Raw genomic sequence first — 144,179 nt, 5'->3', positions numbered from 1 at the left:
CATTGTCTAAGTCCTTCTTCTTCGCCTTCTTCTTCCTTCTTTTTCATGGGTTTGGGTGGTTTTCTGTCACTGGGTGGAAAAGGTCTGTATTGCAGGCCTTGAGTGGTCATTATTGGATCAGAAACATAAATACTAGAGGTATCACCTCGTTATTGGGTGAATATCACTTAACCTTGGAAAGAGAAGAACTCCATTCACCTCTGTTCTCTAACTTGCTAGTTGGAGCTCATGGCCAGTGAATCTGTAAATAGATAAGAAATAATAAACACCCAAGTCTGAACTCGAAACCTACATCTCCTGTGTAATAATCCTGACCTTAGCAAGGAAAAAAAGAAGCCAGGACCGTCACACCTGTCATTTGGAGAGGTGATTCCTCTGAGGGAATGCTCCCTTCCCCAAAGACAGGCTCTGGAAATGCTGATCCAGGGCTGCTCCCTCCCTTGGCCAGTTAATTGCAGAGGATGTGAGCCCAGTGTCTGTCCAGCTGGGAATCCTCTGCCCTATGCACTTGAGCATTCATTCTTCCTGCTGCTCTTTGAATTATTCCATGGTACTTCTGGTTTTAGCAACACCTGACCAGAGCAAATGGAGCACATCCTTTTAGAGGGATTGTTTCTGCCCTTAATCTGTTGGTTTATTTATTTGTGAATGCTCAGGCTGAAGGAGCTTATTAAATAATAATAATAATAATGCTGGGATACATTCCTGAAAAACCTAACAGCATCACCACACTGCTGGGTATTCAACTTCAATGTTGTAATGGATTTAAACAAAACAAAACAACAAACAGTAACAGCAACAAAACAAAAAATCTCCCCCCAAAAACCAAACAAAAAACCCTCGAAAAACCAACCAACCAACAAACCAAACAAAACACAAAAAACTCCACCAAAAAAACCCCGGAAAAACCCCCAAAAATCAAAACAAAGAGAACCAAACACACACAAAAAAAACCCCCAAAACAAAACAAAACACCCCCACAAACATTTAAAAAAATCCCCATGTGTTCTTTTAGATGGGATTTATTCCCAGTTAGGTGGGTTTCACTTTCTTAATATCATAATTTTTGCTTCTGATCTTGCTCAGCCTGGCAGACCTTAGTCACTTGGTTGCTGCACAAAGGAATTAATCCTGGATTTCTGTGCCCTCCTCAAACAGCCAGAGAGAAGGTGAAGGGGGCTCTGAGGGGTCTTGTGTGATGAGAAGAAGAGTTGCAGCATGAGAATCAAATCCATGAGCACAGAGATCTGTCCCTCCCCTGGCTGAGGGACTTGTGCAGCTTCACCCTGCACGAACTCACTGCTGCTGGTGCTTCCAGAGTTATCCAGGGGGTTGGCATTGCCTTGGAAACTCTGCAAGAGTCTTCTCTTTGCAAAAATTACCATGTTTTATTTTATTTTCAAACTCTGGGAGCAATTTGGGTGCCCAAACTAAGAACTTGTGCTGTTTCAGTCCTTCCAAGCTGTCTCTGCTGCCACCTGAGCTGTCCCCTGACCCCTCCACAGCCCCAAAGCAGGTCTCAGTCACCCTCAGGGGTGACAATGGCACTAGCTGCCTGCATTTGGGTCATTAAATATCATCTGGCAGCCCTCTTTGTACATAGAACCTGATAGAATTGAGTGAAAGCATGAGAGAAAAATAAGCTAAGCAACACCGAGCCTTTTTTAGGGTGGGCATGGAAATCAGCAATCTGGGGTAAGGAACAATTTACTGCAGTGTCCCCTGCAATTAGGAGGCTTTTTCCTTGCTCTGGAGCTCTGGATGAAAGATGAGAGATCCTCTGGTCTGAGGGATTTCCTGGTGATTATGGCTTTTCCCCTGACAGCTCAGGCCTCCAAGAATTTCCCTTAACAATCTCAGTGGTAACAACAATTTCCCCCAAATGAAACAGAGGTGGGGGAGAATCAAGGCAAGGAGACACTGCCCTGACCATTAAAGCCCTTTGCTCTCCCTGAAACTCTTGCTGCCTCTTTCAGGGACTGGGTCATGACACCAGATATTTTCTCAGATAATTTGCTCAGATAATTTCTGAGGAACTCAAATAACTTCTGGGAAGCTGCCCCTTCCCATCCCAAAGTGAGCTCTGCTGGGAGGGAAACTCTTGGTCCCCTCTGGCGTTTTCCCAGCAGCTTCTCCAGATCCCTGCAGGAATCAGAGCTGTCACAGCCCCCACTGCAGCAGCACCAACCCCAAATCCCACACCTTGCCAGAGTAAAAGATCCATCGCTGCTCTCTCTGCTGAGGCTGGGATTTTTATTGGAGCTGCAGCAGAATCAGACATCCTAAATCTGCTGCATTTCAATGGGATTTGTGTGTCTGATTCCCCTCTGACAGGCTTCCCCTCTGCTCCTGCTGCAGCCAGCTCGAAGCCTTTCATCTATTTTGGCAATTACCAGAGTATTAGCACCATTTCCCATTAAATCTCATCCTGCATCGAGCTCCTGACACATAACAGGGTTATAATACTTCATAACTTCACACTTACCTTATAACATTTCCAAACAAGATAAAATGATTCACTCTTTTGGCAATCTCTCCCTTTTGTGGCACATAAATTATTATAGAAATCTTTAAAAATGGAGTGTGTCTGCTTAAAATATGTTTCTGAGTGAGGAGGATGTATGAGCAAAATAAGCTTTGTGCAGAAATGTTTAACCTGGTAGATTTAAAGCAATATTGATTAGAGCTTACCAATACACCTCTCAAAATCTCTCCCACATCACCTCAGCTGGCTGACTGCAAGGTGATTTTGCCAGAGTGCTCACAGAGAATGGCCAGATTTTGGAGTTCATGCCTCATTACATCCTTCCCTTTGGCTCTGGGCTGATTTACTGCCTCTGCACTCGGCTTGGGTTTGGCTTTGGGTTAGGGTTAGGGTTTGGGTTTGGGTTTGGGTTAGGGTTTGGGTTTGGGTTAGAGTTAGGGTTAGGCTTAGGGTTAGGGTTAGGGTTTGGGTTAGGGTTTGGGTTAGGGTTTGGGTTTGGTTTGGGTTAGGGTTTGGGTTTGGGTTAGGGTTAGGGTTAGGGTTTGGGTTAGGGTTAGGGTTTGGGTTTGGTTTGGGTTAGGATTTGGGCTAGGGTTTGGGTTTGGGTTTGGGTTTGGTTTGGGTTTGGGTTAGGGTTTGGGTTAGGGTTTGGGTTTGGGTTTGGGTTTGGATTTGGGTTTGGGTTAGGGTTTGGGTTAGGGTTTGGGTTAGGGTTTGGGTTTGGTTTGGGTTAGGGTTAGGGTTTGGGTTTGGTTTGGGTTAGGGTTTGGGTTTGGTTTGGGTTTGGGTTAGGGTTAGGGTTAGGGTTAGGCTTAGGGTTTGGGTTTGGTTTGGGTTAGGGTTTGGGTTTGGGTTAGGGTTAGGGTTAGGGTTTGGGTTTGGGTTAGGGTTAGGGTTAGGGTTAGGGTTAGGGTTAGGGTTAGGGTTAGGGTTAGGGTTAGGGTTTGGGTTTGGGTTAGGGTTAGGGTTAGGGTTAGGCTTAGGGTTTGGGTTTGGTTTGGGTTAGGGTTTGGGTTTGGGTTAGGGTTAGGGTTAGGGTTTGGGTTTGGGTTAGGGTTAGGGTTAGGGTTGGGGTTAGGGTTTGGGTTTGGTTTGGGTTAGGGTTTGGGTTTGGGTTAGGGTTTGGGTTAGGGTTTGGGTTTGGGTTAGGGTTTGGGTTAGGGTTTGGGTTTGGGTTTGGGTTAGGCTTAGGGTTAGGCTTAGGGTTTGGGTTAGGGTCTGGGTTTGGGTTAGGGTTAGAGTTAGGGTTTGGGTTGGGGTTAAGGTTTGGGTTTGGGTTTGGTTTTGGGTTAGGGTTAGGGGTTAGGGTTTGGGTTAGAGTTAGGATTTGGATTTGGGTTTGGAGAGCAGATCTCTCCCTGCTGTTGTGTCCCCTGAGCACAGGGGTTGTACTCTCACATAGTCCTCATGGAGCAAACAAATCACAGCACAGTTAGAGTTGTGTTCATGGCTCTTGCTGGGATGTTATCTGGATTTCACAATCAACAAGCCTGACAGGGTTGATTGTGCACACTGAGGTCTGTGGCTCTCCACAAATACGAGCAGCAAATAAATCATGGCACTATTTCTCCTTTTTTCCTCCTGTACATATTCTCAAGGACCAAGAACTAGTGAGGGCTTTGTGAGGCACCTCAGTGTTCTGAGGCCAAAAAGGGCTTTTCCATCCTTTGTGTGAGTAGATGAGCCTGGCACAGAGTTCCACAGGATCAGATCCTACCATGGAACCAACAGAGTGGTTTGTGTTGGAAGGGACCTTAAGGATCATCCAGTTCCAATTTCCTCCTCACTGGATTTCTCCATTTTTGTGCTCTCTTTCCATAACCAAGAGCATGGAGCTAATAAACATCAACTGGGATGAGTCTGGGAGGGGAAAACTGCCTGGCTAAAGCCAACAGCACCCACTCAGTATCTCTGTAGGTGTCTCATTTCAGCTGGTGGGGCTGGCTGCAGGGCTGGAGGCCAGGTTTGCCCCAGGGAGGGTCCTGGGGACTGGGCTTGACCTCGCCCAGGGTCAGACAGGGAGACTTCCAGCACTTCTCACCCATCCTGACCAGAGGCTCCGTGCTTGCAGAGCTGAAAGAAGAGCCTTTAGCAAATCTTCAAAGGATGGTGCAAGCAAAATGGACTGTGAGGTTAGCTCAGAGCCCTGCTCTCGTTAGCAATTAACACTTCTCCCTCCTGGAGAAGAATTAACGATTCCTTTTCAAGGGTTGACATTTTCCCGTCTCCAGAAGCTGCTCCCTGTAGGCAAAGTGCCACAAACTGTTAGAATTCCTCCCTAAAGTGACTTTTCACTGAGGGAGCAACCAGGGAAACAGGCAGCCAAGAGGTTCACCACTTACAATTACCACATCTCCCCTCCTATTTCTATATCCAAATCCATCTGGATCAATCCTGATCTCTCTGTCCCCAGTTGTCCCACAACAGCCACCTCTACTGCACTGCAACAGTCTTCAGCCAAAAGTAGCAACCCATAAATAAGAAAAGGGATTTCTACCCACTACATCCTACATTCATACTGCATACACAGGATTTGTTTAGCTTGTAGGGAGTGATTTGATTTGATGGCACAAAAATACCTGTCCTGTGCTAGAGGAGCTGAGCAGAGCACAGTGTTTCCCTAACACCTTCCCACTCCTTGGAAATACCCTGCAGGCAGCTCCAGTGTTGCTGACCTCCAGACTACTTCACACACATTCTTTAAAAGTGACATGTTCTGGGTTTTCCATGTTTTACACTGTGGTAAGAGGTCAAAATTGGCTTTTGCTCTTCTGAGAGTGCAGTGATGCAGGAGGAGCCAGGGGAATCAGAGAGTTATGGGATATCCAGGGTTGGAAAGGACACACAGGGATCAAGTCCAGCATCTGGCCCTGCACAGGACACCCCAAAAATCCAACTGTGCTCCCTGCCATGGGAGAGAAGACAAGGAGCTGCTGTGCAGCAGCAATGTCCCCCATGGGCAGCAAGCCCAGTGCCTGCAGGGAGCAGCCTGCTGCTTGCTGCTCAAACTTTTACCCCCTGGAAAACCCAGCACATCCCCAGGAGAGGGAGGGGGAAGAGCCCAACAGCAGTGATTTCTGGGGTTTGGGCAGTCTGGTGCTTTCCTTTGGATCCATCCCCTCCTGGGTGTCACTTTTGCTCAGGGTGGCAGCAATTCCCCCGCTGAGTCTGTGATGGATCAGTGAATTCCATGCCTAATGGTTAGTGCACAGCCTGAGCACATCTCTTCATCTTTTCAAGGGAATCCTGGAATTTTGAGTTCCTCTGAATTCATATTCTGAGTAAATTCTTGTTTTACTGGGAAACGCTGCATTCCTGGGGACTTTGAGAAATGTCACATTTGTGGCTCATTTAATCTGCACGTTTGCATTTGGAGTAATTATTACATTAGGTCAACTGTTATTGTCATTCCAGATATTCACTGATTTCCATATCTGTCCCCAGCTGCTGTGTCCCATTTGATGTTACAGCAGGAGCTTTTCCTTCTTTCTTTTTAGTCTTTCTTCCTTAGAATACTTTAAGGGACTGTAAATCCCCCACAATATGGAAGGTAAGGTAGTTTCAAGTACAGCAGACCACAGGAAGAAAACTCAATCTTTCAATTATTTTTATTTAAGTTCATTTTACAACCAGGGAGGGAGAACTTATTGCTCTTTAGAACATGATGCTGAATTTGTCCGGATTTCTTGGTGCAGACATTCATCCAGTTACATTTATTTAATGTGCTAAATGACCTTTTGAAAGTGCTTTTCCATGTCATGCAGGATATCAGCAACACATTTTAGAACAGCAACAATGCAAGTTCTTTTCCTTTATTACTTTTGCTCTAAATAAAAAAAAAAAAAAAAAAAAAAAAATAAAATAAAAAAAAAAAAACCAAAAAAACCCCAAAAAAACCCCACCAAAACCAAAAAAACCAAACCAAACCAAATCAAATCAAACAAACAACCAACCAAACAACCAAAAAAACCCCCAAAATCACCCCCCCCCCAAAAAAAAAAAGCCACCAAAAAAACCCAAAAACATACTTGCAGTATTTTTTTATAACTGTTCTTTGGATCAACTGCAATATCTTTAAAAAAAGAAGATATAACAACGTTCAGTCCTTCCAGCCCATCTCAGGTGTTAGAAGAAATAAAACACTGAGAATTAATCTTTAATTTCACATATTTGCCTAAAATTTTCATGTTGATAGCTGAAGGGACCTATTAGTTCTATTCTTCCACAATTTGCTTCTAGAGCTGAAAAATACTTGGAGAGTATGGACAGAATACCAAACCCCAGGGGAGCTTCACATGAGTTATACTGGATGGAAAAGCTTTAACAGAATAATCTTTCAGAATGCTAATTGGTTGGTAACACTGACAATTAGTTGCTTCAACTCTGTTTTATTTCCTTCAATTTAGACAGTTAAATATAGATGCAAAGTTTGATAATTACACTCCAATTGGGAGATGTGCTATAAACAAATAAGATACAGTGTCTAAATTGATTAGCAAATCTGCATAAAGCTTTCTTTAAATGCAAGATGTATTTTTCATTACTGTATAATTATTCATTAAACACCAGCTGTTAAAAGTCAAGTTAATGAAAAATGAAAAAGTGTAAGATAACAAACAAAGTCAACTCGTTTCAAAAGAATTTTCTTGAAAGGGTTCTCTGGAAATAAACACATTTGATTTGAGCCAGTGAAACTTGTCACACAAATCCAAGGAGGAGAGGATAATGTTTGCTGAGGATTTCACTGTGAAAACAAAACCACTCCCATTTCCAAATACCAATTTCATGTTGGTTTTCGAGACTCAAACATAACATTTTACCCGAAGTCCCCAAGAGCACAGTGATATTTAAGCTCTCAGGAAGTTTATGGGAAAGCAAAACTCTTTTTCTGTCTGCAACATTTCCCAAATTTTCGCTGTCAATTACTCCTCATTCTAATTTAAACACGAACCTAATTGCATTCAACACATTCGACTGCTTCCATATGGAATGAGACCACGGTGAGGTTTGACAGACCACAGAGGTGCTGCCGTTGGAATCCTCCCATGGAATGCAGAGGCAGGAGAACGCAGTGGCACAGAGGAATCCTTCTGTGTACAGCTGAGCACTCCTGAAGTAGCAGAAGCCTTTACATAAGGACATGTGTGCTCCTCAGCTGTGGTGGGGGAGCTGCAGCTGGCCCAGGGAAAGCTCCTGGTTCTGGTTATTCAGCAGAATTGTGGGAGCACTGGGAAAGGTTTGGCTCCTCAGTCGCCTCCCTGCTGCTGATCCAGCATCTGTGTCAGCCAGTGCCACTTTATTCAGGAAAGCCAGGAGTTTGGGACACAGAGAAAAGAAGAATTATAGAAGGGTTTGGGTGGAAAAGGACCTTAAAACTCCCAGCCATGGGCAGGGACACCTCCCACTGTCCCAGGCTTTTCCAAGCCCCAATGTCCAGCCTGGCCTTGGGCACTGCCAGGGATCCAGGGGCAGCCACAGCTGCTCTGGGCACCCTGTGCCAGCCCTGCCCACCCTCATTGTTAAAAACCATCTTCCTTAAATCTGATCTAAACTGATCTCAGTTCCAAACCATCACCCCTTGTCCCCCTGCAGCAGGACCTGCTGAAATGCTTGTCCCCAGGTTGTCAAACTGAAAACTCTGACACAGCTCAGCCAGCTGCATTTTTCAGCCTCTCAGCCAGTTAAGCAGCAAGGGCTGTCATACATAAACATTTTTTTCGGAAATCTGATATTATTCCCTGCTGCCAATTAGGTTTAGCACAAGCAATTTTTTTCCCCAGCTCTTTTTCCACTCAATGGAAAAGCCTGGTGTTCTTCTGCCTAAGTCCAGCTGAGAAGTCAGCAAGATGAGTGACTTGCAGAATGGAAAGTTGAAGGCAGCGTGGATACAGCAAAACATTTCATTTTCACTTTTTAAATGGAAGCAGAAGGTTCGGATGCGCCCAAGTCAAAGTGTGCAATTTGGATCTGTTAAATGAAACCAAAAGCCTGGATTGCAGTCTGGTCTGACACGGGATACCCACAACATCTGAGTGCTGTTTCCCTGGATTCATGGACACCAAGCTGATTCCACTGTGATTCTTCAAGTCTAGGAGATAAATCACACTGAAAATCAGTTTTCTAATGTTATGGCAGCTGCAAGGAAAGGACGGAGCAGCAGGAGGGAGGTGAATGTCTTTGGGATGTTGATAAGAGAAGAGAGAGTGGTTTCTAAACCAGTCTGCTGGCTAAGCCTGTATTACACTGGAGATGATGTCTGGGACTTCTACCCTATTTAGGACAATTTGTCATGGCTTCCTAATCCTCTTTTATTCCTCAGAGCTGGAAAATTCTCCTTTCATGTCTGTATTGCACAAACCACTTGGGTGTGTATCAGCCCTTATGCAAAATGCTCCTGGAAATTCCACTGCCATTGAATTCTAATGGCAGGAGATGCCCACAGACTTATTAAATATTGAGGGATCACCTTGGCTGCAGAGTATTTATTTCCAGGCTGATAATTTTCTGATAAGAAGCTGAATATCTATAATTAACTATCTAAATGGTCTCTAAAGATTGTAACATATCTTACCTACTACTGTCTTTTTTATTTCACTTAAAGTCACGATTAGAACAAGGGCCACACAAATGTAAAAATCTATCCGCTAAAGAAATTATGGCTGCTTAGGAAGTTTGTTCATGTTTGTGAGCAGAAACTAATTTTGTAAGAATTAGAGTGCCAAGAAATCTGACTGCACATAATTCTGCCTGTTGGGGCAATAAATAGAACCAAAGTAGGAGAACACAACTGACCCCATTTTGAAATGTGTCATAGTCCACAAAAAAGGATTAATGTGCTTTTCTTGGGACATTTCTTAGGAATAAGAGGTCTATTAAACTATTAAAAGGGGTCTCAGACTGGCCTTCAAGTTTAGATTGGTCTTAGTTTCCTACCCCTGAATGTATTTACTCAGCTAAAGACTTCCTGAATTTCATTTTCCACATTAAATTCCGTGGTGATCAGGGTGTTTATCACACCTTGGACAGGGTTGACCGTGGTCCCAGGACATTGCTTGGAGCAGATCTGACACTCACAAGGACCCAGCCTGAGAAAAGAACTCCTCATTTTCCCCTGAAGAATGGAAAGATGGAAAGATTGCCACCGACAAACGCTGAAGATTTTCAATTATCAAGAACTAATGTAAAAATTGATTGGAGAAAACCCTTTAGGCTGGCAGACACTTTGCAGACAGAGGTGTGTTGGGAGAGGGTGAAGCCTTTAAATCAGGCACTTAACAGGGCTGAATTGTCACTCATCTTTCAATCCCACCAAGAGAAAATTGTGTTACTCCATGTTTGTCTACTTCAGGGTGACTGAGATCATACAAACCTCAATGTCCTGAGTCATGGACTGCAAACTGACTGTTGGGTTTACTTTTTTTATTTTACTTGGTATAAATATATTAAATATTTGAGTTTCATAACTTGATTCGTGGCCTGCCACTTTGGGAAACACTCACTCTTTCCCAATTAATGCAGGAAGGCAACTAAAGCCAATTATTTTTGCCTGTTTGGGAAGTTTCCCCCTGTTTGCTGAAAAGCTTAACAAGGGTTAATAAAAAGCTCTCAAATTCTTCCCACTGACCTTTACATAAGGCTTTACACCAGCCAGCTCAGGGTCAGGCCTTAAATACTGCATGCTGTAGGAATGGATGTCTAAATCAAATAATGAGCAGGGGATAGAAGTGACACGAATGAGAAATCATCCTGATTCCAGCGTAAAGAATGACCTAAAATATTGAAATGCAGTAGACTCGTGTCCTGACAACTCCTGCCCATGCTGCAAATAAGAGCAAGACACATAAGTAATAGCCTTTTCTATCAATCCTTGCCAGAATTGCTCAAGAAATATCTTTTGGGGGATTAACTGTTCCTGAATACTTTCTTCAGTGTTTCAGCTCAGAAAGGCTTTTTCTTTGTCGTGTCTTTCTTACCTATGAGATTTTTTTCTTTAGACAGAAAGCAACCTTAACCCAGAAAGTGTAGCTTTTCAGATCCTATTAGAAAAGACCACACTTTGCTTGTGCCTTTTATGCTGCTGCATTGAGGAAAGAAGCAAATGCTGCCACACTCATCTGGGAATGAAATGCTCAGGGCTAACAGAGGCAGCCAACTCAGGAGGAGCAGTTTTAGAGAAAACAGAACAAAGATATTGTTATTTAAAAAAAAAAAAAAATCCCAATAAAATTCTTTCCATATAAATTCAGTAAATCACCAAAGGAGAATTTAGTGCTGTTTTAAAGCAGTTTCCTCTGGTAGAGACAGCAGCAGATCAACAGGGTGGTTGCAATCAAGAGAGAGCCCAAGTCATCCAAGGATAGAGTTAAGTTATATTTTATATCTAATATAAGTTATATCTTTATAACTTCTATAATATCTAAGTTATATATTTCTATCCCCAGCTGGGATGGCTGGAAGTGTGAGCAGGACATGGTTTTTATAAGGAGTGTCACTATTCCCAGTTCCCACTTTCCCAAGTCCACACCCACCTCTGCCTACAGATGTTCACCCAACCCCAGTTCTTTTCAGGATCCATGCTCCTTTAATACCCACACAGGCAAAACCCTTCCCTTAATTTGTCTTGGAGTTAATATGATGCTCCTGACCCAGGAGCTGGGCAATGAAAAAATATATTCCATGCTATTCTCCAAATCAAATTATCAGAAAATCCCTCCTTGGCTCTCTGCGTGTCAAGTGTAGCATCCTACAGTGGGACAATTAAAAAATTAAGGAAATGAGACTAAGCACTTTGTTACCAGAATCCCTTAAAATAGATAAAGTTCAGTTTGGATAACATATTGCCTCTTGGAATTTTTATTGTAGGCCCTGCGCTATTTTTCTTCTCTGTTATAATACAGCTTTCTATGGTGAAAATTATCCGACACAGTGTTTAATAAACTTGCACAGCAGCTAATCCTGTCCTTTGGTGGATAAAGGTAATATCCTGGAATATTCATGGATTTGTCTGTGTTTCTGTCCATATTTCTGTTTCTCTGCAGTAATTTTCCAAGAGCAATTACAGCAGCCAGGGTTATTCTCATGCTCAGGAAGGAGAGAGGTGGAAGAAGAAGGAATAAGATTAGAAGTCCAGTTTTCCTGTTATCAGCTCAGGGATGGAGAAGAGAGGGGTTTTTTTACCTCCTTCCTCATTCAGGGATCTCTGTGGACAACTGAGAGCAAGGTAGGGCTGTAAAGAGCCTCCAGTCCTTTCTAGGAAGGAAAAAGGATTTCACCAGTTACAGTCCCTACACCTCATAGGGTCTGAGCTAAGAAAAGCAGTAAATACTCACTGCCCCATCCAGGATCACCATCCACACCAGGGATTTCACACCCTGTGCCACCACAGCTCAGACAGTTCCATTAAATGCTGGAAAAAAATCACAGCTTGGCTCAAATTTGCTGTTGTGGGCTAAACCCTCGTGGGGTGTCACCGAGGCAAAGTGGCTTTTGAGGAACACACATGCTGGAACACAGAGCTTTTCCCTGAGCCTCTGTCAGTGCAGGTTTGTGTCCACAGTGCCACAAACCTGAGCCATCACTTCCATTACAGGCAAATATTCTCAGTGATGCATGTCTTGTCAGAAAAAATCATCTTAAAGCTGGGCTTTGCCACTGCAGGCCTCGTCCTGCGAGGCTCATCAAGAAAAAAAGAAAAATCCCAAAGCATACTTTGAAATAAAAATATTGATTTTAGCTGATTCCTGGCTCAATGGATAAATAGGAGCTTTTATCTTGCTTTGGGAAACCTGGGAATACAGAGTTTGGGTGTCCCTGCTGCAAAAGGAGATTGGCTGTCTCTGGAATCACACTTTATTAGACCAAGGAAGCTGTTTGTTGATAAAGCTCCCATATTTGTTTCAATATTGCTTTTTTATCTCCTCCAGTTGCAACAACCCAACAAACCTTTTTAAGACAGGTTTTTCTTGTCCCTAAAATGGGCAAAGTCTTACAAGACTTCTTTCTGGAAATCATTCCAAAGACTCCATGAAAATCATGGGCAGAAATGGCCCAGCTTTTTGAAACCAAAGGATTTGGGTTTTCTGCCCTTTCAATCCTGCTGCCACCTCCATGTAACACACAGGGAAGGAGATGACCTTTAAAGGTCCCTCCCAACCCAACCCATCCTGTGATCCCATGATCTGAAAGGGTGTGTTGGAGGATTTCCTGAGGGGCAGACAGGCAGTTTCTACTAATTGGGTTGAACTTTTTATTCTCTGTGTTCCAATATCTCTCATTGGAATGCTCTTCCCTGAAGTCATCACCAAAGCCAGACTCTGTCAGATGTTAAAGAGCCCTGATGAGGGAAAAAAAGTGAAGAAAAGTAGCAGAGGTTTTAAGTTTTGGGTGCTTCCCTTCATTAACAGGGAATAAATGTCAGAAGGTTTGCAGGAAAGATCAGAAGAAAATAAATTCAAAATCCAGTGTGACCTTACACAGCTGGAATCAAAAAGGGGGAGAAGCCAAAGTCCAGAGGGGAGGAATGATGGCAGCTGGAAATCCAAGGCAACAGCACCGTTTGCAAATGAGGAAATATTGCAGAGACTTGCAATAAGATTTCTCAATTTCCCTTAAAGCCACTTTTGAAGCCATTGTTTCCATTTCTAACAGTGTACCTGGAAGGAAAAAGAAACTCCAGCATCATCTGGCTTTGGGGCTGAAGGACATCTCCTGTGCCTCCAGATGTAGGGATGCTCCTCCTGCACTGCTTCCTCACCTCCCAGGCCCAGAGGATGAGGAGAAGTATCTCCTTTGAGCTAATTAAATTACACTGATTTCAAATGGAAATTAAAAATCCCCTTTTGCTAGTGATAATTAACATTTTTTCTTTCACAAGAGAGAAAAAGATCAGCTTTTCATAAGGAATGCAAATCCCCATTTGTAGCTTTCTGCCCAAATCTTTAGGGGGTTTGTCTTTCACACAAATAACAAAAGTGGGGGCTTTGGGTTAATTTAATAAAGCTAAAACTTGTGATGAAGAGCAGGAGATCCTCAACACCGGGAAAAGAAATCAGTCAGCAGCTCCTTTAATTTTTCCCTCTTTACAGCTCCCAGATGAACGAGGCACTCAGGACTGCAGAGGAAATTCTTAACATGAACACTGTTAAAGCATTTTCATCTCCAGAGCTTGCCAAGAAAATGCAGGTGTTCCTGGAGCCCCAAGTAATAAAAACCCAGGGCTCCTGGGTCTGGCTGACAGATATTCCTGACAAAAGGAAGTCATCTTTCTGCGTGGGAGATAATTGCAGGTGATGTTTATTATGCCTTGGCTTGATAAAAATCAAAGAGTGATTAAGGACACAGACAAAATTTCACCCTTTTCTTTTTTTCTGCTTTGTAATTAGGTTTTGTGGCTAGAATCTCAGCTACCAGGTGAAATTTAATATAAGAAAAGTTAAAAAAAAAATCTGGAATATTATGATATAAAGGATATAACAGCTCACCTCAAAGTCTCTGTCCTCACTTGCTCCTTCCACAAATCTTATATCTTCCTGTGTGCTTGCTCTTTTTCTTTTCTCATGACTTCTCTGAACCTTTATCAGGAGAATATTTTAAAAAGACAAATGGATTAACCAGTGCACATGGAAAACACTCTACATGAATGTGGATTCGATCAACTTTTTCCATGGGAAGAACTCACTTGAGACAGGTCAGGAGTCCTTGGTAAAAATAAACTGGAGGTATCCCTGTTCATTTACAGCTCATAAACGCACAGCACTGATGTGGACTGGGTATTTTTCCAGATTTTTCCATCAGGAGTTTGCTGAGCTTGGACACCAGGCTGGTTCTGTCTCTGAGTTTTCTTTCATTCCAGGTAACCTACGTGGAGAAATGACCGAGAGAAACCTTAGAAAGTGGCCAATATTTCCTATTTCATTGTTTGGGTTATTTTAAGCATTTACTGCATTGGGGAAAAAAAATTAAAGGAGATGACAAGGCAGAGTTAGAGCTGACTGAAAGGCCGTGACTATTTTAGAGGGGTTTTATGACTGTGTTCTACACTAGTAGAGAGAGGAGGGATGTTGCTGAGCTCTTGAACGCAAACACTGTGGCAGCTGCATCTTGGCAAAGGATGAAACTCCTGAAACCAGACCTCAGAACTCTTTGGGTTGAGATACTAAATGAAAAAAAAAAAACCAAAAAAACCACCAACAAAAACCCCCCCAATAAACCCTTGTGGAATTTAACACAACTCAGCAATTTTGCATTTGTATTTTGTTGTGGAATGTGCTCTGCTCCAGGCCCAAGGAGAGCCATCACACATGAACCTGTCATAAAATGAATGTCATGTTTGCTGCAGAAAGCAACTGGTGGAGCTACAGATGGGATATCTCAGAGCTAAAATCCGGTTTGGTGTCAATAAAGGATTTCAGGATTTGCTCTTCCAGTTTATTGGGGTCCAAATGATTTGATACAAGAAGACAAGATGTTCTCAAAGAGCAGCCACTGATCCATCTTCCTGGGTTATGAGGAAATTCCAGTACAGCTGCATTTCTGATGATTTCCAGTGCTACTCTCAGAACCTGCTGGTTATGTTGATGGACACAGAAAACAAGTGTGGTGAGTATTCGTTTCCTTTTCTCTCCATGTACTCGCAGAAGCTGTGGATGCCCCTGGATCCCTGGAAGTGCCCAAGACCAATTGGGACCTTGGAACAACCTGAGATAATGGGAGGTGTCCCTGCCCATGATCTTTAATGTCCCTTCCAGCCCAAATCATCCTATGATTCTATTTCGCTTGTAAAATATTGACTGAGATTTACAGGTTCTAACCAAACCCCTTTACTGCTAATAACATTTTAAAATGAAAAAGCCAAATTGATGGTGAGGGCAGGCCACACCTCATTAATAGTGCTTCCCATTCTATGGCCTGGAAATAACTTATGTATTTTTAAAGGGCTGCTGAGTTTATTGAAGGGATTGCATAATTCCTTCATTACCATAGTAAGCCAGTTAAATCAATAATTAAAATTAGAATTTCCGAGACCTTAAACCTACTGGACTTGTAGAAAAGCTGCCAGTGAAAAAAGCCTTATAAAACCTTGTCAATATATCACAGATCCAAGGGAATCACAACCCCAAAAGAGCTGTTACAGAGGCATAATTTAAGCCTTTAATAGACTGCTTTGCAATGAGTCTTTTAGTCTCCAAGAGAATGAATTGGATGTCTCCCTTCCTGAGCTAGAATAACATTAATAAGCTTCCCAATACATTTAAATTAGTTCAGCAGAATTTGCAGGTGACACACAAGGAGCTGAGCCCTGAAGTCCAAAATCCCAGCAGAGTAAGGGAGGCAAAGCAAAACCAAGCTCTGCAAAAAATGAGTATGCTCATGGAAATTAAATGTATTTTTGAACTCAAACTCTTCTGCCCAGCCTGCGGCAAGGATCCAAATATCCTTCGTTAATAAAACAGACATATTTGGTTAGATCATCCCCATATGTACCATAACCTCCTCCCCTGCAGAACTTATTAGAAAGAGCAGAAATGCTATTCTGTTCAGTCAAAAAAAAAAACCAAAAGTGATCAAACCAAACCCCAAACCAACCAAGATGCAAAAATCAAATATTGCAATCATAAGATAACAAGATCAATAATGGGCATGTCACACAAAGAAGTGGATAGGTAAGAATATCCACATAAGTTGCTATAGTAGAGGAAATTATGAAAAATAAAATACTTAGCTAATTGCTAAATGGAAGTTTACAAGGGTGCATGCTCATGTATGACTTTTTATATAGAAGCAGGCACTGACATCTACGTATCATTTTGAAAGCCTTCTGTTCAAGCCTCTATTTTCATCTTTGCTGAGTGAGAAGGAGCCAGCCCAGTTTAAAACAAGAGGAAATTGAAATACCACACGTCTAAAAAGAGCAAGTGTGACAAAAGTGATTTCTGCTCTGACATTTTGAAGGAGTACAGGGTAAAGTGAACAAGTTCTATCTAGAGCAGTGTGGATGTGACAGGTGTCAATTATATCACTTATATCACATATAAGGCCAATATAAAATGTAACATCCAGCAAATTCAGTCCTGCCTTTCCTCCTAAAAAATTGGGAATTAATTTGCTTTACCTGTCTTCAGACAGCCAAAAATATTTGGAGTCTTTAGATTCATAACTGGCTTCCTTCTTCCTCCCCATTTCAAATATCCAGGGCTTTGCCCAGGACAGTTTAAATCCCAGAATAACAGCACATCATCGGTGACATTATGAGAGGCCACCCCGAGCCTAATTCCTTTCCCTGAATAAAAACCTCCCAGTTCCATCACCTTCCCATTTGGATAAAAGTCCCTAAATCTCTTCATGCCTTTTCCAGATTCCCCTGAACAAGAAAAACTTCCCAAGGAAAAGCAAAGCTCAGGCTGCTACATCAATTCACAAGGCAGCTCTGACTGCAAAGACAATTCTCTTTCAGCTGCTGCAAAAAGCATCCCAGAGAGAAAAGGAAATGGGAAACTGGCAGGGGACGCCCAGAGCAGCTGTGGCAGCCCCTGGATCCCTGGAAGTGTCCAAGGCCAGGTTGGACATTGGGGCTTGGGGCATTTGGGACAGTGGAAGGTGTCCCTGCCATGGCAGGGGCTGGGACTGGATGATCTTTAAGATGTCTTCCAACCCAAACCACTCTAAGATTCTATAATAATATTTCAACAGTTCCTGGAGGCTGGAAATCATTCTTTCTAGAAAAGTTTGAACCAGGAAGGGTGTTGGTGTGTGCTGAATAACTCTACAGGCTGCAATATTATGAATATACTAATTTAATTCCATTTAAATAAGATGGAATTTTGTTTGTTTAATTGGAGTTTTTCAGCATCTCTCAAAGATGTTAATTTTCCCATTAGTTACTCTTTTATTCATTAGCATTAAGCAAGAGGCGAGGAGTAAAAATAGGTTGAGAACAAAAAAAAAATCAGAAAACCAAACCAGAGATCTCTTATATCTTTAAAAGCATTAAAATGTAGCTAATTATTTTTTGTTAATAAATATTTCCTGGGGTGAGAAATGGCAATGCAATTAAAATCTAATGCCCAAGCTCTATTTTGAGCCCCTCCTTTTGTCTTTGAAGTAAACCAAATAAAGCAGGTACATCCATGCACTGTCTCCTTAAAAAGAATGCTGTTCTCACAGAGCTCCATATGAAGATGAAGTGTGACTCAATATCTGCATCACTGATGGTGCTGATAGGGAGTGATTCTAAAATGTGAATTATGAACCAGAGCCCGTGCAGGAATATGTTATTTGACATCCTGCATTTGTCAGAATAACACAGAGGGACCAAGTCACTGAGCTTGAGTTTAGGGGATGAGTTACTGCTCGTCCCCTAATTGGTCCCCGGGAAGGAAACTCTCACCTGGCTCCAAAGGAGCTCAGGGAAGGAGAGAGTCCTGCCATCCACCTACACACACATCCACCCACAAACCTCCCTGACTCAAAAGCTTCCCACGGCTTTCTGCTCTTCCTGGCTCCGTTTGGTTTCCTCAGCTGCCCTAAGAGTCCTTAAAAGCCCATCCAGCAGGCAGAAGTGCCAGGAGCCCCAGCCACGTGCCTGATGTTTCTTTAATTCCGTGAAGCAAAGGAGCGGCGACAGCCCGAGTGTGAATAATTCACAGGAGGGCTCTGGGGAGCAGCTGTGGAGCTGTCCTGGCACTCTCAGCTCCAGGGCTGTGAGAGGAAGCAGTGGAGGGTTTCTCTCCCCACTTCCCCACAGTGGTGGCCCACGAGAAGCCATCTGACTGGCCAGGAACTCCCAGTTAGTCCCAGTGTGCCACACACGGGACCTGTTGGAGAGGAAGGAGCCAGAATCCACTGGTTGATGCTCCTTATCTGGGGCTAGGGAGAGTAGGGGATGAAGTAAATTAATTTTTGGTCAGGGAAGGTGACAGGGGAGGCGTAGAGATCACCCCTGACACCCCATAGAGGGACAGACCTGTGGCTTGTCTCCATCAAGCAACTCTGCCAAGGGTTTGCACAGTACTGGCTGAAAAGAGACCAAAGTTGACCCACACGAGTGCCTGAAGGGTTTCCTTGTCTTCCTTGGACTCGATGGTCTCGGAGTGTGCTCTAACCCAAACAGCTCTGTGATCCTGTCCCACAGTTCTATCCCAGGATTCCATCCCCTGGGGAAGGGGCAGTGGCTGAGCAGTGCTCAGCTGCCAGCTGGGGTTAGCCCTTGACCGATGCCCAGCAGATTCTTTCCTCCTGGTTTGTATAAAACGAAGCCATTTCATGGGTCCATCGTGCTCCCTCGGGTACACACAATAAATAAACCCAGAAGTGTTCAGCAAACCCCCTCTGCTGCAGGGATTAGCAACGGGGGAATTAGTTATGTAAATCACTTGGGCCTTCAGAATACAAAATATACAGGGAGAGTCAAATTACTCACTGAGGGAAAACTTCAGCTTCCTCCGGATATCTACAAAGGTTTTCCCCTTGGTTGTGGATTTTCTTTCCATATTCCATCACAGCTTCTCTCATTCTGCCTCCCATTATTTCACATCTATCGCTTAGGGAGAATCCTCTTTTCCCCACTGTCATCTCTAATCCTTTTACTCTGGGCATGAATTTCCTCCCCCACTGTTCACCCAGGCTTGACACTGATGCCAGACCCCCATCACAGCAGGGAATTACTCAGGAGCAGAGCTTTTCAATCCTGGAGGCACCACAGCTCACTGAAGGGAGAACAGCATGCTGTGTCAGGAAACCTCCCTGATAAACCCACGGCCTCGTGCTCTGAAGGCAGGAAAAGCCTGAATTCCCCAGTCCTTGTGCAGCTGGGAAATTGTAGGGTTCATTTGAGCCCAGGAGGAGGGTGGGTGTGGGAAAAAGAGTCAGGAATCACCTTGATGCCAAATGGGGGTGAGTTTCCCCTTCACCCCCGTCACAGAGTTCCTGCTTCACATACATGTTACCACCAGGATTTCCCATTCTTTCCCCCCTGTTCTTCCCAGCAAGTTTACCCACATTTTTCTTCACAGTGGCTCCCAGCTCACACAGCACCTTCCTGTGGTCCTGCAGCTGCCTTTGCCTGCTGAGCTTGGAGGCTTTAAGCTGTTCCTGGCTGTCCCTTGGACACTGCTCAGGCTGATGATGCCAGGAGAACCCTCTCTGCTGTTGCCTCCTACCCAAGGAGGAAACTTGCTGAGGTTCTGGTGCTGTGAAGCAGCAGCAAAACCTTCAACTTCTCCCTTATTTCCTTAATCCACCTCCCCTAAGAGAGAAACATCCCCTCGTATTTAAAGAAGGGGTCACCTTTAGGCTTTTCTCATAGGATCACTAAGATTGGAAAATCCCTGTAAGATCATCAAGCCCAGCCATCAACCCAACACCACCACGTTCACCACTAAGAAACATCCTCAAATGCCACATCCACACATTTTTGGAACACTTCCAGAGATAGTCACCCCAGCACTTCACTGACTTTGGGAAAGAGACAGGCACTGCTCTCTCCTCATCCCCTCAGCATGAGGAGTCATGTTCTGGGAACAGAGAGCTCCCAGGGCTGGGGGACACATCTGGGCTCTGCACCCTGAGCTGCTCCTTTGATGGCTCTCTCAGCCCTTTAAAGCCTGGCTTTTGAAAACAAAACAAGCCAAAAGCTGACGTGAAAGAGGCATTTTCTCCATCACGCCAAGCTCTGGCAGCGTGCAGGGTGCCAGCTCTGCTCCTGAGCTGCAGGGAACAGCTGCTGCTCCTGGAGATGCTCAGCTCCAGAGGGCTCCGAGGGAAAACTGCCCGAGCATCGAGCTCCCCTACACGTGCAGAGGCACTTACTGAGCCCCAAGAACGGTGTGCTGCAGGGTATCTTTTTGCCTTCTTATTGTGCAGGGATTAAAGCTTGGCTGCCTTCATCAGAAAGCTGTCCTGATTGCTCACAAACTCGCAGCCTCCCCAGTTAAAAACTGACTTAAAGAGACAGGGAAAGCGATGAGAAAACAGCTCCGTCCTTTAAAACAAACTTAATTTTGAAACCTAGAGATGTGCGAGTCAGAATTATTCCCGTTTCCTTTGGCAAGCTGCTTTTGAATTTTGATCTCCAGGGGTGCTCACCCTCACGGAGAGAGAGGCTTTGATTAGGAGGAAGGAGAAACTCTTGGAGACGAGAAAGGCTGAGCGGATAAAGGTACCAGCAGCACGATGCTGCCTCTGCCCCTCACCTGCTCGGTGACCTTGTGCATGTGGCTCTGGCATCTGGGCTTTGATTCCCCTGCTTTTAAAGCAGGAGGGGAAGCAATCTCTTTCCTCCTCCTCGTGGTGTTTGGAGGCGGCGAACTGCAAAGCGCTGAGCAGTAAAACCCTTCCCGTAGCCTAATGACAGCTCCAGAGAAGTAGCAGGATATATTTTCCCCCCTCATCTCTTTAAGCACAGCTAATGAAGAGAAAAGAAAGCCCCTGCCCTGGCTGAGAGCGAGCAGCGGCGCTGCAAGGGATGCACCGAGATGCAGGGACCACGCTGGAGTGCAGGAATCCTGCTACAAGGCTCGTTTGCAAATTAATGGCAAAATCAATTAAATGAAAGCATGGGATTTCTCTTGAGGAAAGTCTAGTCACGGTCGCAGGGAGAAGGGGAGGGGTTGTGGAGCAGGGATGACATAATCACGTTCGCGAATCACCAGCAGTGTGCACGCTTTAATCCATTAATGGGGTTTTTATCTGTGATCATAAAAAGCAGGTTACATTCAGCCTGGAAGGGAGTGAGGGTTGGAGGAGAGGGGAGGGGAGAGAAAGACGGAGAGAGGGAGAGAGAGAGGCAGAAAAGCAAGGGGAGAAAGAGAGCACAGTTCACTCGGTGGATTGCCTGCAAGCTTGGGGCTGACAATTAGGGCTCTCAGGAGAGCAGCTCCTCAGAACGACAGAACCGACCGACGGCACACAGTGGTTCAGTCCTGCCGGTAATTTTTTTTTTTTTTTTTAAGCCCTCCTTGCAGTTTGATGGGCATTCCCAGCGCTTTTCGTGCACGTCTCGGGAAGGAGCGTTGACGTGGAAAGGAGAAGAGAGGAGGGGGAGGTTGGAGGAGAAATCTGCGGCTCCTCCAAGAGCAGGGAGGGCATGCAGGGCAGCGGGCGGGCCGGGGACGAGGGCCAGGCCGGGCCACCTCGCACCCTGGTCCCCCGGTGCCGGCCAGGAGCAGTTTCCGAGATGTCCCTGCTGTGACCTGACCATGCACCATGAGCATCTGGGAGCTGCTGCTGGCTTTCGTGGTGGTGGTGCTGATGCTCGTGGCCCTGCTGGCCAACGTGCTGGTGCTGATGTGCTTCCTCTACAGCGCCGACATCCGCAAGCAGGTCCCGGGATTGTTCATCCTCAACCTCACCTTCTGCAACCTGTTGATGGCCGTCTCCAGCATGCCCCTGACCTTGGCCGGGATCATTTACAAAAGCCAGCCGGCTGGAGATCAGGTCTGCCACGCTGTGGGCTTCCTGGAGACTTTCCTCACCACCAACTCCATGCTGAGCATGGCAGCTCTGAGCATTGACAGGTGGATTGCCGTGGTCTTCCCTCTGAGTTACCACTCCAAAATGAGGTTCCGAGACGCCACTCTCATCCTGAGCTACACGTGGTTGCACTCGGCGTCGTTCCCCATCGTGGCAGCTTCTCTCTCCTGGGTGGGTTTCCACCACCTCTACGCCTCCTGCACGCTCTACAGCAAGAGACCGGAGGATAGGACACAGTTTGTGATTTTCACTGGGGTCTTTCACGCCCTCAGCTTCCTCCTGTCCCTCGTGGTCCTGTGCTTCACGTATCTCAAAGTGCTGAAGGTGGCACGGTTCCACTGCAAGCGGATCGACGTGATCACCATGCAGACCCTGGTGCTGCTTGTGGACATCCATCCCAGGTAAGCCTCAGCGATTGTTCCCGGCAGAAGAAGTGAGGAGGGGGCTCAGGGTTGTGGTCAATAGAGTCTCATCTGTCTCACAGCAAGGGAAGGGGAGGGGGAGAAAACAAACATCCTCTCAGCTTCCATTCTTCTGCGTGTTTCTTTCTTTTCTCTCGTGTTTAATTCTCTGATTGCGGAACTCATTTTTTTGTTAGGTTCAAGGACTTGTTTTGGGGAGGAGAACAAATGAGCAGGTAGTTTTGGCTAAGCTTGCACTTCCCTTTGAGACAGGGATCAGATCACTGCCCTTTGTCTCTGAAGGTGCATTTAGTGGTCCACAGCTTTGCATACTTTGGGCGCTGTCAGCCCAAAACTCCTTGCTGGATCCCTGGGAGGGAGGAGGCTGCACATGTCACTTGGAGTTTGGAAGGGGAGCTGAGCGCTGCCTGCTGCTCCTTTTCCCAGCACTTTCCCCACTGTGCTGTGCTCTCTGGAACTTTATCATTCCTGAAGGCAGAATCCCTAAGGGAATTACATCTGCAAAATTCATGCGCTCGAATGCCTGTACTTAAACCTTAAGTGAGAGAGAATTCGGTAGCAAAGTTAATGTGGCAAACAAGGGATGTATAAAGCTCATTTTAAATGAGAGATTTTAGGCAAGTCCCTTGTGCCTTGAGAGGAGAGGAGAGAAGTCCCCAGAGGCTAGCAGGATTGTGGGCTGGAGGGCAAGAACCAAACAGGGAGAGGAATGTGTGCAAAAGTCACGGCAGGGATTATGCACAAGCCTCAAATCTTGCATGAATAATCGATGTATAGATCTGGAAGGGATGCAGGCTTGGTGTGTGATACAGGGAAGAAATCTGCCTGGAAGAGAGGAGAGCAGAGAGCAGACAGAGAGGGCAGTCCCACGCCACACATCCCATCTGACCATCCCTGCTCCCTTTTGCTCCATCAGCCTCTCCACTGCAGCCAGCCAGGAGCAGAGCAGGGCTCAGAGCACATGTGGCTGTCCTCAAACACAGGTCACGCTTTGGGGATGCCTGAGGCTAAGACAAATAAGTCATTTCAGAGGGACAGAAACATTTGCTCAGAACTCTCCTGTTAAGCTGTTCGAGCTGTCTCTCGACCAAGAATGCAGAGCAGAACTTTGGGCAAGCCTTGTTGCTGCTCTTGAGAAATACAGGTATAAATCTTCCCTTATTCACCAAGTCACACTGAGGAAAAAACACCCTCCTGCCCGACGTGCTGTCTGGTTGATGAACTGTGCCTCCACTGCCGTGGTTACTCCCAGGAAAATGCCATAAACCCACCAGCTCTGCTTGAAACCCCATTCGTTTTGCCTAATGCTAAAAGTATGCCTGGACTGCACAGCAAAGTTTAGTGAAAGGGCAAAAAAATCTCCGTGTTGCTTCTCCTCCTCTGCACTTTTCCTGGTCGAGGTTGATTTGAGGGTGTTGGATCCAGTGGGGCTGTGGGAATGATGCTTCCTTTCTCCGGGGGAGACAGAGTTGTGCAGGCACTTTGCTGTGAGCACCCTGCACCATCACCTTTACCTCTGGCATCAGGTTATTCTCATGCCTCTCTTTAAGAAAGGAGAGTTTTAGTTTCTTTTCTACCCTGCAGAGCTGGTGGCTGATTTGACTCCTGGAGGGGCTGCTTTGGCCGGTTCCTGCTGCTGAAAGGGGCAGATCTCAGGGCATCTTCCCTCCTGGGAGAGCTGCACAGGGGCTGCGGCTCTCTGCTGGGGGAGTCAGCGATGCTCAGGAACGTCTGACATAGCAAAGGCATCCTTTGAATTATGTAACAGGCAATTGCAGGGTGCACTGTAGCGCCTGGCAGCACAGCCGCGGCTGCTGCGAGAGTCCAAACGAGAGAACAAAGTTTGCAATCCCACTTTGGACCAGTCTGACTCCTCCGGCTCTTTGCAGGGTCCGGTTTCAACGCTGGGAAATGCGTACAGACAATTTTTCTGCTTCCTATGAGTCAGAATCCACCCGCAGGAGGGGGGTCTAGTGACAGGCGTTGTGACAGATGGCTTTATTACCTGTGACTTACAAAGACACGAGTGATCTCCTGAAGATCATTCAGGATGAGCACAAGGGAAACCTCCAAATACCCCACAAATTTGTGTGAGTGCTTAGGGCACGTGGGATTTCAAGTTAGCTGAGGCTTTTCTAGTGGATCCTGCTTTTTCTTCGTTCTTAAGACCAAAATATCTCGGGTATTGTGAGAGATTTGGGCAAAATTCACCTCAGTGCTTAACCCATGTATTCCGTAATTCAAATTATCTATACTATCTTTTTTGGTGTATCCAGCTCTGCACATCTTAAGGTCCAATATCCCATAAACTTTGTTTAAAATACCAAACCTTCAAAGGGATATAGCTCCGATTTCCCAGGTATTAAAATCTTTAAATGAAAGCTTAGTCAATAATCCTGTCCTGTTACTGATGTCACTGCTAGAACTCACACGTGTCTTATCTTAGTGCATGAAAGTGTGTGAAAAAACAAAATGCTCATCTGTGTACACTGTCTACGTGCAGGAGTGAGATAAAATGCCTTCTTCTCTGATGTGGTTTTTATTGGGTACATCTGGAAAATCTGAACAAAAGACATGGGTTTGAGTCTACCAGGACAGTCGTGGGTGAGCTCCAGGAGTGAGAGACAGCTTTGCATGTGCCAGAAAGGAAAAGATGTAACTGGGGGAACAGAGACAAAAAAATCCAGCACCTTCTGCTTCCTAACAGCACCTGAACTGAACCTGTTTTGGAGATTCACTTTCCTGTATTGCCATGGGCTTGGGATATTATGAATTTGAGAACACAGGTCTGAACAAGGCTTAGGAAACCCTCAGATCATTTTCCTGCACATAAAGAAATACTCCAAATTCCCCAGCTCTTGCAGAATTGAAAGCACATAGGTTTCCTTGAAAAGGTGAAATGTTTTTTCCCCTTCTCAGCTGTCATCTTTCAGCTGCAAATAACTCACATATAGAACATGTAACACCTTTAAATGTGTCATATTCTTTAAGAGAAAGACAATTTGTTAGAAGAACAAACTTTTCCTCCAGTATTTATTTCATCACATCGTGAGAGCTGTTCCAGGGCCTGGCTAGGACCAAATTTAGAAAAGAAACACTTTTTCTTTAACACAGCCAAAGGAACTCATGGCCACAGAGATCACTGAAGCACCCTGAGATCCTCAGGACACAACAAGTGCTTGGATGTTGATAAAACATTTACAGATGAAGTAAATAATGTAAGGCTATGGCCATGAGCCTCAGAGCTGTGAGAGTGTGGAGCCTGAGACTGAGTCATCAATTAAAAATTTACAACAAAAATGGGAAGACCAATGCCAAACAGCTCGGTTAAAAAAAAAATAAAAAAAATTATACATATATATATATATATATATATAAGTACAGGACATGGGCCAGCCTGTTCAGTTTGCCTGAGAAGTGACTGAGCTCTGTGCAAGGAGTCAGAGACTCAGAGAGAGAGAGGGGTCCAGGATGGCAATCTGGCTTTGCAGTGCCCTTTCCAAAGGGATTTATTGAGGCCCAGGCAGTCCTGGCACTGTGGGAGACACCAGTGCTGCCCCATCCACCAGCCTGGAGTGGACAGGAACTCATCCACTTCCCTCAGAAATCACAGGGAGCACAGGAGTCACCCAAACAGGCAGAGGAAGAGGATGAGCTTTCACATTAATCACTGTTTTCACAAACAAATGGGCTGATTTCAGGGATTTTTTGCTCAGCCCTGTGCTCCTTGCTGGCACACTGAGGGGATTCAGAACTCTCTGAGACCACCACAGTAAACTCAAAGGAAAAGCTCCTAAAATACCATAGGTAGGAAAAACCTCCAAGGTGTGACTAATTCGCACCTGTTTAGCTAGAAACACGGCTGGTTTGAGGTGAGGAATGAGGATATCCCAGGATTTCTGGAACAATTCCAGCTTTGTGGAGCATTCAGCACGGCAGCCCTGCAGATCTGATGAGATGTTTATGGCCACACAGCTCACAGCTATGGGATACAGTGAGAGCTCCCATGTTGGCCTGAAGGTTCACTTTTCCTCTTATGATTCTGTTGTTTCTTTGGTTTTCTTGCTGGGAAGTTTCTCTTCTCCAAGGCAGTGGTGTTGGAATTGCTGTTTCTAGGGAAGAACCGTGCTGCCCTATCCCACTCTTGGATGTTTTCCAAATCTCTGAGCATCATCTTGCCTGCAAACACAGCTTACAGTAGTTCAAAAAGGAGCTGCAAACTGAATTCAAGGATGAATCCCACCAATTTTTCTATAGATCAGTTGCTATAACAGGGGGGTGTGCACATAAATACACAACCACGGAATACATGTAACTTTGTGGAGGGCACGATGAGCATTAATATTTGGTATCGTCCCATTTAATGCATTTGTTACTGGTTCATGCAATTAAAAGAGATTGTTCTCCACCACTGCACGGTGAAGCCACTGCAGATTGCTGCCTGGTGTTCTGACTGATGCTCTTCTTTGTGTTGGATTGTCACACAGTGTGCGGGAGCGTTGTCTCGAGGAGCAGAGGAGGCGGAGGCAGCGGGCAACGAAGAAAATAAGCACCTTCATTGGTACTTTCATACTTTGCTTTGCACCTTACGTAATCACAAGGTGAGTGTGAGCCTGCATCCTGGGAAAGGCTGCTGAGGCGCACTCCTGACTCCTGGGGGAGAAGGGTGCCCCGAGCCACGACAGGATTCCAGTCTCCTGTGAAAGTTTGATGCGCCGTTTCCCCTCCTGTGACAGGAGTTGCCTTTACTGAGCTAACAAATGTGGAAAATGTCACAGTGCTCCTCCACTCAGCCCTGCTGCAGTCTGAGGGTCAGACTCTGCTCACTCAGCCCAGTCAGAGTGCTGCTTGCATGGGAGGGATTTAGGAAGTCAGCTCATAAGGTTTTGAAGATTTGTTTTTTGTTGTCAACTACTGCTCTGATTGACTTCCCAGTCTAGGGGTTGATCTCCAGGGAAACACTCCCCTGAATGGCTCAGACTGTAAAAATTTGGTCAACAAGATTCAGCTGAGTTGAGAACACGGTCCACAGGCTTGAACAACAGTTTTGTCTGATTGGGTAGGGTTTATTAGTCATAAATATCAAATATCAAAGCTGTGCTGGCTCATAACTGAGAAATCTTCTCGTGATTTATGGTAGATGTCTATCCATCAGCTTCTCTTTGCAAATGGCTCCTGTGGGAAACACTAAACTACTCCTATGAAATAAAAAGTGTTAGAAAGTGAGTTCATCCAAAAAAAGAGAAGTTATCTAGCTGTTGAAGGAAATGTACAGCTTGCATTCCTTATTATAAGATTTTGGAAAAATTGAGATGCTGCTATGCACAACAGAGAAAGTAAAAAAAAAAAATCAAGGATCTCTTATTCCAACACAGTTAAGTAGAAATTAGTGGGGCTGATCTCAGTCAAACTCAGATCCACCTGGAAAAAAGTCATTGAAAAAATCTGGATTAAGAGTCAATATAATTGAACATTTGGCCAACCTTGAGCTTTCTCAATTCAGTGTAATACCTTGAATCTCCAGAATTAGAAAATCAAAGTAATTTACTAGAATTACCTTCACTTTCACTTAGTGGCCACAAGACACCACTGCAAGCCATGCACTTAAATGGCATGAAAGGACTTGTAATTAAGGACATTTAGCCTTAATTCTGAAGCTGTAAGACATGGGAAGTATTCATCTTTTTGCAAATGGTTGATTTTCATTTCATGTTGGGTCTCTGAGCTCAATGAAAACCCTCCCAGTCACAGAATCGCTGGCAGCTCATCCTGAGTGACACCGAGTGCTCTAACCAGAGCTGTCAGGACTATTTTTGTGCTCCTCCAAAGGCATCTCAGCGCTCAAGCACCACCTCCCCACCTCCTCCTCACTCCGTGGCATCCCAGTTTGTGTGCCAGTAGCCTTAAGATACAGAAGAGGGGGTAGAAAACCCCCTGAGCCTCCTCCCTTTAGTCTGCACAAGGATCACTTTAATGTTCCCCTGCTAAGGAGCAGCTTCTCCGGGGAGGGTGACGGTGAGGAGAGGAAAAATGCAGGGCCCTGGATGCATGAGGATGTTTTGGGGTAGGGTGAGAGCTGGTCAGGATGTGTCAGGAGGGGTGAAGTCTCCCACATTCCTGACCTTTTAAATTCTGACATGTAAAAGGATCACTGCAGAGCAGGCTAAGGGGAATTCCCTCTTGAGCTCCCTGAGAGACCTTGCTGGACACTTGCAGGGCTGAGTGTGCTCCAGGACACTCATCCCTTCCTTCCCTGGGCCTCACACACAGGGCTGAGCCTGTGGACACCCAGGGCATTGGGAGAATTTGATTTTAATTGTGTGAGCAAGGAGTAATTTCTGGACTCTGTCCAGTGCTTTGCGTTCTCAAGAGAGACACAATCAATCAGAGTTCAAGCTGTGGACAGAAGTCAGGAGAGGGAGTGCCTTGCTCAGCCTCTCCTAATCAGCAATATATTTCAATTAAACAGGCTTTTAAGTACTCCCTGAACTGGGGGCTGACAGCAGCAGATCACAAGGTTTTACTATAACATCTTCCTCTTTCCGCTCTAAAAATATTACGAGTGAAGGAGTTGTGCTCATGACCCCAGACAGATAAAAGCTTCTCTGGGTAAACCAGAGTTTTTCAGATCACATTGAAGTAAAAAATCAGATTAGACACTTCATTTATCAAGAAAATACCCTTCTAATTAGTTCAGTGGATGACCTTAAGTAGTGTATCAGAATCTGATTGTCTTTGATCCAGTATTTCCACTTTACCAGCATGACAGGTGAAATGCCCCATATTATATATTTCCAGGCACAGCTTATGTCTTGTATTATAAAATAATCTACACATCTCTTCCTTTGCTATATTTATCATTGTGCAATTAAATATACTTGTTCCAAACCTCTTTTCTCCAAGCAACTTTTTCATAAGAAAGATGAAGGTAAGTCATACAAGTTTCTAACACTCATTTCCAACTCCAGGCATTTCATAATGAAATACAGAACTTTGCTCATGTAAGTTAATAAGTGCTGTCAATGTGTGAGGAAATTGGCCTTAAATTAAAAATCCTGGAGTAATAGCAGGCAGAAGTTCATAGTCCCAAGCCCTCAGGTTACAGAGGAGGATGGTGGAACAGGCAGAAGGTGATTAAAATTCTGTTGTATCATCTCTGGAGGATAGGGCATAAGCAAACCCTGGGTTTAAACTGTTATTTACCCTCTGCATATGCAGATCCTGCTTGGGCACACAAGAAGCTCAGAATTCTTCTCCAATTTGTGTTCTTCAGCATCTCAGATGGGTGGGCACACATTCAATAAAATATTTTAGTGTAGTGATTAACTGCACAGGTAAATAAAGGATTTCCAGTGTGCATTATGTGTGTAGGGATCAAGGCCACACTCCTCAACGTGGCATTCTCCTTTGTTTACTGGAGGGGAAATAAAATAATTGCATAGCCATGTGAAATGACACACTCTACAGAGTTGTAAGATTCTAAAATATGAACAAAATTTCACAGAAAAAGAGCTTACAGCTTTGAAATAAAAAAGGGTTTGAAGACCAGACAGCAGAAGAGAGGCTTATGAAAGCAAGCCAGGGAATTATGTAGTTGATACTGTAAAATTTAATTTACAGGTAGCACTGAAATATTAATGTTCCTTCACTGAAAATGTCTTCTTTTAGGCTGAAACGCTTCATGAAAATGGAAGCTGTGCATATAATTTCCCTCACAAATGAGAAACAAAACCTTTCAAAGGCAATAAAGTCTGTGATATGTCTTGAAAAGCTGGCATTTAATTGTTTGTACATGAAATGGAAATGCATAGCTCAGGGTTTGGCTACGTCTGTGTTTGCTGCTTGATAACAGCAAATGTAATTTACTGTAAAAAAATAATACATGAGGATTGAAAAATGTGTAAATGCCAAGGAAGCTAACAGAACACAAGGAAAATATTTAAGATTTTGTTAATAAAAGTGTAGGCTTTCCATTTGATCAGTCAATGAAGGTAAAATTAGCAAGTCTAGGCTTGCAACCCTGAAGTGTCTGTTTGATGTGCTTTAAATGGAGATTGTTAACGTCTCACAGAACTGACTGACAGAGCCTCAGACATAAATTTGTCATATTTTGGTTATTCAAGGCATCCGCTGAATTTAATTAAACATAATCAAATTCACATCTGTAAAGCACTCAGCAAAAATAAATCATCCAAAGGAAACTCAACATGATGAAATTCAAAATGTGAAGTAGGCATCAAATAAATGAAGTGGAGAGCAACAAGGACGGCTCATGGTAGATTACAAAGCAAATATGACTCAGTAGATGATTAATTTCCAAATTGTCAATTCTCATTTTAGAACACGTTAACGTGGATGCCATAAGTTGCATTTTATTATAGAAGAGAGAACACACCAGATGAGACCACCTGGAACTCCAGCAGATGAAAAGGATGTCTCAGTTCTGATCTTTGTAGGAAAGATAACAACCATGAATTACAAGAAAGGGTTGAAAGAACATTTGTTTAGTTGAGATGAGAGAGAAATGGGACGGATGAGGTTTCTTTGGGACCTCCAAGCAGCATCAGTGGACTGGCACAAACAATTCCCAAGTATTTTCATGTGATATTCCCTGGTCACCTGAAATGTCCCTCACATTAAGTGGACTGTGACACCTGCCACCATTATTTTAAATAATATATCGTAGTGAAAAGCTATGGAATGGGAATAAAATTACCGAGGGGGAAAAAAAAAAAAAACTCCTCATCTCTAAACAGCTTCAAGTACCAACATTATTGTCATTGCTGCTGCAGGAGTCACCCTTCAGAATGCTCCTAGGAAGTGCTGCTTTGTCTGGAGAAATGTGAGCAACTGAAGCATTTCCCAGGCAGATTTAAGAACATTTGCTGCTGCAGACAGGTCCAGCAAAGATCTGATCTGCCATGTGGGGCTCTGTAACAGCACACGTGGCTGTTTGACCTCTAAAAAAATCAATGGTTTCTAACAGCTATAGAGGCATATTGAACAGAGCTGCCCTTTGATGTTGCTCAAAGACATGGGGAGTTATCAATATTTCCCTGTCAAAAAACGCTCTCTCAGTATATAGTGGCTGGGCTAGTGTAGGTATATGAAGGAGTATATGAAGCTCTTCCCTCTCCCCTAAAGATTTACAAGTTTTGTCTTGCTGGATTTGTTGCAAATGTGAATCCTTGCCCTTTGAACTGGCCAGGTATTTAATTCCAGGTATGATAGGCCATCTCTGAGTGATGAATTTTCCTTGTGTGCTTCCATGACTCAGCCAAACTGTTTAAAGGCATGGAACTCTCTCTAGGAGCGAGCTGGACTGGCCAAGAGAGCTGGGTAGCCCTGGTGAGGTGACCCAGATGCTCTAGAGGGGGCCTAGAACCACAAGTTCAGACTGATGCTGGACTTTCAGGTTGCTCATAGTAGAGGAATTTGACTCCCGCGGGACCAAGCAATGGCACTTTGGCAAACAGGCCTCAAGTTTACATTTGCAGTCTTTAAAATTTATGAGAGGAGGACAACATATACATTTTCACAAGCAGGGCTGTTTTTTCTTTAGTTTGGTTGCAGCTGCCCTGCAGTAATTTGAGGGGTTTGGGACGGGTCAATGTAATTTTTAATGTTCACCCTTTCCCCCTCCCTCTCTCCCCAGACTTGTTGAATTATCCTCTGTGGTCCACATCAACGCCCACTGGGGGATCATTTCCAAGTGCTTAGCTTACAGCAAAGCTGTCTCAGACCCTTTCGTGTACTCTTTGCTGCGGCACCAGTACAAGAAGACGTGGAAGGACATCATAAACAAGGTCCTCAAGAGGAGCTCCATCAACTCCTCGGCGCTGGCGGGCGAGGCGCACAGCCGGAACCTTCCCCAGCTCAGCGAGTGAGGAGCCTGGTATGGGACCTACAAAGTGCTTTTTGTTTGTGAAACAGCAGCAGCTTGGCCCATCCCCAGCAGCTCTGCTCAGCTGTGCAGGTTTTGGGAGGCAGCTGTGGGGCAGGGTGAAGCCCAGTGTCCCTCCAGCAGCCCGCGTAACACGCAGGCTGCTCTGGACCTCCTCCCTCTGGCTGGAAGAGCATTATTGATCCGTGGTCCTGCAGGCTCCACAAAGTACAAATCTCCCATTGATTTCCATCAGCAGCTGCGTCTAGAGGTAAAAAACTAAGTCCTCAGCAGAGGGATTCATGGAAGTAACGGGAGCAAACCGCTGCTGGCGTGAGATTATTCTAAAAAGCTGCACAGGGATATTTGTGCTGTGTTTGTCACTGGCTGCAGGTGAAGCTCCCTCTGATGTAGCTGCCAATGTGGCTTTGACAAAAACCACCCCACCCTAGTGGCTTGAGAAGTGTGTAGAAAGCATCTTAATGGGAAAAACTCAAAAAAAAAAAAAATCTAAATATTGATCCAGCACCCAACGCAGTCCAGCCTTTCCTGATAAGTATTTTAGGAAGAATCCTGTAGAATTGAAAGAAGAGAAAAACCACTTTTGGAGTGTACTGGATTCAGCCATGTCTTCTCTAAATCTTTGAAGTTATTCACAAAGAATCCCACTAATATTCTCCCCATTAAATTTCAGGAAAACACAAATGGTAGACAGGGTGGAAAGGTCAGGATGCCTCCTGCCTACCTCCCATATATCTGAGCTCTTAATAGCTGGATTTTGCCCAAAGCTGCAGATCTGGGCCCTGTGCCCAGAAGGAAAAATAACAAATCTCTTTTTCTGAGGAGTTATTAATCATGGGGTTTTTTTTTCCCCTACTTATAGGAAAGATGAGCCTAAATCTAAGTTTCAAGTATAATTTCCAAAGCAAGTGGAGCACAAATAATAGGCCTCCCTCTCCACCATGAAAGTGGAGCCAATAATCTGGATCCACATCTGAATGTGCAAATCTCTGGAGGTGTCAGTGCAAATCTTTACAGCTCTGGACTGCAGTTCTGCATAGGAACATTATTTTCTCTGCAGAATTACCATGCACTCACCTGCCTGCCCAGATTTTAAAATAGGCTTGGTTAATTAGGCTTCATGAAATGACTGCAATGGCAGGTTCAATAACAGCTGACACAACTGGCTGTCCTGCCATTTATCCCTGCTCATATTCCAGCTGCCAATGCCATTCTGAGGAAACAAGGCCTCAAGCTGTAAAAAATGGGGGATTACTTTTTAGTTGCCACCTTCTGTCGTGCAAGAAAAGGGCTTGGTATGTTGCAAAAAAAATGTCCACTGTTGAGTTTTCTGGCTTCTGATTCAAAGTCCAGACTGGGGACTCAGTGAGGGGCTTCACCCCAAAGTCAGTGAATGTGAGGTAACACCGCAATTATCAACTGAAGATTATCAAATACCGTGTAAACAAAAATTTTCAGCTTAATTCTTAATTTCAGTTATTAAAAATACCATGATTACAATAAAATCTACACATAATTACAGCCACAGAATTTAAGAAAACTTTTAAAACCCTGTATTCAAACGAGCCCTTAGCCAGATTAAATAGTCTACCTCATTTTAATCATTTTGCTTCTTAGGCTTAACATAATTTTCTCAGGTGCAATAGATAAAAACACCCAGTTCAATACTTGTTTCTTAAGAAATTCAAGACTTATTGATGATTGGATTATATTAGAATACTGGATGTGAGAAAGTTGATTATTGCTGAGTTTAAAAAGATTAAGAGCTCTATATTGAGCATATTTGACTAAGACCACTTTTACTAAATTGCACCAGGAAAGTCCACAGCTGTTGCAAACTTCCACACAGAGCTGATGCCAAAGCCAATGGGAGGTTTGTATGTCAATAAGGGCAGCTCCAGAAACATTTAAACCTTCAAATTCAAAGAGAGTAAGCTAATTTCCCAGGAGGAAAAAAAAAACCCAAACCTAATCCATTTAGGATGTCTAGTAAAAGATGGAGAACACAGCACTGGACTTGTCTCATTATGCTTGTGTATCACACTCAGTCACTGGTTGATTTATATCCCACCATGAGCAATAAATCTCTCCCCTTGTATGTGTTTAAAAATTTGTCTCTCCTTCATGGTGCCTTTCTTCTATAATTAATCTTGTAACAGAGAATAGATATGATTTCCCCTTCCTTGCATCAGCTCTCTGTCATATTTTGACCATCTGAAGCAAGCAGGAGTTGTAAATGCTGGTGCTTGACAAACTGCCTCAGTACACGAAATAAAAACACCACCCCAACATTTCCTGATGACATTTTATAGGATACTCGAAATATGATACTGTGGCTTGTTAAGTGCTAGATTTTCAGCTGAATTCTTATAGGCAACTGGCAAAATTTTCCAAAATGTGTGTCTCAGTGATGAATGTAGATATGAATAACTATCTGTCTGCTGAGTATTATATGTACTATACAACACTCTGGCTCGAGTGAGTGAAAATAATGCTGGTAAATGTATTGCACAGTGTTTATTTATTTATTATCTCTGCTCATGAAGCAGAGCTGTTCTTCTGTCTAACACACGTGTGTGCAAGACGGGGTGGGGGGAATTTCCACTCGTTACCTAAATATTTTTGGAGAAGTTTTGTGACGTTTGGCTGCAACCTGTGCCCAAAAATCTGGAGCTGCATGTGCAAAATCTGGGCAGCTGCTTAGGCAATATGCAGTTTTCTGTTTGTTGTATCTGTGACCCATATGCAATATCTGCTCCTCACACGCATGTTCAGTTAACATTTCCTTCATATCTTGTAAATTTGGCAGGCAGAGCACTGGCAGATGATGAAGAGAATGTAGTCCACGACGTTGCTTTGTGGATTCTGAGCTTTTTCCTTTGTTCATTTTAACGGGTTTTGCATCATTTCAGAGCCCTGACTGGGAGCTGTGATCCTGGTTTCTGCTGTGCTCTTGAGCCAGTTTGAATGTGAAGATCTGGGTAATTGCAGTTGGCAAAAACTGTGGGAGACTGAAAAGGGTTTGTTGAACAATTCTTAAGTAGCAGGCCCTCTCTTGGCATAAATCAAAATGATGGTGGTTTCACCTAAATGTTAGGTCCATTAGATGACTTTATCCAGGGGTTATAGACTTCTTCTCTATGTGTAGGGCCCTGGTTTTTTATGGTATTTACAAGTGGAAGGAAGTAAACAGGATTTAGAGATCTCCTCCAATGTGCAAATGCTCACTTCCAATATCAGGCAAACACAAAACTAATTAAGTTCTATCCCTGTTCTTACACTTTGAGCAGACGACTTTAAAAACCTCTTTTCAGTAGCCCTAAAACAGACTTTTTAGAACTTTCCTTATGTCTGAAAAAAACCCAAAACAACTCTAGAGATTAAAAACACTCCAGACAAATCCTTATGGAGCCTGATGACTGCTGCAGCTGTAGCCACGCATATCAGAGCATCCCAAACCAACTGAGGCTGGGAAAAAAACTCCAAAAGCCCCTAAAAGCCCCCAAAAGCCACATCCCTGCCTCTGGCAGTGATTTACCCTCTTGGTTTTGTCAAAGCATCTATGAAATGATCTTGTTCTGCTTCAGGTCAACAGTAAAATCTTCTGGCAAGGATATATTTTTAAAAAATATAACTTTGAGAAGACATTTGAGACTAAACTCCAAAAACCAGCTGTATCAGAACATCCTGAAGAGGTTCCAGAAGCGAGGCAGGAATGGATGTGGCTGGGAGGCTGAGGGCCAGGGAGGCTGGGAAGCACAAACTGGCTTTGCTGTGATGATTTGGGATTCCAAATCATCAAAAAGGTAAAAATCCTGTCAAAGATTGGGCTGAAGCTGCAAGAGCTGCCATAAAAGGATTACTTTGGGTTTGGGAAGATTCTTTGGATTTTCAGATGGTTTATACGGAAACTACTAAACTTGGTTAAATGGTCAGAGAGTTTAATTCTTAAAGTCCAAGAGGTTTAGGTCACTAGCAGAATGTGAATTTTTCTGGACCTATATTCTTAAGGTTTCACAGCTCCCTCACCTCTTTTAATCCTAAATGAAGTAGGCTCTGAATATTGTGTCCTAGACATTTTTATGTGTACAGCGAATACCTCTGGAACAACCCTTTGGAAATTGCTTTTCACTGCTGTTAGATCTGTCTTCTCCCCACACTCAGTGTTCTTCTGATTAAGCAAAGCTTAAAAGCAAAGGCAGAGACTTCACACATCTGTCAGCTCGCTGTTCCTTGACTCCAAAAATCACTGATCAGCACGGAAAGCTCAGTTGGATTCTGATCTCAGAGTCACTGTGTGTTTGCTTTGCTGGATTGTGAGGGCTGAGCACAGGCTTTTGTGTCTGCACAATCAGGGATTATGTCTTTGCAACCTCCCCAGACCTGAATAAGCGAGAACAATGATATCGTAGCCTTAAATCTATTTATTTTTAATTTGCTTTTTATGTTTGCAGCATTCAATAGAGTGAAAACTTTTGATGGGTGAAGTTTGTTTTTTTTTTTTTTAGGAAAAACTAAAAAAATCCTCCTGCTCCAAAAGGCAGCTGTCCCTGTTGGGAAGGTATAAAAGTTTACATGGAGAAAAGAGCTGCTGCAAGTCTTTGTAAAATGTCAGCTTCTTACCTGTAGTCCTGGTGTGTTTGGTGTAAATATGTGTTTAGGATTGTCACTCGTTAAGCAAATGTTGCTGATCTAATGAACTGGAGGAGTTGCTGTAGTTTATCATGTATATTTAGATTTCTAGGGAGGAGGATTAGCCCTGCAGGCTGTAAGTGCCCTTCAGAAATGTGTGTGCCAAGAAGCAAAAGCACCAGGGGTGTGACAGCAGGGATGGCAATTGTGGAGTAAAATAACTTTTTTGTTGTTGTTGAAGAAATGCTCTTTCACATGATTTCAATACACCCAAAGGCACGAGTCCATATGGCTGATTATTTACACACAAAGTCATGTCAGGAAAAGGATTTCCATTTGGGATTATTACTGAGTCATGGAATCATAGAGGGGGTTTAGGTTGGAAGGGAGCTTAAAGCTCATCCAGTGTCACCCCATCCATGGCAGGGACACCTTCCACTGTCCCAGGCTGCTCCAGCCTGGCCTTGGGCACTGCCAGGGATCCAGGGGCAGCCACAGCTGCTCTGGGAATTCCAGGCCAGCTCCTCCCCACCCTTCCAGGGAACAATTCCTGCCCAAAATCCCATCTAAATCTCTGTCACTTTGAATCCATTCCCCCTTGTCCTGTCAACCCCTGCTCTCGTCCAGAGTTCCTTTCCATCCTTTTGGCATTAGGAAACTGTTTTCTAGTCACTGTAGTCCGACAACTAGAGCTTTAAAACAAACCTTTTTTTAAAAGTCATGCAAAAAGCAAAAAAACAGAAGTCCCCATTCCCCTGAGATTTGGATCCAGCACTTTTTAATGAAATGCCAGAGCATCCCAGTGAGATATTGGTGGGAACGCAGCAGGTCCCTGGTGCAGAACTGGCTGCAGCTTTTCCCTTTCTGCCCATCCCACTGCGCTGCTTTGTATTTCACTCCTGTCACTCTGAGCTCTTCAACAAAAACCTTAAAAAGCCCCGTCAGACACCAAAGTGTTTTAATTTACCTCCTGACCACCACACCTTTGTGCACAGACAGGTAAATCCTCCTCTTGTTTTGCAAATGGCATCAATGGCCAACAGAGGGAATAAAACACAAAGGAAGAAATCTCATTGATTTAGTAGGGTTTGTGAGAAAAAAGTCAGTAAAATGCTCGGTGCCCTCAGGGTCACACAGCAAACACGTGACAAGGTTGGGGGCAAGTTCTCTCATTCAAATAAAATAAAGCTACCTGCATCAGCCAGACTAAAGAATGGGTCTTTTTATAGCAGAAACCATAGGGCTTCCCAGATCAGACATTTGAAAACTATTATCACAGATTGCCTTGGAAAATAGAAATAGGTAACTAAGAGGTGCCTTGATTAACTTTATGTATACACAGGGCATTTTTCTAATCCTTAGACTTTTTTTTTCACAGCATTTTTATTTTTGAGGATTATTTCAGGATGAAAATTTCCCTGTATTTGGCAATCACTAATTGTTCCCTTCTGAATTCTTGAAGGAATGTAACCTATTACCAACCCCTCCAGATACAGCTGGATATAAACATTTGTCCCTAGATTAGACTATTAGAAGATTATTTGATTTTTTAAAAAGTTGTTAGGTTTTACATCTCCTTGCTGCAAGGACAGTAGGGTTGCTTGGGTAAGGACCGTTCATATCATGAGTGGTATAAAAAGTTCAGTCTGTATATTTGAAGTATTTATTTTGTTCTGCAAATATTGAAACTAGATGGTTTCCTATTTCTAAAAGCACCTAGAGCCAGTCTGAAGGAAGACAGTTATGAAATAACATGAATAGCTGCTGTAGATAGGGCATGTTTGATTATATTATTATAAATATTCCACTATAATTTATTGCATTTGACTTTTTTTATATAACAATGGGGTGTAATTGCAGGGGCTATTTATTTTTGGGGGAAATGGGAATATAAATTCTAAACTGCATGGATAAAGGGATGCACAGACCTCTTTGTAATGACAACATACTTAAGAGTGCCATGAGTTAACATGGATTTCAGGGTCCCGGGTAAGCTCAACTCTGAGAGTCTCCTAAGAGATATTCCAGGGAAATAAATTCATTAATGCAAAGGCAGACACGTAAAATCCTCTGTGTCTACAGTTTAAAGGAAGAACAACAAAATAAATATTAGTCCTGATTTCAGATTTTGAATAAGGGGGCCTGTGCTGTCTGTTCTGTTTACAATGGCTTGTGCTCTGTGGATACATATCAAATGTTGTAATATATTTTTATTACATAGAGTTAATGGTAAATACAAAGTGACATATATAAATAAATACATACTAAATCTGTATATTGTGATTTTGTTAACTTTACTGTTAATGAGATGTGGTTATGATAAATGACTTGGCATGAGCTATTTTTTCATATAAAATGAATGTTTTAAAAAGGTCTCTTTCACTTCATTGTTGCAAAAGTCGAGCCTTTGATGTCATTGCAATGACATGACCTGGTCACTCCCTCCTATTTTTTGGAAAACAGCTACAAAATCCATTGCAATGGAATATTACTTCATCCCAATATGAGCAGCACAAGTGGAATAACTGGAGAATCTGAATACACAATGTTTATTTCTAGTCTTGAATATATGTTTAGCCTATGATTCTACTTTAGTTCAGTTATTCCCTGTGTCAGGGTCCACAAACGTATGCGGGGAACCTGATGGTTCTTTTTAGGATCTCAGAGCGCAAAAGACACAGTGGGGGACAACTCAATACAACAAAAATGCACCTTTATTTAGTGCCACCAAAATGCGATAGCGGGAGAGAAAATAGAGAATAGTAAGAAAGATAGAAAAGAGGGTAAGGGGATTATAGCTACCAACGTGGAGGGACGAGTCCTCGAGGCCGAGATGCCCATAGACACGATCTTCTCCAGTGGGGTGATCACGAAGGTGAGCAGGGGTCTCCAGGGTTTTATAGGTTGGTCAAGGCCGGGACCAAAGTGAGTGGCACAAAGCCAAAGCAGGAGCCACTTGTGCTAAGGCAAAGCGAGGGGCCCAGAGCCAAAGCCGGAGTTGCCTGCGTCGAGGTTGGGTGCTCAGGGACAAGCTGCACACCGTACGTGCCGTACTCTGGTATGGACAGACCAGTTTGGACAAGTAGCCTTGGCTCAGTCCACTGTGACCAGTTCCATTGTTCTTGCACTCCGTTCTCATGGAGATGCATATCAGTCCTCCGACATTTGGAAAACGTTCTGCCTCAGCCAGGCCAGGGCTCCTTTCAGAGTCTGGGGTCTCAGTCCTCAATCATTGGAGACGGTCGTGAGGCATATCACATCCTTGGACAGACTCTGACACCCTGACATCTTGGGCAGGTTTCAGGGTTGGTGTGAAATCAAGGTGGAGGAGCTTCCATTTCCTGCCCCCTGAACATCCTCCCGCATTCAGAGCTCCCACAGAAAGATCTGGGGTTGAAAACTCCTCCTCAAGTGGCAAACCCTGCACAGGGCAAACCTTCAGGTCCTCACAGACCTTTCCCATTGTCCATGTGAGATCCAAATTCTTGGTCCCCAAATGGGTTTTTTCCTGATTTACAGGGATTAATACTTGAATAATCAGTAATGAATTTTATTAACATAAAATCACGAAATTATTTGGATTGGAATGGACCTTAAGGGTTATCTCATTCCACATCCCCTGCCATGGGCAGACACCTTCCACTCACTGGAATCGGCAACATTTCCAGTCTCCTCCCTGGGATGTCCAGACAGAGATTTGAGCTGAAGCTAAATTCCACTCCAGTGCACAGATTAGGCCTCTTAAGGGCTCTTTTGCTTCCCATGCAGGTGTTAAATCTCCACTGTAGAAAAGCAGAAGAGATCTCAGAAGAGCTGAAAACCCTCAGACGCCAAATAATTTCTGATTTAACCAACACGATTACTTTGTGCTGCATCTTTTATTCCCACTTCCTCCCTTTATTTTAAATATCTTTTTTCTCCACCTTTCTCTGTGCATGCCCCATCTCCCTGCCAGGCACACGTTAACAGAGTCTCCACACATTAACACCCTGATCTCACAAAACTGGCAGGGCTGGGGGAGATAAATCATTTATTCACATTCAGCCTCTAGCCACCTTTAATTTATACCGAGAGCAAGGCACAAAATCGGGCTCCAAATGCAAAGATTTCACTGTTATCTTTGAAAGGAGAAGCTGGCTGTGCAAACCTCAGCACAACAATCGTGTTCTCACACGGGGGGGAAAGGCATTTCCCAGAGTCACAGCTCCATCCTGGGCTCCAGGCTCAAACAAACAGGCAAAGGGAAGCTGCTAACACCATGTGAGTGATTCTGGGACACTGTTCCCTCTCTGAATCTGTGGGAGGTTTTATTTTGCTCTGGTCTCCATTACAACTTTTTTTCCTCCTCCCTTAGGAAGGACCTAAATATTGTCTTTCACAGCACAAAGGCGCAGGAATATTAATTCCTGGAAATTTTCGCCTGGAAATTCAGCTGAGACAGAATAATTTTAATAATTATTAAAATAATTATAATTACAGAATAACTATAGACAGAAAATGCAAGGAAGTGTAGTTTCAAAGGACTTGGCACCCATAGCATTATTTCACTTTTTTTCTTTTGCCACCATCATGCTAGAACCAAGTTAAAAGCCTCGTGGCAACTTCAGCTGGCCTGGCTTTGGGAGGACAGCAGCAGGACAGCAGGCACACTGCCCGTGTGGCAAGGCACCTCAAACAATGCAAATATTTATCTGAATCCTTGGTATAGTAGCATCTCAGTGTAGAAGAGAATCTGAATCAGAATCAGGATCAGGATCAGAATCACCAGGTTGGAAGAGACCTCCAGGATCATCGAGTCCAGCCCAACCCTAACCCCAACTAAACCCTGGCACCAAGAGCCACATCCAGTCTTTTCTTAAACACATCCAGGGATGGTGATTCCATCACCTCCACACATAGACTATTCCAATACTTTATCACCCTTTCTGTAAAAAACTTTTCCTAGTATCCAACCTGTATTTCCCTTGGTGCAGCCTGAGGCTGTGTCCTCTCATTCTGTCAGTGCCAGGAGAAAGACCAACCCCAGCTGAGCACAGCCACCTTTCAGGGGGTTGTACAGAGTGATAAGGTCACCCCTGAGTCTCCTTTTCTCCAGACCATCCCAGCCCTCTCAGTCGTTCCCATAGGAGCAAGAGGAGCCCCAAGAGGCAGAGCTGGAGGAGCCTCAGGATGAAATGAAGAGCTCAGGTGTGTCCCTGAGTCACTCTGGTCCCTGACACTGGAGCAACACAGCAAACCTCAGCACAGGACCAGGGGCCCAAGAGGCGTCTGGAAGGAAAGGGTTGGGAGCCATTTGGTGGCTTCTGGGACATTTGATGACAAGCAGCTGACCTAAACTGAAATTCCATCCCCTTGTGTGCTTGCACAGATTCTTTTGCAGCCAGTGTGCTGGAATTTGCTGTGCAAACATCAAGGGAATATCCATTTTGATCAGAGGGCTGGAGCCCCTCTGCTCTGAGCCAGGCTGAGAGAGCTGCGGGTGCTCACCTGGAGAGGAGAAGCTCCAGGGACACCTCAGAGCCCCTGGCAGAGCCTAAAGGGGCTCCAGGAGAGCTGGAGAGGGTCTGGGGACAAGGGCTGGAGGGACAGGACACAGGGAATGGCTTCCACTGCCAGAGGCCAGGATTAGATGGGATATTGGGGGGGTGGTGTCAGTAAAAAAACCATTGTCCCCTGTCCTGTCACCAGCTGCCTGCATGGATTGTCCCTCTCCCTCACTTTTGTAACCCCCTCTTCAACTACAGAATAACCCAGAAACAAACAGGGAACCTGGCAGGACTCTGAGGGTCACAGCTGACCCATGTGGAGTTTTTTCTCAACTTGGACAAAAGAGTAAAGCCAGGGTTGCACTTTCCTCCATCAATTTTTACAAAGGCCCACACTTTCTCAGGGTTTCTTGTTTTATCTCTAGGAGGAAAACCCCTGAGATTTAGAGGTTTTAATACATACAAAGTCATCATTTGTTAGTTTTTACAAGGCTACTTTTTTCCTTCCATTTTTTCTGATCTAAAGATTGCTTTCAGTGCTTTGTCATCTGTCCTCATTTAATCCATTTCAAAATTTATCCTTGCAGCATGAAACATTGCTGTTGATCCCATTAACTGTCTTCTAATAATTGCAGGCTTTAAGAAAGCTAAGGAAAAAAACTGACTGAAATTAAGCTTGAAATGAATAAGAACATGAAAAAAAATGAGTAGGAGTATGGTAATTACATGCTTATGACTGTGACATTAGGCAAAAGCAAACAGAGCAGCAGATGGTATCTGAATCTAAAGAAAAATGTAAATGATGATGAACTCACACCATTCCCTAAATAATGGTGTGTTTAGCTGCAGGTAGATGTTCCATGTAAAGAAGTGCTGCCTGATAATTCAAGGACATACACCCAATCCAGGAGGGACATCCCAGCAGCCTTTATTAGCTGAGAAATCACTTTATCCGTTTCTGTGTGCTGCAGGGCCTGTACCTTGTCCTCCTGGCCATCTCTGCCATTGTGCTTGTCAATAAACTCGCATTAGTGCTGATATCTGTCACATAAAACATCATCCCTTGTGACCTTGGTAGCCTTAACACAGCTATTGCAGCCTTTGTTACAGATATTTATTTTTTTCTCATATGTTGTCCCTTCTTTGCAATACGAAAGAAAGAAGAGGAAGGGACTATGTATCTATGCATTTTTTTCATATTTATATACTTCTATATTTGTGGCACCTATAAATACGTAAGGGCTTTACAAACAAATTCTTCCTAAGGAATACTACAAAGGCAATAAAATCTATCACCTGTTAAAATTTGGTCATTTCATTTCATAGAAGATATTGGTATTTTGTAATTATAATTCCCACTTCTTCCACGTCAGGAGGACTGAAAGAATATTTCTGCCTAGCAGCAAACAATGAATATACATGGGCAGTGAGATCATCTCAGAAGAACTTGTCGTTACTTTGGATTGTTTTCTTCTCTATTTTTTGGGCAGCATTCACAGGCTTCTTCCCAGGGACTGAGGCATATTCTTGTTCTGCTGAAAAGGAGCAGAGCAGATCGAGTTGATTAGGTGACACAGATACTACCTGTGCCTTTCTAATTTTACTTTTTCCTCCCTGCATGACCCAGATTCCACGAGTGTTCCGAAGCCTCCATGGATTTTAGGAGGGAGGCAAACATCCAGTGTGGCCCCGTGTGAGCTTCATTCCCCCATCCCAGGCTGTCTTACACTGTATTTTCTCTCTTCCCTGCCCACTCCAGTTCCCACCAGCTCTTCCCATGCCCCACAGATGGGGCTGGGCAAGTGACAGCTTCTTATTCCTTATATTTGGCTCCTTTTAATGGATGCAGGTGCACACACTGCTGCACTGCTTCCCCCAGGAGCCCACAGCTCTTAATGATCCCATTAAAGTGATTCCGTTCTTGCCATCATTTTCACATTAAGATGATCTGCTTTAACTGCACACACAGAGACGTTCAAATCATTTGTTGTGAGCAGCTGATTGGATTTAGGTCTGTTTGCTTACAAATTACCCCCTGCCTGTTTGAAGGCTTTACAGAGCTGCTGAATCATTGAAGATATTTCTGGGATTTGGGGCCAGAGGGGCACCAGCACTGTAGGTTAGAGAGAGCTGATGTGACAAATGGTGGCTGAAATGCCAAGGGGCACTTTGTAGGGAGCACCTCGGGCTGGTGGCAATGATCTTCAGGAGTTTATCAGAGTTGTTATCAGCAATAATTCATGTGTGCACAGAGCCCTCCTCAGCAGCAGTGCCACAGGAACAGTGTTAACCAGTGGCTCTCTGGACAGAGCAATGAGGTATTAAACCATTAAAAAAAATGTATTTATTGTCCCTGCTGTGGCCACAGGAGCAGGGCAGTGCTTGTCCCCTGTGCTGGCACTGCTGAGGGACCTCAAATCCTGTGTCCAGTTCTGGGTCCTTCATGACAAGAAGGACATGGAAGGGCTGGAGCATGTCCAGGGAAGGGAATGGAGCTGGGAAGGGGCTGGAGAATTCCTGATGGAGCTGGGAAGGGGCTGAGCCTGGGGCAAAGGAGCTCAGGGGGGACCTGGTGGCTCTGCACAAGTCCCTGCCAGGAGGGGACAGGTCGGGCTGTGCTCCAGGGCACAGGGACAGGAGCAGAGGGAACGGCCTCAGGCTGGGCCAGGGGAGCCTCAGGGTGGATATTTGGGGAAATTCCTTCATGGAAAGGTTTGTCCAGGCCTGGCACAGCTGGAGCCACCGACACAAGGTGGAGTTCCCATCCCTGGAGGAATTTAAAAACTCTGTAGGTGTGGCACTTGGGGACATGACCTTGGCAGGAGGAATGGTTGGATTCAGAGATCTCAGAGGGCTTTTCCAGCCTGAACAATTCTGTTACATGAAAGGCTCTATAAATTTAAGAAGACGGATTAATTACATTTTTATTAGTAGTTTGTTTCCAGCAGCACCCACAACGTGCTTTTATAAACATCCAGGTGTGGATGGCTCATGAACTTTGATGCAAAAAAATCCTCCTGCTTTCCCAGTCAGAATCAGACAAAAAGAACTCTTGGAAGATCTGGGATACTGATAAGGAATTCTCTCAAATGCAGTAACAAAAGGCTGGGCAGATTTATCCTGGCTTCAAGCAGATGAGAATCTGTTGTTTCCTCTCTAAAGTCTCTTTATAACCTGCCATGAACTGTGGTGGCCAAACTCCCAAAGGAATATGGTAGCAAGGTATATTTCAAGGTAGCATTTTCAGATGCACAAGTCACAGGAGACTCTGGGGTTTCATCAGCAGGGTGGGGCTTTTGTTTAGCTTGTTTTCTTTTTCCTTTTCTTCTTTTTTTTTTTTTTTTTGGATGGTGGAAGGGATGTCATAACCACTATTTCACATCCTGAGTTCTTAGGCTCACTGAAATTCGAGGAGATGCAATCAGGGAAGCTGCTAAACACTGGGGACTCCCACACTCTGCTCTGATTGTTGCTATATTAAGGCTGAATTTGTCCAATTCGGGGGTTTGTAACGTGGAACAATTGGCAGCTCTGCAGTGCTGGTGCCCCCCGAGGGCTGCCTGCCCTCCTCATTTCTTGTGTGCCCACACCAACACACACCCCACTGCTGCTGTGGGTCACAGAGATTCATTTCTACTTCATTTTTAACAGCCTGATTTGCTCCTCCCTCCCCCTCCACAGTTTATGTTTTTTCTTTCTACCAACAGGCATTTTATTTTATTTTAAATCGGAAATGGGGGATTTCAACATCCTCAACATTTCAATCCACACTTGATTGTCAAATCACAAACTCATTGAAGGAATGCTGCTCTGACCATCCCATTTCCTGGGCTTTTATTACCTTTGAGGTCTTTTGGTGTGAAAAATACCCCCTCAGCTTTCTGCCAGATCCCAAATTTCAGAGTAATTTTCTCGTTATCAGCGTTTGCTGAAATATAATTTGTCACCATCTGCTTCTGAACTCTGTGGCTTGGACTGGCAATCTTGAACTGCCACCACTCATGATGTCCTTTGTTGTTCACCTCAGTGGCTGCTTCAGCAACAAGGATTATTTGAAAATTCAGGGAAAAGCAAATTTATTCAGGAAAAATAGGGGAGTAAAAGATTTCAACTGGAATCTTCTTTTCCATCCTTCAGTTTTCCCTCTGTAACAGAGGTTCTGTTTCTCCCACCCCAATCTCCTACTTTTTCTGGTCTCATTTCCCAAAAATCTACCAAGTTCCCCTGCAGAAGACAGGGATGAGTTCTAGGGCAGCTCTATTTATTTCTATTTTTATTAAATCAATCATGTAGCAGTCAAGGTCTTAATAATACATCTAAAGACTGTGATAATCTGAAAAGCACCCTCTGGAGACTCATACTGCTTTAAGAATGATACATTACTTCTGAAGCTGAGATGGAAATCAGCAATTAATTTCTATGGACACTTTTATTAGTGAGAAACTGATTTTAAAATGCTGGATTTTCTCCAAATCAGGCGTGTTCTGCACACAATGGTGAGGCTGCATTGACTGAGGGTGCTGTTGGTTTAAGGACCATCAGTACTCAGATTTATAGAGACTCAGAGTCATCAAACTGGTCCTCGATGAACTTTTTGGGCAAAAGTCACCGAAAGTGTGCAAGTAAAAGCAGATAAATATCTCTGAAGAACAACTCTAAAAGTTCTAACACTCAAGCAAATTTGTTTCAGTATTTAAAAATGGCCATAAAGCAACCAACAGTAGCAAAACCATTTAGAAATTAACTGGAAAAGATTTAACAGCTTCTGTCTCTCTGGTGGAGCTGTTGATGGATGGTCTTGGTCCTTCAGTGCAATCATTGGGGTTTGAATGTTCCCAGAAATCATTATGTTCATTACAGTGGCTCCAGCTGCCCTTCATTAGCCAAATATAGAAAAATAAGGCTGATACAGGGTAGATCATAGAAACAGAATCTGTTTTTCCCTCCACTTCCCACTCCTCTCCCAGTTATTCTGTAAATTCACCCGTTCTGCTTGTGAGGACAACCTTGGAGTCAGGAGATGATCCCTGAGCTGAGCCAGAGCTTGGCCAACCCAAATTAATGTTCCCATTCACGGCTCAGTTCCAGGGCTCACAAAACTGTGATAAACAGAAATGTGATTTTAACATTTACACTCTGAGGCCATGGAACCAGACCCAGGCCCTTGTGGTAAAATCTGAGATTTAAACCCCCCCCGATCTGGTTAAGTGAGATTGTGCTGCCATTGCTCCTTATTAACCCAGGTATTGAATTCCTGTCCCATCAAGACCACAAAAAGCAATTCCATTTTTCATATTTTTACTTGCTGACAATAAGGCTGGATGAATATTTAATCTTTAAATGACAGTTTACTCTGAATGCTCTTTTTTGTTGCTTTTGGGACAGCAGAGTTAATAAGAATGATTGTGCAGTTGACACAAGTGATGTATTGAATTTTAGAAAGCAGCTGCTGCAAATTAAGGGAGAGAGTTAATGACTAGAATAATTAAACTATCAGGTGGTTGGGATTACTTAGCCTCATAATAGGTGGGAATTGTTACTGTTTTCTCTAAACACCACCAGTATTTCAGAATACACGGGGCAGTGCTTTTTTTGTAGTGTTTTGGTGGAAAAAACCCCATTTTTTTGTGAAAGTCCAAGTGTTCTCTCCAGGTGGTATGCTGACACTCCAGCCATGCTGCAGGGGCCTTCCCTGATGAAAGCTGCATCTTCCCCTGGGAGAGGCAAGTGCTTGAAAGGGGTCTGGTCTGAAGATCAGTCGAGTAAAGAGCAGAAAACTGTGGGATATTGGTTAATCCATCCTCTGGAAATCACCAAACACCAGCGAGGGGAAGGTGGATTGAACATCTCAGAGTGTGACACCCCAGCAGGTGAACAAAGGCACTCAAACACCTGAAAAGGCAGATTAAGGATCAAAACCATGCACCTCTAAAGTACCTTTGTGTTCACTGCCTGGAGTTTTTTTACAAGCTGTCAAAAATCCAATTATTGTTATTTTTTACTGATGAAAACACTCATTTGCATATTGAAAGTTCATATTTGCATATTGAAAATTCAGCACTAAGAATTGCTGAATCAATATGGCCCCTTTGAAATTTGTGAGATGCATAAAAATATCCCTTGTCTGCCCAAAGAGAAGATCATGAGCATGTGAGCAATGTTCAAAATTTTAATGGAAAAAAACTGTAATCTCCATCAAAATCAAATTGAGTTTCTTGTCAGGTTAAGAGGACAGAAAAGCCACAAAAGTGATCAACAACTTGTCCTGCAAATCCCAGCAGGGACTTGGAGGATTTGTAAATCTCACCTAGCTACAAAGTGACTATGGATGCTGCAAAATGTTGATTTGATCAATGGAAGATGGCAGGGAATGGTTATTTAATGACAAGATTGCATTCAATCTGATGGCTTCATTGAATGTAAATTTTTCTGCTGAAAAAAAATCTTAACAACGTTACAGTGAAATACAAAAAATACCACCTGAAGTTTAATGACCTTCGAAAAGATATTAAAGATCACAGTAAACAGATTAAGTGTACAGATATGATTTAAACTTGGAATATTAAGGAGATATCAGAAAAAAAACAACTAACACTTCTAGAAGTTAATCACCTGAAGCCAAAAGGATTCATAGCTGTTTATTAAGGACTGGAAAGAGCCAAAAAAAAAACCCCTGTTTGTCTCTATGATAACACAAAGCAGCACAGGCAAAAGTGGTCCTTAAAGTACCCATGAAATCAACTGTAAAAATCACTGATTCTTTCTCCATTTGTGCAACTGCTGCAGCAGGAGAGGCTTTGAAAAGTTGTGTCCTCAGTGAGTGAGAAGCAGCAGAGGTTCTCTGGGCTCTGGCTGGAGGCTTGGAAGGTGTGCCCAGAGCTGTTTGTCCTGCAGCAGGAGGTGATGTCACCACAATCCATACAATTTTTCCCTGCTTTCACACTTTCCCCTCAGGCTTAGGGCTGCTGCCTAAATTCACTCAGAGCCTGGTTACAAAATAAAAGGTAAAAAAAAAGCTCCAAAGCTGGGCTTTTTCAGACCCACAGCAAAAGTATCTGATGCCGGTTTTGAAAGGTTAACTAGTGTGAATCCACTTGTGTTCTGTTTCAAGTTCATCTCTGTTTTGGTTTCTCATAAAGGTCAGCCTCCTGCCACAGTGTGACAAAAGAGATGAGGAAACCTGGCTGGATCACTGTCACTCACTGCTGAAATCCACACTTTGGGGAGATGTCCTAAATGCCGTGAAAATAATGAGCTGAAGTTAGGGAAAAAAAAATCCACAACTACACATGGACAAAGGAAGGGAAAGTAGATGGTGACAGGAGCTGAAAATATGTGACAGGCTTAAAATATCCAATGGAAAAAAATTCATTTCCTAACTGGCATAGACAATGATATTGTTCACATTCATTTTCATCAGTGTTTTGCCCACACAGAGCTCAGCCTCCTGGTAAAAGCCATGCTCAGATATTCCTAAAACTCCTCTGCTGCCAGCAAATTCAACTTGGATTAGAGCTTACCGAATGACACTGCTTTTATACCAGTGTGGGTAAGCAGATATGGTTTCTGTAGATTCCTCACCTGATTCACCCATCCCTGGGAGTGCCCAAGGCCAGGCTGGACAGGGCTTGGAGAAACCTGGCACAGTGGAATGAGATGGATTTTAAGATCCTTCCAACCCAAACCAGACAGGGATTTGAAGGTACTGAGAGCTGTCTTTGACAGGATACTGCACTTGCAGTTCCCATCAGGCTGGATGAGAAAAACCCAGATGATAATTAAACCAATAAAAATGAACAGCTGGATAACCTGACAGGGATAGTTAAGGAGAAGCCAGGCAGCTCCCACTGTGTTTTATGATTGTCAGGGCTCTGCATGGGAGCAGATGACTGATGGTTGGTATTATCAAGCAGAGTGGAGTATCTCCTGTTTTAACCTTTCATTTGTTTAACCTTTCCTGTGTGGGTGAGGTTGTGAGCTGAATTTCTTATTACTTGGAAGAGATTGTATTTTTCTCTTTTATACCAAGGATGATTAAGTTTTAGCAAAGTTCTCACATAAGAGAGCTGCTATAAGCTGTTCAAATGGGTCTGTAATTACAAAAGGGCTGAATCCACCCTCAAGTTTTATTTCTTGGCATCTCTGCAGGGTTGTCTGTTCTCCTATAACACTAAAAGAAAAAGAGATTTAAAGCACAGACTTTAGAAAAAAATTACCTGTTCTAAAGAGGGGGAAAAGACAGATAAATAGAGAACATTGGTATCCAGATTTACTGGTTCGTGGTTTGGATGTGTCTGAAGGTTAAATAACGGTGCTGTGTATTTCAAAGGAAAGGAACATTTTAACTCCCAAGTGCATAACTACAGCAGTAAATAGGGCACACATCAGTTTGGTATCATTACATCCAGGGCAGGCATAAACAGCTCAGCACCAGATCTTCACACATCTGCTATTCCTGGTAAAATTCCTTGGAGCCTGGAGGGTTTTCCAGTGCTGGACAATCAGAAAATAATTGCACAGACAAGTCCACTTGACAGCTATTAGGCCATTTATTTAGGAATGCCTGGACTAAAATGGACTAAGGTCACCTGCATTAGTCCCAGTTCTGCTGTGCCCAAACTCGTGTAAGCACTAGTGACAGCCAGGAGAGAACACCAAAGCCACTGTCCCCAGCACCTGAGGCCTTCAGCAATCACAGTCCATCCAGTCTTAGCTCACAGATGTCCAAGAATTCCCCATCAAATCCATTTCTGGTTATCAAATGAAAAATAGTTTCTCACAGGAAGAACCTCAGTTCTGAGAACAAAGCACAGGAGCCTCAAGGTTTGTGAAGTTAAACTCTCACACCATTATCTCAAGGTAGAAAGACCCTCACCTGCCAGGACCAAAACAGTGGTTTCCACCTTCAATCCCAGTTAAATTTGGCTATTTTGTTCCACTTTTGCCAGTGCAAAACCACCAATTTCCAGTGCAATTCCAACCACCCTGCAAGATGCCTTTGTAGGGACTACAGAGAGAATCCACCCAAAAAACTCCATTTATAACCCAAAAAATCTCATTTGCTCTTGATCTATCACGATGGTCATCAAATCTATACATGCCAGTGAACAAACCAAATTCAACTGCAAACAAATTGCCTGCTGTCATTACTCCATATTCCAAAACAATTTCACTTTGTTACCTGCACAAAGACATCATTAATCCCTTCTCACCTCTCAAGGGAAAAAAAAAATAATATCCCTTCTTGACAAACTGCAGTTACATTTGCTATACAAAAATATATATGGCACATAGGATACTGTAAGGGTGGTAAAGAGGGTGAAATTAGTAAAACATAATTCCACATGATGGAATGACTGGATGAGTTGTTTACTTCTGTGACTTAATTGAAGTGATACTGACTTGGAGGTGTTCCATAATTTCAGTCACAGAGAATTAAAAGTGCACTCTTCTGTTTTATTGGAGCTTTTGCTGCTATTTAATGGTATCTGCAGAACAAGCATGGGCTGAAATTGCCTAAGGAAATTTAGGAATATGATTATTTACTATGCAAGGGCTCATGATTATGTTTTTCACTCAACAGTCTTTCACCTTTTGTGTGTTTCTTACATTCCTTGACAATAAAAAAATAATTAATACAGATGGCACATGGTATTTTTACAATAACTTTTCTGCTCATGCTTTATTTTCTCCTCAGTTTCAATGGTATTTTGCTGAAAGTCTTTTCCAAGAATCCTATCAAACTGGCAAAAACTGTAAATAGCAATCAAAATGTTTCAAACAGAATTGGATTTGGAAGAGTATGCTGCAGTCTGCCACCAAGAGTGTTGAGAGATGTTTATTTAGCCACAGACTGGCTAAAATCATGCAGCTGACCCTGGTTTTTTAGGCATAATTTAGGTCATAACATTACAGCTAATGGAGCAGAGTTGTATTTTCATCAGCTGGCACTTTGCCCACTGCTGATTCTTTCCTAGACATGCTCTGCATTTTTGCTGAACCTCAATCCTGTCCTGCAGTACAATTTTATTACTCAAAAGCCAACAATAAAGCACAAATCCTGCTCCCAAAGAGGCATAAGGCCAGAAAAGCAGCAGCAAGATGAGGAGGCCTGCAGAGGAACCCAGAGCTCCCTGCATGTCACAGAAGACAGTGGCACAAGAGGTGCAGGAGCATAAAAGGCACTTTAAGTCAGGCCAAAAATGAAGAAAAAAGGTGGCATCAGTGGATTTGTCAATTAAGCACCTCTCAGTGACTAAGCCTCTCCTCTCATCCATGACACAACTGGCTGTATCCTCAGGAAACGCTTTGTTCAGGTCCTTCTCCCACATCAGGGAAGAGCTGCCACACCACAGTGCTGCAGTGGTCCTGATCCCAAAACCTTTTTGTCAGCTTTAGTTCACGGAGTAAAATTGCAGCCTTAAAAAGCCAGGGGAGAAAACGCTCCTGGCATTAAACTCTTTTAGCACAAAGCATCCTTAAATCTAAACAACCCAAGCAGGAAAGCAAAGGTGGGTTATTCACTGCAGGCTTTTTTTCCTGAAATAGAGTGCTTCTCAAAAGGGGAACTTTCAGAGAGAGAGAGAAATTTTGACACAAGTTTTAATCACATTAACCAGAAGTTGTCGCCTCTCAGCTTTTCCTCCCATATGAGAATAAAACATAAAGAGTGTCAAAACTTTTCTGAGTTGCAAAAATATACCAATTTTATACTTTAGATACATTTTCCAGCTTTTCATTCAGAACGCTCCTCCTTTACAAGTATCCCTTTTTTGTTGCTGTTGCTTTTTATCCTTTCTCTTCAACTTTTAAAGAAAGCAGATTGACAAAGGATTAAACAACCCAACGAGGAAAACATTTCATTCCAGCTCAACTCAAACCACCTTCCTGTCTCTCCTCTCCACCGGGGGCTGCTTTTGGTTCAACTCGAACTTCATCTCTGATTTTTTTTTTTTTTTTTCCCACCAAAAATGAGAAAAAAGCGCCCCCCACCCACCCCATCATCCATCCAGCTCCACTAACAGAAAGGCCTCGTGCAGAGAAAAAGGCATGAAGAGATGGGCTATTGTGATTCTCACTACGACTACAGCCAGGCTGAGAGGAGCAGGGTCGAAGCTCTACCGCCGCTGCCACCGCCGCGCCCGCTGCCGCAGCCGGCGCGCCGACAGGCTGAGGGGCTGCTTCCCGAACTTCCTCATGATCTCCTTGATCCTCGCCAGGTTGGTCTTGGAGATGGTGAAGTCGCAGCGGGTGGCCCCCATGTCGTAGCCCACCTCGCAGGTCTTGGTGGCGGCCGTGTAGCCCTCGGCCTTGACGCCCACCACGTACTCGCCTGGGTTGAGGAGGCGCCAGTAATCCCCGTCGGCTCCTGGTGGGGGGAAAAAAAAATTGTGGGAAGTGGGAAGATAGAAATGTCCAGAGATAGTTAAGAAGAGATAGATAGAAATGTCCACAGGTAGTGAAGGCTTTGGTTTGCAGCCTTGGAAGAAGCTTGGGCTGATGTAAAACTAAGAGCGCGCAGACGTCAAGCAGAGAAATTATAAACTTGTGTTTTTATAGCTGTAAGAAAGAATATGCCTTAAGTAAGTAAGAAACTGTATTAGGCAAGATGGTAAAGGGCTTTATAATGCAGTAATTTTATGGAGTAAGCTAAGAGTTTAGATGTTATAGCAGAAGCACGTGTGTGTATGTGTAGTGGCAGCCCATTGGATAAAAGTATACGCAGCGCAGCAAAATAAAGCAAAGGTGATAGGCCAGAAAAACAAAATAAACTCTGTGGCAACTTCCCATTGGATTAGAATATTATATATTGCCTTGTAACGAAGAAACTTTGTATCTATTGTACATATTGTATATACTGTATATACTGGATTATATGTATATATTGCCTTGTAAGGAAGTGACTTATCAAGGCTCTCACGGCCTTTGAGGATGATGTTTCTCTGAGCAAAAAATCATTTTTATCCTGACAGTGGTCCCATCACTTCATTAATGTGTCGATAATGGAAAGAGATGGTTTCCAGGACTTTGGTCCTTTCTCCTTGAGGAGAGTGGTGTTTATAAAGTCACAGAACTGCTGAGGTTGGGAAACATTGCTGTGATCCTCAAATCCAGCCATCAGCCACCACCATTGTGTCCATCACTAAACCATGTCCCCACATGCCATATCCACAGATTTTTTGAACACTTCCAAAGTGGGGATTCCACCACATCCCTGGGCAGCCTGCTCCAGTTCTTGAAAACCCTTTCCATGAAGAAATTTATCCCAACATCACATCTAAACCTTTCCTGGGCCAGCTTGTGTCCATTAAATGAGGACACGGGATCAGATGGGATAACCTGATTTGGAAGGGACCCACAAGGAACATCAAGTCCAACTCCCAGCCCTGCATCACCCCCAGGAGAAGTCCTTGGCCATGGGTACGATGACACCACAGGTAGAACCCTCCATCCTCACACCAAGAGGGTGTCCCAGGGGCTACCCCCACCACAAGTGCCCCTCATCCTGCCAACCCTAGAGAAAAACACACCTCAATCATATTTTCCAAATGATGAAAAAAAGGCTCCAATGCAGCTGGAGAGTTTTGGCAGTTGGAAAGGCTTGAGGCAAAATCTGGTGATTCCCGTGGGGTAGAAAAGACCTTTCCCAAATTAATCCTAACTGAGGGATCCAGAAAAGCCCCAGTGAAATATTCACATCACACAATCCTGACCAGACTACCAGGGCACAGGTTTTGGTGCTACCTATTAGGAAAAGTGTGTGAATATATAATATTGACTCACTTTGAGGTATAAGTAAATATTCCCTTCTACAAACCCTTACATTGGAGTTTATTACACTGATTTTCCTACAAAGTAAATTCATCAGGAGGTTTAAACCACATGGTTAAATGTAAATGCACAAACCAAGCTCCTGTAATCAACTAAACTATTCATAAAAATGTATTTTAACACCTCATTCGATCAGGAGTTTTTGGTTTCTTCTTTTCCCCTACAAATGATCTCGGATATACCCATTTTATGTACCCATATGTGCATCAGGATCATTTTAGGTTTCTTTTAAATATGATTTTAACCACTGAGTATTCTTAGCTGTGAATTGAAAAAAGGGGAAAAAACTATTACCTAAGATTAGCTTTGCACTTTGTCCTGGAGAAACTCCCTGTGAATGAAAGTACATATTCAAATATGCAATTCCATGTAAAAATAGAAATGGAACATCTCCTGCATGAGGAGGGGTTGGGGATTTTTAGCACTGATGAGACCTGACAGCCTTACTAACACCAGCCTCGGCTCACTGGCAGTGCAGAGCGTAGCAAAAGATGATTTGCACAAAAATATTGTATTTGGGGAAAGATCAGGCTGGTCAGCCTCTGTTTAAAGAAGGAGCATTTCAATTTCAGGCTTGGTAAAATAAAAAAACGTGTTTGCAATCAGCAAGTGTTAATACATGGCAATATTGACTATACCCTGATAGTGCAGCCTCTGAGGGTGCCAGAACTGTACCTGATCAGGTCCACTCTTACATCCCAGTACGATCAGGTGTTTGTTAAGGCAATTTGATCACATTTAGGGTGATCAAATAAGGTGATAAGATCCAAATTTTCTCTTTCTCGTGACTTGGGCGTTTTTAGAAAAGGCTCTAAGAGAGGCCTTTTATTCAGTTTTCCCTCACCACTGGGTCTGCTGGAAGCTGAACAAAAGGCCAAATCATAAATCTGCCCAAACTCCTCATATTTACCCCCAAGGGCTCATTTTCAGCTGTAAATGCTCTGGCAACACCACAGGACCCTGGATCCCCCCATGTGTGGCTGAGATCACATCCCTGCTCCCAGCCTGGCTTTAGCCCCAGGACTGCAAACCTGACCCACATTCTTCTGACACATTTAACAGTCAGTTCATCACAACCCCACACAGGGCCAGGAATAAACCTACACATTCACACCCCACTGGGAATTTATGCCAAAGCTGGGTATTAAGCCTTCAGCAGGATGCACTTTCCCTCCTTTCCATTTAGAAGCAAGCAGACAGGAGTATTTCTGTCAGCTGTCAGTACCCAGAATTTAATATCAGGCTAAAAGGTTGGGGTTTTTTTTGAAAATCAGATTAAATCCAGTAGGTAAAAAAAAAAAAAAATCAGACCAGATGGCAAAAAGAAACACAATTAAAAACACAGATAAATTTAGTAAATAATAGGTTTGCTGAAATAATAGGTTCCAGTGGGAGCAGGCTGGAGGCAGCCTGCATCCATATCCACCTACTGGGGCTGGAAAAGGATTGCCATAGATAAAATAACAATGCATTAAAGGACAAAGATAGCTTTGCTATGAATTTAATATGTCAGATTACTCCATAAATTCTACAATTAAGGGAAATGTCCTTTGGGCCTGATAGGACAGACCTTAGTTACAATTAAATAATTGTAAAAGTGCAAAAGCAATTTTCACATTTAAATGTACCAAACTGCAATGATTTAAATTCATTATAAAAATCTTTCTAATTTGTTTTTTACCAACAAAAGACTCTCCAGGAAACCTAGTCATAGTGCTGCACAGCCAAAGCATGTAACAGCTTAAACTCAACTTTTCTGTATGTACCAGGCAGCCAGGAGTGAGGCAGGAGTGCTGTAATACCAGAATTATGCTTAGTTTAGACTAATTAAATAAATATTTGATATATAAATATACTTAATACAATAAATATTACTAAATGCTACTTCAAAATCTTTGGGGTTTGGTACATAAAATACACTGAAATAATATCAAACTTAAGAAAATATTAATAAAAATGTCTCTGGACACTTTGTAAAATTCATTACACTTTGGTTCAAAAACCGCACAGAAACATCTGCCTTTGAAATCTGGTTGTAACACAGAAGGGTTTCACTAGGAAGAAACTGCACATTTTTCCATCAGTATTTACTTTGTCATTTCCCAGATTAGAGGAAGCAAACCCCAAATCTGCCTTGGCACCAGGGGAGGGGGAAAAAGGTGCATTTGTTCATTGAACTGAACCCTTTTTCCGGAGGTTTCCTCACAGACTCCAGCCCATATCTGACTGTAACAACATGGACTCACTCAGACTTCATAGTTACATCTGCATCCAGGGAAAATGGAATAATTCCCCACAAAGTTCTTGCTCTTGGAATCAATGCCTCCAATTAGCTCATTAATGGTGTTAGCTGAATGTCAGCATCCCTCTCCTTCCATCAGGGATACTGTATCCAGGAGAAAGCCAAACCAATGTGCTTTTATTTCAGTCCACAGGAAGAAGCAAAGGAATTTTCTCAAACCTTTAAATGTTATTAGAGGGCTTTTACAGGCAACTTTTGTCTGGCTCCACGGGGCAGCTGACCACGTTAATGTATCAGTGAAAGAGCAGAGCTCAGCTCACTGGAAACAAAACTTAAGTGAATAGAGATAGTGGCCATAATTCTTCCCCTGCTCGGCCTATTTTTACATCAAGGCAACTCAGAGGTTTAAATGGACACATTTTTCATTTTAAAAGGTATAAATGAAAGGAGACTGCTGACAATTTGCCTTCCTTCTCTGGAGTTATACATATCATTTTAGCTTTTTGGCTCCAGCATAAATCCTCTGGTTTCAGGGACTAATGAGACGTGCATTGTTACCCGGATAACGTGAAACAAGATAGAACTTTTATGTTCCCATCTCCACAGTGATTCCAGAGTGTGAGCTTAAACGTCTCATTAAAAAGAAAAATTAAAGGGAATGAAATAAGTACTTTTATTTTTACTAACAAGTGCAGATGGCCTTGAGCCATAGAGGCTCAGCAATAAGTCAAGATGTAAACAGCTGCAAGGTTCCCCAAGTGTTACAAGGTGGATTTGGGGATCTTGCACATTTATTTTTTTTCCACTTTATTTTTTTTTTCCACTCGACAATCCAGAGTACAGAGAGCTGGAGATTAATCACATATTGCATTAACTCAGAGCAATACATTAGTTTTGTTAACAGAGTAATACAACCCACACTTTATGGCAGACTTTCAGCACTGCCAAGGCATCCAAGACAAGAAAAAACAGCTGATTACTTTAGTTCCCACTGTCATTTCCCAGTGGCCCCATTTTGAAATATTTAAGGCAGAATCATTATGGCCTAATTAAGCATCTGTCATTCAATGCTTTCTTTTACAATGGAGACCCAGTAGCACTGAAATTAATCATAAACTAAGTTAGATATTCCAAGATTCATTACTGGCTCAGATCACCTCTGGTGGAAAATACCAAAGATTTGGAAGTCACAAAACTCTGTGATATTGCACAGCCTGAAATCAGTTTGTGTGTCCAAACCTGTCACTTTGTACCTCAGTGGCAAAGGGCATGGAAGTGGCAGCAAATGAAGAACACAGAACACCAGTAAAGAGGTAAAAACACATTAAATTAGCATTCCAAAAAACATGTGGATGTGGTAGCTAGCAACACAGTTTAGTGGGTTTGTTTTTAAAACACAAATCTGTTCTTTTGCACTGATGTTTTGTATTTTATTGGGTTTTTTTTGTTTATTTTATTTTTTTTTTTACCTGTGCGAATGTCATGGTTAACTCCTTCCACTGAAATAACAGCATTTGGGATTCCCTTTCCATGCACATCTTTCACAATACCTTTGATGCCACGATGGACCTGTGAGGAGAATAAAAAAATCAAGTAGCATTCCTAGGAACTTACAATGAATCATTAATTCCATAAGTGAATTATATTTTTATATTCCTACTTCATGGCTCACAACACTGTGGAATATCATTATTAACCCCGTAGCAGCCCTTCAGGCATGAACTTCTGAATCAGCTTGTGAATTTTGTTAGGCTTCCTGTGGCATCAAATTCAAGATATAGATAAAAAGAACAGATGAATCAACAGACACAACACTGGGATCTTTTTCTAGCTGCCCTTTGCAGCTCAAACCCAGCACCCACCATCGAATTTTCAGATGCTTCATTATTTTATTCCCTGAAGTCAAACCAGCCTGGCTGAGGTGATATGTCTATCCAAAACACCAATGACCACACGCTTAGTCATGCAAGAAAAACAATAGGAGCCCAAATCTGAGTCTGAAAGGAGAGATTCACCAGGCTCCTGGTGGTACCTGTTCCATGAACACAATCAGGGACTCGCGGTTGTTCTCCCACTCCTCGGGCAGCTCGCTCTCGTGGGGATACTTGTCACAGCCAACATAGATGGAGAGCTCAAAGCAGTTCGTGTGCAGGTAGCTGAAGTCATTGATGCCTGTCAGCATTGGGGAGAAAGGGAACAACTTCATATCCTTTTTAATCTATTGATCAAATCTGAGGTTTTATGCAAATTTATGTAACTTCAACGAAGGCAAGTTGGGTAATCGTCCAGCTGGCGTAGCCTGCAGAATTCAAAGGGTAAAAGGTTTTTAGAAATGCCAAATGTTCTGTAACAAAGCACCAGAGTGCTCAAGGCCAGGTTGGACAGGGCTTGGAGCAATCTGGGATAGTGGAAAGTTGCTCCAAGCAAGGAAGGAATTCAATGGGCTTTAAGGTCCCTTCTAACCCCAACCATTCTGGGATTCTGCTGATGGAGAAGATGGGGACATAACCAGGAGAAAGGCCTCTCTCTAAGACAAAAATCTGTGCTTTGGTTTTAAGAAAGCACTAAGCATCCCTAATCCTGGCCATTGCCCACAGAGCAGCTCTCCCATGTCAGTGCCCTGGGTAGAAATGGAATTGTCTGTGTTGGGTGGCACAAAGGCAAATTGGGGAGGTGCAGCTCTTTACCCAACTGAGAGAACCCTGAATGCCAGGGCACAGAGCAATGTGCTCACAGGGGTTGTTGTATAAAAGTGATTTATCAGAGCAGTTGGTGAAACAGTTCCTCAGTCTGCTCTCCTCCCTGAGTACTCTAACTGATAGGAAAGCCAGAAAAATCGAGGCAGCAATAATTATTTTATATGTTACATATGTTGTCTGTAGTTTGTAAGGAATAAAAGGGTCTCCTTTCCTCCTATCACGGTGTTGCAGAAGACTGGGAGCTGCAGTGTTGCTCTGCAGTAGGGATTTCCATCAAAAATCTGTTCTAATCAAGCTCAGTGCCTCCAATCTCTTAGGAGCTGCATTTTAATTCTGCATTTCAGAGACCACTGCAACCTCTGTGAAGGTCTGGGGCACTAAGGAGGACTGTCTTTACATACAGAGCTCCAACATTTCCATTCTCCAGGTTTCTCTCCTGTTTCTCACCATTATTTTCCCCGCTTATTAGTTCTCCGCTCTCACGCAGATAATGAGATACAGAACATGAACACTAGAGGAGGAAATTCTGTGAGCTTCATTTCTTGTTCCACCTGCATGTCTAATAAGAAAAGATTTTAAAATACGTTTGTTAACGATCATTAATTGTTATGTTTTAAATGGCAAAGATTAGCAGGAGTTGCAATCACTGAGTGCTTCTGACCAAGAAGAGTTAAACCAAAATCCTTGTTCCTGCCCAATTACCACAGAGCAGTAGTCAAGTATTTAATGAGCCCTCAGTGCCTTCTGGAAGCAGAAGGAGGATTATATAATACAGATGTTAAACTTTTCACTTTTGTTGATGGGGAAAACCTAAACATCAGCCAGTGGCATATGCTACTCTGCATAAATGTGCTTCCCCTCCACTTGAGAAACAGTCACAATTATTTTCCCCTCACATACTGTATAACATCCTGATTAATCTGCTGTGAAATGTTTTGCCATACACAGTAATTGCTCAGTTTTAATACATGTATTTAAGAAAATGGCTTTGCGTTGCCAAGAGCAACTCTTTCCTAGTGCCTGAACATGCAAATCCAGCCTCAAAAACACACAAAAAAAATTAAATCAATCTTTTTTTTTTTCCTCAGTGCAGTCCACCCAGTGCAGAAACTTTGTATGTAAAATTGTAAAATTGCTGAAGAACTTGCATTCACTGCAGTCAAAATAATGAGCAGGAAATATCATGGCTGGGTTTTAAAGGCATGAGGAGGTGTTGAGTATCTGTGGCACACATGCTTCTCTGGGGACTGAAATGAAATTAGAAAAATCCCATCTAAATTTTCCCATGGCAGGAGCAGTGAGAAGTTTATGTGCAGGACCACTGCAAGGAAGCAGATGGATGAGGAAAGAGGAGATGGGCAGTTTCAAGGTGTGGTAGGTGCCACCTACCTTTCAATGAGGAGGTGCCACCCACACAAAAAGATGGGTGGGAGAACTTCTGCAAGCACTTTGTTGGAGGTTTTACCATAATGTACCAGAGCAGGACATAAATCATAATTAAAACATCACCAAGAAACAAAACAAATCCAATGAAACAAATCCTAAATGTAATGGGTCCTAAGGAATCAGGGTAATATTCAGCATCTATATTGTCCATCTTTAATTAACAGTGTGACAGCTGTTAGTGACAAGACCAATGTCATCTTTTCTGGATCGATTCATAACGATGCTTCTTGTTGCACTTAGGAAAATTAAATTCATAAATTAGAAAATTAAGTGGTCAAGTCAGTTCTCAGACAATGCTTTAGAATTTGGAGAAATGCACAGGAATGTACTGTCAGACCTAAGAGTTCAAGGTTTCCCCCCAAATTCGCCCAACACTTTTTAACCTCCTGAAAAATTATTTGAAAAGCAAATTCTAGACTGTAGCCTTTAAAGGCTGGCCAGCACTAACTCCACGTGGGCCAACATAAAAGCCCTAAAAGCCATGTCCAAAATCCCAAAATGTTTATGCAGTGGGAGTACCTGCAAGTTCCAAACACCAGCCAGATTCAGCCAAACCTGGGTTTCAGAGACACTGGCCTGCATCTGTTTGCTGTTAGTGCTGTTCCTGTTGTCAGCCCACTGCTGGCAGATGCCTGTCTCATTTCCTAATTTCAGGGAAAATGTTGTTTGACTGATGCACTTCAAAAAACACAAGGATTTTGAGCAGAACTGTGATGAATCAGCAGAGTGTGTAATTCCCATCCCGCTCCAAGTGCACATCCAGAGAGGCAAACATGCCTAATGCTGTTAAAAATGGGCTTCTAATTGGGCTTTCCTGGAAATCCAGGTTTTGGCCACACCACAGGCCATGGCCCCTCCTCTGTGCTCCTTAACAGGGTGACAGGCTTGGGTGTGTGGAGATTGATCCAGGCTGTGATTTATCCTGGCAGCAGGAATGCCTGTGGAGCCCAAGCAAAATTCAAGTGTAAGGACATCCAGGTGTTTTAGAAACAGGATGGTAGCAGGCAAACAGTAGCTTTTTATAGCATTTCATTACAACTGTGAGTGAGTGTGAGTGGGGGCTGATCTGAGGCTGAGTTCAGCCAGCAGGAGGCTGAAATCAGGATTTCCTTCTCTGAGAGCCACTGGAATCTCTCCCTGAAGGCACTGCTTCAGCTGTTACACTGGCTATGGCACTTGGCAGCAGTTTTCTTCTTGTCACCTTGTGTGTGGGTTTGGACTGGGCTGGTTTCTTCCTGGCAAACTGTCTTGAGTGCCCAGAGTTCCTAAAGCTGATGTCCTGCATGTGCATTTTTGGAAAACTTGGTTGTAAAACACGCAGTGACCATGTATTAATGACAGTAATGACATCTGGAAATATTCTTCTTAGAACACACATTCTACCACCACTGCTGCTGCAACATACACCAGGCAGTGATGGCTTGACCCTAATTAGGAAGGTAACACTAATTGGAGTTTCTGATGCCTTGAGAGGCTACTTAGAACAGAGGCTGGACAGCGTTAAAGGAATAAAGTAAGTATTTATTAAGAGGATACACCTTGGGCAGTACAAGAGCCTGGCTGTGGCTTCACCCAAGATGCACAGTGGGTCATGAGTTTTCATACTTTTTAAAGTTTTGGTCCATTTACATATTTGGGTTAATTGTCCAATTCCAGCTTCAGGTGATGAAGTCCCATCCTCCCAGTTTGCTCCCCTCAATTTGTTGTTGTTTGCACTTTTTGGGCCTGAAGCTGCACCGGTCTCCTTGGTTCTGGGGCTGGAAAGGGATTGTTTTGTCTGACTAAACTGTGAAGAGAACTCACTAACACTTTATATGAAGTTCACAGTTGTTGTTGCAGTGAGGGTGGCTGCAACAAGTCTTCAAGTCTCCTGACTTCAGGGTGAATGCAGCACAAAGTAAGATAAAAGGAGCAGGAACGATGGAGTGCCCCTCCAAAAAAATTAGTTTAATGAGAAACAAAAATAGGGATGATGCCCAAAAACCGAACGCAGTATAGGGACAAACTCCAAAGCTCAGAAACAAGGGAGAAGTAACAACATATAGTCTCGGGGGTGGATCGTTCTAGAAACATTACCATGTATGGAACACAAGTAACCAATAGAGGAGAAGAATTTGGACTAGTTAACGTCATAACTCCAAAGGATCTTGGGAGGAGATCTCAGGCTCGGCCTGTGTTAGATGAAGGTTTCTCAGGGCTTGAAGCCAAGGCCTGGCTTACCAGGGGTGAAGTCCTGCTGTTCAGTCAGGCTCCCACACCTCCCTGGCAGGCACCTGGGCATCCTCAGGTTACACACTAACACAGTACAGAACATGGAAAATACAAAAAGCTAAAACTTAAGGCATCACTTCTACCACTTACTTCCAGCCACGGTGTGCCAGGAGGCTCCGTTCACAGTGCCATCCTCCTTCTGGAAGTCCTCGGTGTGGCAGGCTCTCCTCCTGGCATCCGTCATCAGCCGGTGCGTGGAGGCGTAGGAGTAAGCCAGCCAGCGGAACACGTGGTCGTCCGGGGTGGGCGTGTAGTCCTGGGTTTTCCACATGGACCTCACCATGTCGTAGGGATAGGCCACCACCAGCTCTCCCCCCTGCAAGTTGCCTCCCAGCACGAAAGGGATTTTTTCCATCCAGGCGATGATGGCCCGTGTCTCCACCGCCACCTGGGGAAAGGGCAACGGCGGCTCTGGTTCAGCCGGTGTCGGATTATGGCCTTTGCTGACCCTCAGATGGGCCAACTGAGAGGTGTCGTGGGCATGGGATTTTCTAAGAATTGCCAGCTCTTCTTTAAGGGAAACTTTTCAACAGTTTTCTTTTCCCCAAAACGGCTTAGTGTAAACAATATTTCCTTCCTATAACAAGCAGTGTTGTCTGCTATTTCTGCTACTTAGCCAGTGGGAGAGGTGTCAGTCCTATGGACCAATAACGTGCCTTTTAGCACAGCATGTTATAAAAGAGCTGAATAAATTGTGAATAAAGCCTTCTGATTTCTACTGCCTTCTGACTGGAGTCAAGCATCTTTATTTCATGTCCTATCACAATGAGGTGTTTTAAGAACTTTTATTCCATCTTCAGTCTCATGTGAAGGGTGAGACAATGCGGATGTCATAATTTACGCCCTCTCAATTAGAAGCCAAACTATTTCCTAATTACAATACATTGTTAAGCGTTTCTTGGCCTATCAGCTTTTGCTATACAATGCTGTAAATGCCTTAAAGCCAATCACCTAAAATTACCCCTCATGGGTCCTACTACAATATATCTTTTGTAGCTCTATTTCTCTGTTTCAAAGCTCTGTTTCAAAGGGAGACAAAGCTCAGGAGATCCTGAGCTTGAGGAGCCAGCAGAAAGGATGTGGGCAAGGAGAAGGCCTTCTTTAAGTTATGGTGCTTGTCAGGCATCCTTGGGAGGTCACAGAGAACCCTCAAGAATGAACAAAACCTTCACATCAGTAATTCATGGAATAGGAACATCTATGTCAAGTGAGGCCAAGAGCAGGAACTGACAGAGATGTCAGATGGTGACACTGCTCCTCCTCTTCTTGTTTCCAAAAAAAAAAGGGATTTTAAACATAGAAATAATGGCCATAAATTAAAACACACGAAATTCCACCTCAACCTGAGGATGAACTTTTCCATGAGGATGGCAGAGCACTGGAACAGCTCCACAAGGAGGTCATGGAGTCTCCCTCTCTGGAAACATTCCAGACCTACCTGGATATGTTCCTGTGTCACCTGCTCCAGGTGACCCTGCCTTGGCAGGGGGTTGGGCTGATCTCCAGAGGCCCCTTTAAACTGTAACCATTCCGTGATTGTGTGATTCTGAAGTACTAAAAATTGCCACAGTGAAGCTGCTATTAATAGCTGCCATTATATTTAAAAGGTCAGGCCAAAATAAGTTAAATTTCTGGCACTACGATCCAATAAACGACTTTAACATAAGTCACAGCACTGGGTTTGCATATGCCTGATCTGCTGCGGTGTTATCGAGATAAGAATATATTTCAAGTAAGAGCAAGCAAGAAAAACCCAGGACAAATCTGTGAGTGAGTTTTGAAAGAGCTCATCTATGGCACAGGACATGGACGCCTGATCCACATGACTGTTGTGCTTCTCCTCGTCTACCTTGCTGCCTAAATGTTGGGTATTCAGCCCTCCAGGTTCTTGTAATAGCTGAGGGAAAAGAAAATCCTTTAGGAAACAGTTTCCTCCTCAAGACCTGCCTCTAAATCCTGGGGGGAAATGGTGCATTTTTGTTTCCACTGACACAAGGGGAATTTCTGACTTAGATCAGGTGTGGAACTTCACTCCCAGCTTATCAATTTCTTGAGAAATGTAAATCTCGCTCTCTCAGCACATCCCAGCCTTTGTGTCCCCTCTCCTGGCCTTACTCACAGTGGCATTTTCAGACAGGTACCAGTCAGGGATCGGGATGTGATGGTTCGGAACTTTTCTTTTACTCCTCTTCTGATCTTCCGACTCCCAGAGCAGAGAGTTCAAGTCAGGGAAGTTATTGTTGATGTCAATGCCGTCCTGAGTCCATCGTCCTAAAGACCAGCCCCCCAGCTCTGAACCCTTAGATTTAAAAAAAAAACCAAAAAACAAAACAAAACAAAACAAAACAAACCCGAAAGAAAATTAATATTAATATTCATTCAGAATACGACAGCCTGTAAGCCCCTGCAGAATGTTTGGGAATGTGCCAGAGGTAATTCTATGCAGAGAAATGGAAGATTACTTATTTAATTAACTAAATTAAATAATTGGCCTTTTTAAAAAAAAAAAAAAAGTATGAAATCTTGAATGAAGTGAAGGAAAACCCATGAAAATTTACTTGAGGCTAGCCAAAATATATTACTCAATGGAGACAGCACACATTTCCTCCCATGACTATGATTTTGACTTTCTTGTTCCAGTCTTCTGCAGACTGCTCTGGAAGATTTTCCAGTGCGTTTGACCAGCCCCTACAATTTTTCCTGGTTGTCTGTCTTCATCCAGACTGAATTATTACGATGCCCAACACATTGTGCTCTCCTTAAAGGCACGCTATTACATTTCACCTGTGGAGGAATGCAAATTTTCACGTGCTTTGCTTGGTTTCTCGTGAGAAACAGACTGCATGAATTTTCCATTTTCCATAATGGTGTTCCCGTGGCTCTGTACACCTCAGGACGGTTTATTCTGGCAGTCTTTGTGACTCTCTTTTCCATGTACATTTTCCTGCTAGCCAACATCACATCAAATACTGCTCCAGCTTTTTTCCCAAGATGGTTTGCACTTACTTTGATGCGTCCATCTTTTCATTTTTAAACTTTGATCGCTTGTGATCTTTGAAGAAAATAATGACAAGAGGAGCATTTTTGACTCATCTACTGGAAAGAAAAGAATTCTTTGACGTGTTCATAATCCTAATTTACCGCTTTGTAGGCCTTGTCATATCCATCAGGGTTCACTGAGGGCAGCAGGTGGATCCTCGTGTCCTGGATGAGGTGCACAATGCGTGGGTTCCCAGCCAGGTATTCCTGGCACATGAACTGCATCAGCAGAAGGATTAGCTCTCGTCCAAGCACCTCATTGCCATGAGCTCCTGCAATGTAGTGGAATTCTGGCTCCCCTGTGGAAACAAAACATGGAGCAGAGTTGTAGTTCAGAGCAGCAAATCAGATCTCTATCAAATGGCATCGATGTCAATCAGCAGCATTTCACTTCAGGAGAGCTGGAGAAATGTCTCAGCTGCACAGATGAGAGGTGGAAAGGTCGCTTTGGAGAAATAAAGTGCTTTCTGTTGCTATTTTAGAAGAGGCTTATATATTAGTGGTATCTAAAGCCACTGTGTAAAACCTCTAAACCCCAATTTTGATTAAACATATCTATTCTCATACTCACAACTCCAGCATGCTAGAGATAGATTTTAACAGTTTTGAAGGTCTAAAAGTCACAAGAAAAATGCTTTGTCAGAAGAGAATTTTCCTAACAGCTAATCATCTAAAGACGTTATCAGGAATGTCTTCATGAATAGAGCAAAGCACAAAATTCCTTTATTCCAACAGCTGTCCCAGGCACTATCACAGTGAGAAGGACTAAGACTGAACGAGTTTCTACGCTGAAGAATTATCATGGTAGGAAATTGAACCCCAGAACTCATGAGTGAAAAATTAATTGGAGATTTGAGCTGTCCCTGCAATGCATTCACCCCACATAAAAAAGGTAAATCTCTATCCATAGCTACATCAATCCCACTACTAAAATCCACCCTCCAGTATTAAAATTCACTTTTATTTTATTACTGTGAAGAACGATCACCAAAAAAATTCGATCCCACATTCAAAATGTCCTCTATTTGTGCTCACCCTCCTCTTCCCAAATTAGAAATACAGCACTGAGGTTTCTCCCACATACACTCGAAATCTTTGCTGCCATGAATATAATTCCATCAGTGATAATTAGTGCAGATACAGAGGAAGAGGAGGGGGGAAAAAGCCAAATCCCAACACCCCTTCAACAGATTTAGTTAAGATTAAAATCCTAACCAACTTCGTGTTCTCCTGGGTTGTCAGAAATCTCGACAGCGTACAGCTTCAGTCCTTGGTAGCTTTTTCCAATATTGTAAATTCTTGTGATATTTGGGCACATTTTATTCACAGTTTTCATCAACTGCCAAAAAAAAAAAAAAAAAAAAAAAAGAACACATTTAGACAATGCAGCTTAAAAATAGATCCACTCTGAATTGGTTCATCCTAAATTGGATGTGGCACAAACTCTTAATTTGTTTCTCTGATTACTTCTTAGTTGTAAAAGCTTTATGTTTAGTTCATGAATTTATAGGTCTGCTATCTCATTTTTAAAACATTATGCCATGGAGACTAATTAAAATAATGGAGAGTAATTAAAACAACCACACTCTGTGAAATATATAGGTAAGTGACTTGAGGTGACCTAGGGTGTCAGTGCACAGAAATAAATTTATTTTGCAGGTTACCACATTTTCTCTAGTAGAAATATTAACTTTTTCCACTCTGCCAGCAAGTAGAGATACTGCATTAAAAGCAGTTCTATTTTAGCTAAAGGCTAAACCCATATTGTATAAATAATGTTACTGACTCAGACCTGTGTTTACTAATTTCTCTCCTCACACCTTCTTCAGACTGAAGGAAACTGAGCTGGCTGATGTTTCCCTGCATCCATGCAGCTCCACAAGCTGAGAAATACGGAATGTGAGCCTGTTGTCTCAGAGCTGCCTCTGAAACTCAGCAGAGGAACTCCTGACTCTGAAACTTCCACGTGCAGAAGCCTTCCTGACATGCCTGGCACTGCAGTGCTCACAGGACACCAGGAACATCAATTCAGAGAAGTGGCTGGGAGTATGGAAATGCTCATTAATAGTGAGAAAAATGACCAGAACCAAGTTCAAAGTATATTACATTCAGTGGAAATATTTGTGTTGGCCTCAGTAAGCTCCCCACCATCTCTTTAATTGCAAACATATGATTATTTTCTGAGTCAAAGAACTCTTCCTGCATTAGAGCCTTTGTAGTAACATTTACTGTGACTCTTTAGGCAACATGTAATGCAATGGGGTTAATGGAAATAAAATGCTGAAAATGAACTTATTTCGTATTTGAGCTTCTCATTCCCATTTCCTACAAATGGCACAATATTTCACCTTAGATCTGGGTTTGTTATCTCAAGGACAAGGTTGTACTCAAATACCCACATCAAAGATGTAACAGCTTCCTGTGCCACATGAATATATACAAATACCTACATAACAACGAACACATAATAAATATTTTGGGCCGTAAAACACATCTGCACACAAGATGCAGTGAGCATTCCTAGTGACTGGAAGAAGAATATTTTCTTCTGAATGCTCTTTGAATACTCATCCAGAATGAATGCTCTTTTACAAGGAGAAAACTGGAGCTGTAAATTTCACCTTCCTAACCAGAGACTTGTATTAAAACTACCTGACACTAAGAAACTCCTTCCCTCTCACAAATATTTGACTCATTGCAATGTAATATCATGCTTCCAAAACACGGCCCAGGAACACCATCTCCTCTTCCTTCAGTGTTGATAATAAATCACTTCAAAGAACAGCATTTTTCTACGATGGCTGGTGGTGAAGTAGCTATGCAAAGTGATAATAATGTATATTTGGGGGTTGGGGATGCTTTTGATTTTTGTTGTTTGTTCGTTTTTAATAAGAAGTTGACTCTGGTAGTTATTATTCCATTTTGCACTGAAGTCTTGAGAATAGTTTTGGGAATGTAAGACTTGTTGCAATGCAACCCATAATATGCTGCCCACCAGCAATTAAAATCCAATGAGCTCTAAAAAATTTAACTGTTTTAATACAGAAGAAAACAGAAACTGGGAGAACACACAGTTCACAATTCTCAATCACTGTCACAGATTTTCCTCTTGTATGAAGAGTGCAAAAACATTCTGGTTTAAAGCTGTGGGGTATTTTTTTCCTCAAGATATTTCTAACCTGACCAACCTGCCTTTCTGCAATGACAACATAAATACGTTTTATTTTATTGTTCCTGACAGTAATTATGCCAATTGAGTTCCTACTCGTCTAATCTTTGTGCTAAGAAATATAGGCCATGAAATCTCTACCAAAATAAACGTGTGACTCAGTTCACAATTGCTCAATAAAACCCAGTGGTGATTCATGCAGTATAAATACACTGAAAATCCAGCACACAGCAAGTGAATCACACACATCAAGTCCAAACACATTATCTTTATATTTGAAGAGAAAGTGGGTAGAAATATTTCTTGGGGACAGCCCACACTTGTGTCTGTGGTGATATGAAGCAAGATTAAAAACAATAACAAAGCCAAGAACAAGGCTGGCTGTTTGAAGCTAAAGGAACGAGATTAACAAGGCTGGTAGATGTAAAATTATACTAACAAAGGGGGTTTTTTCTGGTGAATTTCTGCTGATTTTCACAACTGTGAATATGGACTTGGACTCTAGAGTTTATTCTGATTATCCAAACCCACTGAAATATATGAGAAAACTGATGGTTAAATCAGAGTAAAATCTAGAAGGAGAAGCCACTGTGTCATTCACGTCTCAAATACAGATGGAAGAAAAAGAGAGGCACATTGTTTGAAAATCCTCTCCCTGTCATGTAGTGTCACCTCTTTCATGTTAGTTTATGTACAAATTGGGACTTTATTGGACTGCTTCTTCTAGTAGATTAAAACGGGGGAAATATTTTAAAAACATACTGTAGACAGTCTAATAATATTCTGTAGAGGTGGAATTCAGATTTCACAGGGCAGAGAAGCTTGGACTCATTCACCCTCCATCACACACCAGCCCCTTTGCCTACCTGCCTCATCTCCTTGTAGTTGTGATGCTTAAAGTCCAGATTATCAGTGGTTGTCATTTCATTTCTTCTGTGGTAATAATTGTTTGGGTCTGAGAAAAGAAACAGAAGAGTTTTCACGTGCTTAGGAATTTCAGATATAGAGGTGCCTTGGCACAATGTATGTAAGGAACGTGGAGATCTCAATTCCACTGTCCTGTGTGTACTTAAAACAGGTTTTCAAAAGCAAAACTCAGAGAAACAACTGATTTTAAATATTTCTAATCACTGCACAAATCAATTCATACAGATCCAAACAAAACCAAGGAGGCATCAGCTTTCCAGACAGCCCCTCTGCACAAAAACCTAAACTTCAACAGAAAAGCAGAAGGGCAGCCTCAGGGTGCAGAGGACGGAAAAAGTCATTGGGAAATGATGAGTCAGATGCAAGATAAAAGAGTGGAAGAAAAATCAAATTAGAGGAAAAAGCCACAGTAAATGTTTTGTGTCCACTTGATTAATTTACCCTTGCAAGGAATTTTAGTTTTCTTGGGGAGTATTTTCCAAGTCTATGCACTGCTTGCAAAATATGGAAAGGAATTAACTGTGCACATTAGACATTCCTAATTATCTTCCAGAAGAGTTCCTGTGGAAGTCAGAGGTTACTGTTACTTAAAAATTTACATATTCACTTATTTATGGATCTTATTTATAGTTTGTTCATTTTGAAGTATCAAAGGAAGATATGTGGTCAGAAAAGAATCTTTTGTCTCTTTGACATTCCAGGTCCTTCACCTGGAAAAAAAAAAAAAACAAAACCAGGCCAAGACTGTTATGTCTCAGCTTTGAAGTTGCTGATAAATATGCTCCTAGCCTAATCTACCATGATTTATTTTCAGAGACAAACAAGTCTATTTGGAAAACATCAGACACATTCCTTAACTTGCCACATCTGGGATGTCTGGAATTTTGAGTCATCATTTGTCAAGCCAGTGGCTGTCAGGCTTTGATGAAAAATTGTTTCCCTTTGCACAAAATCATCTTCATTGGTTTAAAAATTATTGGGGGGAAAGCGAAATATGAAAAAGTCTAAATATCATCCTGTTTTATTGCAACACCAAAAGACATTGTCTCTAGAGCAAAAAAATGGTTTTAAACAATGTCACCTGTCAGCTGTGACCTTTTTTTTTTTTTTTGGGGGGGGGGGGAGGCGTGAAAACAACAATTCTGAGTAGCAAAAATACGTAATTACCATCCCACAGCAACAAATCCTTAATGAAATTATGGAAAACTCACAACACTGCAAAATACTTTATAACATTTTAAAGTTTCATATTTCTGGCATTAAAACCACTAACTATTCCCATAAAATTCTAAAAGTTTTGGAGTCTTTTGCACTATTTAAGTTATTTATGAAATGAAACATGCAAGTTTCATTAGCTTCACAGTAACATGACCCATCCTTATCTCCAATTCCATTTCCTAATCTACAGCAGAGATGCTGGAGGGTCAGTTGAAGGCTGCTCTATAAATATGGCAGAAAAATGTCCAAAAAGAATCTTGTCTCATCATAATCAATGTTAATTTGCTGAAATTACTCATTAATATATTGATGAGTAAGAAATGGAAATAAAAAAAAAAACAAAAAAACAAAAAACCCAAAAAAAACCAAACAACTTCTTCTTAAAAGAGACAATGTGTTAAATGCCACACAGAATATCTTCATAATTGAAAAAATATCCCCACGTTGTAAAAATATAAAAATAAACATCATAAAACTACCAGGATGTTGAAGGTTTTCTCTATCACCACGAGCCAAAATATACAGCAACCGATTTTTTCCCCTGATACTTTAATCCCATTCCTTTCAAAGCCTGGCTCTTTTTCCATACATCAAACACTAATATCATGGGAATGGCTGTGAATGCTGTAGACTTGGTGGAAACTTAAAAAAATTGTGCAGTGAGAATGATTGTATCTCTGGCCCTTCCTCAACAACAGAGCTCAATTTGACAGTTCCCCAGGGAATTAACACTCATACTTTGCCAGGCTCTGCTGCAGCCTGCTTGGATCTCTGGATTTCTGCTGCAGCAGGAATACAGATTAGAACATTAAAAGCTAAAATGCACAAAGGCAAACAAGGCTTGTGCACAGCTGGATAGGTCCACTTTGGCAATTTTTTTTTTTCTTTTAAGAAAACTGAGAATGAGAGACTGAGGAAGTCGAACCACAGAATATTTATAATAGAAACAGATTGATTTATTCACAGAAATTCTGGAGAAAGTCTCTCTTTCTTCCAAGGAGAAAAGGTCCTGCAAAACCTGCACTTCCATTTATACAGAGGGATATATTAGCTTTTTCCACCACTAATCTATCTTTGCATCAGCAGTAGAGCTAATGAGGTTTGCTGGTAGAGGCACCTTGTTCCCTTCATCCTCCTTTGTAAAGATGGACAAGTGGTTAAAGCTGTTGAATCATGGACTCATTGGGCCACAGAATGGTTTGGGTTGGAAGGGACCTTAAATCTCATCCAGAGCCACCCCTGCCATGGCAGGGACACCTCCCACTGTCCCAGGCTGCTCCAGCCTGGCCTTGGGCACTGCCAGGGATCCAGGGGCAGCCACAGCTGCTCTGGGCACCCTGTGCCAGGGTCTCACCACCCTCCCAGGGAACAATTCCTGCCCAAAATCCCACCTAAATCTCTGTCTGCTTGAATCCATTTCCCCTTGTCCTGCTCTCCTCCAAAGTCTCTCTCCATCTTTTTTGTAGCTGCCCTCAGGCACTGGAAGGCCACAACTGCATCACACCAACACCTTCTCCTCTCCAGGCTGAACAATCCCAATTCTCAGCCTTTCCTCATGGGAGAGCTGCTCCATCCCTCTGATCATCTCTGAGGCCTCCTCTGGATGTTCTCCAACAGCTCCATGTCCTTCCTTTGCTGAACTCCAAGTGCATCAATTCCCAGCAATTCTGCAGCATGAGGGCTCTGAAACCTGCCCCTTAAAAGTAGCAGAAAGGACCAACTGCTCAGCAGTTGATGGAAAAAAAAAGGAGATTTTCACTTATTACAGCTCTACAGCACCTGAGCCAGTGAAGCCCTGATGCTTCTTCCAGCAGGTTTCAGTTTCTCAGAAGTGGTGCTCCAAATGTGCTCCATGATGAAGGCAATCCCAGTGATTCAGAAAAGTTTTTGATAAAAAGAATATTCTGGTTTAAATCCTTTAGACTGCCCTCAAAACCCCAATGTGCTGTTTCACGTACGACTGGGTTTTTTTTAATTTCCGTGTAATTTAAGTGAATTCGACTTGTCTTCACTAAATTGAACATCTCACAGACAGCACATGTGTAATCTTGAAATAAATCCGCTGGCAGCCACATCAGGTGATCCCAAGTTTTCTTCCAGATGATCTATTTCATGGCAGCATTGCTCATGAGCATTAACATCACACATGAAATCAGCAACGAAAGAGTATTTTTCAACTATAGAGTGATTCTTTTCTCCTTTTATGCTCGGAAGTAGATGCTGGATTCAGAACTGCCATTTACGTGACAATTCATAATGAGAGATACTTGTAAAAAGTCGCATTTTTATTAAAAAATCAACACAAATCTAGACTTGACCAGGTAGCCTGGCACTAAGAGAGAAGCAGTAAAAATAAGACAGAAGCCACTGCAAAACACAGTACTCCATTGCAGAACTCTTAAAATTCACTTTTTATCTTGAGTTCAAAGTAATGACATAATCATGGCACCAGTGATAGTTTCCTATATAAGAACTATTAAAAATTAAATTTCATCACAAAATCATTCCATTAAAATAATTGCCTCTTGCCTTGAATACTCCACAATATAAATAAATGCATGAAGAACTCAACTCATTTTCTCTCTCCAATCTCTGGGTGCTTTTGATCACATGCAATTTCACTTTGACCTTCCTTAGGTTTGAGAAAGAGAAGGCAGGGAAAGCACATCCATCCCTCTGAGGCAATTGCAAAAGATTGTGTGTGTCAGTCTCCCTCTATGGAAATACCAGCATTTTTAGAAAGTGGAGAGGGAATTAAATGCTTGTGGGGTTTTTTTGTCCTCTTTTTGCTCTCTTTTCTCAGACATGGCAGCTCTGATTGTTGCTACAGGTAGGATTTTCTGGCATCTTTCCTCCAAGGATAAATGTTTTCCTTTTGGTGAAACAGCAAATCCCTTCTGTTGCCAAAGATAGCACTGACATAGTTGGACAACACAGCTTCTTTTTTTATTTTTTTTTAATTTCTTTTTAAAATTCTTTTTAGAGTTATTGTAACAGTCTAGAAAAGATTTTTTGTCCAAACTAGCCTAAGACAGACCAAAACTGTATGCTATGGATGAGATAGAAGGATTAAAGAATTTCACTGAACAAAATTACAATTATCTTTTATAATATTGCTTAGATAAGCAGTAACTTCTCTATTTCAGTTGTCCAAATAGTATTTTATCATGATTTATCTCATTTTTAGTGCATCTACCACATGCAGCAGGTTTTATGGACAGAGCCCTACCCACAGGATTGGGTTCTAGCTGTCTTTAACCGTTCCCATCCCATTCCAACAGTGCTAACTCTCCTAGATTATCAATATTATTCAGGTTTTTCCTTTTTCTTTTAAGTTTTTTATCCTTTCTCTTCATTTCTTTATTACCCTCCCTTGAGAGCCTGCTTGATGGAAAGCTGATACAGAGCACAGACTGAATGCAAATGTTTTAATACATGCAGGGATTAATAAAGGCATAAACCCTGAAATTACAAGTCTAGAAGACATGAAAAATCTTCTTTGAAAATGAAAATAAATTCAGAGTTATGAAAAAAATGGGTTTCTTTCCTTCCAGCCTCCTTTAGTTGGGGTATTTCTCTATGCCCCAGGCTTTGGAAAGGCTAGAAGTGTGTGAACTAACCTCCTGATTTTGGTGAATTTAGGAAAATTGGTCATTTTTTGGAAAAAAAAACCCTGTCAGGAGAGAAGAGCCCTTGATTTCCAGTCCCACAGTCAATACAGAGTGTTAGAGCAGCAGTGTCAAAGTCGCTGCTCCCACGGCCAAACCATTCACGTATTTCATTCAGAATGAGCAAAATGACACCAATAAAGGATGAGGAATCCACTTAGAGGGAGCTGAAAAGAAAAAGTCCCATCCTACAGGAAGAAAACGTGCGTGGAAAAGCCTCTGGAACCTGAGGAACAGCTTTGTTCCCGGCGCCTCGCGTGCGACGAGCAAAATGAGCAAGGAGAAAGAAATGCCAGCTCTTTCTGAGCTAAAAAAGATGGGTCAGCACTTATCAAAACCTATTAGTTCTTCAGTCCAATTACATTTTGAATGAACACACCCCATTCCCATTGTGCTTCTCAATGAATGATTCTGGTATTTTCTTTCAGGAATATACTGAATCAGCCACTGCGGGCAATTAACTCAATAAATGACTACCAGGGGGATGCTCTGATGCTGTTTCCACGTGAATCCGAGATCTGTGAAAAGCTGGAAGAGCACTCAGCAGGACAGTGCTGAAAGTGGAGATGTGTGTTCCCAGCTTCACCCACTGACACAGACCAGTGAGGCTGAAGGGTAACAAATGGCAACGCTGCCAAGCACAGTTTGGCCCTGGATGGGTGTAAAGGCCGTAAGAATCCAGGGTAAAAAAACTGCTGCACTTCACAAAAATCACCTTTCCAAATATTGACATTTCTGCTCTCTCCTGTTTAGATGCAGTTTTAGGGGAGAGAAAGGGATCAGGAGAATTCCCCTACAAATTGCCCTACAAAACAGTTTGGTCATCTCTGTTATTTCCTGGAGACTCTGTGTGTGTTTTGTGTGCCATGGTGCTGAAGAAAGGTTCCTTTTCCTTCAGCCTCACACCCTGGTTTACAGAGAGTTGTTCCACACAGGATTTTGGGACAAATCACTGCTCTCTGAGAGTCCTTTAAGAGCTGAGGGGGAATATTGTCTGTGGAATTGCCCATCCCAATGGGAAACAAGCAACCCACAGAGGCGCAGTGTTTTAAACCCACAGCTAAAAGAAATCAGAATCCTCCTGAAAACAGGGAAATCCACATGCACAGGGCACCTTTGGTCACTGCCATCAAATCCAGGATGAATTTTTTACCCACTGACAGCAGCTGTCTGTGTGCTGCTAAATTTCAGTGCTTCATGATAACACATCCACAGACTAAATTTTATGACAATGCTTGCTTGCCCCACACTTCTCTTTGGCAGAGCATTATCCCTTCCATGCTCCAAACATTTTTGCTTATTTTTTGTCCCCCCCTGAATGTTTTAATATCCAAAGGACAAAAATCAAGCTGTGTGTTTTTGGCTTGTGAACATCCTACATCACCAGAGGAACTGGAGGCAGCAAGTTCTGAACAGAGGCAGGAACAGTAAAAACAGTGATGAAAGGCTCTGAAAAGGCAGGGGTTTTATGTCTCTAGTATTTTTTAAAACACTATTCACAGACCTCTGTAAAAAAAAATCCCCATGGTGCCAGAATTTGAGATCAAAGAAAACAACAACAACAACAACAAAAGATGAGAGGTGTGGAATGAGTAGAAAATACTTGAGAAAAGAGGTTTTTAAAAAATATTTATATACATGTATACACAGAAATGAAGACATAAATCCACCACAAGACTACTCACAATGTGCCAGGCAGAATCATGGCTTTGGCAGAATTCACAGTATTGAATGGGTTTGGGTTTCTTTTTTTAAGTGGCCTTGCATAGCATAGGACAATTTCCCCTCACTTCTGACTTGCCAGGGGTGATGCTGGGTTTAATAACACTTGAAATAACCTCGAAATTTCTTACAGCCCAAACTCCCCTCCTTCCTCCCTATAAAGCTAAGCACTAGTTCAGCAATAGGGTTTGCCTTCCAAATATTTCAGGGAAGTCCTATGGCCTATATAATAATAATAATAATAATAATAATAATAATAATAATAATAATAATAATAATCAGGCTATATAATTGTTATTTCTTGCCTTAGAAGCTTGAGACACCTGTAAATGCCTGTCCCAGTACAGAACCCTGTTGTCTCCATTGTACATGTGCACTCACGATGATTTATTGCACTGCATTTAAGCCCAAGCAATGAAGAAAATCTTGTTAGATCATCCAGGCAATCTTGTTTTATTAATAAAAGCGTGCAGATAGAGACACTAGTTAGAGATACTATGGGTTGATATCAAAATTTATCCTGATACTGTCTGTGGGCTTGGCCAGACATTTCTGTTTCTTTTTGCATAACCCCACTCACTAAAGACAAATACCGTACCAAAAGCAAAAGATATCTGGGGGAAATGAGTTTTTTGAGTTTTGCCACAGGCAGCCACGCCAGCATTAACTGAGAAATGCTCTCCTTACCTGGTAAGGGGCAGCCCAGGATCTCCAGCCTCATGCAGATGCTGCCCTCCTCGAACCAGGAGCGCGGGTTGATGCGGATGTAACGCGCCACCAGCGGCACCGGCAGCATGTTCAGCACTGGGATCTCCTTCTCGCTGTTCCCTTCAAAAATCTGGGCAGGACAAGCAGGGGGAAATGGCAAAGTCACTGCTTCCAACTGTCTCGCAGTGGTTTTGGGAAATAGGAATGGAAAATCAGCTTTTGGGGCCAGGGTGATGGTGGCTGAGGCCAGAACTGCTCTTTGAGAATGGCAATGCCCCCATTCCGCCTGGACAGTTCTGTACCTTGGGATTTGCTCTTAAAATCATTGGGACCACTGAGAGATGCTGCCACTGACTAACTCGTGGCCAGCCCCTGCTTTCCCACCTCTGCTCTTGCCCACAGAACATGTCTCACTCTACTCACCACATCTCCAGATTCGTTTCTGACAGCAGTCCATGCGTGGCTGTCATTGCTCACCAACACTCTGTAAGAGGTCACCCAGTTACTCCTTGGAAAAGAGAATAAATAAGTTATTCTTCATAACTCAGAATCAGTGCATGTTATTTAATATAATCAAGCTTATAAGGCTGCTATCAAGTGGAAATCCCATTTGGCAAAGTCATGCCAGTCTGGATTCAACAGACTATTCAAAAATCCTAGCACATAGGAGCAAAATCCTGGTGAGATAATATTCTGGGATTCCAGGAGGTGAGAGACGTGCTGTTCTCCTCTCCTTTGATATGCAGAGTTTGGGATAAATGGCTTATCTAGAACAGATTTATGCAGTGTTCAAAGATCATCTTTTCAGCTGCAGAACATTTATTAATTCTGCTGTTATTATCAGAGAGGATGGGAAAAAAGTAATAAATCCTGAAGGATGAAACATCTGTGAATTTCAACCAGCAAAATTTCCATTTCTTTCAATAGAAGAATAACTGGTGCCTGCAGTTATTCTTGTATTTGTTAGCAAGACATAGGGACAGAGAGACAACTGATCACAGGACTACTGCACTCCTGTAATAGCCTGATCAATCCCCAATAGGCTGATTTTTCTAATGTTATCTAATTTACAGCAAAATCCCCTTTCATCTAAAAAAGTCAAATACGTCAGTCATACCTCGACTGGATCCATCTAAAGAAGAGCATGAGGAAATGTAAAAAGCTGCTTCTTATCTCCTGGATTAAAGCTGTGGAGTTTCACACTGCTGGGGCACTACCTGTGGAAATGTGTGCACAGGGATGGAGAAGGCTGGAGAAGGTAATGCCCAACTCTCCTCTCACATTTGTAACCCAGAAAGAACAGCAGTGATTTATTTTTTTTTTCCCCAACACCTGGTTTCAGCAGGCAGGGACATGGAGGAGAGTTGTGGCTTGGAGGAACATTTGTACTGTGAAGTCAGTCCAGGATGATCAAATTCCATATTTATGTGGAACCAGCAGGGTTTGGAGCTGCTCCTCTTCAGCACAGGTTCTTAGCTAAGCTCCAACCCCACAGCTGGGAGTGAAACCAGGGTTAGGAATGCTCTTGGCACTGGAGAGAACAAAAGGGGCCTTTGGGGCAGGTATGGGAGAAGCATCAGAGCATAAAAATTGGAGACCAGGAGTGCCTGGAAGGACAGACACACCTAAGAACTTCCCCTTGTACTGCTCCTATACAAACACAACTTGGATTTGTTTTTTCTTTTTAAAATCAGCTAATAATAGCAAACTACCTACGAACACACCCCCCTACACTGAACCCACTGTGCCTGTGTTTAAAGAGACAAAACAGCCTTTATGTGCCCACTAAAGAGAGTCAGGCTTCTAATGAAGACCAAAAAGGGACAAGGATGGAACAAGAGTAAAGCCATCAGCCCCAATTCACCAAGCCTTGTACAAAACAGACAGCTAAGGGTTTTTTGTTTTTTTTTTCACATCTAAAAACAAAGACGAGATAAATATTTAGTAGGATTTGGAAAATCACTTCTGGACATTCTATGCTAATGCTCCCAAAAGTTAAAAAAAAAAAAAAAAAAAGGCAAAACAAAAAAAAACCCAACTGAACAAACCCAGCTCTGTTTTAGACACTAAACTAGTCCTTTGCAACTCTTTCACCAGCCTCTTTCAGTGAATAGATTTTGCCATTCATGTTAGATTAAATGGAAAAATCTTGACTATTGCCAAGCAGACAACTTTTTGTTATCGGAATGAAAAGAAGGGTACATCTATCACTTGTAATGCACACAACTTTAGTATTTGGTAAACAACTGTAACAAGTTAGCAGCACTCTGAAAATCCTAATTGTCTGCCTTTCAGTGGAAGGGCTCCTGGGGTAGGAGATTTACTGGAGAGCACAGAAGTGCCGTGCTGGCACTTCTCTAGAATTTGGCTGTAAAATGATAAATGACACACAACAAAATAAACAGTGACTTCAGCATGTTCAGCATAAGTTTCTCCTGACTCTTGCACAAGAACTTTCTTCCCTCAGCTCCTCTGTATTGTTACCTTGAAGAAAGGCTGATTTACTCCTGTCAACTAAAGGAGCTAACAAGAGGAAGGAAAGGGACTTTGAGACAAGGACACGGAGTGCCAAGACATGGGTGATGAAAGAAAGTAGGTTTGGATCAGATATTGGGAAGAAATTCTTGGTTGTGAAGGTGGGCAGGCCCTGGCACAGGGTGCCCAGAGCAGCTGTGGCTGCCCCTGGATCCCTGGCAGTGCCCAAGGCCAGGCTGGACATTGGGGCTTGGAGCAGCCTGGGACAGTGGAAGGTGTCCCTGCTCATGGCAGGAGGTGGAACTGGATGAATTTTAAGGTCTCTTCCAGCCCAAACCATTCTATAAAATGGCCAACAGCAAAACTCTACAAAAACAGGATAACAGCTGCTTCTGAATTACTAGAAAAAGACAAGCTTGAGAGAAAAACTCCTGGGTTTGAAGGAGGGTGCTGGTGGCAGTGTATATACTCAATGCACATAAAATTATATTGGGTTTTTTGCTGGTTTTTTTTTGTTTTGTTTTGTTTTAATTATTATTTCCTTGCTCATTTTGTTGAGGGTTTTGCATGGGCTTTGCATAATTGGGGTTTTTTTAATTATTATTCTTGGCTGTCTCTCAAAATCAGGCTAAATGACCAAAAGAGGCAACGCCACAAACCAAATAACATCATTGCTTCTGAAGTATTACAGAATTTTTCTCACTTCAACTGCACAGATCAGATTACGAGGGCAAACACAACACATCCATATTCATTGCTCAACACCCACTGAAGAAATTCAAACAGAGCACTAAAGTCACATAAAACCACAACTGTGGACAGACTGTAACAGATTTTGTAAGAAATTTGTAAGAATGGCACGTATAGGATGTTTTAAAACAACAAACTTGCTTTACTGGCATGAAAAAATGCTGCTGCCACAGTAACATTTCTAAGCTGGGACTTTTATTTAACATATTTTGATTTTCCCACTCCCTACCATTACAGAAGTTCAAACTTCTCCCAAAGGAAAACACATACAAGCAGCCCTGCACATTTTCCATCTAGAGTGGCAACAAGTAACGTGCTATGGAGAGGTAGAATGCAATTAAAATCCTAATGGACTGCATCCAGTCTTGGGCACTGGAAGCATAGAAGGACCTCAGAGGGTCATGGATGAGGTAAATCAGTGCAATGTATGAAGGTACACACCATACACTATTAACTGTGTTTGCCTGTAAGGGAGAAGGAGAATAAAAACATCTCAGAGGATCAGATCCTTCTCTCACTGGCACTACAGGCAAAGCTGCCTCCAGGGACTGAAACCTTTCCCCCTTTTTCCCCCAGTGCCATAATAAAAATAGCTTCTGGTACTATTTAGAAGGCTCCTGTAAATTGAGACACACCTGCAAAATAGCACTTTCTCCCTAAAAACCCCATGCTGGGGAAAGGGAGCTCTGTGTGTGTTCTTGTGGTCAGAGGATCTGGAGAAAAACTCACAAAGCCTAAAACTGGCAGAGCTTTGGCTGAGTATCTTCAAACCCCAGACACTTCTACAGCTCCAGCCCAGCACAAGAACATCCAGCTCAGTAAACCTTCCCAAGAGCTGCAGTTTTCCCACCTGTGTGTGGCATGGAGGCACTGCTAACCCCAGGAAGCCGCTGGGTGTCTGCAGCAGGAACAGCACTTCCCAGGATCCAGCAGTTCCATGAACACTTTATTCATGTAGGCACAGAAATCTAAAGGGTTTCTTGTGACAATCCATCAGAGGAACACGGCAGCTGAAGCAAAGCCTTGTGCCAGGAGAAGTATTGGGGAAATTCATCTGTGTGATTACCTGGTGACACCAAGATCCATCTCCCGGGGTTTGGGATTTGCAGACAGGGATTTCTGTCACATCCAATCGTTTTGGGGCCCATCAGCACTGAATAAAGCTGTCTAAGGAAGGCTGAAAGAAAGCTGTAATGTTTTCCAAGACTCAGGATGTCCCTGCTGTTGTTCCAGAGAAGTTCTTCTGGTTTCACTCTATAAAATCTACCAGAACCTACCTTTGCACTCCTAAGAGAAAAATACAGATATTTTTTGGGTTTACAGAGCTGAGGAGACAGAATTCTGGGGAAGTCCTAGGCCAGCATTCAGCAAAGAGTGCATTAATTATCCCTTGGCAAGGCAATACAGAAGCCATTGCATTGTCTGAGGTTACCCCCAGCTCATCACCCCCTGCCACAAAGTGCCACTTCTGCCTCACAGATTTCCTCCATGCAGGAAAAAGGGCACGAGGTACAGATCTGACAAGGATCCTTGGGATTATTCAGGAGCATCCCTTTAAAATAATCCCTTTGAAAATTTATGGCAGCCTTATCTCTTCAGGAGCAGCCTATCCGAAAAATCTCAGTATCCACAGGCAATACTAACCAATTCCTTTCAGAGACAATAAATGCAAAAATCAAAATATGATTCAATTTCACTTAATGTGGTGAATTTTTGAATTATTACTAATTACTTGATCTGTATCTGTAATGCACTGGCCTTAGGCAAAGCTTGTTTGAACACCTTCAACTTCAAATTCAGTTTCTTGTGATGCATGGAAATGTCCTGCTTTTCCATTTTCATCCAAAAAGAAAAGCTGAGGGATTAAATAACTTGCCCAGGGACAGAGAGAGTAAACCTGAATCAAAGCAGAGAATTAAAAGCAGAACTCCTACAGCTTTGGCAGTTTCCTGTCCCAATAAACAGCTTTTCCTTATCTGACCACGGCATCAAGCAACTCAGCATAGGCAAAAAAGATCATGGGCTGCACCACAACAACAAAACATCTTCCAGGCATGCCTTCCCTGACACAGTTTCCTGACTTTTCATTCTGTGTGCTGGACCCAAGGCTGAATTCCAGCTGAGGAGAGAACACAATGAGCGCTGAATGGGAAGCAGTGCAGGGATGCCAGGCTTTTTCCTGCCCAGGCTCCAGCAGGCAGTGGATCAGCTGAGAATTGGGACTGTTTGGGTTTATTCTTTATTATTTATTGAGCAGCATCTGCTGCATGGAATATTTTAAGGCCAAGCCTCTCAATCATGGAAAGCTGAACGGGCAACAAGTGAAATCCATCCAATACTTTGATCCTCATCTCTGAGGATTCTTTCCCACATCAAGGAAACCCCATGGGATGGTTTGGGGTTAACAGGTGACTTGAGGTGCTGGTGAGCAGAAGGTCAAGCCCAGAGTGGGAGAGATGGGCCACAAAGAAGATTAAAGGGATGGAGCACCTTCCTGCCTGAAAAGGAGACAATTGGGGTTGTTCAGCCTGGAGAAGGCTCTGGACTGGACCTCAGAGCAACTTCCAGTGCCTAAAGGGGCTCCAGGAGAGCTGGAGAGGGACTGGGGACAAGGGCTGGAGGGACAGGACACAGGGAATGGCTTCCACTGCCAGAGGGCAGGGCTGGATGGGATTTTGGGCAGGAATTGTTCCCTGTGAGGGTGGTGAAAGGCTGGAATAGATTTCCCAGAGCAGCTGTGGCTGCCCCTGGATCCCTGGAAGTGTCCAAGGCCAGGCTGGATGGGGCTTGGAGCAACCTGGGATAGTGGAAGGTGCCTGTGGCAGGGGGATTGGAGCAGGATGACTTTTAATGTCCCTTCCAACCCAAACTATTCCATGATTCTCTGACGTTCTTGGAATGAGACCAGCAAACACCAGCAGAGCTCCCATGAACATCATCTACAAAGGACCCGGCTCCAACTGAGCATTTTATTCTTCTCCTGTCAAGCTAATCTGATTTATCTGCAATACAAACTCCAAAAATTAATATAAAATAGAACCAGTCAGGCAAATTAATGCGCACCCAGCAATAATTAATAAATTGATGAACAAAAATACTTTATTTAGCAAAATCTCCATATCAAAAAAATGCTGGACAAGCCTTATACTAAACGATACTCATGCAACAGAATCAGCATGCTGGCAATTAAATGGCTTTCTACTTGAAAAATTAATTTGTACTCTCACGCAATTAAATGTAAAACCATTAATATTAATATTCTTTAATAATATTTATGCTGCTAAAATTTTAAATCACCCACTGCCAAACAGCTTCCCAATAAGCCAAGTCAAAAAATGCCCAGGCTAACCACAGGTAGCCCAGTGAGTTTTGCAAACTAATTAAAATAAATATGATTTAGGAGATGAAGATTGACTAGCCAGCAAGGGTAATTTTTTTTAATAATTGAAATCTTCGAATGTTTAATTTTTAAAATTGCTTGTAGCTGACTGAAATGAATGCACTGCTGTGAGATCCATCTCTTTGGAGGCCCTATGAAGAAAAGCTCAGAGCCATAATTTCACTTGCTTGAACCGAATTCAGCACAGATTTTTCAAAGCTTTACTCAATAAACAGAAGTTGGGGTTGCAAATACCTTTCCATCCCAACAGCTGCAACTTACAGCCAGGTTTTTACAAGAATTTTATGACTTTCTAGAAAATCTGGTGCCAGCTGTGGACTTTTTTTGTTTGTTTTTGCTGTTGTAATTCAGCCAGTAATGCCTGAAAGTGCCAGGGTCAGTGACATCCTCTGCCCCAAACATTTTGGTCTTAACACTCCTCATTTTGGGCCACTCTTTGCAATGAGATCTGCATGAGTTTGAAATTCTTTCTGCGCCAGATTCTCTGTATCTGCTGACCACAACCAGGCTGTGGTGCCTTTTCTCCTGAACCTTTTTTTCATGGCAATCTCAATTTTCCATTCTTTCTCGTGCCTATCTCATCTTTGTAAATCAGTTGTGTATTTGAGGAGAAAAGCCCAGACTTTACAGGCAACGCCTCATTCGTGAAAGTTTAAAACTCATTTAGAAGAAACTTTGTGAATGTTAAAATACAGGAAAATGAAAGGCCTTGAGCGTAACCAGCAAACAAACACTGCAACTCGTGTCCACAGCTGAGAGAACATTTACAGCAATGCTGAAGGGTCTCCCCAAGCCCACAGAGAGGTGGCCAAGTGTGGAAGGGACACTGGTTTGGGAAGGGCAGAAGGAGAGGGACAAGGGGCCTGATGACCCCAACACGATCCCCACCCCACCATTCTCACTGCAGCAAGTCGTGGTGCATGTGCCAAACACACACATCCAGGCTGTGATGAGTAAGGGTGAGTAATCTGCTGCAGCAGATGCTGAAACTCGTTGGGAGTCGCCTTTTCCAAAAGGATTCGGCTCATTTGATTTCAAGTCCCTTCCGTGGAGGTTAAAAAGCTTTTGAGCTTTTCTGAGCATCCCCAGTGAGCCTCACTGTGCAGAGCAGGTTCTGTCCACTCCTCAGCACCCTTTGGGAGCGCAGAGGGGGCAGGAGGAGCTGTCCCTGGGGGTGGCAGTGACCTGCTCCCTCCCAGTGAGTCACAGAGGGTCAGGCAGAGGATCCCCGTGACAAATCAGACCCACCACAGAACAGCATCAGCTCTGACATCGTTGTCAAACAGACTTGTGGAAGCATAAATCTGTCCCTGGCTGTGCTGCCAGCACCCCACCCACACAGGGTCACCCCAGCTGGTCACTGAGGCAGTTCCCCAGAGCCCAGGGGAGGTGAGGAGTGCTCATCAGAGTGACCAAAGCTGTGACAAAATCCTGGGCAGGGGACAAGAACTCAGCTGGAAAATCAACAGGGCACAGGTGATGCCTTGGGAAGTCTGAGTTGGAACAGAGACTGGACAGAGCCAGAGAATAAAGTAGGTATTTATTAAAAGGCCTTTAGGGAACACCTTGGGCAGGAAAAGAGCTCGACCAGGGCTACACCCAGGGCGGACCCAAAATGGTCACAAAATGGACAACCAGTCATGAGGTCTCACATTTTTATAAGTTTTGGTCCATTTCCTTATTGAGGTTGAATTGTCCCATTCCAGCCCCAGGCTGTGAGGTCCCATCCTTCTTGTTCCTCCCTCCAGCCCACCCTTGTTTGTGCTTTTGGGGCTGAAAGTTGTCCTTGGTGTGCAGCAGGAGAAGGATTTGTTTTGTGTCCCTGCTGTGTGCAGAGCTGAGTGACACTGACTGTGAGCTCAGAGCTGAGCCCTGGGCACCACAGAACCTGAAATACATGAAAGCTCAAACTTAAGGTATCACAGGGACTGAAATTAAACCAATAGATGGAGAGCCCTGGAGATGCAGCTGCCAAAGGCTGGCTCATGAAAACCCATGAGAAGTATTCACCAAACCACAGCTGAGAGAAAATATAACTTATTAGGTCAACCCATCATAAACATTAGTATAACATGGAACTGCTGACATTATTATCCCAAAGGAGCTCTTCCTGCAATGAGTTCAGGTTGTTTTATAACCTCCATCAATACACTTGATATGATTTCTAGGGATTTGGAACTCTTCACTCCATGAGGCTGATTTTGGGAAAGCTGCAATAATCCCTGCAGTCCTGTCACCCAACCAGGACAAATAACAGTTTGCACTGATTTAATGCACCAGAATCCCTTGAGGTTTCACACAGCAGCTGCTTGTTTTGTTACATGATTTGGATAAAACATCGAGACACATCCACTGAACTTGCTGAAGTTTCACCAGGGTGTGTTTTCACAGCCTCTATGCAGGGGCAGGAGGATCTGCTCTGAAAGCCAGTGCCAACTTTGTTGTACTTGTGAACTGGGCAGGGTTTAGGGTTTATTCTCCTCTGCTCTCACAAGCAGCACTGCACTGCTGAATTCCTACCCTTTATGTGTACAGTGCAAAATTCTGCTTTCTTAGATTGTAGTAACAGCTCGAAATACCTGTGAATATCCACTCCACTTTCTTGAATGCTACCACAGTGTCACTGGAAAGGATTATCACTGCTCTTTCTTCTGCTACTGTTGGAATACTGAAGATGCCACATGATTATCTCTTCAGGAAGCCAGTGCTACTACTGAGACCATGACCTTAGTCCCAGGAATAGCTGAAAAGACCCTGGCAGTGTTGGACTTGATGACCTTAGAGGCATTTTCCAACCTTAGTGATTCCGTGACTCTGATTTTTACTGCCTTGCAAGCAAGGAAATTACCCCCTTGCCACGGAGACTACCTAAAAAAACAAATCTGAGCTTCTGAGAAACTGCCAGTGAGTGCAGCAAGAAGTTGAAATGTGGAGCAACACATCCATTTTGTGACTAAAGAGCAGAATGCTGTACCACCGAAATTAGAAGCAAGCAGGCAAATTGCACTGACCTAAATTTATCCTCCACTGTATCTCTGGAAGGCACCCAGCTTGTTACAGACCTACAATCCCCTCAGGACAGTTTGTCAAAAGGGATGCTGGGGCATCATGAACAGCTACACTGCACACAGGGAAGGCAGAGGTCGAGGGTGTACTACGAAAAAAATTGCAACATCATTCCCCTGTTCAATCACAAGAATCTTGTCTGTGGCAAAAGCATGATCAGACACTGAATCCAATCTGCTGGATATTTATTATCTGCTGTCCCCACAGAGCAGCACAGGGGAATCAAACAAGTGACACAGCAGGGAGTGTGCAATGGTGTCTACACCAGCTTCCAGTTCAAACGTTTCTTCAGCACTGATGAAAATTAGTGACCAGCTTAAAAGTCTGTCAGTTTAGAGCCAGGCAATACATGAAAGTCATTCCTTCCAGCCAGCAACACCATTGATTTGGTGTCCCCTCAAACCTTTTCAGAGCTATAGAAATTTTGGAAGACACAGGGAATAACCTCTACCCAAATCAGACCCGAAAAATGAAGATGCCTCCCCTACATCTTTTGTCCTAAAGAAAATTATCTTGCATAAAAGTAAAAAAATCGTCAATATTTTCATGAAGCTGAAAGCTCTTAAAGAGAACATTCTTGAAAGTAAGTCTATTTTGATTTTTTTCTCTAAAAATTTCAAAGTTTTACTGCAGAATTCCAACTTTCTGCCCAGATCACTACATCCATGCTTTTTCTCATTGTCATTTTGTCATCCCATGGCCTGCAGTGATAGTTCACAATTTACCACGAGTGAAAGGTTAGTTTTTTAGAAAACACATCTCACTCACTGCAACATCACATCCTCTCCTGAAAACCAAAACATCCTCTGCACTCACACAGCCTGAAGCTTCATCTCACTGTCAGCACACACTGGCTCTGTTTTGACATGTGGGTTTTCTCTTGATAACAAAAGATGATGCTGAATTATCAGAAGACAGTTTGGTTTGTGGGAAACAAGTTTGCTCTGTTTTTCAAATTCCTGCCAAAGTGCTACGAGTGATTAATAGTTTCATTCCCTCTGTCAAGAGAGTGCATATTTTAAACTACCACATCATTGCTTTAAATCCGTGGCACAATTCCACAGTGATGCTTCCAGTGTCCCACTCTACAGCCTGGAACAGTTGTTTAAAGATACTTGGTTCTCAAAACTGGAAGATGTATTGGTAGCAATATGAAGAATTACATATATTATTTCTCCCCCAAAGCAATGGATGTTCTGCTCACTTTCAAGGCACTGGATTTTATTCCTATTAACCAGCACTTGTGGCACTCCTGATTTTTTGGATATCTTCAGTGTAAAAAATTGAAAAAAGAAGTCCTGGTTCTCGCAGCTGGGCTCCACTTTTTCTGTGAAACTCATCATCTGCAGATCTTCTGGATGATCTAAGCAGATCTGCCCATTTATGGTGGCAAAAGAACAGTTTTCCATGATTTCAGGTTTCCCAGGAATGACTGAGGTGCCTGAACAGCAACAGCCCTTGAGCCCACGTGTTTGCTTTGATTGGTAAAAGGAAGGACTCCTCAAACCCAGGATTTTTTGTTCAAAGCCTGTTTCTTCTTGTTACAGGCTTAAAAAAGGAGAGGAGAAAGATTTGACTCCTTGTGACCATCACAGAATTCACAGCTAAGCAAAAAAAAAAAAACAAAAAAACCAAACTTGACTCAGAAGTGCTTTTCCTTAAAAAGGAAATGATTAAACAATCCAAGTATTCATCACAAGCCAGGCTCAGTTTCCTCCTCTCCCATCAGGTCATTTGTGTTTTCAAGAGCTGCTTCTGCAACTTTGGCCTCTTCCTCCTTGAGGCTCTCCTGCCTCAAGCCTGGCATGGACAAGAGGAGCCAAAATCCACCAGAGGAGACACACAGGGAATAGCAGGAGAGGAAGGACTGAGGGGAAGCAGCTCCTGCCAGTGCCCAGGAAATGGAAACCCCAAGCATTTTGGTGCTCTTTGCACTGTGTGAAGTGTATAACATTCAGTCATCAGGGCATAGAAAGACCCCCAAAAATGAGCAAAGCTGCATGTGAGCAGATCCTGCCTGATGGGAGTGGTGATGAAAAAAAGCAGGCTGCAGGTGCCAGAGCTGCTCCACAGGAGGCAAAGGATGAGTCCAGCACCAGTGAAAGAGCTCTGGCTGCAGCTCCACACACAGGAGAGCAAGGGCCAGACTGCTCTGAACCCAAAACCTGCAGCTTTGCAGTGAAGGTTTGGTAGAGGATTCAGCAGAGTGTCCCTGCCTGCCCTCCCCTGGCATTTGAAATGTCCTCATTAAGTCAGCAGCAGGAAACTACAGGGACCAGGACAGGTACAAATCTGATCGAGGCAGATCTGCCAGTGAAATATTGGGGTTTTTTTTCATTTTGTTAAAAGACTCTTGTTCAGTAAAAACAGTTGGTTTACTGGTTCTTTATCCCGGCGTCATGGAATCACAGAGTGCTTTAGGTTGGAAAAGACCTTAAAAATCATCCTGTTCCCCTCCCTGCAGGGACACCTCCCACTGTCCCAGGCTGCTCCAAGCCCCAATGTCCAACCTGGTCTTGGACAATTCCAGGGATCCAGGGGCAGCCACAGCTGCTCTGGGCACCCTGTGCCAGCCCTGCCCACCCTCACAGAGAACAATTCCTGCCCAAGATCTAATATAAGCCTGCTCTCCTTCAGTGCCTCGATTTTTTTATTTTTAAAATATAAAGCCGGGAAAGTCTCCAAGGCTTTGGACTAAATAAAAGTCTCTATCTCGGCTCCCCTGCCTGGCAGGCTTTCACTTCTAATACAACACACATCAGAGAGGTGGTTTTTTTTTGGCTCCCATACCTCCAATAAGATTATTCTCCCAACATATGTTTTCATCAGTCATGAAAGCACTCTCCTCTTGTCACACAGCCTCATAAAGCTGGGAAGGTGCCTCAGGTAACAGAAGGGCATCTTTTGGTACAAGATTTCCTATCACAAACAATCCCTTTTGATCCCATCACTGTCAGCAGCCGAGGGTGAGGGAAGGAGGCTGCTGAGTGTCCTCTGCTTTCTGAGCAGAACAGGCTCAGAACGTACGGTGTGCAGTTTGTCCCTGAGCATCCAACCTCGACACAGGTGGCTCCGGTTTTGGCCCTGTGACTCTCCTTTGTCCCAACCTTGACCCAGGTGGCTCCGGTTTTGTCCCACCCTTGACGCAAGTGGCTCCTGCTTTGGCTTTGTGCCACTCACTTTGGTCCCCGCCTTGACCAACCTATAAAACCCTGGAGACCCCTGCTCCCCTTCGTGATCACCCCACTGGAGAAGATCGTGTCTATGGGCATCTCGGCCTCGAGGACTCGTCTCTCCACGTTGGTAGCTATAATCCCCTTACCCTCTTTTCTATCTTTCTTACTATTCTCTATTTTCTCTCCCACTATCGCATTTTGGTGGCACTAAATAAAGGTGCATTTTTGTTGTATTGAGTTGTCCCCCGCTGTGTCTTTTGCGCTCTGAGATCCTAAAATGAACCATCAGGTTCCCCGCAGATGTGTGCGGACCCTGACAGACCCTTCCCACCCCAATACAAGTCCTACCTCACTCTTTTCCTGTTCTTTACTGGGGCTGGACCTCCCCACAGCCCTGCTCCATCCCTGGGGCACAGTTCATCCCCACAAGAGGTGTTTTCAGGAGACATGAACCTGCCCCACAGCACAGCTGGGACTGTTGAAACCATCTTTGCTCCCATCAGGCAGGAATGTGCCTGCTTTTCCTCAAATCTGAGTAGTAATCCAGGAGGAGCCTGGACCTGCTCTGCCAGCATCAATCCTGCTCCTCCTGCACACCCTCAGGCCTCTGCACACCAATTTTTTATGGGCAAAGAGGGCAAAACCGAAATTCCAACTCCAGGGAGGTTGAAACTCAATGACCTTTAAGGTCCATTCCGGCCCAAACCCTCCTGTGATTCTGTGCTTCTATGGTTCAAAAAAACCCCAAAAAACCCAAAACCAACCCCAAAGCCCAAGATAACTGTGAATACCAGCTATAAATAGACTGTCGAGATCTGCAAAATCTGTAAACTCCTAACAGAGCTGAGCTAAAAATAGAAGCATGACAGGATGAAGCAGTGCAGCTCTGGCGTTGAGAGGAACAGCAATGTCAAGAGGATGAATAAAGAAGAGAGTAAGGCTTTGCTACAGTAATTATCTACCTGCCACAGAACAATGTGGGATAAATATAGAAACCTTATTGCCAAATAAGTACCTACTCCCACAACCACGTTAAAAGGAATTAAAAAAAAAAAACAACACAGGAAATAAAGAAAGAAAAATACTCTTTTTCTAAGATGCAGTGGTTTTTTGGGGGGTTTTTTTGGGTTTACCTTCAATTACACATCACATTCATTTTCTAAGGGAGAGTTCTGACCAGAATGGATCTGTCAGAGTGTTGTCATCTCCTCCATACTTGTGCAAAAGGTCTGGCAGCACAAGAGGAATTATCTGCTCACATCAAGTTGAGAGACCCAGTGACAAATTAAAAGGCCAAACAAATATGTAAAGAGCAAGATAAAAACCCTCAAATCCTCACCTCCAGTTCCTGTTCCTGCAAATCTGATTCCTGCATCCCTCATACACACTCCACAACAGTCACAGAGGAGTAAATGCAGACAAATCTGGACAAAACACTCATTTCTCAGTGCCATGAGCACATTCTCTAGCACAAGGAATGGCCAGAAAGCCCAAAAATAGTATATTTTTTATATCTACAATACATGTATTTGCATAACTATATGCAGATATGCAATTAAGTAATATTTTTAAATAAAATTAATTCTAATTTAATATATAAATATATTAATAATACATATGTTTACTATATTTTTATCTATTACATATATGCAAATATATATATATCTATAGTACTGTAAATTTTGTTTTATCTGCTCACACAAAAATCATGTTCTTTTTGAATTACAGCAATTACTTGGTGATTACCTCGGAATTAAGACATTTCAAAGAGGCATGGTTACTCTAAACTAAATTAAAAAGGTCCCTGAAACCACAACCTAAGCTGCTCAAGTTAAATATTGGAAAAGAATGAGGAAGTTTAACACAAGCAAATATGCCAAGGTTGAGTGTAAAGGCCCAGATCATGACCACAGCAGTTTGCCACCCTTAAACTTCTATTTTCTGCCATATGCAATGACTTTGCCTTTTACTGTTGCCCCATTCCATCACTTGATGTCTCACAAGTAATGAGATTAATTCTGAGCCTGATCAACTCTGAGCCTGTTCTGCTCAGAAACAATCTTTCTGGTTTGTTTTTTTTTGGTTTTTTGTTTTTTTTTTTTTTTTTTTGAAGTCCCCAAAGCACATCAGGACATGAATTCCTGGGTCTGAAAGCTCAGAATCCCGTGGAGAAAAGTCAAGAGTTTACTTACGACCAGAGGGAGTTTCTTCCCTGTGTGATGACTCCAGTGAATTTTGTCAGCCTTCGAGCATCTACTTCAATCCACTGGTAGGGGTCATTTCTTCCTGCACACCAAGCACCATCATAAAAATCATTTTCGTTAACACCTGCCTGAAAAGAAGGCAAAGCTGACCATAAATCAGAGCTAAGAAACTGAAGGTCTTTCAAGGGAAAAAGAAAGGAACACATCAGTCATCCCCCTCACTCCTCTGGCAACACTTTTTAAGACCCTTGAGGCCCTCACTAAAGTATTTCTTTACTCAAGACAGGAAATTCTGGGAAGTCCCTTACATATAAGCTGAAGTCAGAAAATATAAACAGAGCTTCAGTCTGTTCTTGTGGCCTGATAGAGCCACAGATCCACAGCCTTTATCCAGGACAAACCATCCACGTGGTCTGCAGAGTTTGGGAAGTCCTACAAAGCCAGCTCCATGTAAGCAATGCTCAGTGATTAGAAAACCTCATTTTCTCTGGAAGCAGCACAGCAGAGTGCAAGGCACAAGGAAACAATCCCACTACTGCCCACCAGAAGCAGAAGTATTAATTTTTTATAGCAAGAGTGGCAAAGGTTAAAAATTCAGGAATGTCCAGCCGTTTCCCCAACTTGAGCACCAATCTGTATCCCAATTTCTGCTGGGAAACCCACCACGAACAGCCTTCCCAGCACGCTCAAAGAAATTGCTGAAGGTATTTTGGGTAAGCTGTTTTCCAAATCAATCTGAACTAGAATTTCATGAAACATAGCATCTGAAGCATTCAGAGATTTATTTTCCTTCCAAAGCCCGGGAAATGTTTGGCACTGAGCTGGATACTGCCATAAAGAGCACAGAAGCTTTGCCATGTGGTCCTCTGAGGCCACGTGTATTTTTGTGGTATTTCATCAGTGGTTCATGTGCATTTATCCTCACCATCAGTGCAATTCCAAACATGGATATTGTTACATATTTCCCAAATGAAAATGAAGAGGTTTACAGATGTTTCTACCCAAATGTGTGGCTCTAACTTAGAGAGGATGCAGTGCTGAATCCCTTTTCCCAGCAGGGCTCTGATGGCATCTGAAGGAAGTGCTGCAAAACACAAGACACTGATTCAATCCCTAAAACTTTTCATTCTCTCAGGTATCCAGGTCTGAGATAATTATTTGTTTTCCTACATCTGCCAAAATTAAATACAGCCCCCTGCTTCTATGCATTAGCTTTAATATTCTAAGGAGACTTTTGTACAAAAATATAAAAAAAACCAAACCCAAACCAGAGAAAAAGCCTGTTAAAAATGGGAGATAAATTCTTCAAGGAGAGCAGAACAATGTGAAAACATGAGAATACAAACACTGACCTGAGTCATAACCCTTTGCAAGAAAAGGTCTCGATGCATTTTAAAGTAAGATGGAATTTGAAGTAGCCTCAGGCTTTAAAACCTTGCCAGGAAGTGTTAAGATCTACAGAGCACCTTGAACCAGCATCCTGCTAATCCCCTTCACGCTGGGGAAATTCCACCAGTTCCTGCAGAACAAGTCCCCCTCTCTCCCAATCCCTGGTCCTTATTAAGCTGAGGATATTTCCCACTGGTGTGATGTTCATCAGGGAATAGAACTCCCCTCCCCATTGCAATGAGAAGTGGAAAGCAGAAGAAAAAAGTGTGAAAAAACTGCTTATTAAAATAAAATTAAAAAAAAAAAAAAACCCTCCCACCTAAATTACATTCTTGAGTATCCATGGTTTCAACTGGGTTTAAATAAAGTTAAGCTAAATTTGCATATCAAATATGGGGAGTTGTAGTTATCCACAGCTTAAAATACTTTGGTTTTAAATAGGGGGAAAAAAACCATAAAACAAACCAGAACAAAAACAAACAAAAAAAAAGTAAAATAAAGAAGAAACCATGCTGCTGCTTCTCCCTCTTGTTTTCTGCTATCAGCTTCTCTGAACCTGAAATAAAAGGGTGTTACTGTGTAAAAAGAAGCAGGTTTGTGTCCAATCAGCACAAAATACTATGTGAAAAAGAGGAGTTAAATCAATGAGAAGTTCTTTTTAGAAATGTTTCTGAAGGCAAAAACTCAATAAATTTATGCTACAATTTCTCTTCTCAAGCTTCAAGTCTGTATTTTTTTTTTTTCTGAAGGTGCTTTATTTCCCCATGGCCACTTCAAAAGACTGTTTCTATAAAATAAAAACTTCTAGACTCAATCAAGTACTTAGTGATTAGAATTCCTATTAAATGTCTTTGAAAAAATGATCAGTCCTGAGAGAGTACAGTCATCACCAAGTATTCTATCAAATAATACAGACCAAGATACCTTTCCTCAGTAAGGTGTTTACTTGAATTTTAAAAATCCATAGTGAATTACTGGAAAATGCAGATTCAGGTTATGTCATGGGTACTTAAATTATCTTCATAAGCAGGAGACTGAAGGAGCTAATGAAAACTGGAAGCCAGGGCTAAGTCTGGAGCAAATCCTTTTTCCCTTCACAGAATATTCAAGGATAACTCCAAGTCTAACCCAGTTTGTGTTTCACTTGCAGCCAAATGCAAAAATATTTCTCAATATGATGCGTTTTATGAAAAAAAAAAACCCTTTTGGATAGAGGAAAGGAGAGGTTTTTTCTGTCACTCATAAATAAGTTATTCCCAAGTGTGAAAGTTGGAAATTGTAATTCAGCTAAACCAAGTCAGCTGCTTATTAGGTATCCAGAAAATAGGATGAAGGTTACAAATTCCTTGAAAAATAATATGACTTTGCATTTAATCCATGTTTCTCTTCCAAATTAGATGTGTGCAAAGCAGATTAAAAACTTGCTCGCAATATCAGTGTTCTTAAACTCTTCTTCTATACTGAGGAGAAAGATGATACTACCAAAATGTATTCAAATAAAGAAAGAAATTCCAGTCTTCTGCCACAAATCAGCTGGAGCAGCAGTAAAAATACACCAAATATCAAACTACCTCTGCCTAAATTCTTTTCCATTCCCAGAGGGATGATCAAAAAAAATTATTTTACCATAGGAAGTTTGGGAGGGGGAAAAAAAAAAAAGCATTAGTCATCACAGGTATTTATAGCAACCACTGCCAGTGGGGGAGAACTGAAACACACTGCCAGTAAATCGTCCATAATTTTGTCTTTTCCTTGTGATTTGATAATGCAGCTTTTCAAAGGGAACAAAGACCTGGAAAGACAATCGTGGAATCACAAGATGGTTTGGGTTGGGAGGGATGTTTAAGCTCATCCAGTGCCACCCTCTGCCATGGCAGGGACACCTCCCACTGTCCCAGGCTGCTCCAACCTGGCCTTGGGCACTGCCAGGGATCCAGGGGCAGCCACAGCTGCTCTGGAAAATCTATTCCAGTCTTTCACCACCCTCACAGGGAACAATTCCTGCCCAGTATCCCATCCAGCCCTGCCCTGTGGCAGTGGAAGCCATTCCCTGTGTCCTGTCCCTCCATCCCTTGTCCCCAGCCCTTCTCCTGGAGCCCCCTCAGGCACTGGGAGTCTCCTTCACACACAGATGTCTGTTTTTGCAGACATGGGATTGCTTTACTTGGTTTATCTTCAGTGTTTGGATTTCTCCAACCAGGAAAAGGAGGAAGGGAAAGAAACACATTTTGACAAATTATTCACGTTTTAACCACTCTTAATTATCATATGAGTGACAAATACTAATGAACTCTATCCCCAAAGGCAGAGAGCCTCAACTAATATTATTTTATGCCACGACTTCTCTTGATGATGTTAAATTACTCCTGGTTGTGCCACTATTGCAGTTAGATCTCCAAAACACCAATGTGGCTCATGCCCTGGAGAAATCCCACCTTCATCCCCACATTCAGGCAGGACTGGGAGGAAAATCAGATCCCACACAATTCAAGGGCACAAGAGAAGCAGATCCTGCAAAATCTTTTCCAATTCTCTGGAATAAAGCACACACCAAGTGATTCATTTCATGTGCTTCAGATAATCTAAACAGGAAAAAGGAAAAAAAATAAAAAATAACCACCACAAAAAACTTGAAAAGCTTTTGAAAAACTTAATTACTCTGCAAATTCTCTGTGAATTGAGGCAGTGCCAGTTACCTGGGGAGAGCCCTGAGCTTCTCAGCTGACTTTGCATCAGATGATGAGTTTGGGCAGAGAGAGGATTTTGTATTATTTCAGGGAGGAACACCACAGTCCCACGAACACTGTGACAGCTCTGTGGGGATATCCAGATCACTGGACAAGGGCAGCAGCCCATGGAATTGCCTGTCACCATACCCACAGTACAACACGTTGACAGAATCCCAGTGGCACATCAGTGTTCCTGAGCTGGGCCAAGTGTTTTCCTTCCCATACAGCTCCGAGCAGCAGGAAAACACAGCAGTTTAAATCCCTTTGAGTGCCTTTTGCCTTTCCCCAGCAGGCTGCAACCTCCTGTGCTGAGCAGCAAAGAGAACTCACCAGGGACCTCATTACCCACCTGACACATCAGCCACATGCTGTACCTGTCCCTGCCTAGAGCAAATTCCCTCTAAATATGACTGAAACTCAGGAATCTTTGTGCAGAGTAAAACGGAGCACTGAAACCCCAGTGACAGGGGGACTGAAACCCCAGTGACAGGGACCTGCAGATTCCAGGTTTAGAAAAGTTTTAGTGCTGTTCATTTTTAACTAAGCCCGAAAAAGAATCCCTGGTTTTATAGAAAAATTAAGGCAAGCCAAATCTTTTTAACAGTTGTAGTAACCCTGTGGGGTGAGAGGGTTTAGGGAATTACTGGATCTATAGTTTCAGTAGAGGTTTAAAAAAAAAAAGGTCTAATCCAAGCTTTGGGAAATTTTGGGGAGAGCTGAGCACCATTTTTCTTCTGTTTTGCTTCCCAGTAAAAGACTGTGCCCTTGGCTTCCCTGGGGATTATATTTAGAGGAAAAATCAGCCATTGGTAACACTCTATTTATTTTATATATATTACATATTTATTTATCACCTCTCTTATTTATTTTAACACACTACTGGTGATGACAGGACTGGATGAACTCCTGGTCCAAGCCAATGTGGTCTTGTGATTAAATAAATTGAACTTGTGATTGAATAAATTCAACAGCAGCACGAAAAGCAAGTAGCCAGAACCAACAGAGAACTCAGAGGTTTCCATCACAGTCCTTGGTTTTATGCCATTATATAAACAAGACTGTAATAAAATAAATGAGCATTCCTCTAGAACCTCCCTGAATATCATCTGCATTCCATTTTTGTGATCATGTGGGGTTTTTTTTTTCCTAGCAGAAGATACCAAGGAAATAAGCAACTCCTCAGTGGGCTCTCCAAAGACAATAAATTTGAAGGCTGCAGGTGAGACCTCACCTTGCACACAACCCCATTGGATTGGAAAGGAAGAGCCCATTCCCACCTCTGTGCTTTGGCTTTTCCAAAGTGGTTTCCTGAGCTTTCTAAAACACTTTAATACATTAAAACAAACACTGAAAATAATTAAAAAATAAAAAATCAGGAGGGGTGTGCAAGTCTTCTCTGCAGAGAGAAGCTCAGAGAGATGTTTGTGTAGAGGCACAATGGGATTTTTACCAAGGGTCATGATCCCTCTTCCAGAGGGAAGCTCATCCCTCCTAGTCCCAGCCTTATCCCCCTGAGCATCAAACCCCTTCAGCTGGGGAGAAAACACAAATGGAGGGGTCTAATAATGAAAGACAACAAAGTAAATAAACTTCAGAGGTCTTTCAGTGTTGGCTGGGTGGTGATATCCTGTTTATGACTTTAAGTGCTGCGTTTTATCATGCAAAGTAACGTTTTTAGTCTGGACAGATTGTAATTCAGAGAACAGCCCAAATAACGAAGTGGGAAACTGAAACACGAGAAATGGGAAAACTTTGGTCCTGCAAAGCACCTAAACACATTTTTAATCATAAACAAAAGAAGCTAAACAGGACTGTATGTTAGAGAGCTTTTGGATGGTATAATCATTACTTCTGAAAAAAAAACCAACCTGCCTTAGGGAAAGGGTTTCACTTGAAACCACACTTTCAATTAACCACTGTCATTAACTGCAAGCAAACAACAAAGAATAAAAAGCAACTTGCTGTGAGAGCTTCCTTGCAGGCTGGTTGTGAAGGGAGCTGGGATGATGTGGAGCTGGGAATGGAGCTGCCCCACCTTTGCTTGCTCACAGAGGTCTGTCTGCATTCGCACACCAAGTCTGGAGCTTTCCCCAACCAGCCCACGGACCCAAAGGTTATCCATCAAACTCACTCCCTTACACCACCCCAGTGTTTCCCCTTCATTTGAATTACATGAGCTGACAAAGCAGTCAGAAGCAATAACTATCCCCTGGTTCTCTTTATTCGGCAGCACGACCTGGAGCCATTCTCCCACTCAGGAGAAAGGAAAAAAAAAAACAACAAAAAAACCAACCCCAAATTGATGTTACCTGAATGTTGAGCCTTCCCCGGTGCGCCCCGAGGCCGTAGCGCTTCGCTGTGGAGGCGTGGAGCTGGAAGTCAGTAATTTTTAATGTCTCCAGACCAAGTGGAGGGCAATCTACAAAACAAAAGATTGATTAAATTTTAATTAAACAGGAAAAAAAAATCAAGAACAAAAAAAAAAAAAAAAAGCCCAAAACAACACAAAACAAACAAGTATTCAAAGTCTCTGGATTTCAGCAGTGCCAAGCTGGCCAGGGTCCTCCCTGGGACAAACGAGCACAGCAGGGCTGAGGTCAATGAGAAATGGCAGCTCCAGGAAAATCAATGAGGCAATGCAGATTTACACCGTTTCCAGGGGCTCAGATAGTTATTATTGCTTGCTCTGTGCTTCAGTTTCTCAGAGACACGCACAGTGTTTCCTGTCAAGTGCTTTTCAGTACAAAACACCAGAAAAAACTCCCTTTTTCTTTGTGGTGTTTTCTTTTTCATCTCTTGCTTGGATTTTTTTTTTTTTCCCCCATCCCTGTACTCATTCCAAGCTACTGTATGAAGTTATGTTTCTAATTAAAATCCGTTCTGGAAACTTCACTCAGAGTCCCTCCTGTTGCACAACAGCATCTGCTCCAGAGGTCTGGGAGCCCAGAGAGAGCTGAGCTCTGCAGAGGTGGTGATTCAGCACAAACAGAGCAATTTTTGTACCAAGGACCATCCCTCTAAGCCCCAAATTCTGCACATCCCTGAGGACAGAAAAGCAAATGTCATTACTTTAGCAAAGCAGTGCTTGGAGCTCTGGCTTTGGAAGAGAAGAGGTTGGGAAAAATCCGTTTTGTGATTATCAGACAAACGTTTGGCTTTTTAACCACTCACCAAAATGTCAAGAGGTGATCAAAGTATGAAAGATACTTAAATGATGGGAAAGCCCTGGAAAATCATCAAGTGCAAGCATTCCCCCAGCACTGCCATGTTCACCACTGTGGTCCCCAAGTGCCACAGCCACACCTCTGTTAAATCCCTCCAGGGACTGGGACCCTGCCCCGGACAGTGGGAACGTACCTCAGAATCTCCTCCTGGTTATATTTAACTTCCAGGTGAAGTTTGGCATTATTAGGCACAAACTGGCAAGATGTGAGATTTCCCAGACTCCTCCTTAGTTCACAACCGACTAAAATCCCTCAGGAAAAAACATTACAGGCTGTCAATTCACGCTGCTGGTTCTTTGTTCATCCTCAGGAAGTTCTCACACAAATCCGGGGCCAAATGTCTCCTTCAGAAGTAGTAAAGACAAAAGCTAAAAATGAATGTATTTTCTAAAGTACCAACAGTGCTCTGAGTCTTACATAAGAGCTGAAATGTAGACAGTTCCCCATTTCAAAGAGCTTTCAATTCAATTATACAAAAGAGAGAAGATACAGGATGTGTAATGAAAGCCAGAGGAAGGAATAGCTGGGAGGATTCGGGTTTGATTGTCTGATTGTTTTAATTTCATTTCCTCATAGAGTGTTGCATCTTTCATCATACCCCAACTGGAAGAAGTCTCAGGCTCTGACAGGTCTCTGCTGGGAGTAAATTACATCGTTGGGAACTGCCTGCCTGCCTTTTTTTAACAAGTTTGGTCCTTGAGGCAAGTTTGGAAATCAATCTCACGGTGCAATCCTGAGAGTGCTTTGGCACTTTGGTGTATATTGCTCTGTGAACAATCCCAACATTCCCCACATCCAAAAGTTACCCAGAACTACCTGAGCTGAAAACAAAGGGCAGCTGAGAAATAAAAGCAAGCTGTTTTGCATGCTCAGTTAATGAAATGTCATTTAATTCAGTGTTTATGCTGCCCCTACCAAAGGCAAGGGGCCATCTGCAGCTCCTGCTGGGAGCTGTAAAATAGAAGCTGAAAAGTTTCTGTGTCCCACATCCTGTTCTCTGCTGCCAAACTGCAGCAAAGTTTCATGGAGCTGCCCCAGGTGTCACATCCCTGCTCCATGGGATGTACAGTCACCATCCACCACTGCTCTTGGCTGTGCAAAATCCTATTTGGATGAAACCTGTGGGAAATGCACCATTTTTGAGCCTGGCTGAGGTCCCCTGCAGTGACATTCACCTGCCCATGCAGGTACGAGAAGTGGGGTTGGTTTTATCCAGAATGAAATGTTATTAATTCACTATAAAGCTGCAGAATTCCTGGGCTGCCTGTGGATTTAAGCTGCAACACTGGTATTGCCAGGCTGACAAAAAAAAAATTCCCAGAGTATTTTGATGTTTGTTTCTAGAGAAATTGAAGCTCAATAATAAATGTTCACATGGATCTCAGAGAAAGGCACTTGACTGCTCTTTATTTTTCAGGGATGAAATACTGAGCTGTGTGTGGATGCATCAGATTGCCAGGTGAGTATCAGGAAATGCTCCATCTATCAGGAGCTGTCAGTGAAGCCAAAGCTGGGCTGTGTGAGCAGGGAGGGACCACCACAGGCAGAACTGGTCACTGATGAAAAGCCAGCAGTGCATTGTTCACAGCATTCTCCTTCCCAATCTGCTCAAGACACTCTCCAATATTCCAAGTGAAATCATGAGGATCTTTACCATCAATTCCAGAGTATCCTGGAATTTATTTTTTACAGTTATCCACATAAATTAACAGAACTCTTGCTTTCTCTAGACTTTAAGCTGTGACTTCACTAACTAACCAAATCATTCTCTTTTCTTTTATCTTGGTAAGGAAAAAACCTGAATATTTTGCTCCAATAGTTGACTGAAAATTAATTAAAATACTTTCTTCCACTGTTGGCTCTTCTTTCTCCAGTGGACATCCCAAACTGGGAGCAGAGCAGCAAGATTTGCATTCGAAGACCTTTAGATATTTCCATCTGTGTAACCCTGCAGGGGGATTATATTCTTGGAATCATCAAGACTATTGTTTGCAGCAGCTTGGATGTACGGAATTCATGCAGTTTTCCACAAGAGAAGACTTTTAATTCTGCTTTAAAATAAAATTATGACTTCTATTTATAAGATTTGAATATTAACACTTTAGGAATATACATGTTTTCCACATGCATAAGAATTCCAACATCAATAAAAGGATGAAAGGAGGAGCATGTAGATCAGAACAACAATTCTTAATGTTCAGAAATGGTGGCAACAAATTTTCCAACAGAGCCTCTTCTGATTACCTCAAATTTACTCTTTATAATACAACAAAATCCACCTGAATTTGCCATATCACCACTGGGGAAAAAAAAAATCCACTGAACTTGAATCATACTGTGAATTTAATTCTGGATAAATTATTTTGTTTGGGTGTGTGTCCCCTGCTTCTTAAAGCTACTGGAGATAACCAGGACAGCCTAGTTTTGAAAAACATACAGGAAAAGAAACTGATTTATGGCATTCATAAAAACGTAACTTTTTAAAGTATTGCTTTAATACATTTGATTTAACTTGAAGAAATATTTCATGAAACAATGAAAATTGCCACCCAATCAGCAGGGCTGTCTTAATGATTTTGTACTCTCTATGCCAGTTTGAAAAAACCTTGGGGGAAGCAACAGAAATTGGACAGCAAGAATGACCAGAGAATTGTGTGAATCTATTGCATAATGGATTCAGCTGGAAATGACCCAGTTATTCGGCTGTTTCTTTAACCAGCTGAAAATTTAATCATTAGAAAACCCAGGGAATTCAACTGTGGCTTTGAGACATTGAAATGTATGTCCTGTGCACATAAGAACTCACTAAATAAATGCATTTCTGGTTTAGAGAGACAAAAAGCAAACATGAAGCTTGAAGGTGCAGGGAAGGGGCTGCTGTGGACATTTCTTCCTTCCTGACCCATATTCAAGCATTATTTTGTGTGTGATTTGCAGCCATGGAGAGGTAATCACTTCAGAAACCAGCCATTAATAAAAGGTGTGGATGAAATTAATTAATTCCAAGCTGTAAAAAGAGACAGGGATTCTGAGTTGAATTTGCCTGTGGAGGTGTGTTCTTGTGTGAGGTTTGCAGTCCAGAACAGCTTTCCTCCAGCAATGCTCAATGGCCACAAATCAGTGGCCACTATTGTCAATTATTCCTCTCCCCAGAGTCCCAGCCAGGGCTCCAAGGCACTTCTGCTACCTGGGAAATCCCCTGTCCCCAAAAACCAGCAGGAGGAACACTCAGCTCAGCCTCCACCTCATCTCTTGAAACTGGAATTTACCTCTTATTCCAGGTTTGCCTACAGCAAGAACAATACCTGGATGTGCAGCTGAGCTCCCTCCTCAAGGCAGCAGGGGCTCAATTGGCAATCTCAGCATGAGGGGGGATATTTGAAAGCACTTTCATCCTCATGTTGGCTTTGTCCTATGGCTGCTGCATCTTCTATTGAAACTCTGGTGAAAAAAACCCACCTTTTGCAGAGCCAGTGTGTTTTTCACTCCTGCAGTATAATTACAGCTGTGTGCTGCAATTTTAGCTGTTCTGCAGCACACAACTGTATTAGCAAGGGAAACACTTGTGTTCATCTCTATTGCCTAAACTGTTCACTTATTTTATTTCCTCCTGGTCTAAATAAAGGATAGCAGATAAATCCAGATTGCCTTTATGGCTGTTGTATCTGATAAAGATGCATTTAGGAAATCATCCTGTCCTCCTCTTTCAGAGGCAAAGCAGACAAACAATTCTTTAACTTGAAGAGAATTTTTTCCATCAGTTCTGGAATACGTTCAGCTTTTCAAACGGACAGGGAGAAGCATCATGTTTCCTCTTCAGTCTGTACCATAAGAGCCATCCCTGTAATCCTCTTCAGTTCCTACCAGTGCTGCTCTAAGTGCTCATGAGCAGAGATTCTGGGATCTGGAAATGGAGAAACATCAGCTTGGTGCAGTCTGACAATCTCCTGTCCCAGGGGAGATACAGGATTTAAGTCTTGCTTAAACAAAACACCTCAACATGCAGTTAACAGGCAAAGTGTGAATTTACCTACAGATACAGGCAAATAAAGCACACAAAGAAGTGCATCTTCTGTGGGAATTAAGACTTTAATGTTCATTATGCCGTTCTTGGGTCTTTATGGTCTTGCACAAAAATTTCTTAATGAGGCCAGTATCATATCTTTTGCCCTAGCAGCTAAATTTAGAGGTTTTCCTATGAAAAGTGTGGCTGATAATTCATCTTCCAACAGCAGAAACTCTTAATGGGAACTCTGGCAGTCTAATTTCTGTGGCTGAAGTTATGCTTGGGTCACAGGAATGCAAAGTACTTTAATACTGCAACGCACCTGCAAGGTGAAATAACAGAAAAAAAGCAAATTTCTGACAACTTTCACCTTGCTGAAAATATCTTCTGATTACTTTTCTGTGATGGGCAGCTTTTGTAGCAGCTAAGTTAAACAGAATAAAGTTTTCCGTTTTCTAAATAATTTGTTATATATACATTACATAAATAATTTCTATTTATTTATGAGAGCATTGGGCAGGGAGGGGGTGTGCAAATTTGGCCTCTAAATGTTGCTGCTTTGATGATGTGACCATGGAAGTGTGAAATTCCCATAGATGTTCATGACTCACACTCCACATTTGCTGTGGCCCAGCTTTTCCCTGGAAAAATGTCCACGGATTTCAGTCTGAGTGGTTTTCTGCCTCTGCTCCTATCTGAAGTGTTGCTAACAACAATTACAAGTTTCTTTTCTGGCCTGAATTCAGACCACCCTACACCCCAGATCATTTGAAGCAGCACCTTGAGGCAGCTGAAAGCTCCTCAAACATGTTTCGCTTTTATTTACTTTTTCTGAAAAACCTATTCCCAGAGCACTGCGAGACCAAAACCAGCAAAATGCACTCAATAAAATGCACAGCAAATCCCCTGCACAGAAATTAAAATACTGAATTATAGTCCCAGACCACAGATCAAATAAAGAATTAGAGAGATGCCAACATTTCCTATCCTAAAACCACATTAATTATTAGCCAGTGTTGCATTGAAACTGTATATTTTTGTAGGACAAGCAACAAATGTTGCATTGAGGTCCTCGACATGGGGCACTTCTCTGAGGAGGAAATATTTATCACAGCACTGCAACAAACACTTGTGATCGCTCTGGAAGGTGCAAAAACCAAATAAAGAATAAATGAAGAAGTATCTGGGTTCTTTAGGTCAGGTCTGGCATGAAACAAAACGAGATTCTGAAAATACATTTTTTTCATTTTCTCTCATTAGCTTTTCACTTTTTTTTGTTCTGTCACAAGCCCAGGTTGTGGCTGGCTCGAGATGCAACAAAACATTTAGCAGGAAGAGCTTCTATTATTCCTGGCACAGCTGGAGGCAGGAGTTTGCAGAGTGCCTGGGAGTTTCCTGGCCAGGCCTCCAGACTCAAGAGGTTCATCTAAACTCCAGACATCACATTCACTCCCTGAGCTGCCTTCTGCTGCCACCAGCCTGGCAGAGGATGGCATCTGTGATGTGGCACAAGGAACCTTCCAATTTGTGCCCACATCTGCCAACATCTCCCCTCTCTCTACAAAGCAGATCATTTAATCACTCTGAAGAAAACATATTTTCTTTGGTGGCCAAAAGTACCCAGCCCGAAAAATATCTTATCAGTTCTTAACTTTTTTATTATGAGCTTTGACAAAGGCTGAATTCTGAGCTGTTAATTTCAAAATGTCTCTTCTGATGGTTTTTTTGGGGGGTTTTGTCCTGAAGCACAGGGTGAAGACTTCCTGTAATTCCAGCTGAAGCCACAAAACTGAGTGCAGCCATCAAAAATGAGAACCATCCCCTTTCTTCCAGAGCCAAACAAAGAGACTTAGCCAAAAAAATAGAGAACAAAACTGAGACAGACCACTTGCACAATGGCTGGGTATAGGACAAAAATTACAATTAAAAACACATCTTCATGCCAAAAATAGCTAAAAATACCAGGTCACTGAGGTGTACTGCAAGAGCAAAGATTCTACACTAAGAGCATTAATTGCAGCCATCAAAAATAAACATGGAAACTTGGAATGCTCTTAACAAGTATAAAATCAAGGCAGAAATAACTCTGATCTTAAGATACAACCCTGCCTCAATAAATGAGACATCTTAGAAGTGCTCAAGTTCAACCAAATTAACAACCCAATTTGAGTGTATTTTGCCCAAAATAGGATAAATATATAAGAAGTTGTATGAGCACGAAACTGGCTTGTGGTACAATTATTCCCCTCCATGAGAGGCTGTAGCAGGAATTTTGCACAGCACTAAATATATCCAATATATCCACGGTTGGTATAGAACATTCCCTGGGCAGAGTGACAACATAGTCATGAACTTTCTTTAACATAAATAAACTGGAAAGTATCCATCATTCCTGGTCCCAGACATCCACATTGACTGAGAATTCTGGCTGGGGTTTTTTTTGAGGATTTTGCAACACAGCCATGCTTTTTGGAAAAAAAACCATGGGTTTGAGGGGGTCCAAAGGAAGTGTCCAAGTGGGAGGACACAAGAAAGGGGCTGAGAATCAGATTTGCTCACTTGGGGCTGAGGTACACAAGAACAGCTTCAGAAATCCTCTGGAAACCCCCAGTCCTCACTGGAACAAATGGCACTACTCTGATATCACCCAGCTGTCACCTTGTCACTCTCCCGAGCTCAGAGGCGAAGCCCACACACACGGAGCAGGAAAAACCCGAGGAACTGTGAAGTTCTCATTAGCAGTGACGAGCCATTCAATTTTATCCCCACTGCTACAGTCACCTCCACTCCCAAGTGCTAAATTTACCCTTGAGAAGGACTGAAATCAGCAGCTTCCCAGTCAGTTCCACTTAATGCTATTCAAATTTTAATCCAGTTAAGCTCCAGCACAGACAAAACTGTATTTTTTTACTCCTCAACAAGGCAGAAAATGAGTTGAAAACGATTCTGAACAGACAAATAAACTTCCTTCAATGATGTAACTCAAAGGATAACTCATGGATGTGGGTAGAATCACTCAGCTCTTCATTTTGGGGTTTATAGGCTGTTTTTACCCGTTCAGCTCTCTCTGACTTAGCTCCTGGTGCAGGCCAGAAAACTCCAGAGGCAGGCTGATGAAGCAGCAGGAGCTGTGCCTTTAGGCAGCCGAGTCATTAATCATCTTAGCTGAGAGTTGAGATGTCATCTTTCCCTTTTTTATTATTAACGTTAAAAATACTCGAATTGCCAACGGAGTGCAGACCAGCAGCAGCTCTGTATCTGCAGTGAGCCCTGGGTGAGGATCATCCTTCTGACCACATCATCGGTCCTCCTCTCTCTGCTGCCTCGGGAAAAACTCATCCTTGTCGATTTGAAATCTTCCCCAACAACCTGCTGCTCCTCAGCGGCGACATCAAGGTTTGAACACACAGCCCCATGCACCAGCAACAGCCTCAAAGATGGGCTGGGATGGCCAAGGCAACCCTCAGCCCTTGGAATTCCCACCCTTTGTCCTCCAGCAGCACTGAGGGAGCATCTCTGGGAGGTTCTGTCCAGCCCCAGCTCTCCTGGAGCTGTCAGCCTGCTCTCCCTCCCTGGCCAGCTCTCTGCCAGCCTGCACATCTGGGATAAATACTCGACCTACATAAGGAGCCCTATGACAGGAAATACCTCAAACCAATCCAGCTTGGGTTTAAAACCTTTTATAAAGTGTAAGGTCTCGGTTTTATGAAGACCTGGTGGGCCTGCTCTAGCAAGTTTAGACATTTATATGCTTTTTTTTTTTTTTTTTCCTCTAGCATTACATCTGTCGTTATTATTTTATGGGAAATAATAAAGAGAAATTAATAAACCCAAAACACTTCTCACAAGGCAGAGAAGTTTTCATAGTGCCTGGAGCTGTTGCCCAGACAGTGATTCCAGAGGAAAGTTGTGTGGTAACAATAAACCTGAACTCAAGCTTTGTACTCCTTCCCAACCCTTAAAAAGGTATCAGTTTGTAAATTCTAGAGCAGAGAAAAAGAAAAAATAAGTTTGGTTGGGTTGTCTGCTTCTCACTTAATTACTCTTTTTCATTAAACTGATTTTTCATTTGATAGACTGCATATTCGTTGAATACACAGAATTCTTTCAATTCTTGAGCATTCTTTGATACACAGCCCTAAGACAGCACTAAAAATCAGAAATACATTTATATTCATACATTTAAATCCCAAACAGTGGAAAACTGCTTCAGTGGCAGGATAAAAAATTGGCCAGGTGCACACAGAAAATAACCAGAGGTTCTTTGGATACATCCAGAAGTGCAGAAAAGCAGAAGATTAAGGAACTCATATAACAGAGCTTTCTTGTTTCCTTTAAAGCCCACTATGTCCAAGCTGTTGCATCCTTGAGAAGTTCCCTGAGAGCAGAGGATTTAAGAGTACAAAGCACCAAGAAGCAACATGTCAAAAACTAAAACCCTGAGATCTGAGAAAATCAAATCCAGGCCTGGATGGAAGTGTGAGTACTGCCTTTTATTTAAAAAAAACCCACCAAAACCCCAAACCAACAACCAAAAAACCCACACCCCAAACCAAACCCCAGAAATAAATAAAGAAGAAAAGAGGAATGGAATTGTAGGGGTGCATGAGAGGGGTTTCCCTTGGGAAGAGCTCTCCAATATGTGCTCACTCAGGGGACAAACCCCAGGGCAGCACAGGAATCCCTGGAAAACATGGAAAACCTAAGGACAGAGCCCAGCTTGCAAAGGGAATCAATTCCTCCCCAAAATAGTTTTAGAGAAAGGTGTGGTTTTTTAAGGAGCTCAGAAAGGCCCCTCTGCAGCCAGGCTCTCCCTTCCCACATTCCATCAGGTGTGATTCCCTGAGTTTTTGCTCATCTTCCCAAGGATTTCAGCTCTCAGGTGACTTTTTAGCTTTCATGTTTCCACTGTGAGGATGACATTTGGACATACCTGAGCCTCTCTGTTCCACTTCCCCCTCTCTACCTGCCTTCAAACTAATCATGGAAGAGTCAGCTACGGAAATAACTCCACAAATTTTCAAATGCCTCAAGCCCAAGGAAGCACCAGGAATCTGTGGATTTGAAAGCCTGGTCATTACCTTTCAAATTCTGAGCACTCAGCATTTTCTCAAGGCTCTGAACTTCCTGTCTGCAGAAAGAAAAACGTTAAAATTGAGAAAGACATCGCTTTTGGGTATCTCTGAGAGGATTGTAGGGAAGGTTTGGAGTTTAAGCGGTTGGTGTGAAGCTCCAGCTCCAAGCTGTGGAGCAAAGGAGACAAAGCAGTTCAGGCAAGGTTCAGGCAAATATCTCCAAGGGTGGGCACCTCTCCAAGCCAAATGGCTGAGTGTTCAGAGCTCCTTTCTCCCCAGTCCAGCTTCCTACGGTCATGCAGCCTTATGCAGCCCGTGAAAGATTCCCAAAATTCATTCTGTCCAAACATCTTTTCTGCTTTGTTTAACAATTCAGCCGTGGTCCAGCGAAGGCTCATAATCACAGTCTCCACATTTAGCACACTGGAGGCCTCACTGGTTCAAGGCAAAATGTGTCAGGAGCTCCAAATGAATTGGAATCTGAGTTATTAGTGAGTATAAAACTGACTGCACTCACGTCTGCCTGCTCCAGGCTGAAAGCCCAAAAATCCAGGCGGAAGGCAACGAATTTCCCAGCCTGGGGACCCAAGGAGGAATGCTCAGGAGTGCATCCAGATAAACTCCAATTTTTACCAGTGAGGTTTGACATTCTTTCCCTGGAGAAAAGTGCCCACATTGTCACCAAGAGATTCATCTCCACTGCAAAACATCAATGTGTTAATGTGAAAAGCTCAGGTCATGATTTGGGACTTACTAACTCCAGTGCTGCCTTGGAGAGAATCCATCCTCCTTCCCATCCACGGGAACCAAAAGTATTTGCTAAGTGCAGGTATTCTGCACTTGAAAAGCTGTGGAATATAGGGAAAGCTTCAAGGCAAGCTTCCCTGAGCATAAAACTCCTCGTTTTTCCACTTCCTAATTGGAAGGAAAAAAAATCTGATTCAGGATTAATGAGCAGAAACGTGGAAAGAGCCACAGAGGAAAAGTTCTGTGCTATTTTCTGTCCACTTTTTCAAAGAGTTCTGTGGCATTTTATCTGCACTAACTCCCTCCTAGCATACATTTTAATCATATTTTTTAAAGTTTCCCACTTTATTCCTCTTGTAAGAGAGCAGGGGGTCCACATGTCTGATTGCCATTTGACTGGCATTCGAGCACCAAAAAAGCCAAGTACATATTTGGAATACAGAACGAATCAGATGTTCCTGCAGGATTTTGTATCTCACATATCTCTACCAGCCTCAGATCCCCCAGCCCTCATTCCTGCAAGTTTGGCAGTGGAGGAATTTATCCATTTTCCTCTCTGAGGCTCAGGCCTTTCATCCATCTCTTGGCTTCTACAGTACCTGGACTCACTTTGTCAGCACTTCCAAAGGTCTTTGGAAGAACACTCAGAGTCCACTCACATTTCTGATTCTGTACATGATTCCCCAATCCTCTGTTCCACCGCAAGATGGAATCAGGATTTTTGGGGTCCCTTTTTGTCACTTCCATGTATCTAATGAGAGGCAAAGGAGCTGGTCTGGATCCGAGCCACTCATCTGGGGAGCCTGCAGGAGTTCTGGACTGGGCTCCAAAACTATCCAGAGGAGCTTGAGGAACAGAATATCCCCCAGAAGAGCTGTCAGACACTTTTCTCTTTGTCTTAGCTGGGGTGTGTGCTGGGCCTGGCTACTCCTGTCCTCACCCCTCTATTCCCCAGCAGTGTAAGAGCTCTGACCTCACCTGGGGAGAGCCTCCTGCTCCAGGGACAGGCACTGAAAGCTGGGACACATCCCCATGTTCTTGCAACAAATCCAAATCCACTCCAGATCTACCATGGGGAATTCCAGCCTCCCCACCAGCCATCCATATAGACCATATATAGCTCAGATTGACTTTTGGCAGAGCTCTCATCGGAATTGTTGGTTGGAATTTAAAGACAGTGCAGTCAACCCACTCTGGGATAAAACTGGGTCTGTCCTCTGGGATAGGGTACTTCCCATCCAGCCTGTGATGAGAAACAAAATTGTAACTAAGAATTGACATGAATAGAGGACTCTGGTGCTTTATCCAACTGAGTCCCATTGTAGAACTTTCAAAATTCCCATATTTTTAAAATTTCTAACTATAGATACACACGTAATTCTTTACTATCAACTTCATGGAAGATCTCAGTTGGACGTAGTCTTTGGGAATAATTATAAGAGAACAGTTTTGCCAGGTACATACCTTAAATAATTCACCAGCAGCCCCAGGCTGATGCACAGTCACACAAGAAGTCTGTCTGGCAATTCATTAAAAAAAAAAAAAAAAAGTAAACCACGAAATAAATCTGTAAGTAATTAAACCCCCCCCCTATAAAAAAGCTCAATGAATCACCTCCACTATCCACTTTGAAAGTAACATTTTTTGTGTCAGAGCAGGTACACTGTGTAGCAGAAAATAAAAAGACATGTAACTGTGATCTTTCTTTAACTTACATACACAGCTTTTACTGTGTTCCTTGCTTGGCATGTTGGATGCAGCAGCACTTTTGCAATTACAGCACCCTGCTAATGCTTGTGTGAGAGCAGGAGCAAAACTGTTTACTGTTATTTACAGACCTGTACAAGTTACAGGTAGATGACCACAAAGAAACAGAAGATTAATCCTGTATCTGGGTATTTTCACTCCTAAATCAACTCAGCCCCAGCCATGAGTCACAGCTACTGGAAGTCACTGTGGTCCTCTGAAGCCTGACAGCTTTTTATCACTCTTCTGCAATGTCAAATCCCAGCAATGCAGCCCCACAGAGCCCAGGCAGTGCAGGTCTGGGGGGCATTTGTGTGTCAGAAGAGGAAATTACTCATTCTTCCTAAGCCAAGAGTAAAATTAGTTTCCCCACTCCTGACAAAGTAGTATTATCTCATGGAATTCTTCGAAATGTATTGTTATAAAATACGTTTCACAAACTATTGGAGCTGATTCCCACTTACAAGACAGCTCCTTTAACCACCCCTCCAGAATCAGAAAGTCACTTTAAAGCCTTTTTTTGTTTGCAAAAATGATGTAAATCACCGAGCAAATAAGGAATGAAGCCCTTGTCTTTCCTTGACTCCATTTAACCCATAAGAGGATGGTGCAAAGCCTTCTCCACCAGAAGGGAAGCACTTTCTGTCCAAAAGAGGACTTTAGGTATCTATTAGATTCACCAGAATATCCTTTGTCATTCGATTCGAGTAGGGCTGGAGGGATTAAGAGCTAAACCCAAGTGCTCTGAGGATGCCCTAAGTGATCTGCACACACTCCCCTCGATGCCTCCACAGGCACCCTGAGTCACCATCTGGCATCTCTTCATTATCCTTGTTTTTCTCACCTTTGTCTCGTTGCCATTTTTAGCTACGGGTAGAAAAGAGAAGCAGTTCTCCTTTTACACCTGTCAAGTTGATTTAGCACTGCCTGGCAAGTGCATGAAGAATAAAATGCCTTGCTCCTCTCTGGTAGTGTTCCATCCCTCCCAGCACAGAGCAGACAGCCAGAATACCGCGCTCCTGCCCACACTGGGATGTTAAAACAGCAGGAAAATGGAATCATAAATGTTCTTTTTCCTGTGCCATGAGGAAATTATAAATGTGGTTGCATCAGAAGTAATGAATTAACACTGCAGTGTGTTTTACTCATGGTTTAATGTGGGTGTTTCTCATCACTTGGTTAGATATGCAAACACCCCACCAAACGACTTTTGAGGCTGAAATAGTCAGAAGAAGGCTCCAGAGGAGCAAGGCCTGACCCTGAAAGATGCAGGAATTGGTGGCTTAGGAACCCTCATCAGGAAAATAATCAGAGAGCAGAAGTGGTGGAGAGCCATCTTTGGGTTGGCCAGTTACTCCTGAACATCCTCATCTCATTTTCCAGGCACTGAATTTAAAACTGCACTTTAAAAGGCAAGTAACTTTAACTACATCAGAGCTTTGTTTGCTCCCATTTTCCTTGAGTGCCCAGTGTTAAAGGCACAGATTTCTATTTACATAGACCATATAATCCCACAAGACATCACCTCACCAGAGGCCTGACAAGAAGACCAAACCCAGAGCGTCCTTTGCATAATAACAATAAAATCACAAGCAACCACTGTGTGAACACGACGCTTAAATCCCAACTCTGTACTCAGACCACCAGTCCTTTGGTAGTTTGCTTTTTACACAGACAGTGAATTGGGCAAGACTTAAAAATCCCAGCTCAGACATTGAAAACTCAGGAAATTACTACTTCTGCACCACAGCTTCTACTTCCACTACTTCATCTTTTTGACAGATTTGAAGCTCATGCAGCTGACAGAAATCTTCATTCCAAACCCAAAAGAAATAAGTGAAATTTGGTTGTGAGCCACGGGATTGACCTGTCTAGCCAGCTGACTGAACAGATAATAACATTAAAGCCCAAGACTGAATCCAGCTAATGAGTGTCTCATAATATGCTGGCATTTCAGGAACAACTCCAGGCTCAGGTCGAGACTATTAAAACCTATTCAGTGAAATCATCTCCCTTTTAAAGAGATGCTTTTAAAGAGATATTTTTCTCACCTGAAACATGGGGTTGAATTCAGAGAAGGCTGCTGGAAGAATTATCTTTGAAAGTGGTTTTCTCTGGCATAATCAAATGTGTTTATTCCCATTTTTTTTCTTTCTCATGTTACATTATTCATTGAAGCCACGGGAAAGGAAAGATGCTAATCAAAAAGGTTTGGCCAATTTTGAGGCTATTGCTCATTGTTCATTCTTAGTCATCTCTTGTCCTCTTTTGTTGTGACATTCTTTAAAGGATGGGCTCTTAAATGGAATAGTGAACACTTCATTATTCTGCGTGTTTTAGAAGTGCTGAGGAGAAAATAGAGGCTGGTAGATGAAAGAAAGCTCATTAAAAGCCACATTGCTCGTCACACGTGGCAATTAGGATGCAGTGCAGGTCATATTAAAATTCATGGGATATCCACTTAGGGCCAGGAAGTTCATTCTTAAAGAGTTCTTATTATGAGAAGTTTAAGCAAAAGCTTTAATATTAAGATCTGTGTTCTAGGTCACAGGAGTGCTCCACTTTGGGCTGCTCAGAGAAGGTTGATTTAAGAGATGGGACACCAAAGGACTGGAGAAGAGCAGCACATGAGAAATTCTGTGCTGGTTTATCTTGGTGACCAGGTCTCAAGTGCTTTCAGCTGTCAGCTCAATGCCTTACGTGTCACTCTGCCATTTCTCCTTCCTAGTGAACAAAATCACCACAGAAATGGCAGTAACACCCCAAACCTTGTCATGTTTTTATCTTCACACACTCTCCAGAGCTTCGCCCCCATTTCACACCAAAATATCTCCAGTTTTTCTGAATAACATCCCCATGATTCAGCTTTCCCTCCTCATTCACTCACTGATCTCCCTCCAAGCTTTCATTATCTTCATAAACATCTCAATTAAAGTACTATCAGTTTATTTTTATCAATTCAAACTCTCTCTGCTGGATTATTTCCATGTTTGCCTGCTCTGTCCATTTTATCCTCTCCTTGCCTTCCCTTACTGACTCCTCCTCACACACATGTCCCAGAAAAGACCTGGCCCATCCTAAGCACTGCATGAATTACAAAGAAATAACAAACCAAACCCCTCAAGAACTGCATTATTGAACGGGTGGCAAGAATGCAGAAAAATAAGCAAATCTGGAGCAAACACTGCTGCATCTGAGGAGTTTCATCAAGCCTGGGGAAAGCACCAAATGAGACGAGACAAAGGAAATCCTGATTTCAGCTAAACGCAGACAAATGTTGGGCTGTGCAGAGATCAAACACTGGGAGATCTGTGAAATATAGAACAAATGTGCTCCAAGCCCCACTCTGAGCACTGCCACACAAATAAACATCACTCCTTTATTTTCTAAATTTATTCAGAATTGAGGGATGGCTCTACAAGAAGTACAAGTTTAGGTTTTATAGATCAAATCAAAACAATTACAGACTTCATTGTGGCAGATTTGCCCACACTGAGGTGGTTACTGGGCACCTCAGCCCCATAAATCACTTGATGATGAATTTTTGCCTGTAGTCAGACCCCCAGACTCTGAAGGGACCTGCCCCACAGATGGTAGCGGAGGCATCATGTATCAAACTCTATTAAAAGCCTCATAAAAGAAAAACATTGATGTTAACAAGACTCTTTCCACTGATTTGAATGGGCTTTGGACAGAGGCCTATACAAACAAGGATGGGATTAGAAAATGGAAATCTGTTTATAAACACAAAACCTGTCAATCCAACTGTTTGCCTTCCAAGGATGACCTAGTACCACTTAATTTGTGAGGCATTTAAAGGGCCAAGAGGCACATTGATACTTTTAACTTTTACCTGAATTGACTATTTGCAAATATTGAGTCTAACACTTCAAACAAAACAATTGCGAACGCCCTGGCACCAATTGGATTTCTTTCTACATCAATATTTCACAGGCAGCAAATGTCTATATTCTGGCCACCTTCAGTAATTAGCTGAAACAAATGGAGTGTGTGTCATCTGTTTAGTGCCATGTCCCTGAGACTGGAATCAAAGATTTCCACTTGGATTCAAAGCTGGGGTTGATCAGGACCAGCTGCTCAGCCAAAGGGCACATCACACATTCCCATTGCTCCTCCTTCCCCATCCCAGCTCCCAGCCAGGCTATTGTTTGTTACAACTAATTCATCCCACATGTCCTGGCTGCCAGCGAGCATCACATACCCCAAATTTCGGTATTTACTGCATGTCCAATAAATTAATTCCACTTCTGGAGAGATGCATGAACACAGTTGTGTACATGTAAGCACAACACATTCTTGCCCAGCCAGATTTATGGTTATTGTTATTGATATCTGTTTGACAGCTGCTATTATTACCTCTAGCTGGCCTCTTAACATCCAAATGTGAGTAAATATCGGTGTGTATTAGTATTTAAACATCTCTTGGAGGGCCAGATTGTCAGATCTTCACTCCAAACTGATCCCTGGTGACATGGGGACAATGGCACTAAGCATCAGAGTTACTGTCCCAGCAGGACCTTGCCTTTGCCTGCCTCTGGGGGAGAAGGGAAGAGAAATTTTCAATATTACAGAACTTTTAACACTGCAGCTCAAACTGGCTGACACTTCCTGCTGAAACCCTCCTGTTTTCACTCACGTCTGTGACAAGCAGTGACCACTCTCCTCACTGGGCGTTCACCTCAGGGCTTACTGTGCCTCTTGCACTTAAAATTGTCCAGCTGCTCCCAGGGAAATCCACTGAATTTTCCCATATAAATAAGTCCAGCAGCCAGTTTGCTGAGCTGATGTCAATCAGGAGGAGTTTGGTGGAGAAGATCAGTCGCTTGTTGTACCTCTGGCTATTTTTTTTAAAGCTCAGAGGCTTTGAAACATCTTTTTGCACATGGCTGGTGAAAGCTTGGAAGCTCAGCTGTGTCCAAAGAGCCCAAACTTGCTGTGGAAGGAGGGACTGAACCATTTCCAGCTGCTTTTGGTGGTGCATCAGGAGCCTCTCCCCCTGTGCTCGTTGCAGCAGGTGGGAAAGGAGGAAAATGCTTGCCTGTAAAGATAAATTAACTTTGCCCTCATGGATTGGATTCTCTTCTCATCATTGTCATGTTTGGAGCAAGTGTGAATCCCCAAGTGCTGGGAAAATTGGGAAAAAGCCAACAGGGAAGGTGAAAGCAGAGAAGAACTACAGAACATCCCACGGCAGGACGGAAATCTTGATTGTCTCCACCACAATGAGGAACCAAAAACCTAATTACAGAGGTTACACTTTAATAACCAAGTGTTTCCCATGGCCATGAATTTATGGAATGGTTTGGGCTGGAAGGGACCTGAAAGATCATCCAGTGCCATGCCCTGCCACCTTCCACTGTCCCAGGCTGCTCCAACCCCAGTGTCCAACCTGGCCTTGGGCACTGCCAGGGATCCAGGGGCAGCCACAGCTGCTCTGGGCACCCTGTGCCAGCCCTGCCCACCCTCACAGGGAACAATTCCTGCCCAATTTTCCATCTGACCCTGCCCTCTGGCAGTGGGAAGTTCCCCTTTGTCCTGTCACAATCCACCTGATTCAGTCAGGGGTGGTGGAAAGCAAAGCCTTTCTTTCCTCTGTTTAAAAAACCAACAAATGAGACACTGAAAGAAGAACATTCTCAGATGATGTCTGTGGACTGCAATGACCATACTGAGATACCAAACCTGATAAGGCAGTCCTTGAGATGGGCCAGGCAGTGCCATCCCCTTGGGAAGCTGCTGGAGCCTGAGGATGTTGGAAAAACCCAGCTCTAGAGAGATGGGGCAACTGAGAGACGTTTCAAAAGGAAGAGGAGGAGATGTGAGACACGGATTTGTGGAGGATTCTGAAAGCCTGACTGAAAGCTCACAGAGTCTTGTTGTGTGCAAACTCTGAGGTAAGGTGTGCTGACTTAGAAAGGCCATGGGATAGAGAAGATGTTGTTGAGAGAGAAATTGAACTGGAAACAAGTTTCAAATGATGGCCTCCCAAACAGACCAGATATTTTGGAGAATTAGAACTGGGAAAGATGCATTGTAGCAAGAGAAAGTGGGGTAAAAGAACAGGTGATTTGGGTTAGAAGTAGTAGCAGCATTGTGTGGCAATAGCTAACGAGACTGAAAAACATTTATAAGGTATTATAACAAAGAAATAGGTTGGGTTCTGATAAAATGGCATTGAATTTTACATCTCTTATATCTCAAACTTCTACGAGATTGATAATGGAACAAATTCCTTGGAAACGCCTCTCGGTTGCCCTGCTCCTGTAGAACAGGGTTTTTCCAACATGAGGAGACAGGGATATGGATGTCTCATGTCTCTGCTCCCCAGAAAAGGTGCCACCACCTTTGACTTCTGCCTGGAGTTACCCTGACAAGCCACACTGCCTGCTCCACAAATGGTTCTCCCGATGTTAGAAATTACATTTTCTTACCACTGTTTATTAGGACAAAAGCCCATATTTTTGCTGCACAAATGCTAATTAATTTCAATTAAGTGTTAACATTAAATTTAAAATATTCTGTTTGCTATCTGCTGGATGTCACTGGATAAAGCTAAAACCACTCTACAACCCCTGATCCCCTTTTTTGCCGTACTGATGGTTCTAAACCACAGATTTTGTGCCCTATGCCCCAGTCATCAACATGAAGTTTCCTCCTGAAGTTAAGACAAGTTCAGCTGTAGGGGAGTGAGATCTGGCCCCAAATTTTACAACTCTAAACTTCATGGACCAAACTCACTCCTAAGTACCTACCAGATGGGGAACACAAAAAGGAATTACTCTTTTGGGGTGGTGCAATTAGGTGTTAATGGGAACAAGTGGGAGGTAAAAGCTGATCACCTTTCTGCAAACTTCAGAAAATGGAATTAAGGGTGGCCGTTTTATTTTAAGGAGGTTTTGTTGCTGCTTAATTTCTTTACTTAAGTGGTCAATAATTAAATTGAGTTTGTTAGGGCTTAGTCTTTTCCAGGAAGATCTCTGCTTACATATCTTCCTCTGGAGGGCTTCAAAGTGAAATCTCAGAGAAATCCACAGGTTTAGAAGTGAAATTAATTCAGAAACCTCTCTTAGATTAAAGTGACAAGGGATAAGGTGAGTTGTCATTACATATAATCACCTTTTACTATGAACTCTGCCGCTGTTCTCTTGCTTATAGAACAGCAGCTTTCACAGCAAGCCAGTTGCCAAGTGTAATTAAGAATAATTAAGAAGGAGAAGTCCACAGACTAGCCCAGAGTACAGCAGAAATTAATACATTCCGACTCTTTAACTCTTTCCCTTTCAAGTAAAGAGATTGTTTCAAAGTTTGTAGAAGTTCTGCAGCTCTGTTCTGTGGGATATGAAACTTTAAAGTGTTGTCATCATCATCACCCCCGCAAACACACTTATTGTTATTATTACCAAATCTGCCATTAATTGGATATTCATTAATGCTAAAAAGTCAGCGCGAGATTCAACAGGCTCCAAACTCTGCAGGGGAAGGCGCAAAGTTACCTGGTGGCGTTTCAAGAATGGACTTTCCTTTTTTGTTGTTTTTCTTCTGTTTTAACTCCTTCCTGCTCGGTTTGAACCCTGGGCGCTCCCCTGTCTCCGCAGCACGGATGGGTCCTTCCTCTCCCGGTTGCTCGGTGAAAGGAAAGAACTCTTCCCCGGGATATGGGAAGGAGTAATAATGATCCCTGTTGGTGATTTCCTGCAGGTAATAATCCTGCTCGTCCATGGGGACAGCGAGGGACACGTCCCCCAGCAGCGCCAGCCCGAAGGCGCAGAGAGCGAGGCAGAGGCGAGCACGGCCACGGGCGGTCATCGTTCGCGGGAGCGCCGCAACTTTGTTCGGAGAGCGGCAGAACAGAGCTGGGGCGGCTGGAAAACAGCTCCCGGAGCGGCGGGGAAAGGAGCCCGAGGCCGGAGCTGATCCCGGGGAGCCGCTGCGGGACCCGGCTCGGGAGGGGCAGGGCCGGACACTCGGACACGGGGACACACGGACAGAGCGACACACGGACAGAGCGACACACGGACACTCGGACACGGGGACACACGGACACAGGGACACGGGGACACACGGACACAGGGACACACGGACACAGGGACACAGGGACAGAGGGACACTCGGACACGGGGACAGACGGGCAGAGGTACACAGGGACACTGGGACAGAGGGACACTCGGACACTCGGACACTCAGCCGCACAAACACTCAGACATTCAGACACTCGGACTCTCGGGACACACGGACACACGGACACTCGGACACACGGACAGCCGGCCCGTGGCAGGTGCTGCCCCGCCGCTCCCGGTGCCGCTCCCGGTGCCGCTCCCGGTGCCGCTCCCGGTGCCGCTCCCGGTGCCGCTCCCGGTGCCGCTCCCGGTGCCGCTCCCGGTGCCGCTCCCGGTGCCGCTCCCGGTGCCGCTCCCGGTGCCGCTCCCGGTGCCGCTCCCGGTGCCGCTCCCGGTGCCGCTCCCGGTGTCTCTCTCCCCGGTCCGGAGTTACGCGACACTTTCCGCTCCGTCCCCGGGCTCCTCACTCCTCCTGCGCGCCGCTCATCCAAGAGAGCGCTTATTCCAAGAAAAGTCAACTTGGCAGGCAGCCTTCTCCTCCCAGCCCGTGGCCAAAGTGTTTCCCTCCCCTGGGAGATGGGGCTGGGCACGCAGAGCCCGTGCCTGGCAGGGTCATCTGCTGGCACTGCCACCCTGGGCACGCAGGGGGACGCCTGGGATGTGGCACGGTGGCAAATAATCCACAGAAACTATTATTCCCTTTTGTGGTGCTTTTTGCCCCCCCCCCCCTTTCTTTCAACTTTTAGAAAGTAGGATCCATCTCCAGCACCAATCTCAGCCTCCTCTGTTTATATTAGTTAGCATACATATGACAGCAAAATTGCTTTATAACTTAGTTTATAGTCATAAAACTGTATTTTGGTTTATAGATATTGAAAAATTTGTATATAGTTCTATTACTTTATAGTAACTTACTGTTTGTTGTTTAAATAATATAGGTTAAATACAATTTAGATAAACTTTTACTTTGCAGTAGTTTCTTATTTTATAGCAACTTAGAGCAAGTTATCTATAACTAATATAACTCAACACACGTCATGTGCCAAGTTCTAAGAAACTTCTGCTGAGGTACTCCCTGGGTTCACCCCAGCTGAAAGCCAGGAAGAGCACGGTTCATCCGTGGCCCTTTTTCTCACTCTTTTGGGGATAATCCTGATACTTGTTCTCCCTGAAACATCTTCCCAGCAGACCAGGAGGTTTTGTGCTACACACACGCCAGCCAGTGTCGTTAATGAAATCAATTTGTCTGAGAGCAAAATCTTCCCTTTCATCTTTTTCATACCTCTAAAATAACCTTCGGTGCTGAAGGAAACGCGCAACGGTTGGCTCACATGAAATATGAATTTTTACTCCTGTGTTGAAAATGCCAGCTTATATTTTCATCATGTATATTGTATTTCTTGCCACGGTCCAGTCAGCTGGGAGAAAGCATTACATCTTTTGTTGCTCCAGTCTTTATCCTGGCTTTGTGCTCGCATTTTTTGGTGTGTTTCTCACAATTTTAATACCATAATAAGCATAATTTCATTACTTGGTACCTGTATCTTTTGATATATTTGGTTTCCAGGCTGTGGGTGATCCTATCCCATATAAGCAATGATCATCCTTGCTTTCTTAGCTGCTATCCCAAAAGCCCAAAAGGAATGTAGTGATTATATTGTGTCTGTCGTCCTTCCTTTTATAAAAATGCAACTGTACTTTTATCCTGAATTTTTACTTTTTTTTTTTTTTTTGTCTTCAAATCAGAAAACTACACATTTTTCTATTTTAAATACAGGAATTTTGGGGTTTTAAAGCTAGAATAAAATGTACTTTTCTTTTTTTGCTGCTTTGCTGAATCATACATATACACCTAAATAAACTTTATTTGATGAAAAGCTGCTTCCCATCAAACTTTCAGACCCTGTTATCTGTAATAGATGGCTCTGTCTCCTCTGCCTCTGGGAGCAGTGTGAGAGCAGGCTGAATATCCTGGAAATCCCCTCTTAGTGATTTCACAAGTATTCTTACTTTGTTTTCCCTTTCCAGAGTACCCAATCCCTTCCTGCCTTGGTCCTCGTTTCTGAGGGCAGAGCACAAGCTACAGAAAATGTGTTTAATTTTGCTGCCATTTGCAGCACAGCCAGTCTTCTGAAAACATTTGTGAACACTCACATACCTACAGAAGCAGTAGAAAAATAAACTTTTCCATGACGTCATTAAGGACTTGGCTTTTTTGTAACTAAAGGAGCTTTAGTTGCAATTCATTATTTAACTCACTGTAGTGTATAAAGATGGACACAGAGACAGGTATTAACATTTTCAGGCATTACAAGAGGCATTTTCATAAAATATAAAATTGACTATATTTTAATTGAAGGCCTGAGGAGTGTGATTTGGGGAAATTTTGCATTCTGCTGGGAACTTTGCAGGACAACATCAGGCAGCACTAAACCCATTGCTGCTCCTCCTGCAGTCACCACAAATAACTCTCTTTTCTCTGTCTGTAATTACTCTTCAGAAAGAATAATTCATCCAAACACTCATCACTTCCTCTTCCTGGGTATCAACCTGTGCAAACAGCCAGCCCACCCTCTATTTCTTTTTTAGGGTTTTAATACTTTCTGGGGGTGAGGGTGTGGATTCACTCCTTCCCCTTCCACACCCACCTCTCTTTTTGGGATGTGCATGAATTCAGCCGGCTGAACCCACACAAAAGTCTGCCTCTAGGCACAATTTTGATCTACTTCACCATAAAACCTTTTTACTAGCTTTTTATCTGTCAACATCCTGGAAACAACTTACAGGAAAGGAGGTTTTTCTTCTAAGAGTGGCGCAGAAGTATGAAGACCCCTGAGGGCTCAGATGTTTTGGGCCTAAGGGCTGTTTCTTCTCTTCTGCCTGGGAAGTATCACAATAGCTTGTAAAAACCTGCCGATGTGGAAGGAGATAAAGCAAACTGAGATTATTTTTTTTTTTTTTGTAGAAAACAACTGTAACTAGCATCACCCTTCCCCCCTGAAATGATGCCATTGAGAGTGTAGAAGTCATTCCACACTTGGCTTTAAAAGTTTGTCCTGCTGCAGTGAGACACAACATTCTGTGGTCTGGGAGGGGTTTTCTCCTCTGCTCCCAAGAAGGATTTCTTTGGAAGGTGATGGTTTGCTCTCCAAGCTGGGTTAACACTGCTCCAGCGACGGGTTCTGAGCCAATTTTAACACCAACACCTCTGGAAAAAGAGGCACTCCCAGCTCTTCCTTGCCCCTGGCACTCTCCTTGCCAGGGGAGGTTTAGAGTGGATTTTAGGGGAGTTTCATCATGGAAAAGGTGATCAAGCATCGGAACAGGCTGCCCAGAGCAGTGGTGGAGTCCCCATCCCTGGAATGATTTAAAAGCTTTGTGGATGTGGCATTTGGGGCCGTGTGGGATTGGCAGTGCTGGGGGAATGGATGGACCTCATGATCTTAAAGGTCTTTTCCAACCTAAATGACTCTGGAAAGTGCAGACTCAGGAATGCATTTCACTGAGGAGAAGGTAAAGGTGTACCTGTAAGCACCGTCCTTGCTGAGGATCTTAATTTGTGTTTATACCAATTTGTATTTATATTTGATGTATAATAAATTTGTATTTGTATTTATACACAATCAGTGACCACACATTTAGGTTTAATTCAATGTCAAACAGCTCAGTGACTCCTGCAACTTCTCGTTTGGAAAATCAGTTTTTAGTTGGAGCAAAGCTTCGTGGTTGAAAAAAAAAAAAAAAAAAAAAAAAAAAAAAAAAAAAAAAAAAAAAAAGACAAAAAACCAAGCATCTCTGTTTTCCTTGCCATTCCAGGGGAACTTTCTGAGGTAGCACATAAGGTTTCTATATGCTTTGGCAACAAAATGACTCTAAAAATAGCTTTCCTCCTGAACACCAGTGAAGTTTCTGTTCCTTTGTACTTCAGCTGTGTAGTAAATCATGAAGCACAGAATGGAGCAAGAAAAGAGAATTACACTTTTCTGAAGTAATTTTCTTTGCTGCATAAAGCGTTTACCCCTCGCTGTCAACGAGGTCAAACCATCTCAGAGGAGATGGAAACCTAAACCTGACACTGGGAAATACAAAGGAAACTGCACTGAACATTTCTGTGGCTCTTTGATGCCTGTTTCTTACACGTGTAACAGAGACAGGTGCCAATGTTCTGCTCACCTGCACAGCCTCTGTATCCTGGCATTTAAAGCCCTCTTTTCACTTGTTGATAAGGCAGATCCTTAAAAGAGTGGTTCTCACCACAAAAAAAAAGACTGGAAACGTAAACAAGCCCTTACATGGAGAGATTTTACTCAGTTTTAGGATAACATTTAATTTTAAAGGGAACATAATTATTTTACCAGGTGAGGGATGCCAAATATACCCAGGATCTCAACATTTGTCTCTGAACATATCAAATAATGGTACAAAATATCTTCCTGAGCAGGCTGCTGTTCCCTTTGGGCCAACAGATTTGAAAATAAACTGATGCCAGTAATGAAGGCAATTATTTCCTTCAGCAGTTGTTTATTTAACTAGTTAGAAATGCAGTGTGCATCCTGGCTGGGGAATTTATCCCACTGAATTCTCCCTAACTTTTTCTCCTAAGAACAACATGACCTTCAGATAATCATTCAGCATATTGCCTTTGTGCTTCTGTCTGGAGAAGGAGCTCGGATTGCCATGGAAACAAAAGTTCCTTGTTCTCTTACACTTCCCCATGCTGTGATATCATTTTCACTATATGAACCCTTTTCCAAGCCAGAAATGGAATTGTGGGATTTTCCTGTTTTGAGCACCTCAGAGTGATGGATCAGTTCATGGTACAAATGCTGTGAATGCCAAGCAGAGACTGCACCCACCATCATCATTATTTGGGGATATTTAGATCACATCCATCTGCATCAGCCCCATCCTGCTGGAGAAATGAAAATTCTCTACCTACACTTTCCCAGAGTTTTCTTTACTTTTTTTTCTTTCTGTGCTGAACACATGAGAAGAAGCAGAATTTTAAAAAAGGCAAAGTTAACCAGTGACATAAACAAAGCCAAAAGAAGGAATTTTGGGTATTTTGGGGAAGTTTTTTGATTTTTTTTTTTTAATTATTATGGGAACTACATTTCTTCATGCCCCAGAATGTCTGTAGATTTTGTGTTAACAACACATTGGCCTGGCATTTGGCAGCCACTGCTGGACCAAAGCCAGCAGGATTATCACTAGGAAAGGGACTGGAGAGGCTGCCTTGGGATTAAAAGTTCTCTAATGCTAGCCCTACAAAAAGGAGAACTAATATTTTATTCTTTTTTAATACTATTTGTATTGTGTTAATTTATCAGCATTGGAAAGACTGTAGTTCTGCACTAGTCAATGTCTGCATTGTCCAAAAATGGGCGAGTTTAACGTGCAAATTTTATTTTAAGTGTAAAGCCGAGGCAGCGCTGAGACAACAGAGACGAGTGGATGACAGTGGTTATATGGAACAGTTGGAGAAAATGGGATGAAATTCCCCCGCTGTGCTCACAGCCCATCTGCAACGTCCCTTTTTGGTTCACTTGGATGAAAACAGCCACTTCCAGCAAGTCCCCGTGGACATCATCTACCTGCCAACAGTTGAATCCCAAAAAGGAACGACTCTCACATTTCAGTCTGGTATTTCCTGGACTGAAATTGCTGCACATGTGCCATGTGGAGTGTGAGCAGCATGTTTAGCACATCCCAGGCAGCAGCAGGGAAAGGCAGTGTGGAGTTTGTCTGAAAGGTCATTTTTTTTTTTTTTCCCTGGGATTTCTTCAACAGCCTGAGTGTAGCCTGAGAAGTCATGATGGTGAAAGTCCAGTGGGGATTGAAGATGGCACATAAATGTAGAAATATTGGTTCTTCTCAATGTGATAGAGCTGGGAAACACATCACTGGAGAGTAGTCCTTAAAATTCTGTATTTAAAGGTTGTGTTTTAAAGACAGAAGAGCCAGCAATTATTCCTTTCAGATACAAGCAGTATTCATGGCTAGGATTACTTTGGGTGAAGAAGTATTTAATGCCATGCAACATTTTCATATGATAACAATGTCTCTGCATAGCTTAATTCCAACCCCAAACTGATTCATTTAATGACATTTAAAGCCAATATTTGAAGACCTAATTTTATCTCCATAATCACGTATTTTTTTGACAATATACTGAAGGTACCTTCCACTTAAGTGCATTCACTTAAGTAAACAGTGAGAATGGAAGAATTGATGTGAAAGGAAAGCAATGAAATGAGTTTTCACTTGTCACACGGAGATTCATGTCAGACTTACATTACTGGATATGCCAATATGATTTCACAGATGTGTAATAAACTTGTTTGAACTTAACTTGAAGCCATTAAAAAAGGGCTTGTGCCAGCATGCAGGACAAGGCTACTTGAGACGTGAAATTATAGGATTTAAAGGCACACTCAAGTTTTTAATGCTATGCAGATTCTTACTAATAGGTGGCATAACATAAATTATAACGTTTCACTGTTTGAAAGGCATTGATATATTTTTCCACACTGGATTTGGCACAAATTCTGTCCAAAAAAAAAGCAGGATATAAAAATTACCTTGCATTTTAAAATTTATCCAAAGTAATTCTTTTTTCCAAAAATCATAGAATAGCTTAGGTTGAAAGAGATTTTTGGGACATCAGCATCTCCTTTTTTTAAAACCTTCTTTGTATGTTTAAACTCTAAGATCTCTTACACAGAGTATATTCCTCACAGTTTGGTCGTACATCCCACTCATTAATGGGATCACCAGTGTTAGTGATGCTCTTGAGTCCAACAATTTTACCCTACGGAGTGTCACTGTCATTTAGGCTACTGAATTTGGTTTTGGAAATACTGAAATTTATATGCACCCCATAGTGCAGTTCAGATATGGTTGTGTTTGCTTCCTACTGGTTAGGGCAAACTCAGTCCAAGCAAAACACCTTGGCCTCACTTGAGGCCAGATAAGCTTGTCAGCAGAGTGGGGAGTAATTTCCAGAACCATCCATCAGGACTTAAATGGTTTTATCTCAGAAATAATGATAATATTTTTGAAAGGAAACCACTTGTGATGAATAGGAAAAAGAGGTGCTGGCTCCTTTGATCATCACCTAGACAAGGGAGTTTCTTGTTCCCTTTTTATTGCTATGGCTGGATTGATAACAAAACTGGTAGGAAGCAATTTCAAGGTTTCCCTGGCATTTTAGGGATGCTGTTATGTGCTTTTATTGCTTATGATTTTCTCTTTCTCTCCTTCCCATGTCCCCTACACATTTCCCTTAGGAAAGGTCTCCTCTTCCTGGTATTTTATGATATTTAGCATAGTGTGTCAGGGGAGAGGCTGAGCCCAGAGGCTGAGCAAGGACCGAGGTGTTTCTGCACATGGCGAGGTATTACAGAGTCAAGGAGGCTCCCAGTGCCACTTTCCCAGATTTCCATGCAAATATTGCTGTGCAGACCTTGGGATTGTGCTGTGCTTCATGGCTCCTCTCTGGTTCTCACCAAGCACAGGCTCAGGGCTCCACATCATGGGAGATTTCAGATTTGCAGTGGTTTGAGAACGAGATCAAGGCTGGCAGCCTGAGGAATGGGACATCTGCAGAGCTGAGCCTGAGCTTGGCCTGTTGTTTGTGTGCAACACCGTCCCATAATTTTCATCCCCGTCTCGTTTCACAGGTGGTTTGGAGCTGTGATAAATGGGATGTGTTTTCTAAATATAATCCAGCATTTTCAAATGCACTCATCATCTGTATTTTATTCACTTCAGACAAAATCCCAGCAGAAACTCACAGTATCTGGAGCCTCAGAAGAGAATGTTACCAAAGGCCTCTTTGCCAGCAAATGAGGAAAAATGAAAACGTGGCTCCTCTTTCTCCAGAGAACTCCATCATGGACTCACACATTTTGGTTATTTAATGCTCAGTGACAGCTTTAGGTTTTAAGGGCACTTTTCATGTATTTTAGATGAGATTACAGTCATATGAGGTCAAAATGTTTTATAAATTTTAGAAGCCCCTTGCAAACAGTCCTTTGAAAACTGGGCTTAATAAAAATGCCACACCCTTCCTATGCATCTGGATCATCTCCAACAAATCCAAACTGTTACAGAAGCATCTTTTTTTATTATTTTTTTTTTCATTTTTACTCCCTCAAGCCCCATGGAAGATGATTTATTTAGTAGTTTCTTGGGAAATGCCTGTCCCATTGTGTTGCCCTGTCACCAAGCTGTCTGTTTGCTCATTTTCCCAAAATTTCTGTCCATCTGCAGTGCCCTCATCTCGAGTGATGCTGGAATTCCTGAGGGATTTCATTCGAACTGAATGGAAAAATCAAGATGGCAAATAAATTCCCCTCACATGTTATGAAAATTGGCTGAATAGTAAAAACACAGCCAAGTTAATAACCCCAGGGATGGAAAACTGCGTTGGTGAATTTAACAGTGTTCTGTTTTCTTTAGCTAGCTGATTTCTCAACAGACAGATAGCTGCAGACCAACCCAAGCACAGGAATTCTCTTGTAAAAATGACAATCTGAGGGTGTGGAAGAGAGCCAAAGGTACTCAGTTAGGACAGGGGAACTGGAGATACGGAGAAAAAGTGAACTCAGTGTGATATGAGCAGCCCTAGGCATTGAGTCCTTGGGGAAGAATCATAATCACAGAAGGGTTTGGGTTGGAAGAAACCTTAAAAATCATCTCATTCCATCCCCTGCCATAGTCAGGGACACCTCTCACTGTCCCAGGCTGCTCCAAGCCCCAATGTCCAACCTGGCCTTGGGCACTGCCAGGGATTCAGGGGCAGCCACAGCTGCTCTGTGCCAGGACCTCCCCACAATCACAGGGAACAATTTCTTCCTAATATCTTACCTCAATCTTCCCTCTGTCAGTTTGAAACTGTTCCCCCTTGTCCTGTCATTACCTTTCCTTGGAAAAAGTAATTTTTTTGTCTTTTTTATAAGCCTCCTTTAAGTACTCCACCAACATGTGTGGCGTGTAGTTTGCACAGTCCTCCCGAGGCTGACAGGCTGGGCAGGAGGGCAGGATGCCAAAAACTCTTCCCCAGTGAGCTCCCAGACATGTAGGCAGCTTGGAATGGAGCTTTATGATCTTTGTGATTTAAATCACTTAAATTCACCCTAAGGGCGAAGGGAAAAGGAAACTTCCCTCCCCAGTAACACAGCAGGGAGGAAGGAGGTTATGTGCCTAGAAGGTTTTCTTCTGCTCTACCAGAAGAATCCACACCTTGGTTGTGGAAAATAAACTCCGAAAGTTCGGCTGGAGGATCACTTACAGCTATTTTCTACATGGTTTGCTTCTGAGTGTGATCCATCACACATACCAGACTAATGGATTACAGTACAGCAACCTTAGCTTCATCTTCCTTTATCTTGGAAAATCTGGGTAATGGCATTAAGTGTATTTTTCCATAAATAATTTACAGGAGGAGACCAACCTTGTAATTGCAATGGAAAATATTTATTTCTTGTTATTTTGCCCAATCATGTGCAAATTCCTTCTGCCCACTTGTCTAACACTGCCACAAAAGAAAAAAAATACTTAAAAGGCAATGTTTAAAATACCCTGGAAAACACCAGAAGCTTAAAACAAGCCACTAGGGTAGCAAAAGGCAAAGCAAGACACAGTAAATTCCAGCCAGCCAGCCAAATTCCACAGATAAACATTAAACCAGGAAAAAAAAAATCCTTGCAATTTCTAAGATTATTGGAAGCTGGTGTCTGTTGTCATTGATTTAAATTTCCTATATTTCAACTCTTTTTGACGTTTTTTTGCTTTTCCTGCTGCAGGAGTGGCCAAGCCTTTGCTCACCTGCCACCACCACAGCAAGGACAACACCATGAGCCAGGCTTCAAACTCAACCTCATCCTCATCCCTCCCTCGACCAGCCGGGAATGTGAGATCTGCTGGCTGCAAACATCGCTCCCAGCTCCAATTCCCAGCGAGTTTTCCTCCCAGAAAGCTCTAATGAGATGGTGTTTACAGAGTCTGCAGCCAGCTCGGGGCTCCAGCAGCCCCAAAAATCTTCCTTCAGAACACCTCAAACAGTCATTCCTTGGACTTCTCTTGGGTTTGGTTCTGTTTGAGTCTTTTGCCCTCTGAAGGCCTGAGCCAGACGTGACAATGAAACAGAGTCTTCAAGGTCTTGTTTTTTCTTGATTTCTTGCTTTGTTTATCAATTCTTATGTCACAATTTCTGTGCCCGGCCGAGGTGTTCTGCTGCTCGGACACAGGATGAGACTCAGACTCTTACACAGACTTTTTTTGCAGTGGGACGTTGGAGCCTCTTTATACAGATAATGATGTGTATATTATTTACATTATGTGCCAGTACCTGTCACCTGTACTGACAGGGTCACCTCTACTCTGACCCAATCCCCTTAAATTACTTTGTGCCATTATCACATCAGGAGATGGAGGCCAGGGGAGGAGAAGCCAAGGGCACCACCCTAAATCCTTCATTTTGTCCCCCCTGCACCTGTATTCTAAAAACCCAAAACTACGTAATTTTTCACCCTGTGATACACTACACCACTGTCTGTCACACCTTTGTGACTTGCAATTCTTCTCTCAGTGTTAAAAGCTTTTTTCCACGGGCCAAAGTCAAAGGCTGTGTCTCCCTGGGCTCTGTTCCAGGGTCTACAATCCCCTTGTACAGATTCCAAGATTCCCCTGGACAGATCTCAAACCCTCTTAATTGGGTCCCAGTCCTCTCTGCTGAGGCCTGTGACCTTCCAGGGTGTCCAGAGGAATGCCCTGGACTCCAACAGATTTCTATCTCCTTTCCCTTCCAGACAACCCAGTTATTCTGTAGCTCGGGCCCCCATGCCTGTGCCATCCTTTCAGGTGGCTCCTGGTTCCATTTGTTAGTGCTGATGTTCTCCGTGGCAGTTTTTCCAATAGCTGTTTTGTTAAGAAAATAGGATAAACTCTGGAGGTTTTATTATCAGCCCAAACAGCCATCTATTGAGGCAACAGTGCCTTTGCAGACTGACACTTCTGCTTGCTCTGTCAGTCTCTTTCAGTTCCTTGTCAGAAAATAAATGTCTGTGCTACAAAGAAAAGTTTTAAATGGCACAGTTGTGGTCATGGTCTCTTCAGAGTGGACAGTATTCTGCTTCTATAAACTATTAGAAACTATTAATTCTGGAGAACCAAAGACACAAGTTCATCTTTCAACAGATAAGCGGCAACACTGCACTCCTTAAACATCACATTTAGGACACAAGAGAGAGGAAACCTTTCCTTTTTCCACAAGTTACACCCTCTCCCCCAGGCCCCTCGCATATTTTCCTTTCTTTGCACCACAACAACACAAGGTCCAACCACAGGAGCACAGAAATCTGAGGAATAGCAGAGCAAAGTGTTGCTCTGAACTCTGGCAGAGTTGCTGTGTGAACCTGCCCATGTTGCTTAAACTCTCTGCAACTCACTTCCTGCATTTATTCTCCTTGAAAAATGTGCATTTTTATGCAGCTGAGGAGACCTGTCAGCATTATTCATTTGCTCTTTCACATGTTTGTATATTTAACAGAGATAAATGTGGGTTTGTTGGGTATTTTTTTCATTTATATTAAGAGTAACAATTCATAAGTTGATTGTGAAAGATGCTCAACCGTCCTAACGAGGAGAAAAATGGGAAAATTCTTGGCATCTTTCCAATAGTGTCACCTGCACTCACTGTTTTGTAATTCCTTGAAGAACCTACAACCTGTAAACTCTCAATAAGTTTTACAGGCGCATTTAAAAAAGGGATTTTAAGAGCTCCCCTCCTGCTAAGACAGATTTTGAGGTCTCATCTCTGCAAATTTCCTGGTTAAACTGGTGATAAAGCATTAGCATGGTTTTCCTTTGCCACAATAGTGGGGAAAAGAGAGAGCACCTAAAATGCCAGTTGTGTCTACAGTTGATCCAATTAAAAAGGTACTTTCCAAAGAAAATTAAGCAAAAAAATAATGTTTTTACTTTCCACTGAAATTATGACATTTCCCTAATGGGGAAATGTGGTGTGCAAAAATTTGAGTTATACTCTAAATGACAATTTCTGCATACAGCAACTGTGATATGTGTCTATGTTTTTAAAGGAAAGTAGAAGATTTGTTAGTTTTCAAAAAAAAGTTCCACAGTTCCTGAATTGAGGGCTGGGACCCCAAGAGGATCCCATTTGTGGACTTCTCGTAGCTGGCTGTGTCAGTGCTGGTTTTTGCTGGTGCATCCCTGTGTCCTTTGGGATGTCAGAGGGATTGCCCAGGAAGCACCAGGAAGAAATGCAGCAGGAGCTGTGCTGGTGGGTGTGGAGCAGCCTGAACTCCTCTGCAAATGCTGCTAATGAGGGTTTAAACCTGAGCTCGGGGACTTGGGTTGGTCCAGAAAAACATGCAGCTGGTAATGACGTGTAACTTCTCCTTTCTCCACGCTTTCCATTAATTCAGGCTAATTCTGAAGAATAGGCTCATGATCTGGGTGGTAAAAATTGGTATAATTGGATATTTAACTCCCTTTCCAGAAGCTCTGGGGAGCTGAATGCTCTTGGACAAAAGCAGCAGAAACTCTTCAAAAATGTCTGTTGACATTCTCGAAGGCTGATGTCATCATGCAGCTTTTTTTTAAAGAAAAGTTTGACACCTTGTGTGTGTGCCTACAATTAATTACCTCTTCTTTCTGTGTGGCTCTGGGTAGTTAATGATTATCACTTCTATTTGCATGACAGTGGCCAGAACAGATTAGCTCCAATTGCTCCTGTTTCATCTCTAAATAAATGCAGATCATAATAGCAAATCAACAGCAGCAGCAGCCAAGCTGACCTTTAAGTATAACATGCAAATGAGCTCAGTACAAATAATGACCCTAAATTAGGAGGAGGGTGGTGGGAATGTCCGTCTCTGTACAGGTAGATGCTCTCTCAGGGAGTTTCTTGCTTCTGACTTGTACTGATATTAATTCTAAAAGCCATCCCTCCTGCCCCGACCTGGCTGAGTCCCCAGATCCCCCCAGCACGTATCCTGTGACAAGCCCAGGGAGGATGGGTTCATTTAAGCTGTAAATGGAATTTTTAGATGCCCAGACAAATGTTACTGTGTCCTGAGACAGGCAGTGAGTGAGCCCAGGGAGCATCTTCTTGGGAGAGGAGCTGCAGGAGGGTGATTCCCTTTGTGACTTGAGGGCCTCTGGATTCGCATCATTTCCCTCATTTTGTGATCTACTTCTTTTTCCTTTTTTTTTTTACTCTTCTTTCTTCTCTTTGTGGGTTCATCATGTGGGCAGGGGTGATTGGGAGCTTTCCAGGGGCATTGGCCTCGCTGATCCTGATTTTCCCTAAAATCCATGGGCATCATTGTGCACACACCAAGAAGTAGCTATTGCGTTCAAATATGGAGCCAAAATCTGTCTCAAAATCAGAGCAAAAACTGTAATAAACACTACATAATAACCCATTTGCAATAAAATTTAAAATTAATAATGATTTATGGTGACTGAGTTACTTATGATGTATCTGCCCACATAAATTCTGTATTGGCTGTTAGCAAATCAGTTCAAGCTATGGACTGTGCCTCACCCAGAGCATCAATAATCTGTATTTCATAAAATACAGAATATGAGTAAGGAAATCTGTAGCAGTAATTTAAAATCTCTGTAGCCTCCATATTCTCTGTCAAAATCCAACGAGCCAGGCCAGTCGAAACAAAAGTTTATTAGAGAAAACACCTTCATGGTATGGATATAAAAACCTCATTAATTAACAAAACAGGCTAATTAGAGAATCAAACTAGGATTTGCTAAGCACATCCAGAGCACTAATAAAATTAATTACATGGCTGCAACCAACATTCTGTGATGACTTGGGCCAAGAGATTATGACTCTGGGATCTCCTTTGAACATCAGGAAAAGGTGAGAGAGGTCTGGTGACCAGGTTCACGTCAACTTGGGCATCAATTAGTGCAGGAGGCCCTCTAAAGCAGAGATCACTTCAAGAATTATTTTTAGAGACTTAGAAATCTCTAAAAAAATGTAGAGTGTTGTAGAAATCTCTAAAAGAAATTTAAAGATTTTTAGAAATCTCTAAAGAGATTTCTGCAGTGACAGTGGCAGAGCCAAGGTCAGCCTCTGTCTCTGGGGAGCCTTTTTACTTTCAGCTTCTTTGAACATCTTTGAAATCATCTCCATTTCCATGGATCCATTTAGAAGAGGTTGCACAGAAATGTTCATTATACTTAATAAAAAAGCAGCTGCCAGGACCATCCCTGTTCATTTATCCAGCCCCCAAGGTGGCTCATGCTGAGCCCCATCACTGCTGCCACAGCTGAGTGCTCTGTTCCTGCTGGTTTGGACTGATCCTGCCAGGCTGGAGCACGTGCAGCTGGAAATCACTGGAAATCTGGGGCAGACAAAATCAGCATTTCGTTCTGGCTGGAAAAGATCACTCAGTCCTGGCTTCCAAAAAGTGAATTTACTCTCCAGGGACTGTCTTTAATGATGTGTCTGCAGCCACCTTGCCCTGTCCACTCCTTTTTTTTTCTTGAGGTTCCCCTAGACACTGGTGCTAGTGAGGGACACTCCCTGTGCCTGACAGAAAGGATCCTTGTTTCTGCACCATGGGTTGCTCTGCAGGATTCAGGATTCTGCAGGATTCAGCAGCCCCAGGAAAAGCTCAAGGAGATCCAGATCCATCAGGGTGAGGGGAGCAGCTGCCAGAATAGGAAAAACACCCTCCCAGGTAATGTTCACAGGACATAAACCTGGAGTTTCCACCAGCACACTGCTTTCACTTTGCACTAGCAGAGCTTTTGTTAAAGGTTTTTTCACAGATTTTTAATGAGAGCCATGAAAATCAGGCAGAAAACTTCAGCCTTTGCACTGTTTCTAGCTTTGGTGGCATTTCCAGGCACTGTGATTTTACATTTTTAAAACTTCATGTCTTTCTCCTGCTCTGAATGATGATGCTGTGACCCACAGTCCAAACCAGAACCAACACACCCCAGAATCTGCCTTCTCTCTGAGTGTCAAATCCAGAACCTTGTGGCTGCCTGGTTCTCACTCAACACAACATTTCAACTTGAGCCATTTTGCTCCATACAGTTCTGAAAAAGAACGAGTTCAAGGTGAAATCTGAGACTTCGAAAATTTGAGGAAGGGAGCCGGGGGAGAAGGTATTTTTGAATCCCACCAGGGCTGAAATGCCAGTGTTTGCAATGCCAACCCACACACCTCTTGGCAGCTTCTAGAAATGTTTCAGAACACAGCTACGAGAAGGTTGCCAGCATAAGAAATTCTGCCTTCCAAAAGCTTAAAAACTTGTTTTTCTGCACTATGCAACTGGACTCTTGGCTGTGGGTTAGAAGTCCCCTGGGTGGAAGCAAGTCTCCAACAGCAGAGGGCTCTTTTGGCTCAGCAAATGATGGAATTGTCAGCCCTAGTAGCTGAAACCAACTGATAAAACAAATTAAAAGCAGAACAGAAACGAGCTGTGAATTTAAACAGCGAGGCTAAACTTTATTGGAACAGCTCAACTGCTGACAGATGTGATGGAGAAGTGAGAATGTCTTTAAAAGTGAATTTTGCTGTAGAAATAGCCTAATAAAACTCTCCTTCTAGCTGGTATTATGTAGTAGATCAAAACGGATTATCATAACAATCTATTCCAAATTTACTGCTTCTTATTCCCCTGTGAGAAATGTTAAAAGTTGAGGATTGGGGTGATTATTAGGATTTTAATTCTTGCATTTTATATGTTGATACTGTAGAAATTTCTTTGGATGCAAATGCTGTGCACGGAATTTTCACATTTTATTGAGTGACATTTTTTTCTCCGTTCTGAATTTGTTGTTGATATTTATTGTAGAAAACACTGCTGTATCCATCCATTCTGTGGGGAAAATTGTGATTAATGTCTGTATAATCTGAGTCTGCCAATTAGAGGTTACTTAACTCAGCATCATGAGTAAATACAGCAAAATTATTTCAGCCTACACGTGGGGTCTCTTTGTGGGACATAGGGAATATTTGAATGTAAACTGAATACAGGCAGCTCTTTGAATTTCATAAATAAATACCATCTGTCAAACCTTTTCACATGCCCCTGTGTAAATTGTTGGTTTGTTTGCACTCTGTAACCAGATGTTGTTCTATGAAATATCTCCCATGCTGGGGGCTGTTACTGCAGGCTGCAAAGAGCAAAAGAAACAAGAGTTCTTGCCTTTTTTTCCTTCCAGGCACAGCACTTTATAACATTTTATCTCTTGCTCAGAATGGATCCGGTCTTGATTTACACACCCAGAAAGCAGCAGGTGATATTTATGCAGTGCCCAGCGCTGGAATTTCCATCAGCCTTGAAAACTGCTATTTCTCCTCTTCCTTGAAGGTGATGCCACCTTTTAGCCCCCCAGGCATTGGGCTGAGCCTCATGCAGAAACCTGTTTCTTTTTAAGAAAAAGAGCTGTTCCAGAGCCTCACCACCTTCATTGGAAAAAAACTTCATCCTTATCTAATTTTAATCGTTTTATCTCATCTTAATTGACCCTCCTTTTGTTTCCACGGCCTACTTCATAAGCAATAAAAGGCTGAAGGGGAAATAAAAAGAAAAAAAGGGTAATTTGTGAGTATTTATCTCTCATAACAACTGTGGGAATTTCAGTGCCAGCAACTTCTCAGAGCCAACTGCTCCTTTTGGAAAAAAAAAAAAAACGCAAAACACCGTGTGGCTCTTCACACACAAAGGGATCTGAGGCAGGATCTTCTTCAAATTCTGAATTCTGCAAAGCTTGAATCCCACTGAGAAAACCGTACAGATTAAAGGGAAAGGTAGTGGGGAGCTGACAGACTTTGCTGAGTGCTCAGAGGGGTGGGAAGGACCCATTGCCCCTCTGGGGAGCAAAAGGCAGATCCAGCCACGTTTATGACAAAGACTTCCTTCAGATAACGAATACAGCACCTCACAACAATCTTCTGCTTTGATCTGCTCAGCTGCACTTGCCACTGCTCAAAGCCCGTGTGCATCGTTTGCATTTGGAGAGGTCTGCAGCAATTAGGAGCGAGTGGGAAGAGCTCTTCTGCCATATGAGCTTGGCCCTTGCACAATGAACAGGCCACCAACTGCTGGGACACTCCATCAGGAAAACAGCATCAGAGTGAAAAATTAGCCTGCTTAAGGAGCAAGTGCAGTTCTGTTCCACTGCACGATGTACAGAGAATGTCTCTGAGCATATGGCTCCCCCACGATCCCCATTTAAAAACAATCTGAAGTGATCGATGAAGGGAATTAAAGGGTACATCCAAGCATTCTCTACAACTGCCACAACAGAAAAATATTTAATTTTCCCCCGTGCAGGAATATAGAGGTAAAAATTCTGTAAGGCCCCCAGCCCTACCAGCATGTTTCCCACATGATCAGCAATAGGGGCAGAAGGCTTGGGTGATGTTCATCCCATAAATGTGCTTTTTAACCACCTACTGGCTCCACTCGTGTCTGTTGTCATGTGATAGCAGAGGCTGTCTCTGGAAATAAAACCATAATGCATTTCACGTCAGCAGTGTGTTACTGGTTTTTATTCCTACTGTAGATTTCCCTCAGCCCATCACAGGAATTTCTGGTTTCAGGTTTAAGTTGCAGAAGCTGATCAAATCAAACTCAGGTTCAGTAAGGGGAAGTGCTCATCTCCTGAAATTTGAACAGGTTTGGGGCTGTACTGGGGGATATCCCACCCAATTTTTGCCATATTTTATGCAGATAGCTGGCACCAGGTATTCCCAGAGCCTTTCACCCCGCTGTCTCCACAGGGGCCAAGATGTTCTGGCTCCACGACCACTCCAGATCACCAGCATCATACAGAGCTGGAAAAAGCTTTGTGATGTCTATGGAAAGTTCTTAAAGAAAAATGGACACTGGGCAGGTGAAGAAATAATCTTTTAGATCACTCCCACATGAATTTTCAGGGATCATCTGTAGGTATCTGTGTCCTGCCTCCTCATGTTCCCAGCAGAAAAGCAGAAAACAGAAAAATCATGGAGAGGTAGAGACTCTTTATCGGGCTCTGGGTCAGTTTGTCCAAAGCGTGATGGAATATCTTGATGTGGGTTTGAAATTAAGGGAAATGGTTTTGTTCAGCTTCATATACTTCAGATACTGGGGTGAAAACCAAGTCTTGACATAAAATCTCCTAAATGTAGTCATAATTTTTTTTTCCTGTGGCTGAACTAATAATATTTAAGAAAACAACAAAGGACCTCTGGCAAAAAAACCAGCTGATAATACATATATATATATATATATATAAAAATCTTCTACTAAAAGCTCAATGATCAGCTATTGATTTGATTCAAGAGAAATCCGTGATCCAAGAGAAATCATGGAATTCATTGCCCTTGGTCTTGGATTCCTCAGGGAAGCAAAGACACCAACATGGGCCCAGGTTTAAGGATCTGCCATGCCCCAAAGGTGAGATAACCCTCATTTCTGAACTGAGCTCAATTTCACATTGCAATATTCAGTTCATTCAGCCTGAAGATACAGACTTGCCTCGTGCTTCCTAAAACTGATATTCATCATTAGTGTAACAGCAAGGCAAGAGTTTCTATGTCAGAAACTCCCAATAATGCCAACGATCTGATTTGTCCTTTTGCAACGTTTTCTTGTCTGTGAGTCAATACTGAGTCAGTATTTGCTCCTCTGATATTGAGCAGTAAAATCTATTCATCTTTATAAACACAAGGAGGCTGAGTTAGTTTTTTAGGGAAAACTACTGAACTGCTCCACAATTAAAGAATGCAGCTTCTTTGCATTTCTGGTGCTGTAAAAGGCCCTTGGCCTTCTACACATCCTCACTTGCAGTGTTTCAATAAGAAACAATTTTACTGGCAGAGCAATGGCACAAAACCCCCACACTAACCCATTGCTGAGCAGTAGCCATATCAGTGATATCTTTTAATAAGCTTATAACAGTTAAAATTCAGTGAATCTCAGCCCACGTGGCTGAGGCAGCTGGGTATTATCACATGCGAGGTGTCAGAAGATAAAGATGATTGAAAAGAACTGTGACAGGCACTGGTGAAACCTGTAAACTCTTCAGCCACCATCTTCAGTGGTAGCTTGATGCTCTAACTTTAATGGGAATTAGCAGTATGATGTTCCATAGCAAAATCTGAGTTTTACAAAGAAAAGGAAACGAAGCAGAACTTTTTAAAAGCACTACATAACTTAAAGCCTAGAAGAGACATCTTATAATGAGAAACTTCACATATATTCTGCGTAACAAAGTGAAGACCGAGAGCCTCTTGTTTGCATTGAAAACATCTTTGAGAGTTGCAGAGCTAATCAAGTTCTCTCTGGTCTAATCTACATTTTGAAAGGGGAGAAGTGATCTTCCTGGGCTCTTCAGCTGCCGAGTCCATGGAAAAACATGGGGAGCTTTTCTCCAGAGTCTGACGGCTCTTAACGACTGTGAGAAACGCACATATAAAACCTGCATGAGCATTTCAGAACACTGGCACTGATGTCTTTCATTCCTTTTCTATTGCCATCCTCACTTTCTCCTCTCAGTGCCTCTCTTTTATGCATCCCATCTCCTCCTTTGCCTTTCCCCCTGGCTGTGTTTCTCTGTCCAAAGGTATTTCCCAGGGTGTATCAGTCTGATCTCACACAGTGCTGATAGTGTATATAGGGCTAAAATTAAAATGATTTCTGCAGCTGCAAAGCTGGGGAATAGAACCTCAGCTTCACTGCAACCAGGATGTGGCTTTCATGCTGTTGTTTTAACCAAATCAAGTATAAGTTTGCCTGGGTAATCAGGGGGAAAGGAGGATTAGGACAATTTGTACTTAGGCCTATTTATCTTAGAAATAAAGCTATTCTCTACTGGGTTGGGTGAAACTGTACCTAATCATCATCTGATAGGTGTTATAATTGTAACGATTGTTGGTAGCTGAATGTGATTATTACCTTAAACCAGAATCGTGAGAATCACAAGGGAAGATGTTTACCAAAATTCATGTTTGGGTGTATACAACAGAACAATGGGGGGTTAATGATTAACACAGAGTTGTATAACAAAAGGGTATAAGACTGTACACCATTTGAGCCCTCGTTGGAGTTGGATTTGGGTCTGTACCCCGACTCCCAGAGCTCTTCAATAAAGCACCACATATAATCATTCCGTGATTATGTGTTTCCTACCCTAACAGTGCATCATATCCCACTTAATGTTTGGGTTTTGGTTTGGTTTTTTGATGGTTTGGGGGTTTTTGGGTTTGTTGGGTTGGTTTGGTTTTTTTTTCAAAAGTCAATAGAAGCCTTTCTTCTAAAACTAGAAAATGTGTTGCATTGCTTCTCAATTCCCAGCTCATCCAAACATTGTCCCTGCTACTATATATTGATCAGAGCTGGCATCCTGATCTCCCGATTGCAATCAGGGAAAAGATAAATCTTAAGATATATTTCAGTGTGAATGTAAACAGCATTTTTGCTCTCAAGGTGCCTCTACTCTGGCTTGTGCAAGTGATAAAACTGCTTATGTGCTGTAATTGATCCTAAGTAGAGCTGACTTGAACCATTCATGCTGTCGGAGTGATTAAAATTCTCCAGATGCATCCTCAAAATGCAAAGGTCATATAATTAGTCTCCCTTTAAGTGAGAAATTCTTTCTTCAGGGTCTATCTGCAAAACAGACTGGAGTACATAACATGGGTGTCTCTGCAGAGTTCACTTCAGTATCTTCATGCTGTAGCACTTCCCAGGTGAGGAGAAAGGTCCCAGTTTCAAACACATTTTATACTTAATAGTGGGTCTCATGTGAGCAGCAAGAACCTTCATTATGAAGTTGTTAAGTAACAAGCTTAACTTTTTTTTCCTTGTTTTTAATCTCAATTTTGTCTTCTCCTTTAGTCTGGGTGAACTACAGATGCATTTGCTACAAGAAAATGTGACTTTAGAAAGATGCTGGATTTTTATATTCCGTATTGTATGCAGTGGAAATAAATAGTTGCTAAATTATTGAGATAATCTCGATTGTATTATTAATTGATCAATGAAATTATTTTGAAACTACAGAAAAGTCATTGTCCCTTCTGCTCTTTTTTTTCCCAAAAGCTTTAATTGAGATTAAATCACCACAGGCTGTTTCTCAGTGTAAATCTAAACCATGTGTTTTATCTTGTATTTTCTGTCACATTTTGCCCCTAATATATCTGCAGATGACTGAAGTTTTTGTCATACATAGCAGAGGTACATACATTCTAAAACAGAACCTGAGTGCAGCTTTTCTAATAAAGTGCTTTATTTCCACTCAGACCAGAAGAATAATTTTAGTCAATGTTCTCTGAGTTGCAGAAATATTTAATTGACAAAACTTCCATTTTAAAATAGAAGTAAGTCCATAAATAGTCAAATCCTATGAGGTTTTTCTGCAAGCTGGAGATTTTCCCTCAACTTAATTTCTCGTTTCATTGACGTGTGAGACAGTTTAAACACAGCTAAAGGAAAGGTGTGAGCCTGCCAAAGGGACTGCCAGGAGATAATCCATGATGGAAAATATGGAATTGTGTGTCCTCAGAGAGTTCTTGGCCCCAGCTGGCCAATCCACAGGGAAATGGGGACATTTACAGCAAACCTTTGATCCTCACTCATCATTCTCTTAAGCTGTCCCTTCTCCAAGAGTGCAAGGAAAGGAAGAGGATGCTCTTCCCTCATTACTGAGCAAGAAGCTCCCCCAGGTGCCCCAGGGATCAGCAGCTTCTCTCCTCCAGATGCAGAAGTGAGGAGTTTCCCAGATTCCAGCTGTCCCACGGCTGATTTCCCAATTCCACAGGCAGACACGAAGCAAATCTCCTGTGCCAGAGCTGCTCCTTGAGGCTGAGGAGTGCTCTGCCTTCTCTGTGACTTGGAAGGAAGGATTTGGTTTTCCCCCTTGCCCGGATTTCCACGCATGGTTTTGCCCACACACCTCTCTGCTCAGCCCTGGGAAGCAACTAAATATTGTTTTCAGCGAGTTGTCTGCACTAAAGAAACCCTCTGCTGCCTCTGCAATACGCTGATGGATTTCAGTCAGTGCTGAGCCTGGACTCTCCACTCCTCAGTGGGAGCACATTTTTCACGTGGCAGGCACATTGCTGGAGCTCCAGAGGCTTAATCCATCTGGGGCATCGTTTTGGTTTTGTTTTTTTTTTTCTTAAAGCAAACATTCTGGGTCATTATAAACTGCACTAATCCCCCTTGTTGAAATTTGCATTTCTAAACCGTGATGCATTTGTCCTGTCACACGTTGTGGCATTCAACCAGGAGGTTAATTCACTGATTGACTTACCCCCTCTCCTCAGCCTGCTTTGCTACTAATCTTCCATACAAATGGGTTTAGGGAATATAATTTAGATTTACCAGCAGAAACAAAGCATCCAACAGCCCTGCTAGGATGGAAAGCATTGGGAAGTCAGGGGATAAGTAGAAAACATCGAAGCTGGAGTAAAAATCAAATTAACACTAAAACCCTCGTGCTGAAAATGGTGGCAATTAGAAGGAGCAAATTGGGGAGAGGAAATTTTCTGCATCCAGCAGGCAGCTGGGCACAAAAGCAGAGGGGATGGAGGCAACAGCAGTGTCCCTCCCACCTTGTGATGGGTGTTCATGGGTCTCCTTCTTGTGAGGTCTGAAATGGGGGCTCAGTGGCTGGGCTGAGGGTTCCCCTGATCCCCCAGATGTCTGTGGTGGCTTGAAGACCCCCAAAGGACACTGGCATGAGTCCCAGAGTGACACTGCTGAGCCAAGTCATGGCAGCTGCACTACCATGGCAAGCAGGAATCTGGTCCAGTTGATTTAAAGCACCCAAAATGAAAAAACCTAAAAGAAATAAATTGAATAATCCCATTCATCATTCTGAACACCTTCCACCAGAACCTCCCAGCTGAGACATCTTGCTTCCTGGGGAAAAAAAAAAAAAAAAAGAAAAAAGTAGAAGCACTGGGTTTGTTTCTAGCTCAGTTTCTCAGCCCATCTCTCATCCTGCCCATCCAGACTGACAACCAGCACCTCTCCACATGGATCCTCCATGCTGCTGTTACAGTTCTGGAGCAATTTCTGCCCTCAAGGTAAATCCTGTCAGTCTGTCCATCAGCCCAGCCACAAGGAAATAAATGCTGATTATTAAAAATATCATAAGCTCGCCAGCTTGGGGACCCAGCAGGCTCCAGGGACTGTCTGGAATCAGTCAGTGTGAAAGAAAATAGCAATTTTTGTCGAAGTGGCACAGGCTTTGAAATGTGCAGGGAGCAGTGCTTTGTATCCAGTGTCAACCTTGTGCTGCTCTGGGTGTTGCTGTCAGCCAGCTGTGCCATGGAATGCCAGGAAATGGTAAAAAATGACAAGAAATGCCATGGAATGCCAAGAAATGCCTCTCCCATGCCAAGGGACTGAGGTGCTGATCTGAGACCTGATGATTTCCCCATGTCCACACAGAGGAATTCCCAGACTTTGGGCTTGTTCATTTTTGTCCCCCTGAGTGTCACAGAGGTGCAGAACGAAACCAAGCAGGTTGTCCCACCACAGGAGCTTTGTGGAGGTGACACTGATGGAGGGGAGGGTTCTCTGTGCTGACACTGTTGGGTTGAAAGATGCTTTGATGTGGTTTGGGAGAAATGCTGGGATCTCGCTGAAGCCTGAGGTGAGAAGGTGGGAATGATATAGAATTATATCGTCTGTATTATTATATAGAATTATATAAGCACAGAATGGTTTGGGTTGGAAGGGGCCTTAAAGCTCATTTAGTTTCAACCCCTGC

General features: G+C 42.8%; 2 protein-coding genes across 2 annotated transcripts; one reads left to right on the top strand and one right to left on the bottom strand.

Moving 5' to 3' along the window:
- Window positions 1-21,326: 21,326 nt before the first annotated feature.
- Window positions 21,327-32,261, top strand: GPR26 (G protein-coupled receptor 26). The gene is made up of 3 exons (XM_066324464.1): window positions 21,327-22,353; window positions 26,862-26,975; window positions 32,030-32,261. The coding sequence occupies exons 1-3, from the start codon at window positions 21,686-21,688 to the stop codon at window positions 32,259-32,261; spliced, it is 1,014 nt and encodes a 337-aa protein (XP_066180561.1). The 5' UTR covers window positions 21,327-21,685.
- Window positions 32,262-51,372: 19,111 nt separating this feature from the next.
- On the bottom strand, window positions 51,373-120,150 carry CPXM2 (carboxypeptidase X, M14 family member 2). Its single transcript, XM_066323449.1, has 13 exons — window positions 119,838-120,150; window positions 99,835-99,944; window positions 93,396-93,535; window positions 78,760-78,844; window positions 78,316-78,466; window positions 70,960-71,048; window positions 68,140-68,263; window positions 67,027-67,223; window positions 66,005-66,184; window positions 63,976-64,273; window positions 59,502-59,641; window positions 58,939-59,038; window positions 51,373-53,764 (listed from the first exon to the last, which is right to left on the bottom strand). Exons 1-13 carry the CDS (start codon window positions 120,148-120,150, stop codon window positions 53,514-53,516), a joined length of 2,178 nt encoding a protein of 725 aa, XP_066179546.1. The 3' UTR covers window positions 51,373-53,513.
- Window positions 120,151-144,179: the final 24,029 nt, after the last annotated feature.

Source organism: Sylvia atricapilla, chromosome 8, assembly GCF_009819655.1.
Source record: "Sylvia atricapilla isolate bSylAtr1 chromosome 8, bSylAtr1.pri, whole genome shotgun sequence".
NCBI lineage: Eukaryota > Metazoa > Chordata > Aves > Passeriformes > Sylviidae > Sylvia > Sylvia atricapilla.
Note: the sequence above shows the minus strand (reverse complement) of the source record. Positions and strands in the feature narration are given on the sequence as shown.

Excerpts from the sequence above, each read along its gene's own strand:
- GPR26 (XM_066324464.1), top strand. The coding sequence starts at position 21,686 with ATGAGCATCTGGGAGCTGCTGCTGGCTTTCGTGGTGGTGGTGCTGATG. Across the intron at positions 22,354-26,861 it reads CTTGTGGACATCCATCCCAG|TGTGCGGGAGCGTTGTCTCG; the intron begins GTAAGCCTCAGC and ends ATTGTCACACAG. Across the intron at positions 26,976-32,029 it reads GCACCTTACGTAATCACAAG|ACTTGTTGAATTATCCTCTG; the intron begins GTGAGTGTGAGC and ends CTCTCTCCCCAG.
- CPXM2 (XM_066323449.1), bottom strand. The coding sequence starts at position 120,150 with ATGACCGCCCGTGGCCGTGCTCGCCTCTGCCTCGCTCTCTGCGCCTTC. Across the intron at positions 59,642-63,975 it reads CTGGCACACCGTGGCTGGAA|GCATCAATGACTTCAGCTAC; the intron begins GTAAGTGGTAGA and ends CAATGCTGACAG. Across the intron at positions 59,039-59,501 it reads TGATTGTGTTCATGGAACAG|GTCCATCGTGGCATCAAAGG; the intron begins GTACCACCAGGA and ends TTCTCCTCACAG.